The 133,575-nt window shown below is 37.0% G+C and overlaps 1 protein-coding gene and 1 long non-coding RNA gene across 2 annotated transcripts; both read right to left on the bottom strand.

The window, feature by feature from the left end:
• Positions 1-13,579: 13,579 nt before the first annotated feature.
• On the bottom strand, positions 13,580-94,193 carry LOC145672422 (very long chain fatty acid elongase AAEL008004-like). The gene is made up of 3 exons (XM_081741574.1): positions 94,038-94,193; positions 21,573-21,657; positions 13,580-13,794 (listed from the first exon to the last, which is right to left on the bottom strand). The coding sequence occupies exons 2-3, from the start codon at positions 21,631-21,633 to the stop codon at positions 13,580-13,582; spliced, it is 276 nt and encodes a 91-aa protein (XP_081597700.1). The 5' UTR covers positions 21,634-21,657; positions 94,038-94,193.
• A 29,820-nt stretch (positions 94,194-124,013) lies between these two features.
• Positions 124,014-129,589, bottom strand: LOC145672751 (uncharacterized). Its single transcript, XR_014128633.1, has 3 exons — positions 129,356-129,589; positions 125,823-125,980; positions 124,014-124,202 (listed from the first exon to the last, which is right to left on the bottom strand). It is a non-coding gene; the product is annotated as an uncharacterized LOC145672751 (long non-coding RNA).
• Positions 129,590-133,575: the final 3,986 nt, after the last annotated feature.

The following is a 133,575-nucleotide window of genomic DNA, read 5'->3' as shown; positions in this document are numbered from 1 at the left end:
CCCCTCTCTCTCCCTCCCTCCCTCACACACATACACACACACACACACACACTTAAAAATACACTTTTACCGTTTTACCAATCGCCCACTTACAGCAGTCATGTTGAAAAATTCACATTTTCGTTTGGAAGCCGGCGAAGGACAAAGAAAGCAAACATATTGTCGACGAACCCTTCAAATTGTTTGCTTTCAGCAAATTTATGGTACCCCTATAGCCTATAGTAACAATAACCCTGGAGCTGAAGAGTTTTACATGGGGGCCTTCCTTTTGTTACGCGGAAATGTTTTATCTGACCAGAGTGCGAAATTGCCCTCTGCTTCTATGTTGGGAGGAGAAGAATACTTCACTTTCCTAGTGAAAATATTCATTAGGACCTGAATTATCTTCAAAAATGTTTTCTTACAGGCGCATTAAGCCTTTCGAACTTAATAAATGTAAAGAACATTTGGTATGATATTCATGGAACTCCGTTGAAAGCAGAAAATATTATGACAATGATCAAATTCGAACATTGAAGAACATAATTAACAGAAAAGAAATAGGATACTCAAACCATATTTTTAACCCTGCTATAAAATGTATATCCTATATTTTACTAATTCCGTACTCCCATGAAAGTAACCTGGCCAGGATATTCTCTCCAAATTTTTCAGACTGAAATCCGTTTATTCCGTACGATTTCGCCCCTGACACAATACGGAAAAACAAATGCTGTTAAAATCCATACACATGACCCTTCCGGGACTCAACCCGTGGCCTTCAAGCCGATGGTCTATCACCGCAGACTGCTCGGTTTGGTATGAAGATGTACGTTGTATGATTACGAATAGATCACGACAATATAAGAAACTTTAATCCAAAATGGCCACCCAAAAATCCTTTTTTTAGACCACAAGCTAATCTGGGTATACTGTCATGAGTTTGTTACACAAACGGGGCAACCACCATATAGGGGTACACACCCCGCGGGTATGGGAAGAGATTTGTACCATGGAGGTGTAGACTGGCCCCAAGCATTCTTTCTCCGATGTGTCAAATAGAGCTTACTGTGCAGTAACCTATAAAATTTCAATCAAATACTTTCCATTACTCAATAAAATTATTTGGTTCCAAGCCTTTTTAAAATATATATATATATATAATTGCAACAAATCTAAACATGCTAAAATGGAAAGTAGTTTTTGGATTGGTATGGGTTAACACTGTGAAACCTAAAGGCTGGAATATATGAAATCAAAGTGTCACACACATCTATCTATCTATCAATCTAATATATATATACCGACACTATAAAGCAAGTGGGCCTCTATATGGTGGTTGGTAGTATACGGTAGTGTCGGGGATGGTGACACCTTTACATCGGACTTTGCTTTGACATTAGTGTCTTCATCTTCCATGTACCTATGAGCAATTTACTGTATATTCGTGTATTGAAACTGGTGAAACAAATTTCAATGTTTCAGAATGTAAAAAAAAAAAAAAAAAAAAAAAAAAAAAAAAAAAAAAGCCAGGGTCGAAGGGTCGAGAAGCCTCAGACAACTAACAGCAGAGATATATTATCTTGTAAACTATTTGCCCTTACCTTGTCAGCTTATTTGAATTTATTTTAAGACCTTCAGGCAACTTTGGCCCACTCCGAATAGATGATGATGGGGAAATTAGTGGAATGAAGAAAGTGATAGGATACAAGACAACTTCGAGAAAACACACACACACACACACACTCCATGTTTGTCCACCACAAAGCTCACATGGCACTAACCGAGAACGAACCGACTACAACACACACCAGAGGTAAATGCTTCACGGTGTAGCTACCGTGACCAGAGATGGAGTGGATCAATGGGTCAAGTGGGTCAAGTTTTCTAAATGGATCAGTGGGTCGTGGGTCAACAGCATGCGACCCACCACCCACCATGACCCACTGTGACCCACCACCCACCATGACCCACTGCGACCCACCACCCACCGTGACCCACTGCGACCTACCGACTCAGTATGATCTACCGACCCTCTCTGCTCACTGCATTGTAGAGAGTATCTTCTGAAGACTGGTAAATTTGTCTCCGTTTTACTTTCAAGACCTTCATTTCCCTTTCTTTTCCACTTGTTTCTGTCTACTTCCCTAAGGTGAGTATATCTAACCAAGTGAAAAAAGAACTTCGGGCACTTTTGGATATTAATATTTTAATAGTAATAATAGCAATAGGACTTACACTACAACTTGGCTTTCAAGACCTGTGGGTGTTTAGAGCTAACTACTGGAAAAAATCACTTTTGAATCACTGTAATATATAAATTATTTATAAAAAAAATTGAATGTAACTATGTGTGCCTGATCATCACGGTCAAATTGCAAAGTCAAATGAAATTACTTTTGGTATATAGTTAGGCCTTAATCCAAATTAGTATGTTATATTGCTTTTATTATAATGCATAATATCCTAAGGAGGTAGTGACGATCCGAATTTTTGCGAAACAAAATGAGTATCTCGCAAGCCGTTAAACTTACGGAGCTGAAATTAAGTGTATTAACTCTTTATTGAAAATAAACAGAATGTGTCCTAGCATTTTTTTAAATGCTCCTTTATGTGGGGAGGGGGGCGCACTTTCTATACATGGAAAATTGGTAGTGAATTGGTTTGTAAAAAGGATCGAAAACGATCGATGTTATTTCAGAAAAAAAATCAGAAACAAAAAATACAGTGCTTGGCTTCATATATAAATTGCTTTCTGCTATAATAATTGCTGAAGCTTATGTTTATTATATGGAGCGCTCACAGCACAGGGTAATCAACCCATAAAGTTGTGAGAAAAATAGGCATAAAGTTTGTAGTGTAAGCTTAATTACACGGAAATTTGAAATTTGGATTGTACGCATAATTGTATGGAAAATTTACTTTCTTCCCTTTACGTTGGTCTACTTACTTTGATTTGGAACTTCGAAATTTCATCCTTTTTCCACTGAGAAGTATTGATAATTCAACAAGGAAATAATTATACTATGATAATTTAACTGAAACTCATCGTAATTTGGCACATGGCAAACAGCAGTGTGGTAATTGAAGTTGAAGAAGGAGGGAAATTCCCATTCACCTCTGAATACTTTCCAGAAACCTCGTTCCCTTTCGCTTTCTAGACGGGGGAACGAACTTGGTAATGGTATCAAACCTTCATGTGTAATTACAAAAAATAAATTTATAAACAAATAAGAAATCATCAGTTTAGCGGGCTTTAATTGATAATTTATTCACAAGATTCCCCACAAGCTCAAAGTAGACGAGCTAGTTATTTCTTGGCTGAAGGATGAACATCATTCCACTGCGGATGATTTACCGCCAGAAATTTACCAACAGGAAATAAATCCTATTTCAGATTTGTTTTAAGGTGGAAAATTACGAGTTACGGAAAATGTATACTTGTATTACTAATGGCTTATTTGTGTTATTCAACTTTGTACCTACTTTTTAGTAACTCTCTTCTTTGGTTTAGGTAAACTACGTTTCAATAAATATTCATAATAATTGTAATTATGCATATTTGTAACTTAAATTTAACGAATACTCTCTTAGCAAGAATAGCAACAATACTCTCTTAGTACAAGTATATTTTAGGCACATACTAATTTCCCCCCACCTCAAACTGTTTCCTCACTGACAAACACTTTACCTTTTTATATCGTAAAGGTCAGATCCACCGCTATTGTAACAGAGTGGTGCTTGAGCGATTGACTAGAAATTCAAACTCCGATTAGTGACAATGTCAATCTTGTTTTATTACAAGTGTAAACTCTTTAGTCAGTTCAGAAGAGGCCGTGGATCGTGTTCAGACTTCATGACGATAGATTTTGGTGAGTCAGACTAGATCAAAGTGGATGAGAGTGGTTCATGGTGGGTGGTGGGTCACGGTGGGTGGTGGGTCAGAGTGGGTCACCGTGGGTGGTGGGTCAGAGTGGGTCACCGTGGGTGATGGGTCATGGTGGGTCAGAGTGGGTCATGGTGGGTGGTGGGTCAGTGGGTCGTGGGTCACGGTTGGTGGTGGGTCAGTGGGTCGTGGGTCAAGTTTTCATTGACCCACGCCAACTCTGACCGTGACATTTCTTGTCTTGTTTGTTCTGGGTAATAACTTAGTTGTATCTTGATTAGCATGGTGCAGCCTGGTACATTTTACTTTCGTTCCCATGGTATGCTGCTATATTTTTTTACGAGACAAGACGAGACAAAACGAGACAAACGAGACGAGACGAGACGGGACGGGACAGAACCTCTCGAGACGAGACACGAGACGGGACGAGCACGTTTTTTCGAGACGAGACACGAGACGAGACATGCTTTGCACGAGACGAGACGAGACAGCCTGAAGTCTCGTCTCGTCTCGTCTCGTGGCAACACTAGGAAGCAGTTTTTTTCAATCAACTAAACGTTCCAAGAGCATAATCTATCTCCACTTGATCTCTTTACTAAAACAGGAATTGATAGGAATTTAGTACCATTTACAGTTTAAATATTAATTGAAAATGAAATGAAATATTTAAGTTTTACGTCCCAGGGTTATGCCGGTTAGGCTAAAGGAGACGGTGATGATAAGAGATGAGTGAAATGGTGGAATGAAGAAAGTGGGAGGAAACAGGAGAACCCCGAGAAAACCCACAAACACGGTGTTTGTTCACCACAAAGACCACACGGCGCGAGCTCGGATCGAACCAGGAACCCCAAGCACCGGAGGTGAACGCTCTACCACTGAGCCACCGCGCCCCCCTTAAATATTAATTGAAAAAAAAAATATTACGACATTAGTAAATCTTAATGCAGGGAATTGTTGACGGGCAGACATCATCATTGTTGAGCCTTTAAACAAACTTCAATTTCCATGTTCTCTGTACATTGTGACAAACCAAATCTAAACTTGCACATTATGATCAGTGTTTCTTTCAGATATGCTTTTTGGAGGGCACTGTCCCCCCTCGAGCTGTGAGACTGTCCTCCGGAGAAGACCAAAATAATACGTCTATAATATAATAATAAATAGAATATTACCAGCAGTGCTCTCTCAGAATACAAAGTGCCCCCCCCCCCCTCCACGGAACATTGTTTCTGAAAGAAACACTGACTATGAACTTCCTAGATCAAGTGTGCGCTCGGAAAATATGTGAAACACACTTCGGCCCCAGCCTCGCCGCTGTCTTACGATGTAAATCATCCCTTTGCTTTGGGGAAAGAAGTGAATGATCTCGGGTGTGTTGCTGATTTATCATTCAGTCGTTTGGCCTTGGCTAGTGAAGATCGTAGGTTACCTCGTGGAATAGTCAACAAGACACTACACAGCAAAGCCCGTCAATATGGCAACCCTGTCCACATTTAAGGGGCCCATAGACGATCCACGGTTTGTGCAAACATCATGTTTGTGCAAACACTGTGTTTGCGCAAACATTCGGCCATACACGGTTCAACTGTTTGCACAAACTTCAGTTCAATTTTGAGTGTAAACATGTCCACTGCAGCAGCTCGTTTAGCAATAGTAATTGCTTGTGCTTTGGAAGCGGAAAGACCTGCGAAACCAAAACGGAAGAAGAGGGTGTGGATGAAAGAGTGATTCAAGAAACGGTCTAAGTTTAGTCATCAAAATTTACCTAGGTAATATCCGAACTTGAGATAAATTTGACTGTGGACTATAAAAAATATTTACGAATGGATTCAACTACATGTGGTGAAATACTGGAAAATTGATTTTATTCCTCTCTATCCGCCTTCTAATCTATTTTCTTCATTTTATCCACCAATTTCTCATATGCCGCATTTTTCAGGTTCCTGTTTTTATAATCTTCACTCTTTACCTTCCACAGTTCAGGTAAATTTCGATAAAATTCAATAAATTCTCTCCAAAATTCTTGATTCCTATTCATTGACGCCATAGCGCAAGAAATAAGCGTCTGTACACTAGGCCTCTTACTCGGAAATAAAGTTCGTGTTTGCACAAACATGCCCATACACGGTGCACGTGTTTGCGCAAACATCATGTTCGTGTAAACAATTTTTGAACGAGTTCGATGTGGAAAAAGTTTGCACAAACGTTTGCGCAAACAGTTCATACAGCACCATACACGGTCAAATTGTTTGCACAAACAGCCTTGTTTGCACAAACCGTGGATCGTGTATGGGTTCCATTAGATATTGAAGGAACGCGGCCCAAAGCAACGTGTCTATTCTCTTTCGAGTGAGGTACGGGAAAACACACATTGACAGCAGCGATAAGAGGGAGAACACTTGAAATAGAATGGCTCTAATTTCTTTCTACTTGCATTCATTCGCAGATTTTTCTCTTTTCTTGTTTTCATTCTGCCAAAGTCCTTGACATTAAGTAATTTTGAAAGTACAGTATGCGTTTCACTGGCCTTAAAATTACACTTCTACTGAATTCGTGACAAACAACCCGCTTCTTTCCCATCACTGATAACCACTGACTGAAAAAAAAAAAGAATTCCTAGCTAACGAACTTCCATGGGAATATTTATTTCTATGATTTCTTTTCTTAAGTAAGTCATTTATGATTATTGTTGCACAAACAAAAGATTTTTTTTCCTACTTCCTAAATTTCTTTTGTTTTTTTGACTTTCGTGGCAAAATCTGTTTTTCAAGCGATGCTTGCGACCTTGAAGTCTTCCATGGTTTGTTCAATTAAAACAATTACCTAATACACGTTATAAAGTGCTTATTAGCACATAAACTGTCATGTCTCTTTCGTCCCTTCAACGCACTTCAGAGACAATAATTTGGAGAAGTACTCGTAAGTTGTGCATTGTTATAGATCAAACGCCTCCACCAAAAATATTCACTGGTCAATCACCAACCGTGTGTTCATGTTTTGCAGAAAGGGTTCAAACTAGTTTATCACGCACAGCGTTGCCATGTTTCGAAGAACAGAAAATTAATCCAATGTGTGTGTTCCTGTTTCGCAGAATGAGAGATTTTATTTTGTGGAAAGCCTGTACTGTAGTGCACCAGAAGTACACCGAAATTTGTATTACATGTTGAGAAATTGATTCCATCATAATATTGTAATCCAGAGCCGTGCCGTGGAAAATCAGCGCCCGGGGCGAGAGTATACGACGGCACCCCCATACATATATTCCAAACAATTTTTCCTATCTTTTTCCTTTTTTCTTCCGAATTTTTCGCCCCCCTTACTTCGGCGCCCGGGGCCGTTGCCCCGCCCCCCGGCACGGCCCTGTTGTAATCACATATACAAATTGTAAGTAACAAACGAATTATTTCATAAATTATTGAGAAAGTCAAAATGACTGGTATATCAGCACACCTTAAAGTGAAAGGGATTTTTTTGTGAAGTGAAAGGAACGAAAAGATAGTGATGTATGGCAGTATGGAACATTTAAAATTTGTCCAAGTCTGTTTTCATAGTTATAAGCATTGCACAGAAAGTGTTTCGGACATTTTTTCCACTTCTCTTCTGCTTATTGCAAAGCAAAAGTCTGTCATTGTACAGTCCGCAGCAAAAAACCTGCAACATAAGCATGTAAGTTTATTGTGAAACTACGGCTAACAACATAGTAAATCAACATAACGTCTAAGTGGCACGAATCACGCCAGGAGAAACCTTGGCGTCCTCCCCTGCACACTTATTTCGGAGCAAAAGACTTCGTCGTTTCACAATAAACTTGCATGCTCATGTTGCAGGTATTTTTGCTGCGGACTGTACACACCCATCAGTCAATTAAACCTCAGCAAATCAAGGAAAAAGCTGAAGATTGTTACTTCCAGTTTCGCGTGCAAGAATTTATAACTGATTTTGAACAAGCGGCAATAAGCGCTACAAGATAAACATTCCGACAAGCGACATTACGCATTTGTTTGTTTCATTTTATCACGTCTATATGGAGAAAGGTACAAGATATTCAGTTGGTTTCACTTTAAAGGCTGATAATTGCATAAAGGAATAGGTTAGGAGAGCAGATGCACTTCCACTCATTCTTCTTGAACACATTTCTGATGCATTTCCATGTATACAATCCGATGCACCCGACATCACGGAGGCACAGGTTTTCCTAGACTACTTGGCGGACACTTATGTTGACGAACTGAATGCAACCTTCCACCCGTAAATACAGCAATATTTGAAAGTTTACTTATATATTGGATTGTTATTTGACTCCTTACATTGTACTAATTATATTTTTATTAATGTATCAGGGCAATAACTTTGCAGAGAAGATTGTGGAGACGTTTAGACAGTTGTACTCGGGTTCTTAACAGTAGGTTTAGGTGTGGCGAGGTTTGCCTTATTCCCTACTTTAATGCAGTATCTCATTGCATTCATTTGGATAGTTGAAATTACAATACAATGAAAAGAATGTGATATTAAGGTAAGGCACCTGTATACTAAATTTATTAAGGTTTATGCCATTATTGTCCAATGTAAATGTTTTTATTTATACGTTTGTCATAGGTGTCCAAACTCGCGAGCCTGACGCTCATGAGCTCGGCACTCGCGCTCAACTGGGCTCGGGCTCAATAATTGAGCGCGAGCCCGAGCCCCATGAAGTAAGTGAGCAGGAGCCCAAGTGAGTGCGAGCCCAGTTGAGAGAAGTCAGTGCGAGCCCGAGTGTGCGCGAGCCCAGTTAAGAGAAATGATCGCGAGTGTGAATGAGCGCGAGCTAAGTTGAGAGAAGTGATTGCGAGCCCAAGTGAGTGCGAGCCCAGTCAAGAGAGATGAGCGCGAGCCCGAGTGAGTGCGAGCCCGAGTGAGTGCGAGCTTAGTTGAGAGAAGTGATCACGAGTGCTAGTGAGCGCAGGCTTAGTTGAGACAGCTGAGCGCGAGCCCGTGTGAGTGCGAGCCCAGTCAAGAGAGATGAGCGGAACCCAGTGGAAAATGGTCATCTATAACGTTTGTGTGTTTGTAATTTCTTCTTGTTGCTGTAGTTATGATTGCACTTGTGCGACAAAGCTCTATTGCGAGTCGAACCTTTTTAGATGTTGGTGTTTTGCTATTTTCGTCAAATATTTCTAATATTGAGGTAGTACCAAAACTTCATGAAACTCTGCGAAACACGAGTGCGTAAATTTGGCAACGTTGTACACTGATAAGGCATTCTGCGAAACAGGAAGTAACAATCACAAACATTATATTATTCGCCCACTCTCACTTAACTGTGCTTGTATTTCAGAATATTTTGGACAATGATAACAATTCTAAGTAATACCGTTTGCGATACAGTATCTAACTCTTTCATGTCATTTTAAATTTCACTGTATAATAAAGTTACCAAAAGCTGAAATATAAAAATTATTGGAACGCGCTCTTATTCCGTAAAACAAAATGAAAAGTAATTATATTTTGAACTTTGTAATAAATAGTTGAATTTAAAAAATACCAGTCAGCCGATAAAATAATGACTAACTGGCAACCCTTCTACACAATAAATTTCCAGACACTCTGTTTAAGAATGATAGATAATAATCAATAGATTTGTGTAACCTCGATGATCAAGGAATCTAATAATCTAAGTCACTAGATTAGCGAATATAACATATGTATGCTGCAAGTTCTAATCCCACTAAGGGCACGGTGTACTGTCTTTTTACTATTAAGTTCATTATCATCATTCATTTCTTATTGTCTGCTGCAGTATCAAGAGCAAATACGTGGGATGTAAAAGTTAATAAAAATACAATGTTGTTACAGTTGAATATATTTGTGTGCATTGGCTCCTAAAACTTGGTAGTTCGTCTTCAAATAAATGATGGCATGTGCTTGACTACTCTGTCCAGTGCTGTAAGCTGAAATTAGCCTTCCCTTTGGTATAGTGATTAGTGTGTGTATCTTTGGTGCATGTTGTCCTGAGTTCGAGGCCTGGTCGAAAAGCACAAAAAAATTAATTTCACAATCATTCACTTTCATAAGTTATCTGTCTTTTCTAATCTAAAGGGCATAACCGTGGAACGTTAAACTTTAAATAAAAAAGAACGTTTTTTTTTTCATTTCTAACTTGGAACTTTTGCTGGAGGGGCAAGCACTAATATTTAGGCTTGAATCCACTAAAAAATATTTGGGCCACCCTAAATGATATACTTCATCTTAGGGAAATATATTTTCAGATCATGGGGCAGCAGGAGTGCTTTATATTATTATTATTATTATTATTATTATTATTATTATTATTATTATTATTATTATTATTATTATTATTATTATTATTATTATTATTTTGGAAGTGATATACCAGGCCAATTCCTTTTTTCACAAGTTATACTTAGGGGACAATTTGCAAACACAACTTAGGCTTAAGAATTAGATCTCTGGGCTTTCGGCATCTAAGACCATTTAGTCCGTCACGTATATAAGGGATGACGTCATTCGGCGATCACACTATCCGATAGGGATGCGCACGAGACGAGTCGAGACAGGATTTTCCTGACAAAATTCGAGTAGAGACATGGTTCTTCCAATAGAGAAATATACATTTTTCGAGTCGAGACATCACTTTTACAGCATATTTTAGAGACAAGACAGCCACAAATCTGGTCTCGTGCGCATCCCTATTATCCGGGGAAAGGGTAGGAAGAAAGGATTGGGGGAAGGAAGGAAGCGGCCTGGAACCTATATGTTAGGTATCATCTCGACATTTGCCTGGTGTGAATGAGGAAAACCCAGGAAAACCTCACTCAGATTAGCTGGCCTGAAAAAACCTTTACACATTTTCGATCGAGTGCAACACAACGTAAAGTCTTAAGAAATATATATATTATTTCTAGGCTCTCTAAAAACAAACATTTTACGAAACGGGCCCAAATCCCATTTTCGTTTTATTTAAGATTTCTTTTTTGGGAGAGAGGGAGAAGATGCTACGAACTAATTAGATGCTTTATTTATACATTCATGTTTGTATAGTACCATAGGGTTATCGAGCAAGCAAGTTTTATCTTGAAGTGGCCCCCTCCTCTGCTTTTCACAGGGGCGGATCCAGGACTAACTTCTGGTGGGAGGGCGGTGGGTTGTCATACTGCTACTTTTAAGGGCTCCAAACTTTGGGATGGGTTTTATTTATAAATATAGAATAAGAAAGTTTCCTCTTCTGGGGGCCGCAATCGCCCCAATTGGCCCCCCTGGATCCGCCCCTGGCTCTTCTGATGACATTGAGCTTAAATGGGGATATTTGCCTTCCCTACCCTCCACAAGTTACGACACTGATTGTGCCCTTATTATGTTCAACAGTGCGAGGTGCTGCATTACCCTTTTGTCATGCTGCTGGAATCTGGTATGGTCATCAATATTCATTACTGTTTTGTTATGGTGCAAGTTACAAGACAAGCAAATCCAATATGAACCAAAAAAAATATTTTTGGAAATTACGAAGGCAAGGCAAGACGGGAAAATACATGTGATTCATGTTCTTGCGATGAGTGCCAAGGTAGTCCACTTGAAATTAAGGGTAGAGCAAACGCATCACAGACATGGAACTTGATTGATATAAGAATTTTCGCATTCTAATCGTGTCATTAAACTGTAATAGAACCGTCTTTCAAAATTAATATCGGGGTTTTAAAGTTTTGTAGTATTTATTACATTGAACGTACAATTATGTTATATATAAAAGAGAACGCACAAATCCTTTGTTCCCTCATCACGCTAATACGGCTAAACCAATTTCTTTCATTTTTGGGGGGTTATTAGGATTTGGACCCTAGATGGTTTTTATCATATCACTTTAATTTTTAATTACCAGTGTCTTGAGATAATTGACCATTCAAGTGTCCATAACGTACAAATCCTTTGTTAGTTCATCATAGGTAAAAATAAACGTATTTATATGCAACCCGCATGACCGTGTCACTCGGCGGGTTAACATAAATGACAGGCGATATAATGTTAACATTTACTGCAATCTACTATGGTTTTTATCATATCACTTGAAAGCGAAAAAGTAAAAATTATCTAAGTAACAAAGTTTATTGCGTTCCGGGGTGACCGCAGCGAAGCGGGGTGAACGCTGCTAGTAAAATAATAAATCAAATGAAAGAGCAACTCAAACAGTTTTTGCTACAAGTGTTCAATGTGAACACCATTCGTCACACGGCAGCACACATCGAATCGATAGGCAAGTTCTTCCTAAATCTTGTTCAGTATGTTTGGAGCAATTGTTGCAATAAATGCTTCAACTGTCTTTTCTAAATTCCTCAATCTCCTTAAGAGGCCTCATCCCGGCGAAATTAAAATACCGCTAATTTTACGGTAATCATGTTATATTTTCAAATAGATAAAAGATAATCGAAATGTGGAACAAGAGCGCCTTAGACAATATCATTTTACATGAGATACCGTTATCACGACTCATTTATCTGCTTACCATTTCAAGCCATTTTGAAAAGCGGCATTTATTTTCGCGTTTCTAAACGGCTGAAAACGGAAAGTCACTACGTGAGTTGTGATAACGTTACCTAACGCAAAATAATATTGTCTAGGGCGCTCTTGTTCCACATTTCAATTATCTTTTATCTATTTGAAGATATCGCATAATTACTGTAAAATTAGCGGTATTTTAATTTCGTCGGGATGAAGCCTCTTAAAATTCTGCACACAGACGTCACTGGAATTGCTAATTCACGACCAGCCTTGTGAATTGATTTCTTGGGGCCACGCTTGAGAGACTATCTCACTCGTTCAAGACGTTCTTCAGTCACTGTTGGTCGTCCCGTATTCTTTCCTTTGCACAGACAGCCGGTGTTCTCCAACTGATACCATCTACGAATCTTATTATCACTTAGTAGATTGCGATTGAATTTAATGTGCAAAGCACGTTACACTGCAACTACAGATTCGGTCTTTGCAAAATTTAAAACACAAAAACTTTCTGCTCACTAGTCGCCATCTTTGCTACCATAGTACTCGCGCCAAGTCGTGAAGTTTAGGCTCTAAACCAATCATAAAAATATTTTGCTTGAGCTCCAGCAGATCGGAAAACTTCGGTACAATTCGTGGAACCATTTCCCGAGCGCACACTTGGGGAAATGTCGAACAGCTGAAATTCACCAACAATGTCGCCAAACTTTGAAGACATAGTAAACGAGTATGAAAAAGGCATTTAAAAATTACCAATAATAACACTGCACAACAATAACTACTGTAACAACTATTCTAAAATGGTAACACTAGCACAAATAGTAACAACGAAAATATAACGCAACAAAAAAGAATTAAGAAAACGGAATTTGACGCCAATCGGACAACACTGTACTCTCGGGAGATGTTTTCCGTATAGCGCGAGAGAAGACACTGACAAAATTTGATCGGTGGGGATTGACGACTTGAACACACCCTCGCGTTCTATTGGGTGGTGAAATCGGTAGATATAGGTCAAGCTTCACGACTCGCCGCGAGTACTATAGCGCTTTCTAACGGCAGCCAGTGGAAACAGTGCGTTCAAAACTTTGAATTGTTCTTTATTTATAATTGTAAGTTAATTGTAATAAATACCACAAAGCCTTAAAATCCCGATATTCATTTTGAAACACCCTGTACTATACCTACTTACTTTACATATTTCTACTTACAAAAGTACAGAATTTATTACAGAAAAACAAACGCACTTACCTCTTTAAATAGGTAACAGCTAAGCAACACTTGCAAAAAATTGTATATAATTAGGACGTTTTTTAGGTCATAAGGCTTTCTATCCCTCATGTACTGTGGTCCCCAGTCTTTCACAAATTTGAGGTAGATTATGATCACAGCCAAAGCGGGAAAAGGGCTTCCAACCATGAACCAATCGCGCGTCCGAGGATCTGAAAACAAAACAAAAATAAAATATAAAAATAATGACATTTTTTATTATTTTTCAAACAAACATCCAAATATTGCATCCGCATCCAATTTACACTAAAATAATTTAACAATTAAGTCAAAAAGTGACGACACTAGCTTTAGCTTTTTTTTGGCGGGGGGTGGGGTGGAGAGGGAGACGAAATTTATCTGTTTCTATTGAAAGAGCTCTGTCTCGTCTTGGAAAGTTGATCTGTTTCTATTAAAAAGAACTTCCCTTCTGCCCGAAAATAAGGACTTACCAACTAAATCAGAGTTGCAGCCTGAATAAACAGAAAGCCTGAAAATCTGTACATAACATACGTAGCAGCATCTAAAAAAATATGTACGGAATGTATCTACACTCATGTCCAAAATTATTGTCGCATATCTATAAATATGTTGTTGTAGGAATATAATTTTATAACGAATTCGGCCGGTATTTCTTATAATGTTAGTATGTGTATAATCATCAAAGACATGTATGTGGAAAATTTTATGTCAAAAGAGCAATAAATAAGAACAATAAAACGAAAATAAAACTTTCTTGTCCATTTAGCAACATTTCATTTTACTCATTCTAATTTTCGTATTTATAATTCTTTTCCTATGAAATTTACCACACATATACATTTCCCGATTATACGCATAGTATCAGTATTGAAAGTACCCTGCAAAATCATTATCAAATTATATTCTTAGAAGAAGGCAGTTATAGATATGCGACAATAATTTTGGACATGAGTGTACAAAGGAGTATGTATGCACAACTTTGAATGACCTAGTTCTGTTACTTCTAAAACAGTACGTAAAATCTGCACTACAAGACAAGTTCTAGTTCTGCTGTGGAACAGGAAAGCCGCCTGTGGCCTGAATCTACGGTTTTTCGTTCTAAATGGCCAATTTTTTTCTCCGTGTACTGATGTTGTAAGTAATTCTTTCCTCATGAAAATTTGATTAACTTCAAATCTTAACTTAGAAGGTCCATAATTCAGGAACCGTGAATAGTAATTACAGATTTTCTCGACGGAAAGGACCCTGCACAATCCTTATGGAAATTGGATTTCGGTCAAATTGCTTGAAACCGTGATATGCTGTAGATATTGTGATCCTGAGAAAAAGTTTAATGAGCACAACCACCAATCACTGACCGTTTGGCTACTACAGGCCACTTTTTTGTAAACACCAGAACATAACGATATTCTGGATTTTGGTGAAAATGACTAAAACCGTGATATGTTGTAGATGTTGTGATCCTGAGAAAAAGTTTTAATGAGCACAACCACCAATCACTGACCGTTTGGCTACTAGAGGCCACTTTTTTGAAAACACCAGAACATAACGGTATTCTGGATTTCGGTGAAAATGACTGAAACTATGATATGTTATTGGTATTGTAATCCTGAGAAAAAATCTGTGTGGGCACAATCACCAATCACTGATCATTTGGACACTACAGAGCCACTTTTTTAAAAACAGCAGATGACAACGATATTCTGGATTTTGGTGAAAATGACTAAAACCGTGATATGTTGTAGATATTGTGACCCTGAGAAAATGTCTCAATGGGCACAATCACCAATCACTGATCGTTTGGACACTACGGGGATAGTTTTTGAAAAGAGCCGAAGATAACCATATTCTGGATTTCGGTGAAAATGACTGAAACTATGATATGTTATTGGTATTGTAATCCTGAGAAAAAATCTGTGTGGGCACAATCACCAATCACTGATCATTTGGACACTACAGAGCCACTTTTTTGAAAACAGCAGATGGCAACGATATTCTGGATTTCAGTGGAATTGCTTGAAACCGGTGAAATGGTTTAGATCTTTTCATCGTACCCACAACCCGGAAAAGGGATGGAAATGAATGAAATGAAATCTGAGTTTTACGTCCCACGGTTATGCCGGCTAGGCTAAAGGAGACGGTGATTATGAGAAATGAATGAAATGGTGGAATGAAGAAAGTGGGAGGAAACGGGAGAACCCCGAGAAAACCCACGCACACGGTGTTTGTCCACACAAAGTTCACTTGGCGGGAGCTGGGATCGAACCCGGAACCCCAAACACCAGAGGTGAACGCTCTACCACTGAGCCACCGCGGCCCCGGAAAAGGGATGGAAGAGTAGTATAGGTGACCATTTAAGTATAAGTGACATTTCGATAGTCATTTTGCGGGACAAAGAAAAATCCCAGAAAACCCTAGACAGGATGACTGGCTGGGGCCGAACTACCCGAATGCGAACAAATGTTCTACCAACTGACATACAGTTGCTCAGTAGCCACAAATTGACACTTTTTCTCCGAATCACGACATCTACAACATATCACAGTTTCGTTCATTTTCACCCAAATCCAAAACATTGTTGTACTTGGTTGTTTTCAAAAACCCTGTAGTGGCCAAACAGTCAATAATTGGTGGTTGTGCCCATTAAATCTTGTTCTCACGATGACAAGTTTTATAGTATCACAGTTTCATTTATTTTCAGAAATCCAGAACATCGTTATACTCAGCTATGGCGCTGTTGTGACTAAATGGTCAGTGATTGATGGTTGTGCCCATTAAGACTTTTTTTTTTTTTTTGTCAGGATAACAGTATCTACAACATAACACTGTTTCAGTCATCTTCACCGAAATCCAGAATATCACTGTCTTCGGTTGCTTTCAAAAAATCGCCTGTAGTGGCCAAACGGTCAGTGATTGAAGATTGCGCCCATTAAGGCTTTTTCTCACGATCACAATATCTACAACATATCACAGTTTCAAGCAATTCCACCGTAATCCAATTTCCATAAGTATTGTGCGGGATTCTTTGATTAAGTCCAAGCCCTAACTTAGATCGTTCATAATTTAGGTAACGTAAATAGCAAGAGATTTTTCCCATGAAAATTTCATGAAGTCCAAACCGTAACTTAGATGGTCCATAGTTCAGAAACCATGAATGGCAATTTCTCTTTCATTTTCCTCACGGAAATTCGATTAAGTCCAAACCCTGACTTAGATGGTCCTCAATTCACGAACCATGAACAATAATTAGAGATTTTTCCCCAAATAAATTTTGTAAGTCCAAATCCCAACTTAGATGTTCCTTAATTTTAAAATCATGAATAGCAATTAGAGATTTTTCCCACAGAAATTTAAGATCAAACCCTAACTTAGATGATCCGTAATTCACGAACCATCACCAATAATTAGAGATTTTTCCCATGGAAATTTGATAAGTCCAAACCTCAACTTAGATGGTCCATAATTTAAGAACTATGAATAGCAATTAGAGGTTTTTTCCACAGAAATTTGATTAAAGACCAAACCCTTACTTAGATGGTCCAAAATTCAAGAACTATGAATAGCAATTAAAAGATTTTTTTCTCATGGAAATTTGATTAAGTCCAAATTCTAACTTGGATAGTCTATAATTCAGAAACCGAGAAACCGTATGTAGGAAAGATTTTCCCCCACGGATATTTGATTAATTAAGACCAAACCCCAAATTAAATAGTCCATTATTTAGAAACCGAAGCCCTGCAGACCATAAAATTTAATACGTGTGCTAGATTGTCACGGTCAAAGTTCTGTCAACATCGGACGAGTTTCGTGGATTGCATAGATATATACAAATACTTTCACTGTTATTATCAATGGCGTATTAACGATTTTGCTTCGAGGGGCTTTGCTAACTTTATTCCTGGAAATGTGAAAATTCTGCAAGACATTTCATTTACTTAAAAATAGTAAATAAAATTTCGGGGGGCTTTCGGGGGAAATTAGTAAATAAAATTTCTATAATACGCCACGGGCTATTATTATAGAAATATTTAAAGAAAGAACATAAAGCATATACCGGTACCTAATTAAAGGGAATATTGGGACAAATGATCGATTATGTATCTCGCTGTTTGTGTGTGGAGTTCTAACCAGAAATACCAGACATGTGTATGGCCTTCATTTTAATTTTGCGTATATCGCGAATTCGCACAACGGATAAACATAGCGAAAGCAGTTAATTTTAGTATACTAGATATATTATCAAGGTCTACCAGAAACACCAAAATTAGATAACATACTTATGAACATAATATGTATATAAAGCGTTTTCATTTTTTTTTATTTTTAAAAAAGAAACTACAATTTATACGTCTTATATAATATTATAATAATAGAAAATGCTGGATAGCTAATTACCGGTATGTCTAATTTAACATATGACCCACGTAGGTAATTTATTATGTAAGGAAGAAAATCGTGTCCTGACTTCTCATATTTTTGTGGAAATTTTGGTTAAAAACGGAAACCTACCTGTTTTGGCTTTATTACCCTCAAAAATAGTTACTCAGTTTTAATGAACAAGTCAACCTTGAATGCTCCAAACGATAATCTTCTTTTAAATATATTTTCACCGAATTCTATCAGCTTTAGACAGAACAAAAAAACAAATTGTATTTTTCGTACTTTCTTGCGTTGATACGTTTCATATAAAACCGGCTGCCATTATTATTAACGGGTAAGATAGATAGAATTTGGGAATATATATATATATTTTTAAAAGAATCACCTTCTAGTTTCCAAAATGCGTGTTAGCAAGGTCATAACCATAAATTTGGGTTTGAAACAATTACGTTATTATTTGCATTGCATGATAACAGTCTAGGTAGCGTTGTGGCTCTCATACGTGCTATAGATTTGACAACCTGAGGACATTGTGCCAAATTTTGTAGCATATAGTTATGAATTATAAATCTATTTTTGTGAAATGTACAGTATTTATTCGTCATTTAAAGTGGAAGTTGTATTTTTAATAATGTTTTTAATTAATCTTGTAACTTAATTTTTCCTCTTCTTTTCACTTAAGAAAAAGAAGAAAACTGCTGAACTTCGAAAACAGTTTGGTTTAGTGAAACACGCAAGAATTTATTACGACGCACATTTTGAATAAAGACGGATGTGTCTTGAGGGTACACAAGCCTAAAACAACGCTCTATTTTCAGTATTACTTCTAATTCCACAATATCGTTGTATAAAAGAAACTAGCCTTTGGCTTGCTGGGACTGCGCCCCCCGATCTCTACGTTTGCTCGTCCTGCGACCTTGTATTTCTTATGTATTACTCTTTGCATCACGACTGAATTCCGTTCATTTGCTCTTAATAGTTCCCAAATTTGACCAGCTGGAAGTTTTTACCCCCAGACCCTCGCACCTCTTAAACCCACAATTCTAACGAATTTCAAGCTTATTTTCTTATTTCAATTACTTAAAAGATAAGATTTTGTATCCCAAGTAAACGTCCATTTAAATAACATGGAAGTTTTTCATTTCCCCTTTAGATATCCTAAAAACTAAAAATATTCATTTTTGGCAATTTTTCTGTAGGTTACTCCCGGAAGGATACAATTATGCCAAGTTTAATTATTGTAGCCCTACAGGAAGTGCCTAAACTTTTTTGTGGTGTAGAAGATATCCCACATAAATAACGGGAAAGAATTTTCAATTGCCTTAAAACCATTCTAATGTTGGAAATTTTTATTTTTGTTGATTTACGTATGTAACGCTAACAAAGACATACAAGCATACCGAATTTCAAGTTTTTATTCCAATTCTAAGTAGGTAAAATATGAGATTATAAGCCCAAAAAAGGCACATTTAAATAACATGGGGAGTTTTTTCATTCATCTTTCAGACTCCTCTAAACTTAAAAATATTCACTTTTGGCAATTTTCTTGTCGGTTAGTCCTTAAAAAAGCAACAATCATGCCAAATTTATATTCCCATGTCAACCGGAATTACATATTATTTTATGGGTGCTCGTTATGTCAGTGACTGATTTCATGTAGTATTATATATATGTACTAGCCTTTAGCTAGCTGGAGACTCCGCCCCCTGACCCCCGTCTTTCCTCCACTACGGCCTTACACCTCTTAAATCCTCAATTGTACCGAATTTCAAGTTTCTTTTCGTATTTAAACTATCTAAAAGATAAGATTTTGTATCCCAAGAAAACGCCTATTTAAATAACATGGGGATTTCTTTATCCCCTTTAGACCCCTTAAAATTAAAAATAATCACTTCTGGCAATTTTCCTGTACGTTAGTTCCGGCAGGCTATAATCATGCCAAATTTCATCATTCTAATCTTGTCGGTGGTGCCTAAACATTTTGGGTTGCAGAAGACGTCCCATATAAATAACATGGGAAAGATTTTTTCAGTTCCCCACAAAACCATTCTAAAATTGGAAATTTTTACTTTTACTGATTTGTTTAGGTAATGCTAACGAAAACATATAAGCATACTGAATTTTAAGTTTTTATTCTAATTCGAAGTACCTAAAACATGAAATTATAGGTCCAAAAATAGACCCATTTAAATAACATAGAGAAATTCTTCATACCCCCTTTAGACCCCCTAAAAATTAAAAATATTCACTTTTGGCAATTTTGCTGTGGGTTAGTTCGAAAAAAGCTACAATCATGCCTAATTTCAATTTTCCACTTCAACCGGAAGTACCACTTTAATTTATGTTAGTTCATGTAGTTTTACACAGAGAAGAATCCGTTCTCCGAACAGCGGTATATATTGTACAAATGCACGGTATCCTCTTGCTTACTATAGAAATCAGTACGGAGCATACGATATCCGTATGCTACATAGGCACTGCCCTTAGATGTTACATCATGCCGTTGTAGGATGTCTGACATCTAACAGTTTTTCGTATATCACATGCATATACTTTTGTTACATTCCTCAGCTATATGTTATATACGTCAATTTGTATGTGAGATCCTGAGCGCCTGTATTGTTTCATACCGAAAGTACGTAGATGGAACACTTATACAGAAAGTATCATAAAACATGCGTTTTAAGTTATACGTTAAGTCCAAACACTACAGGAATTACACATGTAACCTTTCTTTTTAAGTACGCCACCTACATTTTTTTTCTGAGTGTATGTATATATAGGTAGGATTTAAGATTAGGATTAGGATTTCTAAAGACGAGACATATAGGATACCAATCATTAAATCTCATTCTATCAAACAAAGTGATCTGGCTGATGCGGGAACCTCACAAGATGTCAATGAAGAACCGAAGAACCAATTAACTCCTTAGATAACCCTCATCATATTAACTATCAGATTCGAAACGCTAAACTTTTTATCGGCGTGTTTTCAAGATCGACACTAAACTTTCTGACAAATAAGACCAAAACAAATCATTATGAATATAAAATTATAAGTTAACAATCAGTGCTTGATCAACCAGCAAAGTTGATTTAATTTTCAGCAAACCCACTTCCAACAAAATCACCTTCAAACTTTATAATATGAATATCTACATAAAAAGTATGAGGAACTCAGAAGGAATTATACGAGGGGTGTGCCACAAAGTATGGTGGAAGGGAAAAGATGGGGTGGAACTGGATGGGTAGTACTAAATCTGAAAATTCCTATGTAAAGACAAAAGGGTTAGCTGAAGGCAGTGGTGCATGGTAGCCTCTCAATTGATTCAAGTGACTTGCCAACTAAATACCTATAATAATGACAGGCTTCGCAAAAGGATGGAACTGCCCGTAACAAAGGCGTCATTTCAGACTTCGCTTGAGGGGGGGGGGCAAGAGTACCACCGACATAAGACTTTCACGTTTTGTACTAGTATATTAGTAGACAATATATAAAATGATATGTATTCCTCAAACTCTTGGGGGAGGAATGACGCCCCCTAAATGACGCCCCTGACCCGTAAGAAAAAAATGCAAATTTACTCACCACTCCATTTGTTAAATACTACGTCGTAACCATAGGCTATATCTCTTATCAACGAGGTCATGTTTGGTTCTTGGTCTTCTTGCACCTGAAACAAAAAGAAAACGAATTTTTATTAGTGAATCACGCTAATATTAGCAAAATTAATTTAATATCTGTAAATGTGTGTTCTTTTGAAAAATATACAGCTCCGAGGCTAAGGGAGACGGTGATGGCAATGAACGAAATTGTGGAGTGAAGTTAGTGGGAGGAAAAGGGAGAACACGGTTTTATCCACCCAATTAACGAAAGCTAGGATCGAACCAGGGACCGTACACAAAATTAATATAGTACAGATACAATATCAAAATTTAAAACATTTTCTTTACTTTTAATACCTGAATCATTGATGATTTCAGACTATTTTCCCCCCGGGGGAAGTTTGAATACACAGGGGGTTAAAGTAATGCTAAGAAAATACTAGTAAACTTTGTTAATAATGAAATGAAATGAAAGATTATGCTGGTTAGGCTAAAGGAGACGGTGATGATGAGAATTAATGAAATGATGGAATTAAAAAGTGGGAGAAAGGGGAGAACCACGAGAAAACCCACGCAGGCGGTGTTTGTCCAGCACAAAGCTCACTTGGATGAAGTTGGGATCGAATCAAGGGTCAACCTTGTTAAGCATGATAAGAGATTTGCCGCTGTGAGGAAATTTTTAGCCGGGTCAACCCCTGAAATCATCACTGACTGGAATCAATATGACTGCGTAATTATTTTTTTAATGAATACATTGCAGGATCAATAGTTTAATTGTCAGGGCATGGGAGAGCCGGCTTCCATTCTCGACAGTAGCTCATATTGTTTGGATCCCACTTTAAGTTGAAGGTCCACGTCTCATATAACCTCACTACTGAAAGGGATGCTAAAGTCAAATCAAATCAATATAAAACCGAGTCATGTCACCGAACCCTAAATATTATCATCTTGTTTCTTCCGACTCCAATTTGGAAGTGTTTGGGAAAACCAGATCCAGGGTTCCTTGTTCAGAATAACGTGTGCGGTAATGTTTTGTTTCACGTTTATAAGTGAAAAAACGTGAAATATACCGTCACAAATTACATTGCAGCATCCTTTACTCAGAACACGAGAAAGCTTGGGTATGGGGTTCGCTAACATTTCAGTAGTTCCTCCGAAGTATACCGTGTCCATTGTTGTCAAAACTTCCCCTTTGCCTACTTTTCACCCATATCGATAATATCGATTCTTTGCACCCTTAAAATCGCATATCTAAGAATACTGTTGAGAACATGCCTGGGAGTTATACCCTGTAAACAGTGGCGTATTTACGATTTTGTTTCGGGAGGGGCTTTGCTAACTTTCGGGGGGGCTTTGCCTGGAAATGTGAAAATTCTGCAAGATATTTCATTTACTTTACTATACTAAGTAAGATTTCGGGGGGGCTTAAGCCCGGAAGCCACCCCCCTAAATACGCCACTGCCTGTATAGAATCCCTTACACACCAATTGCTCATTGATTTAATATGAATTTTTGGATTGTGTATGTATGACTTCCTTCACTCTAATATGGATAGCACACTCCACGTTTTCTTGAATTCGAAATTAACGCATATTGAAATTTAAGTTTATGACTATTTTAGACACCCCTAGCTTTGAAACTGCACTTTCCCAGAGGTCAATACGAACTTTTTTTAAAAAAAAAAAAAAATTGATGTGAGGAATGACATCTTACAGTTTGTCGGTTTAGTACATTAACACCCTGTAAATATATATTTTGAGTTCAAGGTGGAAGCGAACCAGGGTCTACTTGCACCAGAGGTGAACGCTTCACCATTGAGCTACCCTGACCTCTAAAAGGATATTCCTAAATTGATTCATGCAGGTATGACCACAATCACTAATATTCATTAATATTCAAAAATGGGAGATACCGGTATCGTAAACGTATACATAAAACATCAGAGAAGAAAGTATACTATTACTTTCCGAGATCATGTTCTGGTAAGTACAGGCACTAGTACGGGAAAAAATATACAGGAAAAAGATATTTACCACACAGTTTCTCTTGACGTGAACACTAAATAACACAAGGTCTTGCAGTGCTGAAATACCATATTTAATAGCAAGGATATAAACAAAAATCGTGCGTATCTCTTATAAAGCCAAGTAAATTCATGATGTCACAATCTATTTCGTTTTTGTAAATAATGAAACACCTGACACAGTGAAAGCATGGTCTCTCTGTGTGTTGAATAACATTAACTAGCGTAAGACAACATTTCAATTGTTGCCAGAAAAAAATCCTATAAAATATCAATATACGAGTTAAGGGGGAAAAAGCCAAGAAAATTTTCTACGCCTGATTTTGAAATGAAGAAAGATGTTTATTTTTCAAATTTAGCTGTACAATGAAACACAATACGTAAATTAACTTGTGGAAATTGTCCGGAACAATACAAGAGAAAAGAAAATGATTTGATTGCATGATCCATGAAAGGAATTGCTTGTTCTCCGCATTTAGCGATTGTACACGGCAATTTGCTACTGCAACGACATCTATTGTGTTATATCGTAAGCTTCTTTTGTCATGCTTCATTCCTTCCACCAGACAAGACGGTTGTTTCACTTTTAATGGGAAGACGTGCCCGCCCTACTGTGTAGTATATGTAGATGTGGGACACAACCATAAAAATAGATTATTACTTTTTTTTTTTTATGAAACTAACTTTCATTTCTATGTTTAAAAAATGATATTATTTCTTTCTTGCGTCGAAAGTAACTGTGCTTACGTACCTGGCCACCTTGATAGAAAAGGGACTCTACGAAACAGTAGCACAGCGAATCGCGCGAAGCACAATTTTATTGTAGGCGACAATGGAGGTTTTGTCTTGTAAAAGTACATGTTTGCTTACTGTTACGTAACAAGACAGTCAGTCAGATCAGACGTAAGAAATTAAATTTACCATGGAAAAGAAAAGAGAGAGAAATTATATATATATATCGTCTTGTTTACTGGATCTCTATTTTTCTTTGACTGAAAACATGAAATTTCCAAGTCGAAAGAAGGGTATATAATAATTATGAAGCAAGTCCCAAGTCGTTTACGCATGGAAGATGCCATTTTCCCATGAAATTAGGCAAAAAGAAAGACTAAGTTTTGTTATTGTTGTTGTAGGCTCCAAATTTAAGTCAATAAGTCCTGAGTGTATTGTATTCTTCTTGATTACAAGTACCGTAGTATGTATGCCACTTTTAGAAATAACAATAAATCCAATCTGCTATAGCAGTGTACACATTTGTCATTTGCTGCGTATGGACAAATAAATAATATCTTTTAAGATTAAAAACTATATACATGAGCTTCCTCGTGGTTGAGAGGTTAGCGTACGCGCCTTTGGCGTAGGAGATCCGGGTTTTTCCAAATCTTTTCACAATATATTTCAATGATAAATATAGTTTAAATTTTGTTATATCACACCTTTCTTGAATATCTCGACCGAGTCGCGGAAGAAAAAAAGTAAGGGCGTAAATTTTGCACAAAACGAGACAAGTTTTTCGAGAATCGAGAATTCGATAACATTTTACGAAACTAAACGAGAAAATCTTACTTCCCGTTTTGAAGGCAACAACGGTTTTTAGTTTAAGGCAATAGTTCTCAAACTTTCCGATGATGCGGACCTTCTTCATTTGGGAAGTAATCTGCGGACCTCGTATTCATTCGGAAAGCAATCTGCAGACCCCCTTGCAATTCTATCTGAAAATTTCACATGGCATTAAAAAAATGTATGTACTAGTTAGAATTACCACTGATAAGAAAAATAATGCAATAAGTAATTTTTCTGAAGATACATGATTATTTCCTAGTGCACGAAATTTCAATTGAAAACAGTAACTTTCAAGACTGACAATCATTTTTCCTTTTTTTTTTTTTTTTTTTTTTAAAGGAAATTCACTTAAAACGCAGTATTCTTTGTGTTTTTCCATAATTGCATTGAATAAGTTTTGTTATCATAAATCTTAGGTCCGATTTCACATTAAGACGATTTCGCTTTTAGGGTTTTAATACTGCCAAGAACAGAAAAGGTCCTCTCACATAAGAAAGTGGTAGGGAAAGGCATCAAATGCTGCAATGCCTTTTTAGACAACTCTTCATACTTACAGCGCACATGCAACCAAAAGCTACAAAGTTCATTTTCTTTGAAAACGTTTTTCCATGAAGTATCTCAGGATAATTCCAATAACTCTTCTTGTTCTGTGTTAGAGAGATTCATGCCTTTTATGTCATGGATTTCTACATTAGTGAAAGGGTTTTCAATCCAACCATTATCAGGTTGTGGGACAGGGAAATATTCTCGAAAACTTGGAGCTAATGCTTTCAAGTGTCTTACAAGTGTTTTGTGCATTTCAGCACAGAATTTTTCACCTGAAGAATCAATTAAATCCTTGAGCACTGGAAATGATGAATAGTTATTGTTTTGTAATCGTACTGCCCACAGCTGGAGTTTCTTAATCTTAAAAATACTTTTTGTACAACAGCTGTGAGTTTCATTTTATTACAACATATTTCAATATTGTCCCCTCACGGACCCCTTGCCTAGATCCCGCGAACCCCCAGGGGTCCACGGACCCTACTTCGAGAACCACTGGGAACTGTGAAATCAAGCACGGTATTATGTAAATCACAAACTCCGATCAAAACTATTATACACCAACCGTTACTTTCCTTTCATAATATCTACGAAACTTGCATTCATCGAGCTGTCACACGTTGAGTGATAAATGGGAACGAATTCCTGAAGGCTTCTCGCTTACAATCAACCTATGCAAGAGGAGCGCTAACAGTTTCAAAAGTAGCGGTGTTATTGCTTCTATAACAACCTGTTTGTGCTGACACAATGGAAAAGAATCATTTTACCACAGTATGACTCCATTAAGTAGGCCGTCTCCAATTTATTTTCCCTCCTTGTAAATATTACTTACCTCTTAGGGTGCGGTTATACTGAAATTTTCTTATATCATCCTGCTCTCTTTTCTCTTTTAATGAGAAAGAAAAAGCAAAACAAATACCTTATTTTAAATAGAGCCTCGTGATACAACGTGCTGAATCAAACTTCATATCTCCATTCCGTTTTTTTAAGTGTTTGTTTTTTTTTCGTTTTCTAATGAAAGGGTAAGGATACATATTTTCTTGATTTCGCCCAGTACAGGGGATAGTAGTAAGTTCTGGAGTTCTTTACTTCTCCTCCGCCAGAAAGCCATTTTACAGAGGTTAGCTGAATGCCTGAATCGGATTGGAACCAGAGTACTAACAAACAAATCCTTTCTCCATCATCTATCGAAAGTGGGTCATCCAGCTGGTAGGTAGATGCTTTACCTACTACACCACTGGAAGCTGGGTCGGCCTAGGCAATTTGCCGCCTCGTGCCATGGCATCATTTTCCGCCCCTCCCCTTCTCCAGAAAGAACAAATCTTAAAAACCAGCATTTTAAGTATGTTACTTCATCATGAACAACGAACGGGAGAGAGAGAGCTCTCGCACTCAGAAAGGCCTAAACACTACGAATACAATCTCGTTGTATCTGTTTTTTGTTTTAAATAATCTATTATGTTAGTGAAAGATAAAGTAAACACCTGCAGGGGAAAGATGGTAATCCTTTTTTACAGCCTTCAGTATCGAGCTTCAATCTCAATATATCAGATTGCAATTCCAGTGCAACTAGCTCTCTTATCTTCATTTCTTAATTTTCCTTCTACATCTGATAAAAAAAATGTAAACAAAATCTTATTTCCACCTTCAATGATAAGGAACTTGTTTGTGAGAAAGACAAGACTAGTTTTCATATCAAAACTATGATAACCAACTAAATGGAACAGATATTTGCTACTGTTCGAGAATTGAGTTGTCATATTTGACAACAATCAAGGAATTCATACTGGGATTTGATGACCATTTGCTTTAGCACTGTCCATATAATGTTAAACGAATGTGACCTAAACACGATTTATGAATGTAGTATTCAAATAGAAGATCAGGTTAGTAAATTTAACCACCATCATCATGAAGTCTGTTTATAACAACAAATATTTTTTTTTTTTTTAAATATAGTCATGACATATTTTTGGCGCCTCTTGCAAATGCACGTGTTGCACTTATGGTAGAGACGGCCCTGACTGGGAGTATTAGAAAAACGTATCTATTAGGCCAATTAAATCAAACAAATATGAACCTTGTTTAACTGTTTAAATATAAAGCTTAACATATCTTCTGCACTACGCACAGACCTTTAAATACAGCCACGAGGAAAAAGATACGTGGTCGTTTATTAATATTACAGTATGTTATTGGTAAACTACTGTATGTACATCATCAAAATGATTATAAGAAAGTATTGTAATTGACTGACAATCACAATTAGTACCAGAACCTTTTCGAAATTATCTAAAAACAGGATTTCTGTAAAACTTCCTGGTCTTCAGAATTTCCGAGTTAGGTTCTGTGGCACAGTTGTTCAAAAGACATACTAAAAGAGGAACTGCAATAAATGCTGAAAAGTGTATCCGGGAAGAACAAATTAAAAAGTGTTCTACATGCCAGAAGAAAAGAAGACATTTTGTGATAAACCACAAAGATAATATGTGAGGAGCAACTGTACTTTGTGGAATTTCACTTTTACGCTCTGACTTTCACATGTACTGATTGAATTCTGAAGAACATACATTAGGAAGTTGGAAATGGGTGTTAAGAGTCAATGGATCATTAGAAAAGCGTCAAACTAATTGAGTCAAGTCGTGATTGAACACACGATCCACTGTTAATTAATCGAAAGTCTAGAGAATTAGTGTTGCTCTCGAGACCAGATTTTTTTTGTCTCGTCTCGATAACAAGATGAGAAGTGCATTTTTAAAATTCGAGACGAAATGAGAAACTTGACAATTTTCGTCTCGTTTTACAGACGAGAATTGAAAAGAGAGGAGAAACTTTACAAGTTGTCTGAGCAACATTAGTTCACCCAAGTATTAGATCACAAGCAATGTTTTTAGTGTGAGCAGTTCCGGGTTCGATTCCCGGTAGGGAACACTGATCGAAAAAAATGTAAAAAGCTCTTTCAGGCCAGACATTCTGAGGTTTTCCCTGGGTTTTTCTCATTCACACCAGCCGAATACCAGGAGGGTACCTAACATAGCTTCCAGGAGGCTTCCTTCCTTTCCAATTTCCTCCCCGGCCATGTAAGTTTGTGGTGGACAACATCGTGTCCGTGGGTTTTCACGGGGTACTCCCGTTTCCTCCCACTTTCTCATTCCACCAATTCTTCCATTATCATTCACTTGCCTTAATCATCCGTCTCCTTTAGTCTAAAAGGGCATAATCGTAGGACGTTAAACTAAAATATTTCATTTTTCATTTCAAAGATTTTTTTCCTATTCCTTTCTTTCCCCCCCCCGGGTAGTATGCTTGCCGAGGGACGTCATTTCTCATATGTGACGGGCTAACATGGCCATAGATGCCGAAAGCCCAGAAATCTAATTCCTAATCCTAATCCTAGTGACGGGCTAACATGGTCATAAATGCCGAAAGCCCAGAAATCTAATTCCTAATCTTAATTCCAGTGACGGGCTAACATGGCCATAGATGCCGAAAGCCCAGAAATCTAACTTCTAATCCTAGTCCTAGTGACGGGCTAACATGACCATAGATGCCGAAAGCCCAGAAATCTAATTGATAATCCTAATCCTAGTGACGGGCTAACATAGCCATAAATGCCGAAAGCCCAGAAATCTAATTCCTCATCCTAATTCTAGTGATGGGCTAACATGACCATAGATGGCGAAAGCCCAGAAATCTAATTCCTAATCCTAATCCTAGTGACGTACTAACATGGTCATAGATGCCGAAAGCCCAGAAATCTAATTCCTAATCCTAATCCTAGTGACGTACTAACATGGCCATAGATGCCGAAAGTCCAGAAATCTAATTCCTAATCCTAATCCTAGTGACGTACTAACATGGCCATAGATGCCGAAAGCCCAGAAATCTAATTCCTAATCCTAATCCTAGTGACGGGCTAACATGACCATAGATGGCGAAAGCCCAGAAATCTAATTCCTAATCCTAATCCTAGTGACGGGCTAACATGACCATAGATGCCGAAAGTCCAGAAATCTAATTCCTAATCCTAATCCTAGTGACGGGCTAACATGGCCATAAATGCCGAAATCCCAGAAATCTAATTGATAATCCTAATCCTAGTGACGGGCTAACATAGCCATAAATGCCGAAAGCCCAGAAATCTAATTCCTCATCCTAATTCTAGTGACGGGCTAACATGGCCATACATGCCGAAAGCCCAGAAATCTAATTCTTAATCCTAATCCTAGTGACGGGCTAACATGGTCACAGATGCCGAAAGCCCAGAAATCTAATTTCTAATCCTAATCCTAATGACAGGCTAACATGGCCATAGATGCCGAAAGCCCAGATATCTAATTCCTAATCCTAATTCTAGTGACGGGTTAACATGACCATAGATGCCAAAAGCCCAGAAATCTAATTCCTAATCCTAATCCTAGTGACGGGCTAACATAGCTATAGATGCCGAAAACCCATAAATTTAGTTTCTAATCCTAATCTTAATCAAACTGTTAAATGTTACATGACTCATAGTAAAAGAACCATAAATTGATAAAGGGATCATAAGAACACAATAAAAAGCATTTATCAACTTTTCAAGACACACAACTCATTACAGAGCACACTAATTAATATGATTAAAGTGTTGTTATATATTAATAATACCCTAAGACGAAATGAACGGTGTTGTAGTTATTGGACCATTAGAAAACTGTAGTCACCACAAAATTCTTTGATTAAGGTAGGCAAGATACTTGAGTGAAGCTGTGGTTGAAGGTATGATTATTATTTTATTAATTGACCTAATGACCACAATCGATCCATTAGACTTTAAAGATATAAGACAGTTAAAAAAATGAATTAAAAACAGATGTTACCTGTGACTGCTGTAATGAACTTATTGTGATTAAACATGGAAAGGTAAATTCTCCACTTTTTTCCACGGACATTCAAGTCACTCAAAGATGTTTGATGTAATCAGTGGCGGATCTAGGCTGGGGCCGGAGGTGATAGGCCCCCCAGTTTTCTGAATGACGAAAATAATTTAAACTATTATTTTTATATGTTTTTTTTAAATTGTTTATAGTAAACATGATATAACTATCATAGTCTGGGTTCTAACTGACTCCCCAGTTTTTCACCTTCTAGATCCGCCTATGAATGTAATCTCTTTTCGTGATGCGGCTGACGTTCAAACGATATGAGCAAGTTCAATACTGACTGATGATGGCCGTTCATTGCTGTACCCTTGGGTACAGGGTGGCTCAGTGGTACAGCGCTTACCTCTGGTGTGTCAGGTCCCTGATTCGATCTCCGGCCAAGTAAGTTTATGGTGGACAACATCGTGTCCGTGGGTTTTCTGGTAGTACTCCCATTTCCTTCCACATTCACATTCCACCAATTGTTAAATCATTATTGACTTGCTTCATCATTGTCTTACCTTAGCCTCAAGGACGTAATCGAGGTACGTTACACTGAAAGATTTCATTTCATTTCATTTTGCTCTTTTCCTTAGACAAGCAGCATGTCCTCTAAACGTTTCACTCACTTTAGGACGTTGAGGGTTGTGCTGATACGGTTCTTGTTATCAAATGTTATCTGAAAATGTCTACCTGAAGAACGGTTTAAAGATAACGTTCTAGCGTGTCCAAGCAAAGCAAACAGTAATCCTTCTCTTTAGCTGATACTGCGATTTCGTATACCAATTTAGTGGGCAATTTCTAGGGATGCGCACGAGATGAGTCGAGACAGTATTTTCCTGATAAAATTCGAGTCGAGACACAACTCTTCCAGTAGAGAAGAATACATTTTTCAACTCGAGACATCACTTTTACAGCACATTTTCGAGACGAGACAACCTCAAATCTTGTCTCGTGCGCATCCCTAACAATTTCTGAAGTTGTGAGTCATTTTGTGCTCTATGGTGGTTCAATGGTAGAGCGCTCACTTGTGGCGTAAGGGTCCTTGGTTAGTTTCCAGTCCATGCGAATTTGTGCTGGACAACGTGGGTATTGTCGAGGTTCTTCCGTTTCCTTTTACATTGTCACTTCACCAATTGTTCTGTATCATTCAGTATTATTAACCAAGCTATTTTTCTAACGTAGACGGCAATTGGGGCCTTACCAACTCGATATGTTCATGACTTTAACTTTGACTAAAGATAGAAGAATTCAGAATTTTATGTCATCGAAATATTTGAGGTTATTGAGAAATTCGCAAATATATATATATATATGAAGCTACTGGTCCTGGGAGGCCCCGCTTGCCCGGGTAAGGGTTAATCATTCACCTCATATAGCCTACAAGGTCCTAATCATGGAACGTAATACTAGATTTCATTTCATTTTGTAAATCAACAAGCATTGAAGGTCATCGTAGCGTTAAGTTGACGTTGAGTGAAGTAGACGATCAAACGCTCTGTGAGGTTAAGAAACCAATAAGCGGCACAAAGATCGTTTGGACTCAAGTTTTAAGAAAATGGCGTCCTTCTGTTCTTACATGTCAGAACATGTAGGTACGTACACTCATGTCCAAAATTATTGTCGCATGTTTATAAATATGTTGTTGTAGGAATATAATTTGATAACAACTTCGCTCGGTATTTCTTATAATGTTAGTATGTGTATAATCGGCAAAGACATGTATGTGGAAAATTTCATGTCAAAAGAGCAGTAAATAAGAACAATAAAACGAAAATAAAACTTTCTTGTCCATTTAGCAGCATTTTTGTTTTACTGTTCTAATTTTCGTATTTATAATTCTTTTCCTATGAAATTTATCACAAATATACATTTCCCGATTATACACATAGTATCAGTATTAAAAGTATCATGCAAAATCATTATCAAATTATATTCTTACAAGAAGGCAGTTATACATATGCGACAATCATTTTGAACATGAGTGTACATAGGAAAGAAAGCGGTGTTTCTTCTTTCCAATTATAAACAGAAAGGAAAAGTGGAACAGTTTTAAGTGAAGGTTTGTATATACAATTACGTAATAATTTTGAGATTCTAGGTGAGAAAATGAAGCTAAGCTAAACGTGGAATTGATGTTTCCCAAGGTCACTATACTTTTAATTACTCATACTGTATATGCCTCACAACACCTTTTTCTAAGTTCATGGTTTCGTTTATTATTACCTTTCAGAAATACAGCATTACCTTCCAGAATATTTCCAAAGGCAGAGCGTACCAAAATAAGTAGGCCTAACTATTTTTTTTTAAAAAGGAAAATATTAAAATAATTGAGCGGTTAGTAAATTATTTGAAAATAAGTAACGTAGCGCATCATTCTAACATGAGCATGAATTTCCTTCTTGCTTCTGCAGTACTTGTTTATATGTCCTTTCACAGACACAAGTTAAGGACGGGAGGACTCATAAAGGAATGATAACCCCCCCTCAAATTTACATAGAAATCGGCGCTCTTGCATACTATAGTAATATTTTCTAGTACTGTATATTTTTATGATTACTCTATATACATTATTTATAAGTAGCTGTCGTGCCACTGCTTATTAAAATTTTACAATCAAGTAATACTAGAAATCATATTCTAAAAATACACAAATCACACTTATTTTCTATAAGTTGGCCACCTGTCTAAGTTGGCCACTTTTCGGTGGAACCGATAGTGGCCAACATAAACAGGTTTCACTGTATATCGATGTTTGGATGACATTATGGGGAACTTGGAGAAGCGTTAGATAATGTCCAATGAAAACATTTATCTTATGGTATAAATCCATATTTGAATACGACTCATTGCAACTCTATGGGCCTTTGAAGTTGAAAGCATGCACTATGTTTTGCCACACACAAAGCGCCTGCAATGTTCGTCCACGCGCTATACGTAGCTTTTACTGGTTGCCTAACACAAGGAGATCAAGTTTAGTAACATTGTTACGGGCTAAAAACGATCCCGAAAACATTGAATAGAAAAATAACGGCACTCTTTATGAAACTTTTAATGAGAACTGTCAAATCTACACAAAATTTGAAATCAACCAGCGAAAATGACACGTTTCTAGAGCTTGTAGTTTTCAAAATCTCATTTTCGACAGAAATTGATCTTAAACATAACGTCTATATATTAAAATGCTATGTCTATATATTTGTGGTCAAGAAAAGTTTATACGTTTGTGGTCAATTCTTTTCGACGATGAGTTTTCAAAAACCACAAGTGCGTCGAAACGTGACGCTTTCGCTGGTCGATTCCAAATTTTGTGTAGATTTGCCAGCTCTCATTCAAATTTTCAAAAACAAAAGTCTATATTTCTCTAGGATCTATTCCCCATTTCAGGTGTCGTTTTGATCCTATTAGTTTAATATTGCCACTAGGACGTTAAGATTGATACCCTTGTGAAAGGCAACCAGTAGAGGAGGTACGTATAGCGGGTTGATGAACATTTCAGGCGCTTTAATCTGAATGACAAAACCTATTACAAGCTGGCAACTTCCAAGACTTGAGGACCCACAATGAAGCGTACTCGGATATGGAATTATAAGAAAAAATATTTGCATTTGGCATCATCTATCACTTATCCAAGTTTGCCACAAACTCACCCCAATATTCTATATATTAAAATACTACATTTATATGTTTGTCTATAACAATTCACTCCCTTTGAGAGTCTTCTTGTCTTTTACTTGTGTCCGTAAATTGACTTGGACAGATATACAGGATGGCCCAAAAGTAGGTATATACCCTACACCTCTGCATTGATCAAGTATAACATTCTAGTTTATGGGTTTAGTTGCTTCGTCTCTTCCGAGCTTAAGAGAAACTAGGTCTACCTGATGGATAACAATAAGAAATGATATAAAATATAATGATCTGATCACTACAGTACTATAGGCTATACCTACTTTTGGGCCACCCTGTAGTAAGAAGTGGGAAGGAAATCCACGCTCATATTAGAACCATACGCTGTGTAAATAGAGCAGATTCAGCTAGTAAAACTTAATAACTCTTGAACCATCCGACCGATCTCGATCAAATTCTCCACATAGATGAGGTCCGGGCTTGGGATTTTTTTTTTTTTTTTCGTTTCGAGCTTGGGATGTGATATTGAGTTTCTGATACAAAGTTATTGTCAAAGACAGATATTTTTAAAAAGAACAGTTTGAACCGCAGGATCCCGCTAATGTCGATATAAAATGCGAATAGTCCCGCTGTGTGTTCCCGTGCTATTCGTGACTTAGTATCTATCATTTAAAAAAAAAAAATACCCGTAAGACTTAGAATAGGGGGGCGCGGTGGCTCAGTGGTAGAGCGTTCACCTCTGGTGCTTGGGGTCCCGGGTTCGATCCCAGCCCCCGCCAAGTGAACTTTGTGGTGGACAAACACCGTGCTCGTGGGTTTTCTCGGGGTTCTCCCGTTTCCTCCCACTTTCTTCATTCCACCATTTCACTCATATCTCATTATCACCGTCTCCTTTAGCCTAACCGGCATAACCGTGGGACGTAAAATTTAAAGATTTTTTTTTCAAGACTTAGAATATGAAAGAACAGTCAGAATTATTTCTTACCATCTTAAAAGCCACAGAAAAGAAACAAACTGTACTGCCCTACTGCCTAGAAGAACAATGACTACAGAAAGTGTGGGCTAACTTGCCACTGTCAAAATAATCCTAAATTGCATGCTTGCTTATTCATTATGCAGCAGACATTACAGCCATTTTAAAGAGGCAATATTGACATACCTTTAAGCAAACAAAAACGAAAGGTAATATTTAATTTGTTATTGGAAAGGTCAATGTTACCTGTTGCAAATGAAGTATTGTGCATTAGGTGAATGAGTACGGAGCATTTTTTCTTTTAACCGGTAAATTAAAACGTTGTTGACATAAGAATATACATTTTTACGATAAATAGCTTATAAGTAAAACGACATTTTTTTGTCTTTCAAGGGTAAGTAAAGATTTCGGATGTTACTGCTAACTGAAATTTTTATGCAAATTAAAAACTAAAATATGCTTTAGTGTTATACAGTGAACTTTCTGCACAGTGTTACCAGGTCATATGGTGAACATACATTTAAAAGTATTGTGATTATTTTCGACAAAGACTAGTGTCTTCACCGTTACTCTAAAATTTCAATGACTTCCGTGTCGATAATGGAACTTCAAGTTATCGGTATTTTAAAAATTTGTTTTATATTTATGTTGCACACTAAAGTTGTTACTGTTTTCAATTTATCTTCGCCAACACGACTTAGTTTACTAATAGAACACTATTCAGATGTGTTATTTGTTTAAGAATGACGTGAATTCCTTTCGTGTGTATATTCTCGTGTTTTGTTTGTTATGGCTGGTGTATGACTTACTATTTCAGTACGAGATTCTGTCAGATAGACATTTATTGGGATTGTTGTTCGGATTGGTTCAATTACTTCAACCATTATGTCCATGTAGTATTGATCGGGTATTATTCTACACCCGAAAAGACGGTAAGCATGGGCGCCCGAGGAGAAGAGCAGGGTAGGGCCCATCGGAAAGATGAGACCGTTAGCCCGTTAACCAAGACTCGGGTTATAAAATTTCTGGTTGAATCAGCATCCACCAGTGCACGGGGTGCTAATCCCCACATAAGCTTGGACGCAGACTTCCAAATTTACCATTCGCTCCCTCCAAACAATTTCAGGGTGGAAGCTGCGTCATAAAACCGCTTATGGGCACCTCTTCACCGGTGGTGAAGGTGGGGGCGCTAACTATGTATCAGCCTATTGTCTTAGCAGCACAGGTAGTATGCCCAACAGTGGTAAAAAGTTGGTTAGCCAGCTACCACTTTGGCCCAACGGTAGGAAAAGGTTGGCTACTGAACTACTAATGATGTTCCAACAATGAGAAACGGTTGGCTTTCCAACAGCTAACGTTGGTCCAACAGTGGAAAAACAATTGACTATTCAACTGCCAACGTTGGACCAACAGTGGGAATCGGTTAGCTACTGAACTTTCAACGTTAGCCAAAACAGAGGGAAACGGTTGGCTAGTCAATTGCCAATGTTGGCCCAACATAGGAAACAGTTGATTATCGAATTACAAACGTTCGTCCAACAATATGAAACGATTGCCTAACCAACTGCCAACGATGGCTCAACAATGGAAAACGAATTACCAATGTTGGCACAATAATGGGAAACGGTTGACTGCCCAACTGCCAACGTTGGACAAACAATGGGAAATGGTTGTCTAACTGTCTCCCAATGTTGGCCCAACAATGGGAAATAGTTGACTAGCAAACTGCTAACGTTGTAATTGTCCTCTTTTCCAAGCACACGTTGGGCCAACGTAGTTTTCAACTTTATATTTTCAATTTTGTTCTAGTTTTGTATTATTGTATATAATAAATAGACATACGTAATTAAATTCTCACACTCATAAAAAAAATGCCTGTATTTATGAGACATGTGATGCCGCCTCTGTTTATTTTTAGCTAAATTATACCCTGCAGCTATAATCCATAGCGTTGCCAGCTCGGAAAGCGTAAATATCTGTAGAACTTATCTTAAAATTCTGTAAAGTTATTTGAATTAAAAGATTCAATATATTTCAAGCAAAAATTTTCTTTTACGCCTTATATCTGGAGAACTACACATAGTGTAGCCAAACTCAAACTGGAGGCAGTTCAAAAATTTTGTGTCCCTTGATCCAAAAATTAATTCTTGGTCAAAATTGCAATCTTTTGATCCATTTTTTTAAAAAGATAATTCCTAAAATTCTTGTTATGGCAGAAATCCTTGCAGATAGTGTTCATCCACAACTTATTGCCAGATATGTAGTCAAAATAACAAAACTGGTACCAGATAATAGGGAAGCTTTCACTCGAAATGGAACCTAATTTATTAATATTATAAAAGCAGTTGGCACCACTTTTCATACTATTGATTATAAAAACTGTGAGAAAATATTCAAGGAGTGTCCACAAAGTACGTAAATGCAGCCGTTGAAAACAAAATATTAAGAAACACAAAAAAGAGCCAATTTACAATGTCTCGCCTCCACACACAGACATGTATTGTTACTTCCTTGAATACGGTATGCAAAAGATCCTTTGTAGCTGTCTTATTAATACATCAATTCTCTCCCTTGTAGGCATCCTCTTATGTAAGATGTCTTGGTCGAAACCTAATTTCCAACAGTGACTCGTACTAGAAACCTAGAATTGCATAAGCAATGACGAAGCTGTGAATGCTAAAATATACAATATAACGAAATTTCGGTGATCAATGCACCTGGGTTTAAGTGTGATGAATTGTTTATTATTATCATAATAATGTTAATGTTATGGCAATAACGAATGTATTTCATAATTTTCTTAACTCCAAGGACAAGGATGAAATTCCCAACTCAGTTTATTTGTCATTTGCTCGTAAAAACAATTGAATTATCATCTATTGAAGGTCAAAGTTATATCAATCTTTGTTTATGTTTGAATCAAATTTGAGGCAATGATTTCAAAGAATGAGTTATTGCGAAATTATCACATTTTCCTCGTCTCCTCAGAAAAAAAGAATATTCATCCTCAATTTTAAAGGTAAAGATAACCTTGGATTCACTTTTGTTTTCTTCTTCTTCTTCTTCTTCTTCTTCTTCTTATTATTATTATTATTATTATTATTATTATTATTATTATTATTATTATTATTATTATTATTGGGACACTGTAGCCTAATGGTGAGAGCGTTGGATTCATGTCCGCGTGGTCCCGGGTTCGATTCCCGGCTAGTGCTTCTACAATTTTCGGCGTCCACCCAGCGTCGTGAGGCAAACTGGGAAATCACATGAATAAAAGACGTGACGGCCACTAGACCTAGAAAGTCCCCGATACGTCGGTTAGCGATAAGGCGACGAGGCGTGCTGACTAGGGTGAACGTCGTCGCTAGGGTGAACGTAGTTCCACCAATAGCTAACAGATGGCGTGGAGCGGCTCAGGCCCACACATCGGGCCATTACGCCAACTGGTTTGTGGTATTATTATTATTATTATTATTATTATTATTATTATTATTATTATTATTATTATTATTATTATTATTATTATTATTTATACAGACTAACTTATGGATAAGTTCTTAGCTTTGTAGCTCGCGTCTGACGTTAAGAATTATTCATAATAATATTGCCTGTACTTTTCTTCGTCTAAAACTAGCACCCTAAAACTTAGAAACTACTATAAGTTGAATTAAAAACTGCAGAATATAATGACATAAAACTTAGAAGATACATTAGAATGGATTGGAAATAATTACAAGTCATAAATAAGGTATGATTATTTCATGACATCGTAACAAGATTTTGACATCTTTCTCCATGTCATTAGAACTTCAAAAACTATTAATACAAAGGGTGTCCGATAAAGAAACCTACTTTTGAAATGTCCACTATTTCTGTTCTAGTAAGTTGGCAACACTGAACGTTACACGATTTTCATCTATTGTATTTGTGGTTTGTAGTCACTGAGCGCCGATAGCGTATGATCGTCATCTGTTTTTGGTAGGGTTAGGAATAAAGCGCTTCAATATGGAACAGCGTGTTGTCATAGTGAAAATATATTACAAATGTAATGAAAGTTGTGCAGAGGTTGTTCGCAAACTCCGCGAAATGTTTGGTCAACTTCATCACAGTCGACTTGTTTGGTGCATTACGTTAACTAAATATTCCAGACAACAGGAATAATAAGACGCCAGTTTCGAAAAAATATTTCACAACACAAAATAGTTTTTTTTAGGGCCGAGATGGCTCAGTGGTAAAGCGTTTCACCTCTGGTGCGTTGGGTCCCAGGTTCGATCCCCGTTCGCGCCAAGTGGACATGTGTGTGGTTTTTAATGGTGTTCTCCCGTTTCTTACCACTTTCTTCACTTCACCGTTTCATTCATTTCTCAAAATCACCATATCCTTTAACCTATACGGCATAACCGTCCGTGGGACGTAAAGCTGAAAGATTTCATTTCATTTCAAAATAATTTTCAAAATTACTTTCAGATATCAACTAGGAGTGTATCCCACATAGCACAAGTACGTCCACGGGATGTCCGAGACTGGGCCCGCAACGGACGACGGCACATCCCGGGATAATCCGAATGTGCTCCCGGGACATCCACAGGATTTCCGCGGGAGATCCAGATGTCCGCTAATATCCCGGGATACGGGATATTCAATGGGACCGCGAAGGGATGTCTATTGGTTTTCCCTCGGACCTCCTGTCCCATCTGGGACGTCCCATGGGATGCCTTCTCATTGTCACGATAATCCCGGGAACCGAATGGGATGATTGGGATCAAAATGGGACATCCCAGGGACGTGGTATGCTATGTGGGAGTTAAACAGCAATAAAGTATCTAACCGATAGTATCGCGATAAGTTCGCGAATTTTATACTCGGATCTTGTATCTGAATGGTACGACTTGGTTTAGGGAGGTCCGGCTTCAAACCTCACCCCATAACTGCACTCATGCATCAAAACTACATTTGTTTTATAACTGTATATGTTTCACTATTAGAGAAAAAAGTCGAAGTAATTAACACTACAGTAATTTACACCAGAAAATGTATTTGATAACAGCGATACTAGTCTATCAAAACCACAGTGTTTAACCCAAACAGGTTTTTAAAACCAGAGTGATAAATGGGTATAACGTTAATATCTACATACATACTCAGACGTTGAGACCAGTTTTTAACACCAGAAGAAAGAAAGAATAACGGTCACATGTCCTAGTTGCCAATTAGGAATTTCCGCTCCTGAGTGTCTGCCATAGTAATAGCTCAAAGCATTTTCGTTACCCAAATTTAATATAATTTTTCAGATCACGTACAGTCTTTTGAAGAAAATCCGGCCACCCATTTCTTTTTAGAAATTGCTGCATCTTTAATCATAGATGGAATTAAATCCAATATAAATCTTCTTTGGCCAAATGAAGTCTTTATTTTAAGTGGATGCAGGAGTGGATACAGCTAGAATGGATTACGAGCTCATAAAGTTAGTGTGGATTATATGAATATAGTTAGTATGGATTAAGAGTGGATACAGCTAGTATGGATTAAGAGTGGATACAGCTAGTATGGATTAAGAGTAGATACACTTAGTATGGATTAAGAGTGGATTTGGTTAGTATGGATGAAGAGTGGATTTGGTTAGTATGGATGAAGAGTGGATTTGGTTAGTATGGATGAAGAGTGGATTTGGTTAGTATGGATGAAGAGTGGATTTGGTTAGTATGGATGAAGAGTGGATTTGGTTAGTATGGATGAAGAGTGGATTTCGTTAGTATCGATTAAGAGTGGATACTGTTAATATGGATTAAGAGTAGATACATTTAGTATGGATTAAGAGGGGATATATCTAGTGTTGGTAGTAGGGATACATTTAGTATGAATTAAGAAAGGATACACCTAGTATGGATTGAGAATAGATACACCTAGTATAAAATAAGAGTGGATACAGTTAGTATGGATTAAGAATGGATACAACTAGTATCAATTAGTATGGATTGAGTGGATACAGTTAGTATGGACTAAGAATGGATATACCTGATATCGATAAAGAACAGATAAAGCTAGTGTGGATTAAAAGTGGATATAGCTAGTATAGATTAAGAGTGGATACAGCTAGTATGAATTAAAGAGTGGAAACAGCTAGTATGGATTAAGAGTGGATACAGTTAGTATGGATTAAGAGTGAATACAGCTAGTACGGATTACGAATGAATACAGCTAGTGAGGATTAAAAGTGGATATAGCTAGTATGGATTAAGAGTGAATGCAGCTGGTATGGATGAAGGGTGGATACAGCTAGCGTGGAATAAGTAACACGGAAGTTATCAACAACTCTGCGAAAAATAGTAAAAGAGAAACAATCATCTTCCGAAACGTTCCACTGGAGAATGAGTGGCCAGCGTAGCGTAATCGCTAACGCTCTCGTCTTTGGTGCGAGAGGTTCTGAATTGAATTCCCTGTGGGGGTACTCGGTCGAAAAAGTGTAAAATCTTTTCAGGCCAGTCATCCTGAATGAGGTTTTCCTGTGTTTACTTCATTTACACCAGGTAAATGCTGGAATTGTACCTAACATACAGGTCCCAGGCCGCTTTCTTCCTCCCCTTTCCCCGGATAGTGTGATCACCGAGGAACGTTATCTCTCATACGTGACGGGCTAACATAACCATAGATTCCGGAAAAACATAAATCTAATTCCTAAATCCTCCTAAACTGGAGAATAAAGTTTGTCTTACCTAATTTCGTTATATTCCATCGAAGATTACCATACAAATACATGATGCAAATACTAATTTTTAATATCAACAAAATGCGCCGATTTTCGTCAACATTTCCCTCAATTCTCTCGCTTAATTATTTATTAATAAACTGTTTGATTACGATAAAAGATCTGAATTCACTCATACATTGAAGAAAGTAAGTGATATGCAGTATTTTTATTTTCCATACTGTATTTTTATAAATTTCGAAAATTTTATCTAGCATGGGAAACTCAAGAGCAAAATGGGATTTTTTTGCCTCTCGAGATGAGATCTTATAAGATTACAGGTTGGCATCATTGGTTGATAATAATAACCACTTACTCTAACTACAACCAGTCGTAAAGTGCAGGTGGCCTTAAATCAATGACTAAGTGTAATTGAAACTTGATTGAAAGCACTTGTTTGGAAAGCTTTGGTGCCTATTTGGACTGTGAAATTCTATGGTTTCGATTCCGTGGATTCGGTTCATTAGAAAATGTGGTGTTTTACTGGCGGTACGAATTATTGAAGTTAATACAGCGTACTGCACGTACTTAAGCAGTTTTCTTGTGGAGATTTAACTGAAGGCTATACGTATAATAAAATTGTAGCTTATTTCCTTTGCGTTGATAATTACAGTGATTATTTTGTAAAATTATAAACAACTACGTGTATCTATTGTCACGTTCTTCCTAAGCTCTATATGAACACGTAATATCACCGTTTCACAGTCTTTAAATATGAAATCCTTCGTATCGCACGCGATAACACTTCTAGACGCTATACGAGGTAGAGACCTGCACGGGTCGGGCTTGGGCGGGCCGACTCTGTTATTTCTTTAGGCCCGGCCGGGCTTGGGCGGGCCGACACTGACTTCTCTTCAGGTCGGGCCGGGCTGGGGCCGATTAATTGCAATAATTATTGACTTTCATTAAACGATAATTAGAATAAAGGCAAACGTTGAAGAAGTGTGCCGTGAAAAGGTTACAAAATGAAACTTTTAAAATTTATCGGGCCTGGGCCGGGCTTGGACCAAGAAGTTTAAAAAACCTATCGGGCCGGGCCGGGCTCGGGCCGAAAATCTCCCGGGCCTAGGCACATTCGGGCTGGATTGGGCTCGGGCCGAAAAATTCGGCCCGTGCAGGTCTCTAGTACGAGGTATACGTTTTAACTGTGTGTAACGTGTGGTCAACGCATCTGAATCCAATTCTGTTACTTCTGATTTTTATTGGGTTGGTACAATTGAAATGACCTTCAAAGACCAAAGACGACGAAAAAGTACAAAACGTGGTTGGCACATTTACTCTCGAGCTGTAGCCCCACACTTCTGTCCTTGTCCTAACCATTGTATTTCATACACAAAGAATCCGGGAGTTTCTGCATGTGACACCAGCTGGTAACCAGGAAAGTTCTTCCCTCTCAAAAAAAATGATCGAGATGCCTTAAAATGTGGTATCCGGTGAGAGAGACATCCAGAGAATACGATAGGTGAGAAAGTGGATCGTACCGCAATTCATGAAGAATCTACCTCTTCCTTTGAGTGGCATGAGGGCATTCATTAACGAGTAATACGAGGACACCCTGTATGTTGAGTTCACGATTACTAGATGCTTACGGACAAATATGCGGGGAATTTCTTTGCAGTTGAGCACTGTAACAATCGGCAGTAATGTTTCGCCTCGACGGAGAGAGACGTGACGGATTACCTCCACAATAGATCACCATAACAGCAACAATACCTTATGTGGGTGGAAAGGTGGTTTCGGCAACTGCTCTGCACGTTGATCGTGATCACAATCGTTTACGTCCATCGACGAGATCCAGTTTACATAAGAAGCGACAATCTAATGATACAGATAACCTCCCCGGTTACTCAATTCACTCAAAGAATTGCATATATCCAGACGGTACCAATTAATCCAACGTTTTTTACGGAACAACAGTGGCAGTGTGGCTGTATTCGTCACTCCTTTGCGATTGCATGGAAGTTTTTCCGACGGCCCGCTTTTATGGTGTTCCTGAGAAGTCTATTATAATATGTCGTTGGTTATTGTTTGCGGGTTTTATTTCTCCAATGTTGTGTCGCCGCCACGAAATTTCATACACCAACGACATATGTTGCGTTCATGTACAATCCGCGGCAAAAAAAAACCTGCAACATGAGGATGTAAGTTTATTGTGAAACTACGCCTAACAGCACAGGGAATGAACATAATGTCTAAGTGGAACGAATCGTGCCAGGACAAACCTCGGCCTCCTCCCGTGCACACTTATTTTGGAGCAAAAGACTTCGTCATTTCACAATAAACTTATATGCTCATGTTGCAGGTTTTCTGTCGCGGATTGTACAACTGCCTGGCCCAAATGCACTGTTGCGGGGTCGCGGCGCGTTAGTGGAAAAGTGTTCATTTCTGGTGCGAAGTGAGTTTTGTAGTGGACAAACACCGTGTGCGTGGGTTTTCTCGGTTTTGTCACATTTCCTCCAATTCTTGTCATTCCACTACATCATTCATCTCATTATCACCGTCCTTCTTAGTCTGGGTGCGTATTCTTGGGACGTTAAACTAAACATTATTGACGTATTCTCGGCGAGAACCACTCGCAATGTATGCTCTTTCCATGATGCATTTTCACACGCCCCTGCTCAATAACATGTTGCCTCCTAATTGATGTGGCACTCTGGTCTTTTATTTTCTTTCTTTTCTTCTTGTTCTTCTTCTTTTTTGAGTATGCATGAGTATGCTTGGTTCATCTATTGGTTGCGTTGTAGATGGTGTTTCCTACCGGACGTAAAATTTGACAATTTCAATTACATCGATCCAATACACTGTATCGCTACTCAATTCAGATACTATGTGGATATCTTCATAATTTGTCTCGTAGTGTTGGGCTTTACTAAGTCTAAAATTGAGAGCACGCGCGTTAATTAATGTTTCAGCTTCAAAAGAGCCCAAATGAAGCTTGCTAAGGTACAAGATCTAGTAAAAGGTAAACAGTATCTTTTCAGATGCAAGTTTTAAGGGGAAAAAAATTCATGAAATTGCATAATTGCAAAACCAAGTCTATATATTTAAAAAAAAAAAAAAAAAAGTAATTGATTATATCTCTGTGCACATTAATACCTTAATAAACTAACAGATGTTATTATAAGCTATATAATTAAGTTCCGCAGCTGAACAAGTTCCATTTTTTATTTTTTTAAATTTATTATAATAACACAACCACCATTTTAAAAATCTTTTCTAATGTATTATACATGTAATAATACAAGCACTATATTTCCTGTTTTGCTTTTAGGAATGATTCAATATTTTACTTACGCAACCTTCAAATATATTAGTACATGCGTAGTACATACTAGAACGTCTTTTTTTGCTTGGTTATATAACATTATGCGCGCTTAATGTACACACAATATTAGAACCATTAAGCATTTAATTAACCATTAGGCATAGTGATATAAAAATAGTATTTTCCCATGGAGAAGAAATTTTTACTTAATTTCCGAATTCAGCGTCATTGATCTCTTTATGAGCAACGTAAGTATGTTTAAGAACAAGTGTTCATCCGTTAAGCATTTGCATACCGGGAAATCTGGGTTAAACGTAATTTTAAACGTAATTCAATGCACATGTGCTACAGTTCCATTGTTAACATAATGTATGCAAATTAGAAAACATGACCAGAGCTTCTTCGTATAACTCGAGTTTTTGTGTTATACGTATGTCCTTGTACAGCGGGGGACACTTCTAAATGGTACACCTTAGCCGTAAATCTCCATATGGCTGTACCATTTAGAAGTGTCCCCCGCTGTACAAAACCGTGGCTACAAAAGACAGGACTAACTATTAACCCTTTCTGACCGTGTGATTCCATTTGGAATCACAAGCTTCCTTGGCTATCACATATATCGTGCCGAATGATTCCAAGTTGTCTCATACGTTGTAGTTATAGTGCCCTGGCAATATATAATTTTGAGAGAAAAAGTTGATTTTCTTACTTCCTTAGACTTAAACATATAATCCATTGAAATAAAAAAAGAATTCTTCATTTCCAAAATATAATTCAGGTCAGAAAGAGTTAAGAGGTCCCATCACGGCGAAATTAAAATACTGCTAATTTTACAGTAATTATGTGATATCTTCAAATAGATAAAAGATAATCGAAAAGTGAAACAAGAGCTCGCTAGACAATATTATTTTACATGAGATACTATTAACACGACTCACTTATCTGCTTTTCGACTTCCAGCCATTTAGAAAAAATCGTCATTTATTTTCGCATTTCTAAATGGCTGCAAACGGAAAGCTACTAGGTGACCCGTAATAACGGTACCTCATGCAAAATAATATTGTTTAGCACGCTCTTGTTCTACATTTCGATTTTTTAAAAATCTATTTGAAGATGTCACTTAATTACTTTAAAATTAGTGGTATTTTAATTTCGTAGTTTTTAGGCCTCTTAATGTGGCCTTCGAACCACAATCAAGGGCACGAAACCGGTCAAAAGTTGGCACATGCATAGACCATTACGCAAAATCTATATATTATCACTGTATAGGTCTTTCTCCAGTAGGGGACTCGGGTTCGATTCCCGGCGGGAGCTCATGTGGTTCGAATTCCGCTTTAAATCAGTAGGTCCACGTCTCATATAGTCTCGCTGCTCAACGGGACGTTAAACTCAAAATCAACTCAACTCAACTCTTTCTCCAGTATATTATCTTTTGTTAAAAATAGATGAATTAAAGGACTAAAGTATCCCTTCGTAGCCAATTAAATAATGTGCGAGGTAACGAGTTCAAGTTCGTGCGAAGATACTTGTTTCAAATAGAAATATGAGTTCAAGTTAGAATTCTACTTTATTATTCCACAATACATGTTAGAATGTTGTACATGTTAGAATTTGACATATTGTCACAAAAGTTTGCAGACGTATTAAAAAAAAAAAAAAAACTCAAAAAGGATCTTTTGTGTTGCAGGTTGACTTCTGATTTCTGTCACAAGAGCGCAGCAGTGAGCATTTATTCAAGATGGATACATGAGCGGAGAAAGCTTATGTTGTGCTCGAATTTCATTCATATCAGTGCAACGACACTTCCGAACGATGTTTGACAAAGATCCACCAATTGTCAAGTTCATTCGGCGATGGTATGCACAGTTTACTGCTTCAGGATGCCTCTGTAAAGAGAAATCAACTGGTTCTCGCAGGGGCGGATCCAGGACCGACTTCTGGGGGAGGCGGTGGGTTGTCATACTGCTACTTTTAAGGATCCAAACTTTGGGATGGATTTTATTTATATATATAAAATAAGAAAACTTCCTCTTCTGGGGGGGCGATTGTCCCCATCGCCCCCCCCCCCGCCTGGATCCGCCCCTGGGTTCTCGTACAGTGAAAATCAGTTGAGCGCGTGCGAACGAGTTTTACACGAAGCCCACAGAAGTCGACGAACAGAGCAAGCAGAGAGCTGAATATTCCACAACCTACCGTTTGGGAGATCTTGAGGAAACGATCAAAGGAGAATCCCTGCTGTTTGTAATTTCTGCAAGCCCTGACGCCTGATGACAGAGTCAAACACTTTGAATTTTCGGCACAGTTGCTACAGATTATGGAAGAAAGTCAGTTTTGTGAGTGATGAAACAACATTTTTTCTTGTGAATTTCACTAAAAAAGACGTTTTGAGTTTTTCAATACGTCTGCGAAGTTTTCTGACAATATGTTCTATAATAAAGCTACAGTGAATTTACGAAATCAGGTCAATCATTTGTAATAACACGTAGTGCTAGGTGCTAAACGGAAGTTAATGTTCAAATTATCAATTACCCCTTGCAGAATCTCCTATTATTTACGTACATAGGTAGGATTCAAGTACACAAAAGTATGTGTGAGTATATATAACATTTTAAAGGTTAGACCTACCGAAAGTGTACAAATAACGCCTTTACATTCTATTTTTGTCGGTACAAATGGGCCTGTTGGATAAATAGAACGAATTCTGTGCACGGTACAGAAAATTTAGGGACCATATTCTTTGACCTTTTCAGTTATTCCATGCAGCATGGCTGTCCTTCAGCATGATGTGAATATGATAACTTCGTACGTTATTCACGGTCTTATATTCTCTTTTCCGATCATTATGTCGGACCTCATCCGATACAAGTTTTCCTCTTCGATGTCGGAAAACATCCAACAATTTCTTTCACTACCTTATTCAGAGACGGGGTCTGTCCGACATATTTACCTTATACAGTATGCACTGTAGCCAACACACAGCATAGGTTGTAATCTTTCTGTTTCTTCGACAGGCCATGCATTTTGTTGTGAACTGGTGTTTGTGCATTGTATTCAAGTGGTTTTGCTGGTTGGAAAATGGAAAGTGAAGCCGTGTAAGTCAGGAAGATATTGCAACATGGATAAAAAGTTAAAAACGATGATAAATAAATAAGTAGTTTAATTATGTAACGTGAAATAGATAATAAGATGATCAGGAGAGTTGTTAGCTATACCTTTTTTTCGTTTTAAAACTAGGATAATTATGATTAATTCAGCAACCATTTTTCCCGCCCAAAATAAATAACATCTGGAAACAATTTTTTTCTGACATACTTCAGGTCTCCTCCTGGAATTGACTAACCGATCCTAACGCTTCCGGAGTTAGGAGAAATTTAATTGCGATTTTACATAGGTAACTTCTGTGTTGTTTTGCAAATAGTTTTCAGTTCAGCCCATTCACATTTTGACACACCAATTTCCCACGGAGAAACTTTTTTCTGGAAGAAAGCGTGGCTGGATCTGGAAAAGCTGTGAGTGACAGAAAATTTGAACTGGAAATGATTATATCAAGTGTAGTGATTGTTTAGTTTCAGTCAATTGTGTCGGTTACTGTATAACTTTCGAGGGCTGGGGGGGTTGTTTAGGTATAAGCTTTACGTTGTCAGATATGGTCTAACAACACTTCAATGCAGGGGTAAAAGTGGATCTGAAAAGGTAGGGGGACGTATGACGTCAAGCCGTCCTCCGTGCCTATCTTTGCCCATTATATATTTTTTTTTTTACAAAGCGGGGGAATCCCCACAGATATTTTCTTGAAGTGGGGAGACGACGTCCCCCCGCATTCCCCCGCACTTTTACCCCTGCCTCAATTAAGATGTTAATATAAATAGAGGAGACGAAAATAAAGTCGGAGACAAACCCTACCCACTCTTAGTAATTGACTCTGATGGATCGTGGTAGCTCAGTGGTACAGCGTTGACCTCTGGTGCATGAGATCCTTGGATCGAACCCAGCTTGCGTCAAGTGAGGTTTGTGGTGAAGAAACACCATGTGCGTGGGTTTTCTTGGGATTTTTCCACTTTCTTCATTCCATCATTTTAATTCATTTCTCATCATCATTGTATCGTTTAGCCATAATCGTGGGACGTAAAACTTAAAAGATTTCATTTCATTTTCATCGGCTCTGATGTTTCCAATGGAATCCGGTGTTATTGAAAATCTTCCCTTAAGCAATTCAAATCATGAGACACATCCGTGGGAGAGGAAACCTTAATTATTATTTGTCGTCTTCATAAAACCTTGTAAGTTATACTTCTTACAGACAAACACCTCATTACATACCTTACTTTTCTCATAATTAGTTTCCCTTATTTACGTTTGACTCAATATGACTTGATACATACACGCAATATTAAAATTCATAACGTTTAAGAGAGCCCCGCGTAGGGTAGTTTTTTCCTTTTGCGGAAAAAAGTCGACCTTCGTGGACTAGTTTCGCAAATCTTAATTGTAAGTAGACATTGCATTTTCAGTGTAGTTAAGTGTTTCATCATTTACTTTCTTATACAGTACATCATAAGGAAATTCCTTAGACATTGGTCTTCCATGCCCTTAAGCTTTAAAACTAGATATATAAAACTATCATAAAGTAGAACTATCGTAAGGTGGAATTATCACAAACAATGTAAGACTCACTACCATGTAATTTTCCTATAAGGTAAGCAGTGTACAACATTTCAACACCTTATATGATTTTTTTTTTTAACCAGTGCATTTTAAGTGACTGTGATAGAAAAAATATCACCTCCTTTGTGCTAGAATCTCCTGTGGAGTAATCGCTTATTCCAGCTCCTGCACTTTCCGGACTGTCACGAAGTAAATTTCATCGTTGAAGCATGACTAGTAAATGTGGAAAGTAGCTAAGACAGTGGTTTTCAATCTTGTTTACCTGGCGCCCCCTTCATAAACCTTACATACTACACGGTCCTCTATCCCTCGTCCTTTTCGCGTAATCTCCATTATACATTAACAAAGGTTTTCAATACTACACTGGAAAATGACAGTGTACAGTAGGTTTATTAATGTGACATAGTTCAGAATTACGATTACTTTTCCTTTTGTTTATCTATGTAATTGTCCAAAAAGTGTGACACATGTGAATCGATAAATTTATCAAGCTAAACACAATGACGTACTTGAAGAGAAGTCTCATGCGTTGTTTTCAAGGACGTGAAAAAATGAATTTTATGGTTTGCTAAAATGTATGTTATTTGTTTCCAATCTGGGGGACCTCCCTCATGGCTAAGCGGTTACTGTATGCGGCTTTGCTATTGGAGATCCCTGTTCAATTCCCGGTGGGAGCTCATGTGGTTGTGAACCCCACGTTAAGCTGTAGTTTCACGTCTTACATAGCCTCGATGCTGAAAGGGATGCTAAAATTCAATCAATTGTTTCCAATCTGATGCAGTTAATCGTCTATATTCTGTTTCAGTAGATTATTAATGTATGTATTTTGTGCATGAAATACATAAAACTTAGTTAAGTCGCAGATTGCACTGTTATTTATTGTTATACTGTTATTTGATATCTCCTAACAATTACATACATACTGCCAACAGTCAGGGACGGTTCTACCGCATGTACAACACGTGCATCATTTGCACAGGGCAATAAAATCAATCGTAACTATATTATTTAATATATATATATATATATATATATATATATATATATATATATATATATATATATATATATATATATATATATATATATATATATATATATATATATATTGTTGCTAGAAACATACTTTCATGATGATGGTATTTAAATCTACTAAGCTGCCCCTCTATTTGAATTCTACATTCATAGATCATGTTTAGGTCGCATTAGTTTGTCACATGGACAATGTTAAAAGAAGTGGTCAAACAAATCCCAGCATGAATTGCTTGATTGTTGTTAAAAATAAGAACTCAATTCTCGAACAGTACGGAAACATAAGAACTCAGTTCTCGAACAGTAAGGAAACATAAGAACTCAGTTCTCGAACAGTAAGGAACACCTGTCCCATTTACAGAAGTTAGTTATCACAGTTCTGATATGAAAACTAGTCTGTCTTTGTTACAAACAAACAAATTCCTTATCAATGAAGGTGAGAATAAGTTTCTTTTTTTTTTAATTAACAGCTGTAGAAGGAAAATCAAGAAATAAAGATAAACTAGCTAGTTGCACTGGAATTGCAGAATTGCAGCCGATATATTGAGATTGAACCTCGATATGGAATTCCGTAAAAAGGATTATCATCTTTCTTTTGCAGATGTGTTTGCTTTATCTTTCACTAACGTAATATATTAGTATTTAAAGAAAGAAAAACAGGCACAACGAGATTGCATTTGTAGTGTTTAGGCTTTTCTGAGTGCGAGTGTACTTTCCTTCCTCTTCGCTGTTGATGATGGTGCAGCCTACTTAAAATCGTGGCTTATAAGATTTTCTTTCTGGGGAAATGGGAAGCCAGCAAACTATGCCATTGCACGGGACGGCAAATTGCCTAGAGCCAGCCCTGCTCGTATCAGTGATGCAATAGACCATCTGTAATGTTCTGTGAAGAAACAATAAATAATTATTGTGTGGTGGCATCTCATTCTTTATCTGTACCATTTTCTCAGGAGTAAGGATGAAAAGTTGCAAATAGATAAGCTTTTTACGGCAATACAAGATTATGTAATATAGAAACAAAATACAACCTTAGTTATGTGTTGCCCTCTAGGTACCTCATTCAGTATGTTTGCGTCAACACAATGCATAATTTGCGATATTCAATATCACAAATATGTTTTTGCGATACGACATCACTTACGCAAATTTTGCATTCTAGAATTCTCTACCTTCCGCGATTGTTTTTCACAGACTCATCACTGAAATTTCTTAACGCATATTTTACGTTGCGTTGCGTTGCTGACTGTAAATCTTGCAAATGTTATTTACTGACTAAAGCCCCAGCTTGTTCAAGTGCACAGGAAAATGCTGATAATTTTTATTTTTCAGTGTCAAGCCCACGCGAAGTAAAAAGAAGCCGTTAGTAGTACACTTGACGAAGTAAATCACCTGTCCTGTGTGACCTACTTCTCACACTTTCTTTTCATTTTATAAGAATTCCGAGAATTTGTCCTAGACTATACTTTTGTTTTCAAAGCTATTTTCTTCCTTTGACAAAAATTTTCTGCAATACTTTTAATGTGAATGGTAAAACTTTCTCCGTTCGCACAGCAGAAAGTGATACTTGTGTATAGAAATGATCATAAAGTCACTTTATTTGAAACGAATTATTTAATGAATACGAAACTATGAAATTTTAAAAGTTGTGTTGTGTCATAAGATTAGGATAGCTTACCTAGATCCATTAGTCCTCCATATCCATTAGTTTCAATACACAAGAAATTATTAGTACAGGACTCATTATAACTAATATTATTGGATGATAATTTCTTATTTTTCTTTGAGTTTTACATCCCACGTTATGCCGGCTAGGCTAAAGAAGACAGTGATGATGAGAAATGAATGAAATGGTGGAATGAAAAAAATAGAAGAAACATCATGCTTGGCCATCTTATTAGGCACTCTGATTGGATAACCGTGCTGATAGGGGGAAACAGAAGGAAAACCAGGAAGAGGAAGACCAAGGATAGAATATTTAAATGAAGTAACGAAGAAGAGACCTTATCAAAGTATAAAACAGCTCACCCCTAAGGAGAGAAAAGTTTTAAAATTTCCATGTTGCCAACCAACCTATAAGTTTTATGTTCCACGGTTATGCCAGCTAAGCTAAAGGAGACGGTGATGATCAGAAATGAATGAAATAGTAGAATTAATAAAGTGGGAGGAAATGGGAGAACACCGAGAAAACCCCCCACACGGAGTTTGTCTAACACAAAGCTCACTTGGCGCGAGCTGGGATCGAACCAGGGACCCCATGCACTAGAGATGTACGCTCTAGCACTGAGTCACCGCGGCCCATACGATTTATTTTTTTTTTTTTTTTAAATCAAATGTATAAGTACAGAATAGGGTCTCGACTACTCGGCTCATAATTATCCGGGTTTTAGTACTAAAATCCTGAGACGAATATTCGGACCCAAGAGGAACGAGAATAACGGAAACTTCATGAAGAGCAACTGTATAATTTATATCGTTTGTCAAACATTGTTAGGATCATCAAGTCTAGAAGGCTCAAGTGAGCAGGTCATAGCCAGAATGGAAGAAAATAGGAAAGTTTTGAAAGTTTTAACTGGAAGTCCAATCGGAAAATGACCATTAGGAAGACCTAGGCGCAGATGAGAGCACAATATTAAAATGGATCTCGCAGAAATAGGAATACAAAGTAGAAACTGTATCCAGTTGGTTAAAGACGGAAGTCAATGACCTTTTGTGAATGCGACATTGAACTTCCGGACTCCATAGGCTATAGAGTTAGCTAGTTAGTTAGTACTATCCATCCTCGTTAAAAAAAAAAAAAAAAAAAAAAAAAAAACTTATAAAATGAGGAATAATGTATAATTGAACGATTTACTTGGCTTTTAAAGACTTCATAAGACCACAACGTTTCCAAACAGAACAACTCTTCAATCAAGGATGTTCTAAAAACTCAGAATTCAAAAAACTGTGACTCATTGGTAGAGAGTCGACCTGCAGTGCGTGGGGCTTCTGATTCGATCCCCGGCTAAGTAAGTTTATAGTTTACAACATCGTGTCCGGGGGGGTTTCTCGGAGTACTTCCGTTTCCTCCCACATTCTTATCCCACCAAATTCTTCCATCATTTACTTGCCCCAATTATCCGTTTCCCTTAGTCTAAAGGGTACAAGCGTCGGACGTTAAACTGAAAAATTATATTATTTCAAATATATAAAACATTTGAACCAGCAACAAGAATAACGGAGCATATTTCCCATAACTGCTGATAAGGGCTTAATGACCCATAAGTTAATTCTAATGCGCCATTCTTAACTGGAAAGATGTGGTCATTTTTACATACAACTTTTTTTTTTTTTTGTTATAGGAAGTATCTGTTGTAATGATCAAATCCTCGGGCATATTAATTGAATATTAACATTGAGCTCTGTCACTTATGATTTGCTTCCATGAACAGGTTGTGAATGTGTTATTAAACAAGTGCCATGGAGATAATTTTACGTTATACGTATAATTTTATTTTTAAAAAATGGCAAAGTAGTGTAGTATAGACAGAGATTGAGCTTCCCAGAAAGTTTCCTCATGGTTAAATGGTTAATGCTTCTGCGTTATAATGTGAAACACTTGAGTTCAGGAACCACTGCAAACCTGATGATCAGAGATGAAATGACTCGTGAGTCAAGTGAGTCAAGATTTGTGAGTGGATTGTGGGTCAACAGGATTTGACCCAATACAACTCACCACCTACCGTGACCCACCATGACTCACTCTGACCCACTGACTCACTCTGCTCAGTGCATTGTATACTGTAGACAACATCTGAACACTGGTGAATTTGTCTACGTTTTACTTTCAAGGTCTCCATTTTTTTTTCTCTTTTCATTTGTTTCTATTTACTTACCTGAGATTAGTATAACTAAGTGAAAAAGAACTTGTGGTACTTTTGGATATTGATATTTGTAATTGTAATAATAGCAATAGGACTTAGTATTTGGCTCTCGAGATACAGTCGAATTTTACATTTTTTTCCTTTACGTTGCACTACTAACCTTGACTTGAGATTTTCAAATTTTATCCTATTTTCCACTGAAAAGTATCTGTAATTCAACAAGAAAATAACTATATATGATAATTAAATTGAAATTTATCGTAATATGGCCCATAACAATTTAAAATTTTATATCGTATTGGTCAGATTCACCGTTATTGTAACAGAACGGTACTTGAGCGATTAACCGTAGAAATTCATACTTCGATTAGTGATAATTTCACAGTCTTGTTTTATTACAATTGCAAAACTCTTTAGTCAGTGGGGAGGAGGGCGTGAATCATGGATCAAAGTTGATGAAAATGGGTTTTGGTGGGTAGAGTGGGTCATGGTGGGTTGTAGGTCAAATATATCGTGGGTCACAATGAGAGGTGGGTTAGTGGGTCATGGGTCAAGTTTTCGTTGATCCACGCCACCTCTTCTGATGAGGCTCGAATCACACTAAACTCTAGGTCAAAATCTTACACAGCGCTGGTACTAGGAACCAATTAATAAAGAAACAGACTATTCGACTTCTGCGTGGTTGATTGGCTTTTCTTGGATGAATGTGATGATGGGTGCAGGTTTGATACCCTCTAAACCAATTTCATTCAACATGGAGTACGGGATGACAGTTTATGCGTTACTTAAAATTTAATAAAACGCAGTTCTATTCTGTAGCATAGTTCTATTAAGATTATAGCACGATTATCCTGTTTACCTGTTTATAGTAAATCTGGATATTTAGTTAATAAATAATATATTCTATAATTTATTTTTCATCTAACTACTTACAATTAAAATTGAAAAATAGATTAAATGTAGGGTACACACTTAAATAAAAAAAATTACAGCCAGTGGCGGATCTAATCCCGGGCCGAGGGGGGCTAGGCCTCCCCAGTTTTTTTGAGTGACAAGAATAATTTAAGTTCTTATTTATATATTTTTTTAACGTTTGTAGTAAACTCATGATATACCTATCATAGTCTGGGGTCTGGTTGCCCCCTCCCCCAGTTTTTACCTTCTAGATCCGCATCTGTTTATAGCTCTTCTTACCCTCCCCGTTTATTGAAATTCCATCCCCTCCCCCTGGAGATATTTTGAAATCATCATAGGCTGGGGTAATTTCACTAAAAGGTCTTGAAAGTCTTCCAGTTTAAGTCCCACGATTAAGTCGTGTAGGTTAAAGGAGATGGTGATGATAAATGAATGAAATGGTGGACTAAAGAAAATGGGAGGAAAAGGGAGAATCTCGGAAAAGCCCACACACATGGTGTTTGTCCACCACAATGTCCACTTAGTGCGAACTGGGTTCGAACCTAAAGGTATCGCAAGAAGTAAATTAAGTGTTACGTATAAAAGACGACTTGGAATTTTATATGATATTGTTTTATTACAATGAATGGTATTACTAACAATTAATAAATGCAGATCCTCTATGTGTGGTCTCCAATGACAGCAAATATGTTTTAAATTCCTTGCTATGTTGTATTTCTTGTGATATTCTAGCCTTGGTCTTGATAAACTTCAAACAGAAACACACATAATCAAAATGCCTGACATTTTTTTAAAATAATTTTTTATTGGCTAGAAGGCCACTTAGGACTAAATACTCAGCATATGGTGCAATAGATTCGACTTTAATTCCCAGAAGCATTGATTGCAATCTCACGGTAAACTGTGTCTTCACCTTGAGGCCGCGGTGGCTCATTGATAGAGCGTTCATTTCTGGAGCATATTGTCCTTGGTTCGATCCCAGCTCCCATAAAGTGAGCTTTGTGGTGGCCAAATACTGTGTGCGTGGGTTTTCTCGGGGTTCTCCCGTTTTCTCTCGCTTTCTTCATTCCACTATTTTATTCAAGGGGGTGCGGTGGCTCAGTGGTAGAGGGTTCACCTACAGCACTTGGGGTCCCTGGTTCGATCCCAGCTCGCGACGTGTGAACTTTGAGATGGAGAAACACCATGCTCGTGGGTTTTCTCGGGGTTCTCCCGTTTCCTCCCACTTTCTTCATTCCACCATTTCATTCATTTCTCATCATCACTGTCTCCTTTAGCCTAACCGGCATAACCATGGGACGTAAAATTTAAAGATTTCATTTCATTTTTTCCACTATTTCATTCATTTCTCATCATTACCGTCTCCTTTAGCCTAGCCGGTATAACAGTGAGACGTAAAACTTAAAGATTTCATTTCAGTTCCTTTGTATCTTCACCTCAAAAGGGACATTAAACTGTAGCCTAGAAGCTCAAAAGGGACAGTAAAATTAACTTAGTATTACGTGTTGACACTAATATTGAGGTTAATCAGGTTTTATTTTATTTATTTATTTATTTATTTTTTTTCATTTCGTAATTTATTTAGGGCATAGATCTATTAGCGAAATGGAAATCTTGTTTGGACAAGGTCATATCCGCTGGATTAAGCATTAAATTGTTCGATTAAAACATTTACGTTAAACTTCCTGAAACATGTTGTTGCAGAATGGGAATATTACGTAACAAAAAACGATAAATATTTCTCTTATAGAACCGCTAACGAGAATATGAAATATTTGCCATATACTGTATATGATGCCCAGACGATTACTTTATGCATGCATGCACATATGATAGCCCTTTTACATGAAAGAAATGGTTTTATTATTATTTTTTTTTTCCCACGAGATAATGATGGTATATGGTGTAGCTTTACCTTTAAACCGTAAATATCCTGAGAGACGGAAAAACAGAAATAGTAACAAGCATTTAATGTTTTTAGCACAGAATAAGTTATGGCCGTGGTTTTGAAAGACGTCAAAGACCCAAGGACAAGTCGACCTACATGCGACCTATCATCACTTTAAAGAAACCTTGAAGGCCTTTTCTGAGAGTAGCACCTACACAACGAATTAAATTTTTATTTACTTTTTATTCTTTTCGTTTCGTTTATCGATGCTACATTTGAATGCACAGAAGGTTCAGTTCTTTTAAATAATAAGTTTACATGTAGTATGTACGGTAGCCTACTGTTAACAGTATGTACGGTAGCCTACTGTTAACAGTATGTACGGTAGCCTACTGTTAATAGTATGTACGGTAGCCTACTGTTAACAGTATGTACGGTAGCCTGCTATTAGGAGTATGTACTTTAGTTTGCTATTAGGAGTATGTGTTACTGTTAGGAGTGTGTACACTAGCTACTGTTAGGAGTGTACACGTTAGCCTACTGTCAGGAGAATGTGTGTTACTGTTAGGAGTGTGTACGTTAGCCTACTGATAGGGGTACAGCTCACAGATGACGAGAAGAACCCTAGCAGAAGTAGTGTGACGTAGGTATGGGCTCGCCCACTTTTCGCACGGGGTTTTCAAATGACACCACGGAATAGTACACAGATAACTACCCAGAGTAGCAGACGACATCTAAGTATAGACCACACCTCAAAAACCAAAAATGGACTTGACCGTGTCGTTGACCTTTCCCCGCTAACCCTGTTTTAGGGTTCTTCTCGTCATCTGTGCGCTGTATGTATGTTAGCCTACAGTTAAGAGTATATGTGTCATTGTTAGGATTGTCTACGTTAGCCTACTGTTAGGACTGTGTACGTTAGCCTACTATTAGAAGTATGTACGTTAGTATGCTATTAGGAGTATATGTTACTGTTAGGAATGAGTACACTAGCTACTGTTAGGAATGTACACGTTCGCCTACTGTTAGGAGAATGTGTGTTACCGTTAAGAGTGTGTACGTTAGCCTACTGTTAGGGGTATGTGCGTTAGCTACCGTTAAGAGTATGTATGTCACTGTTAGGACGGTGTATGTTAGACTACTTTAAGGAGTATGAATGTCACTGTTAGGAGCGTGTACGTTTACCTACTGTTACAAGTATAAGTGTCACTGCTAGGAATGTGTACGTTAGCCTACTGTTACGAGTGTATACGTTAGCCAATTATTTGGAGTATGTGTGTCATATTTAATTAAATGAAGAAAACAACAATAGATTCTTGCATGACTTGAGTTCGAACTAAGGACCTTTCGAGAAGGACCGTTCGAACTAAGGACCTCTACCACTAAGCTACCGTGCCCCAAAGTACTAATAAAATATATGGCGCTATGCACTGGAGGATATTTTCGATGTCTAGTAAGGAGGGAGAGCAAGACGGCTTGTACTTCACAGAACATTTAAGGGTGTTAAGAAGAATAGATAAATCATTTCTCTTGGAACTTTAGTGTAAAGGGTATCAGATTCTACTATTGAGAGAAACACAAAATGCTCTGGTGTTTAGTCATAGTTGTGAGGTGACTCGAAAACTACTTGAATTAACCAGTTAACCAGTTAATTATAGATACCTTAATTAACCCTCCAATAACCTAGTAGCATACATTTGTTGTCTTTGTGATCAAAATAACATGTTTATTTCATTTTATGGCGGCTGGATCATGTTCAGTTGGCGCCCGAAGAAATTTTCTAGTGGGACCCATCTCCATGATTGATATAATACTATGGTACTTAATATACATGGTTTTCTATATTACGTATATTTTCGTGAGCCAGGGGGGGCGACCCCAGTTGTGTGCCCATGATCATGTTTGATTATTATTGGTATTTACGTCCTTACTCAGCAGTGCGGCTATATAGGACGCGACCTCCAACGTCAGGTGGGATGTGAATCTCTGCTCTGTAGTGCACTTGATACTGTCTAACAGGTACTCGAACTCGAGACCTCATTCATGAGAGACACACGCGAGTAAGGAGAGCTGTATAAAGTGCTAAATCAGCATCGAAACAATTTACTTCTACCGGAAATATGACGCGAGGCCACGAGGACCAAATGCAAGAGTGCTAACCACTTGACTATCACTAAACGATAATAATACAGGGTGTTTCAAAACAATACTGACAACGTTTAGGAGGTAATTCCTGACACCAAGATAAGACAAAAAGTATAGACCAACCTGGGTGCACAAATGCTTCCTTTCGGAGTTATAGGCTGCTGAAAACGAAAAAAATGACTTTAAAGGTCCATAGCTCCCAAATTATGCGACTTATCGTATGCCCTATTCAAATCACAAAGTATAAGACTCCTGCAGTACTTCTGCAGTCATTTTTATAGGTACCTCAAATATACGCCCATAGCCAAACTTTCTCGATAAAAAATGTTGCGTGAGTACCTTAGGATTGTGAAACATAGATTTTTGGATAGCGCACATACCAGTTCCGAAGTGAAGTCTTGACCCAACTACGGTAGGTCCCATAGTATAGGAGCTATGGATCTTTAAAGTTCATTTTTTTTTATTTTTTTGGCAACCTAGAACTCCGAAAGAAAGCATTTGTGGGCTCAAGTTGATCTATACTCTTTGTCTTATCCTGGTGTCAGGAATCACCTCCCATTGTCAGTGTTGTTTTGAAACACCCTGTATAATATATTCCAAGTTGATTTTTTCAGGGAAGGGTGATTATATATGCCTACAGGCACGGAAAACCTTGAAAAACTTTTTTTTTGCATAAATTTATGGCTTGACCTTGAGGTCAAACATAATTTTCGAACATATACACGGATTTCAAATATGTTAACATAGGAGTTACGTATATCGTTATTGAGTGATAACCTAGTTAAAGGTAATTGTCAGAGATGACGCTTAAAAATAAGATGCAAATAGAGTAGGAAATAGTCCGATAGTAGTATTAATTAATTTTACTGTCAATAACCTCTTGAAGCCCTTGAAAGAGAGAGACACAACTTCCTGTAAATAATAATAATAATAGTAATAAAAGGAACTTCCATGTAAATAAATGTCCTGTAATTGAGGATTGAATAGAGCTTTAAAAAAAGTGACCATGATGGATGCACACTTCCTATCCGTTCAAGGAGTATTGAACTCAATTTTATTCTTCTCCTTCTGAAAGTAGACGATTCACAAAAGCAAAAACACAAAAGAGTTTATTTACAGTTAATTGACCTTTGGCCACAGACGTAAGGTAGTATATACAACTTTAATCTTAGGATTGTACGTAAAGATTATGACCTATGTCAACCATGCCTGACGTTTGATACATCATAGCGCACGAAACTATACCTTATTAGCACCTTGAGCAGTGATGCCCACCCCCCTTATGTCCATGACGCACCCCCCCCAATTGTCTACCTGTAGGTGTTCTTCCATGAAAAAAAATCTTCTTTTCGATTAATTTTTACACTCCCTCAAACATATTTATACAGATTTTTTACTTCCCCAATATTTCAATGACGCACTTTGCGTCATAGCCCCCTTGTGGGCACCCCTGCCTTGAGTAGTACTGTAATGATAATGAAATGAATTTTTAAGAATTAAGTCCCACGGTTATGCTGGCTAAACTAAAGGAGACGGTGATGAAGAGAAATGAATCAGTTGGTGGACTGAAGAAAGTGGGAGGAAAAGGAGAACCCCGAGACAATCGACGCACACGGTGTTTTATCCACCACAAAGCTCACTTGGCGCGAGCTGGGATCGAACTAAGGAGGTGAACGCTCTACCACTGAGCCACCCGCGGCCCTGAATAGTACTGTAGTAACCGAAATCACTCTTTTTTTTTCACGGATAACAGGTTAACAAGTTTGAGAAAATAGTTTGTTTGGTCTAAAATTTCGGACAAGGAGTTGTCGATTTACTATGAAATATTAAAAATTGAAATTTTTGAGTTTAACATCCCACAATTAATTCAAGGGAGACGATGATTAAAGCAAGTGAATTATGAAGCAAGAATTGGTGGAATGAGAAAGTGGGAGAAAATTCACGGGCACAATGTTATCCACCACAAATTTATTTGGACGGAGATCGAACCAGGGACCTCACACACCAAAATTAAGCGCTCTACCACTGACCCACCGTGCCTTTATGTTGAAGTATTAAAAATTTATTTAAAAAAATAAGTAAAGGTGAATATGAATGCCGGCTTTATAAACTCGCCTTCCATAATTATATTTTGGGCTCTATGATCTCTTAGCTACACACAAACAATGTAGATAATTATACAGATAGCTATAAAAATAATGAAAACGCCTGATAAAAGTTAATCTTATCAGGCTAGCGTGGCGTTGGATCACCTTCCGCCCTCAGAAAAGTTATATTGCGACGTGGAGTGCACTCATTGAGGTCGTGAATGGTAGCAAGTGGACTATTACACCATTCCGCATGGAGTTCATCACTCAGTTCCATGGGAGAGAGAGAGTAGAGGCGGAAATGTGAGCCACATTGGTATCTTCAAAACGAACCCCAGATGTTCAATTACGTTCAAGTTTCTGAATTAAACGGACCACGGAAGATCTTCAACTTCATCTAGATGTTCCTCAAACCACACCGCAGAAGCTCCAGCAGTGAGAATGGGCGCATTACCATCCTGGAATATGAACTTATCACCTGGAAACAAAATCTGTACCATAGAATGCTCCTGGTCCCGTAAAATGGTGACATAATCACAGGAAGTGACTCAATCCATAATAGTAAGGAATATGACCCACTGACAAGTAGGATATTGGGATCCACAATGTTGAGTGGATTTGAGTTGATTTGGAGTTTAACGTCCCATTCAGCAGCGAGGCTATATGAGACGTGGACCTACTGATTAACGTGGAATCCGAACCACATGAGCTCCGCCGGGAATAGAACCCGGATCTCCCATCCACAATGTTACAGAGCCGCTGGCATGCTCCACAGTTAAGTAGGAGCATTGCGGATCGTACGTTTCTTTGGGCGTCTGAAACTCATAAATCCGGTTCATGGACCTGGATGGCCCCTACATATCTCAATTCTTTCCCAGAACATATGCCATTCTTACCAGCGTAGTGTTTCGTTGTCCATATGAACCCAAACTTTTTCGAGTTCTTGCTAGTGTTGCTACGAGACGAGAACTTTTCCTGTCTCGTCTCATTTCAAAACCAAGACGTAGCTTCGAGACGAGAAAATGAGACAAGACTGACCTACTAGTTTCATTTACTTGGTCCATTTATACAATACACGGGCATGTTTGTCTTATTTAGTAGTCTTTCATATGCCATATGTTTCTAGTTCTTGCACCCTATTTTCATCTTTGTTACGACTAAGTCCCATGTCTTCGTATTGCAGTTGTTTATATAATGTACTACTTCTCTTCATTGCAAACGACTCCCCCCATCTTATGTATGGTAACTCAAGAGCACTTTCTTCCCTGTTGTAACTCCTGCCTGATGTTGCAGGTATGCAACCCCACATAGTAAATGTACACTCCTGCAACATATTGACAATGTTGGCGATATGACATTTCCGACAACAAAATCATTGCTTCCTGTTCTTATAACTCTCGAAGCATGCAACTTCAGACCCACATTTCGGCAGACAATTTTCGAGGATTCCCTATTTCCTTTGAGAAATCCCTTGCACACGAATGTCACGATTTCTACATAGGCATTTTTGGATAGAGCAGGTTCGATTTCTTTGACATGACCTTGCCACTTTCGCTCTGTCATTCAGGATAGTGGAGTTATGGAGCTCTAAAATTAATTTTCCCATGCTATTTTTCTCGTACAGATGTCCGGAATCACCTGCTGAAGTTTGTCCACAATGTTACCGTTCACCCTATATATATATATATATATATATATATATATATATATATATATATATATTTCGTATGTCCGTGGTCAAAAGCTTCTGTAACCCAAAGGAAAATTATCAATAACGGGTTGTATATAGTCATAGTTGTTAAGCGGTATTCGATTTTCAATGGGGAGATATATATTTTAGTGTTTGAAAGCTATTTATGTGTCTATTCGGAAAACAATTTGAATAAAGTCCAAAATCATCTACCAGCTCAATTCACCTTGAATTTTGATTTACGTTTAGCGCTCCTTTCAGCAGTGAGGTTACATGAGACGTGGATCTATATCTAAACTTAAAATTTGAACCACATGAGCTACCGCCAGGAATCCAACCCGGATCTCATACGAAAAAAAACGCGTACGCTAACCACTATACCACGAGGAAACTCTAATTAATCTTGTAGCTTACGTTTTAACTTTTTTTTGTCGTATTTGAAGTAGCCTAATATTCGGGCGTCTGAACCATCTGTTCAATGCCAAACCAGCAGCGATATTGTCATGTTTTACCTTCGTTCAAAAGATTGAAGCTAGTGTGCTTAAAAACGGGCATCCCTAGACAGGTGTGCATCCACAAACTTTTGTTGGGAGGGGTCCAAAGTTTGGGAGGTCAATATTACAACCCAATACGTCAATGTAGCGTTGAACCGGTATTGTTGTATATCCGAAAAAGTTATTGTTAAGTACTGCTACTTATATCCTCAGAAGAAATTAATAGAACTAGATTGTTTTTATAAGAAAAGAAATAGAACAGATGAAATGTAAGATCAAATCTTTATGGTACATCATCATTTTTCTGTCAAACAAGTAAAATTTATTTTTTTAAAGAAGTGTACAAATGTATATCAAGTTACGTAGTTTTGAGGGGTTTGGACCCGGTGGACCCTTTGCGTGGGCCCCTTCCTTAGGGATACCTGGAAATTACCGGGGGTCGGAGCGTGAGTGCTGACTGCATCGTGTTCTCTAGTCCCGTGGTCATACAAGTGTGAAACCGTACCTCAACTCCGCCCTTTATATAACCTAATGGACAGCGCATGTTCATTTGATGTACTGAAAAAAAAAAAAAAACTTGGATTCAATTCTCGGCGATGGCATAAATTTGTCGGTCTTACCATGAGGCAGTTGAGAAGACACCTGAATTTAACGAATATCGAACTTTCGGTCTAGATGGATACAGATTGAATGATGCGTAACAACATGCCGACCACACAGTCTCCATCTAAAAGGAGGTCTTAAAGGTCATATTCTTTCAAGGTCAACAGAATTAAATAACTTCCAGTGTATTTGATGTCAAATATTGCCAATGCAAAATGTAAAAACTAAAGAAAAAAAGAAAAAAAAACTGTTGGCTATGTGTTAAGAAAATTCAAAATTGATGAGTTAGAATGAAGAACCATGTAGCTTCAAATTTTGCTGAAAAACTTGTTATAGTCACAAACTAAAATAAGCAAAACATATTTTGGTACAAGAACGAAGAACCATGCAGCTGCAAGCAGTCATACATAACACAAAAGAACTTATCCTCCATATAACACATGTCCGCTGGACGTCCCACAGGTCCGCATTTGTCCAGAGACATTGAGGCTCGCAGTGGAAACTTCAAAGATAATAGACAAATCCAAAATGTTTCCCTTGGATTTTAATGGGATATGCCTGTCACAGTAGAAACTCTAAGGATAATAGAAATATTCTCGGGATTTCCCTTGAACTTCCATGGGATGTGCTTGTCACAATAGAAACTCTAAGGATAATAGAAATATTCTCGGGATTTCCCTTGAACTTCCATGGGATGTGCTTGTCACAATAGAAACTCTAAGGATAATAGAAATATTCTCGGGATTTCCCTTGAACTTCCATGGGATGTGCTTGTCACAGTAGAAACTCTAAGGATAATAGAAATATTCTCGGGATTTCCCTTGAACTTCCATGGGATGTACCTGTCACAGTAGAAACTTTAAGAACAATGGGAATGTCCAGGGAATTTCCCACGGATTTCAATCATATATGCTTATTAAGAGATAACACATAGATGTCCAAAGTTATTGTCCTTTGATTATTTCGCAAAGAGCCCAGAAATATCCTATAGGAATCCTGCAGAAGGCTTGTTTCCAAGACAAGCGGACATTTTGATTTCCACAGGATTCCCACGAGATGTCTACTCGCGAAAATGGGTCCCGGGATATCGGAAACATCCCAATATCCGGAAACAAACATCCAAGCGAGCTCTTTTGGGTTATGTGAGGCAATACCCTGCCTTGCGAAGTTTGGTTAACTAACTTTTTTTTTCGTTTCCTGTAAATTTAGCCACGCGGAGCTACATTGCTTTTCCATCCAATCGTTTGATTTCAATAAAACATACTATTTCTTTACATAACAAAGCAGCTGTTATTCGTTCGTTACAGAGGATAAAGACGTGATCTAACATTATATCTCTCTAGCTGCAGCTTCAAACAGGTTACTGACTTCCGTGTAGTACAAAGTAGAAATGCTTTCCCACAGAAAACAATGTATCGTTTTTTTCGGCATTAGTACCATATACAGTTTATACAAGAGAGAATTCTTCGGGTTCAACACCCAGTTATTAAAACTTTTAACTATTATTATTAATATTATTTGATTTAATTCTAATTTTATTATTTTATTTTATTCCTCCTTACCACCAACGCTACACGAGCGGCAGACTTAAAAGTTTACTCAGTATAAATTAGATATGTCTCTAATGAGAATCAAACCCGGGCATCCCGATCTAAATATAAGAACGCAATGTATTTTATGCACGAGTCGCTTATAACATCTAGAGAGCACGGTGACTCAGTAGTAGAACGTTCACTTCTGGTGCGTGGGGTCTCTGGTTCGAAACTAGCTTGTGCTAAGTGGGCTTTGTAGTGAACAAATACCGTGTTCCTCGGCGTTTGTTCCCACTTTATTCATTCCACCATTTCAGTCATTTCTTATCATCACTGTCCGGGAATCGAAGCTGGATATTGGAAACCAAAGACAAATTGTAACAGCCGAGTCAAAATTTGTCGGTTCTCATGTATATAGTACTAGCTGAACGCCCGTTCTTCGCACGGGAGAAAGAGTTTATGGAAAACATATGAAAGATATATATATGAACCATCTTCCTTCCTGGGATGCGTATTTCAATAGAAATGGAATTGTGAAAGCACAGCTCAATCCAAGTGCTAAACATGTTCACTCACTTTTCTCATTCTTTTGGAGTGGGAAACCCGGGTTCGATTCCTGGCAGGAGCTCATGTGGTTCGGATTCCACGTTAAGCTGGACGTCCACATCTCATATAGCCTCGCTGCTGAACGGGACACTAAACTAAAAATCAAATCAAATCGCTTCATTCGTTGTCTAAGTGGTTCTGTGTGATTTCCCTTCCTCTGGAGTTCTAACTTTGTCGATGGACATAGCATTGTGTGATTTATGTTTAAAATCTACGTTAGAAACAATGGAAAATATTTTATGACGTGTAAAATGAAAAACTGATAATATTTGAATATAATAACAAATGAATCCGTTGTTGTTCTATGAAATTTTGAACTCCTGCTACCCCTTTTACTATACGCATTTTAACAAAAGTGACATCATAAAAGCTCAATCTAAGACATATACTATGTGTTTAAAAATTCATTTCACTTGGTTCAGCTGTACGGCTGTCATCCGACCACAAAAACGACTACATTATTTTCTTTGTTTTAAATTAATACACATATATGTGATGTTTGCTTTAATCTTCCAATCTAAAATATTTTCGAAATGAAATAAATTTTTGGGGGGTACTTTTGGCACAGGAATGTATTTACCTCTGGAGTTTACAAAACACTAAATATATATACATGATCCCGGAAAATTCACTCCAATGTTTTTGTTGTTCATCAAGTATTATAAAGGCAATTACCAGTGGCTGATCTAGAAGGTAAAAACTGCGGGGCCCAGGCAGACCCTAGACTATGATAGATATATCATGAGTTTACTACAGTGAAACCTCTGAATAACGGACACCAATGGGACATGAATTTTTGTCCGTTACTGAGAGGTGTCCGTTACAGAGAGGTTACAGTAATTTAATTTCTCGCAACGGTAATTGTATGGAGTAACATACAGTAGATATATTATGTATGAGCGTAAATACGTAAAATTCAATATGAAAATACTCTATTTAGTACGTATTTGAATTACTGGAAGGGATGAAGGAGAAATTAATTTATGTTAAATGATATTATTGCTGGGGGATGTGTTAATATATTCGTATATTGCAAAAGATAATGCATGTATGATCATTTTCTTCCTAGATGGGAGGGGAAAGCGGGAGGGAAAGAGTTTTTTTTAATTATTTCAAATTTTCAGGACCTTCTCAAAAGATGCGTTAGGAATCAACTAACCGGCTAAACTCATTAGCTAGTGTCCACTGAGAATCCTCAGTACGGTTGCGATATATATATATATATATATATATATATATATATATATATATATATATGTGTGTGTGTGTGTGTGTGTGTGTGTGTGTGTGTGTGTGTGTTTGTGTACTGGCGGAATGGATGAAAAGGCAAGTTATTGGGAGTGCATATGTTTGTTGACTCAGCCCCAATCGCAAAGAATATCATCTTAGAGAAAGTTGCTTTACTAAGAATGTAAGAGAGGAAACACTGTTCGTTGAAAATGTTATTGTAAAACAAACAACGTTTGTTTTGTTATCTATGAAATTGTCGGAAAGATGCAAGGTCCAGAGGAAAATGGACTAAATTTGTTAGGGAAGGGAAGATCTTTCGTATAGAATTCTTGGCCATACGACTGACCCTGCATGAGTGTTATAGATTATTGAAGGTTTTCTAGAATTTCCCCCAGAAAGCAATTTATTGAGGGCACAATAAAAGAATTTGAAGTTCAGTTTGAAGGTGTTCTGTTTGATGGTTCACCGGTCTAGACTCATGATAGATACACTTGTGGGGAAAATACTTTTGTCTCCTGTAATATATCGCAGAATCGAGAAAAATTCCTGTCCGTTATGAAGAGGTTATTGAAACGTTTGGGGGGGGGGGAAAAGGACTGTCCGCGTCCGTACCTGAGAGTGTCCGTAAAAGGAAGGGTTTTGTTCCATAAAAGAACATATATTTTTGCCGGGACAAAAAGATCTGTCCGTATTATAGAGGTGTCCGTTAAGGGGGGTTTCACTGTATAAACTTTCAAAAATATATAAATAATAGCTTCAAATATATTTTTTTTTCATTCAAAGAATTAGGAGGCCTATACCACCCGGTCCCCAGGCTAGATCGCCATTGGCAATTACGAACCCTCTTGAATTAAGATCATATGAACTTCGGCCTAGAAAGCTGGAAATATAACTTTGACAGTACATGTGCTACAATGTCCCAAAGATAGAAGAATCCTTTATAATAGGCAACGAGCAACCTTTTCAACCAAATAGAGAGAACAACATACAGGACAATGCAGTTTCTTCTACGACTACAAAATTCCTAGGAGATGATCCAATCATATTAGGCCGTAGACCTCTATATGAAAATATGGATCACAAGTATAAATTAGCGAAATTGGAGGACAGACAAATTTTAACAATAGCTTTTAGGCAAATTGTGAGGGATTTGCACGAAAAAGGTAGAACGATAACATATCCAACTCTTGAGGAAGTAGACAGAATGGAATTGAGAATCTACGATCTTCCAGCTAATGGCTGGAAACTTATCGATTTGGTGAATGAAGTTTATGAAAGGCGAGGGATCTATTGGACTATAGAAAATGTATATAAACAGCTAGTAAACGCACATGGCAGGGTCTACTTTGATTTCAGCAAATCAGGTAGGAAGGCAATAGTTCATACGAGGTATGCATAGTCGTAAAAAAAAAAATATAAAAGTAATGCAAAACAATGCTCAGCGATCAAAAATCGCCACAATGGAACTCAGGAGACAGGCAGAAATAAATGAAGTGGATATCGTAGTTATCCAAGAACCTTATTTAGCTAAAAGCAAACTTACAACTTTTCCAGCATCTTCAAGGATTTTAATAGGAGGAAATGAATCAAAAGTAGCAATTGCTGTATTGAATAATGAAATTGAAATACTCAAAATTGGCCAGTATTGTGGTAATTGGTTGATTTGTGTCGAAATTAAATACAATGAAAGAAGCTTTTGGCTTTCAAATTCATATTTTCAATTCTGCATGAACACTCAAATTTTTATTGATAAAATACAGAAAATTATTCAACAAAACCCAAATAACGAGTATATATTAACCATGGACGCTAATGCTAAATCTGTTCTTTGGGGGTCCCCTGAAACTGACAATAAAGGTGAATTGATAGAGGATTTTATAAACCAAAATGGATGAATTATATTGAACAGGGGTAATAAGCCAACTTTCGTGGGTCCCATGGTTTCATCCTATATTGATATATCACTATGCTCTCCACAATTAGAGATATGGATAAAAAATTGGATGGTACAGGCTAGAGTAAGCACCAGTGACCATGAAGTAATCACATTTGAGATAGCAAATGAATCAAACGAAGAGCAAATTAAGAAGAAATATAATATAAATAAAATCGATTGGAGCAAATTTGAGAAACACTTAGAATTAATTACCTGAAATAAGCAATTTTGAAGATATGAATGGATTGGTATCCTTAATTGAAGAAAATACAAAAAAAAGCAATAGAGGCTTCTACTCCAGATTTGGTTCCTAAAATAACATATGACGGTTTTTGGTCACCAAAATTAGATCGCTTAAAAAAATTAGTCAAAGCCAAACGGAAAAGTTATCAAGCAACCTGGTCTACAGTCTTGAAAAGAAGAAGATTAAATGAATATAGAGAAATCGAACTAAAATACACAGAGGAAATATTAAAGGCCAAGAAAATAAGTTGGGAATATTTTCTAAAAAAGAATTTAGAAATGGATCCGTGGGGATTCCCATATAAACTTGCTATGCAAAAAATTAATCCTCTGACCCTATCAACGTTAAAAAATGAAGATGGCTCATTTACTACTACTAGAGAGGACACATTGTCGAAATTAAGCAATAAGTTTTTCCCCAAAGATAATCAGGAAGACGATATGGAAGAACAGAAAGAATTAAGAAGCAAATATTTGGAACCCACCGCATTGGCAGCAGAGGAAGATATCGAACTAACGGACAACGAGGAAGTTGAAGCAATAATTAATAAACTAAAAACTAAAAACTAAAAAAAGCTCCAGGATTAGACGGTATAGTAAATGAGATCTACAAAAATAAAAAGGATATTTGGACTTCATATCTAACAAAATTGTTCAACACCCTACTTAAGAAACAGGTATTTCAATCGTTGTGGAAAGAATCGAAATTGCTAATTTTGTTAAAAAGTCAGGATAAAGATTTAACAGAAGTGAGTTCTTACCGTCCAATCTGCCTTTTGAGAAACATCTCAAAATTATTTGAAAGGATAATAGCAAATAGAATTCGAAAGCATAGGAATATCGAAGATGATAGTTTACAATATGGTTTCAGAAAGGGTAAATCTACGGAAGATGCCTTAAATGCATTTGTGTATCAAGTTAAGGAAAGTAGCATGGAAAGAAAATATGCACTAGCCCTGTTTTTTGACATAGAAGGAGCGTTTGATAACTTATGGACGTCATCTTCATTGAAATGTTAAAAGAGCTAAATTTATCTCAATATTTAGTAAATATAGTTAGGGATTACTTCTTGAATAGACAGATCATCATCCATGAGAACCTGGGAAATATCAGAGTTACTGCACAAAAGGATGTCCGCAAGGATCGATCTTAGGACCATTGATGTGGGATTTGAAATCCCAGCCATGTTTAGAAAGACTAAACCAATTAGAGGAAACTGAACGAGTAATTACTTTTGCTGATGACTTGGCTGTAATAATCTCAGCAAACTCTAGAATAGAACTGGAAATAAAATCAGCACGAATTATAAACGAATTACTTGATTGGTATGGAAAGTCTAAGTTAAAAATCTCTGAGAGAAAAACGAAATACATGATTTTTGGAAGTAAATTATTAAGAGGACCAATAATTAAAATAGGCAACAGTAAGATCGAGAGAGTATCAGTATTTAAACATTTAGGGATTATGATAGACGATAAACTGAATTTTGGAGAGCATATTAATTATGTTACTCAAAAGGGTCATAAAGTAACTAATAAACTCATTTCATTGGCTCAAACAAATTATAGACTACCGAGAAAATTAATTAAAACTTATCAGGAGGTAATCCTAAGCGCCTCGATGAACTATGATTCCAGTGTATGGGCACATCGATTATTAGAGAATAACTCCTTAAAAGCAAAAATAAATCGCCCGCAAAGAAACCTTTTAATTCGGTTCGGTGGTGCCTTCAGCACGACACCGCACAGCGCACTGTGTATTTTGATGGGTTTCAAACCAATGTATTTAACAGTAATCCAGAGAGCGGCAACGTATTGGTATAAAAAAGGAAATCTAAATAAAACGAAAGAACTTTTAGGGACCAAAGCACAAAAACTCGATGATATAGAAAGACAAATTCAACACAAATGGATACAGGACTGGCAAGTAGATAAAACATCAAGAAGATTATTCACGTTTATTCCAGACGTTGGGACGCGACTCAAATGGAATTACTTCAATCCCAACAAAGGACTAATTCATTTCCTAACAAGACATGGTTCCTTTCCAACTCATCTTTATAGAATCAACAAAAAAGAACATGATAGCTGTGAATGTGGAGAACAAGGGACACCTTAACACAGTGTTCTGTGGTGCCCGTTCTTGGAGGAGTACTTGCGAATTCGTGACCAAATTAGACAGAAAGATATTAAAGCTATCTTGGAAGATGAAGAGGATTATAAAATCCTGGCACATGTAGTAGAGGAATACTCAGAACTATGCAGAAAAGCATTTTACAGAGAAAACACAAACTAAATGGACTAAAATATGGAAAATAGAATTAATGAGGATTCCTCCCTCCTGGACCGAAGGAAACTTCTGGAAGCGCTGGATCTCCGCGCCCCCAGGAAGGAGGTTGAGTGATGGTGTGTGAGTGCCTAGAGCATTCTCGGTCTTTGACTGGTAAGGAACTCCGGATGCTCTGGGAGAGTGTGTGATGTGATAGTGATGGAATGAGTGTTAAATCTAGAGCTGTGGGAACAAATATACACTAATATGTAATAGAAACAATCATATAAAATAATATCGCAAATTGTGATATGAAGACTCGGAAATAGAGCATCATCTCGAAGCCGCTTCGCGATTCGGTTACGATAGCGTGAGACTTTCGGTCCGTGTGTACGCGGCGGCGGGACACAACTGACCAGGGCTCGCACTAAGTGCTCCGAGTGGGTCCTGGGCCTCATGTCGATACTCACGGTCCGTTTCTGATGTGTAGGACGAACCGAGATCAATGAATAATACAGCTACATTAACAAATACAGCCATAATCATAATTAAATACAAATCAGTGAACGAACTTCATCGATATGATACTTAAGTGCATTATAGAAAAGTGGTGTGTTAGTGAAGTGATGTGCAGTGTAGTGTTAGTAAAGTGATGTGTATATAGTGATTATTAACCGCACAGGGGAAACCGTGACACAGGAGAGGAACACACATACAGGTGAAAATCATTATGTGAGAAACCAAGATTAGGAAGAGAATAAGCAGTAAGCAGACACCGAAATTAACAGAATAGGATAACAGGAAATTTTTCGTGTTATTTAATAAACTCTTAAAATCAATAAGACGAAAATAGAAAATGTAGGTTTTGGAAATATTAAACAATTGTCAACTTACTATGACAATTAGGTAGCATCTAGACAGCAATCAAATTTTGTTAAATAATATGATAATGAAATTAGGTAGGAATTAGGTAGTAATTTAATTCTTGTTTAGTTAGTTAATATTGATTAGATAGCTCAAGTTCTTTTGTTTTTCTTTTCGTTTTGAAATTTTATTTAGTTTGTTTCTTTGTTCATTGTTGTTGGATGTTGAGTGTTGTGGTCTCGTCCTTCCCACCCTTTTTCCTTGTTCCCTTTCTTCTTTCCAATTATTGCAAATAAAGGATGATGAAAAAAAGGCTAAAGAAAAATAAAATGCGATGATGATAGCCCGTTTCGGTTAAAATCTTCAGATGCCGAAACTGAAGAGGCGGATCTAAGCATTAAAAAAAAAAAAAAAAAAAAAAAAAAAAAAAAAAAAAAAAAAACGTGCTGGGACACACATCACTTAGCAGAAAATCCGTTTGTTCTATCACAACCCTCAATGGACTACAACTCCAGGGAGCTTGTTTCTTCAGTTACAATTCATAACCTATCACATACAGAAGTAACTGCGACTCATAAACTTCACAAAAGTATTTACAATTGCTTTCCTATCTACTGCACATCAGCCATATTGAATTATCAAAAGTACAGTTATTCTGTACACTGAAGTCCAAAATTTAAGCTCAAACAACATACTGACGTTTCAGTTCTGTAATGGAGGTTTAGATACCATTATTTTCTTATAAAATCACAATACACGATGAAATATAATATTCACAGCGTCTTTGATGATCTAGTACTTCAAAAGAATGCCACACACTAGGATTAAGGAAAGGAGGCTTATTCGCCGGAGAAGCCATATTTATAAAAATGAATTTACATGTGTGTATGTATGTTCCAGCATAACCTTGGAACTTATGGAACAATTTCAGCCAAATTTGCTACACACATTATTTGTAACTCGCAAAAGAGTACTGTTGGGTTAAGACCTCCGTAGCACACTTGGGGAAATGGGAGGAAGTGACTTTAAAATGATCAAAAATGACCGATGTTAGAATCGAATCCATAGTTTTCGGGGTCGCTAAAGTGAATTGTCCCACTCCTGATGTGTTTAAATCCAAGTTCATCCTCAGTGGAGGTAAGATACCTGTAGCGCCCCTAGGGGTTGAGAGAAGGAGAAAATGTGTAAATATAAATAACGATTGATAATAGTGCCGAATCAATAGTTTTCAGGGTCGTTAAGTTAATTGATGACAGTCCCGAAGTCATTTAAATCCAAATACAGCCCCAGTGAGGGTAAAACCCATAAGATACTATTTTTGGGATACATTTTGTACCGCTCTACTTCCTTAGGATGTACCCTTTAATCAAAGAAACTGATAAAAACCCATAAGATACTATTTTGGGGATATATTTGGCACTCCTCTACTCCCTTAGGATGCGTAGGGAGCGCGGTGGCTCAGTGGTAGAACGTTCATCTCCGGTGCTTGGGATCCCTGTTCGCATCATGTGGACTTTATGGTGGTCAAACACCGTGCTCGTGGGTTTTCCCGGGGTTCTCCAGTTTCCTCTCACCTTCTTCATTCCATCACTTTCATTCATTTCTTATCATCACCATCTCCTTTAGCCTTGCCGACATAACCGTGGGACGCAAAACTTCATTTCATTTTATAATCCGTGTTTTGACAACCATCGTTCGTCACAAATGTGTTTCGTAGTTTCTTTCTTTCTTCGAATAACTATCACTTCCTGACCAGACCTTAATACACTTATTTATTAGAACTAAAATAAAGCGTTACAGTTTCGACACCTGATCATTGTATTGTTTGCTTTTTTCAGAGGAGAACAAGGAAGCACATTTCGGTGTGATAGTTATTCGATGTGAGTTATTCGGTGTGATAGTTGTTTTATTCAATACCTATCATAGGATCACTTAGAGGAGAAAACCCCGCCAGAAAATCCTGATCCTCCAGGTTAGGGGTTGACATCAGGCGAACTGCCGGCTAATAATAATAATAAAAAAAAAAACAATTGCGAAGGCAAATATGGATTGAGAAAAGAGTTTTGAGAGAGAGAAAAAGGCTAAGGAGTATGTAGTCTTTCAGAAGAGTTCACAGTTAAAGTAAGACTTCATCAGGGATGGATCGAGTCTTAGCCCTACCTTTTTGCAGTTGTGATAGATGAGCTTACAAAGAATATCCAAGAGTTAGTACCTTGGAGTTAACCTATTTGCGGTTAACATCGAGCTAGTGAGTAAGACCAAGGCAGCACTTCAAGAGAAATTAGAGGCCTGGAGAGGAGCATTGGAGAGCAAAGAGCTTAGACTTAGTAAAACAATGACAGAATATTTTGATTGCCCTTTCAGGTATAAAAAATATAATCGAAAACACAAGTATGTAACTGGACAAAGAAGAGGTGGTAATGACGAGGAAATTCAAGTACTTAGGATCAATACTGAAGGAAAATTAAGGAATAGAAGATGTAAACAGCAGAATTAGCAGGATAGGTGGACAAAATAGAGAAAAGTAGCAGGAGAATTATGTGACCATAGAATACCAATACGCCTTACTAAAAATAATACAAAATTTACAATTTTTCTTTTGCTTGTTTATTCATAAGTGAAAGGAGATAATAAAATGCAACTTACCACAATCATAGTTAATGTTATTCTACAACAAAAAATATGAACCTCAAAAATTTTCAGTGTTACCATCCATAGACATTACAGTGTTGCCAGAATAACAATTTCCCTAAAATCTAAGTTAAGGCAGAGACTAGAGAAACGAACTCAACTGCATTTGATTACGTATAATGTTGCTTTGGTTTGCTGTGAACTACTTTTGAAATAGCATTATTATTTAATTTTAATAACTCTATGTAATTTTTTTTACAAACCAAATGCAACTATTATTTAAAAAGTGATTCACAGCAAACGAAACTAATATGATACGTAATCTTATGCAGTTGGATTCGTTCCTCTAGTTGTTGCCTTAACTTAGATTATAGGGGAATTGTTATTCTGGCAACACTGTAATTTCTATGGATGGCAACACTGAAAATTCTTGAGGTTCATATTTTCTGTTGTAGAATAACATTATCTATGATTGTGGTAAGTTGCATTTCATTATCTCCTTTCACTTATGAATAAACAAGCAAAAGAAAAATGGTAAATTTTGTATTGTTTTTAGTAAGGCAGGCTCTTAAAGGAAAAATTTACAAAACAATTGTGACATCTACCATATTATTCGGAGCGGAATGTTAGACGACGAAGAAGAGAGAGGAACACAAGTTGTATGTTGCACAGATGAAGATGCTGCGGTGGATGTGTGGAGTGACGTGGAAGTAGGGCTGTTCCGATAATCGAGTAATCGATAACAATTCGATAAAATTTCAAAACCGTTTCATCGATAAAGAATTTTAATTTTATCGAATTATCGAACTTTCGAGACTCCCGAAATGTTTGGGACTCCCGAAATGTTCGAGACTCTCGAAATGATCGAGACTCTCGAAATGATCGAGACTCTCGAAATGATCGAGACTCCTGAAATATTCGAGACTCCTGAAATATTCGAGACTCTCGAAATGTTCGGGGCTCTTGAAGTGTTCGAGGCACTCGAAATGTAAGAAACATTAGACAACTTCGAGACACTCGAACTGTTCGAGAGTCTCGAAATGTTTGAAAGCAGCAAATACAGAAATATATCAATATGATTGCATTTGTCGAGTCACTTGAATATTTTAAAAAATTCGGAATTATCGGTGTTCGGAAGAAACAATGTATTCGAGGTTATCATAGTTGTATATAATATGTATTACATATATGCAGGGTGTTCATTTTAAAACTTCTCTCCTTAGCAATGAAAGGAAGGAAAAGTCCCCCCCCCCCCACACACACAGATCTGTACAAGGTTTAAGCAGTCTGTCAGAAGAGAGAAAGAGAAAACATGCATCACCCGAATAGAATTGGAATCCAAGACACCATTAGTCTATTAATAGTCACTTTGCCGATTGCGCCAATAACAGGACAGGTAGAAAAATAATTTTACGTATGATTTCGACAAATACAACTTTGCAATAACTTATCAGATGAGAAAAGTTGTTTGACTAGTTTGGCTGCAAGAAGGAATCATTGGAGAGGTGAAGAAACCGAACTGTCCATCACTACTTTTGATAATACCCGAAACTTCGATAATACTCGAAATATCGATAATACCCGAAACTTCGATAATACTCGAAATGTCGACAGTACCCGAAACTTCGATAATACTCGAAATGTCGATAATACCCGAAACTTCGATAATACTCGAAATGTCGATAATACCCGAAACTTCGATAATACTCGAAATTTCGATAATACCCGAAACTTCGATAATTTCAAATACTCGAATGGTTTCGAGTAACCGATGACAACTCGATAAATTTTCACTCCCGAAGTTCGATAGGTCCTCAGCCTTATCGAACACCCCTACGTGGAAGGACAGAATTAAGAACGAAGTGATTTGGGAAACAGCAAAGGGTAAGACCAGTAGTAGAAAAAAACTGCAAGAAAGTAGACTGAAATGGTTTGGGCATATACATAAGAAGACCTTTGAAATATGTAGATCACCAAGTGGATGCTGTACAACTAAATGATAAACGAGACTGGGGAGATTGTGTGAAGAAGATACTACAGTGTGGTGTCACAATGGATATGCCACAAGGTAAAATCAAAGGATGTTATAAAAAAGAGGATCTGCCCCTATATATCCTAATCCTATTAATTCACTGAAGTAAAAAAAAATAAAAATAAAATAAAAAACGAGTATCAGCACAACAGCCGAATCTGATTGGCTACTCTCGTTTTCGCCATGAATTTGGCTCAAAACTTTGCGATCTTATTGGGTGGAGAGAGCAGAGTAGGAGGTGACGAAACTGTGACGTATGGCTTCACGATTTTGAAGTATAGGCAGATTCTCTATTTTATAATATCCTTGGTAGAAACGGATGGAGGAGTGAGATTCGAGAAGCTGACCCCAGCTAACTAGTAAAAATACTTCGAAAAAAAAAAAGAAGAAAAGCAAAAGAAAGTAACCTCAAAATATCTCCATTATCGTATTTCGGAAACGTAGCCTGATGTATACGAGTTTGTGCTAAGAAACAATTGTTTTCTTTTGACTCCGAAATTAGAAATTAAAAAAAAAAAAACTTAACTATTACCTGTGAAAAAGCCAGACGAAGTTGAAGATTTTGTTTCTAGAAAACTCACATGGGAACTGATCATCGACAAAGAACGTGCTAATAAGATTCCATCAGTCTTATACCAATCTCTCCATAAAATGAAAAGATATTGCAAAATGTTTGCGAGCTGACCGAAGGACATACAAACTGTAAAGCGATAAAATGAAAAGTGAAAGGACAAGTTCGTTGTTCCTATCTTTTTAAAATATTTTTTTAAATAGCATCGGTTTTAATTCTTGACCTCTATTACCAACATGTTCCACAGTTATTAATTATCATGCGGCTATAAGAAAAATAATAATTACAAATCTTAGCAACATGCGTAAGTCATAAACTACATTCGAGACGGAATTTTAAGTATAGATATATTACGAAGACATGAAGATATGGCATTTCAAATTTATTCTACGTCCGTGATCGTTAAAAAAGTAAATAATAATAATAATAATAATAATAATAATAATAATAATAATAATAATAATAATAATAATAATAATAATAATAATAATAATAATAATAATAATAAAAGTGATGAGACTAGCTACCGTGACAAGGTTGGCATATTACAAGAGCCTCTGACCAGCTATGTCGTTTATTACTTGTTGATGTGCCTTAATCATGTACAAGGGCTAGATGAAAAGTAATTTGGCACAGGCCCCTTATCCACGGGGGGCTGGGCCCCTCTAAATTTTCATTGGCCCTCTAAAATTTTCACGGTAGGCTTGCAAATGAACTATAAGAAGGTGATGAACTATAATGGTTGGATCTGGCCGCTCTAACTTCTACCGCCCCCTTCCTAAATGTTTGGGCTGGCTACGGGCCTGATTTGGCAATATTGTTGTAATTAGTATCTGGCTTAGTGCACAGAAGATCACATGTTACCTTCCTTCATTTTAATCACTTCCGATCTCTATCACCTACTGCAACACGTGTGAAGGTGTCGTACACCGTCAGCGCGTAAACTTTTGTCGATGTTCTGCAGGGGCCGCCATAAGGTACGGATGATGGTTTCTATTGTGTTATAGTCATCATAAGGTCCCTGAAAACATTGTTATGCACTGTGCCCACGTCCCATCCCGATCTTGATCCATGAACGTTATTCTGTTTAAGAAACATATTGTTAAAACGCTTCCACTTTCCTCTTCTACTTTACACAGCACTGCTGCTTTCTGACTGAATTACACACAGTCGTTGCCGCTCGCTACTTTACACGGCACTGCTGCTTTCTGACTGAGTAACACACAGTCGTTGCCGCTCACTACTTTGCACGGCACTGCTGCTTTCTGACTGAATAACACACAGTCGTTGCCGCTCGTTACTTTGCACGGCACTGCTGCTTTCTGACTGAATAACACACAGTTGCCGCTTGTTACACTCCCTTATCAGCTATGGTAGTGGTTCTCAAACTTTACTGTACAGACACGACATCGCGACACACTTGCTTGATATTAAAATTATATAAATTTCACGTCAGTGGAATACACAGAGTTTCACCAACAGGTTGTCAAGCATTCCATCTCATTTCCTTTCAGGGCATGCATGATTTATGTATATCTTACTGCGGAAAGCGAGTCTAAACTCAAAATCAAATCAAATCCTTTACTACCCAAAGTTGCCCTAAGCACTCGTTTTAAAGAAATGTATTTAAACGAGGGTATAACGAGAACAATTTCCTTCCCTCAACTGGCAATCGAACCAAGGACGCTCAGTTGGCAGGTAGATATGTTACCAACTTATCGTTTTATGTAATTCGCTTCAACCGGAATACTTGGGCAAAGGACTTCTATTTAACCTTTTTCTCAATATTCTACTGAATCCAACACGACCGGAACACGAACACAGAAACTTCGAGGCAAGGACTCATTTAGGAAGCGTTGGGGTCAATTGCCTACATCCTGAGCTTGAAAAACACATGCTTTTTTAATAAATTGTATACTAATAGAAAAAAAAAAAACAACATGAAACTCTTGTGGGTGGCCATTCTCCTTCCTCCCCGGGTAAAACATGAAATGACGCCACGGCTTCGGGAACAGTTATAAAACATCCATACTTTTCAGCGGGACTCGAAATCTTTAAGTTTTACGTCCCACGGTTATGCCGGCTAGGCTGAAGGAGAGGGTGATGTTGAGAAATAAATGCAATGGTGGAATGAATAAAGTGGGAGACAACGGCAGAACCTCGACAAAACTAGGGATGCTCACGAGACGAGTCGAGACAGAATTTTCCTGACAAAATTCGAGTCGAGACACAGCTCTTCCAATAGAAAAATATATACTTTTGGAGTCGAGACATCACTTTTACAGCACATTTTCGAGACGAGACAGTCTCAAATCTTGTCTTGTGCGCATCCCTAGCACAAAATCCACGAACACGGTGTTTGACCAGCACAAAACCCACTTGGCGCGAGCTGGGATTGAAGGAGGGACCCCCGCATCAGAGATGAATGCTTTACCACTGAGTCACCGTGTCCCCTACAGCGGGACTCGAATCCATAATTTATTGCACCTCATGATACGAAGTCGAACACCCGAGACCGTTTGACTATAATCATAATTTTATTTCATATAACTTGTGATGTAGTACAGCGATACATCTTCCACATCTTAACAAAATACAATGGCAGGTTTGAAAGGTGTAAAATACGGAGACTGGATTACTCGTAAGCATATGCCATCGAGAGGTATTCTTTCGCCTACAAATTTACCTTAATTTCTGTTAACAGTAAAAGTTTACAGGGTACTAATGCGAGTTGTCTTTCATAATCATTATTTTAGTGTTTGTTATTACAACTTTGCCCAATTGATTACAAAATATATAGCTATACTTTGTTATATATATATATATATATATATATATATATATATATATATATATATATATATATATATATATATATATATATATAATTTGAGAAATACTGCCATAACCTAGACTTCAACACCGTATTAAGTAACGGTACGAAGACATTTGTAAAAAAAAAAATCCTGTTTTTCTGCAGTTTCTTTGTGGTGTTCACCATTAAAAAAAAGGCCAAAACAGGTTTCATATTTCTTTTATTTTGGGTATCAAGAAAGAAATCCAAATGTGGCCTCCACTTATATATAACCGTTATCAAGCGGTTCACCTTTTTCGAAGTTTTGGGTAAATATATAATAGTATTTATATAATATAGATTTTTTATCAAAAGGAACAGGAAAATATTTTTCAATTTATATAAATCTTTTGAAATCTTTTGAATCTTTTGAATCAATAATCTTTTGAAAAAAAAAACAATAGCAGTGACTCGTGAACATCATATATGAAGGGATTTAGTTTGTGTCGAGTAATGTTTTCTCAAAATTTAAACTGGAAGTGGTAGTACGTAGATTTTATTACGAGTTCCTTAATAGAGTCAATGCTTTCAACGTCTTTACAAGTAATGTTAACTTACGTCTGTCTGTCATTCCACAGATCATAACTCTTGAACGAAAGCGAATTTTTGAATTTTTATTTGCAGTAGATAGCCAGAGTGATTATCTCGGCCGACTTCGTTAATGAAATCAATCCGTTTACACCTTCACGGGTAACGGTGGCTATTCATATCCTGTTTAAAATCCGTATCTCCTAGCTACTATGCAATCTGCACAGTTATATTAAACATTGGTTGCCTATAATGCAAGGATAAGTGGCTTTTCTTATTGCAATTATCTCGGCCAAGTTCGTTCGTTAATGAAGTTAATCCGTTAACATCTTCACGAGTAACAGTTTCTATCCATATCCGCTTAAACTTCCTAACATTTCCTAGATATTATGCAACCAGCACAGTAGCAAAGAAATGTTGGTTGCCTATAATACAAGGATAAGTAGGTTTTCTTATTGAAATTATTTACGTAGAGTTCGTTAATGGAGTCAATCCGTTAGCATCTTTACGGGTAACGGTAGCTATCCATTTTCCGTTTAAAGTCCATATTCCCTAACTTCTATACAACCTGTATGGTAGCAAAGAAATGTTGGTTGCCTATAATACAAGGATAAATAGGTTTTCTTATTGAAATTATCTCGGCCAAGTTACTTAATGGAGCCAATCCGTTAACATCTTCACGAGTAACGCTGACATTAATGATAATTATCCATGTCCCATTTTTTATTATTAAAACAAAGGTAGTAAAAGTTACGGATCTCGACGTTAGATGGCAACAAACATAAGTGGTTGACATCTACTGAACAAAATTGTAACTTCTAGCGAATCTTTTCACTGTTCACCAGAGTTTATTTTCATTTAGTTTGGTACAGTATACTTGTTTCGGTAGGAGTAATGTAGTAGTTTCTTATATGCTAGAAATAATGGTGGGAATTAACGTTTTAAAAAACTTCAGTTTCACGTTTATATCCAAATATAGAAATGGCACTGGTCCCCGATCTTGACTTCGGTTCAATCTGGGAATCGTACATAATAGAAACTTATCGATTTTTTTTATGTGTTTCTTGTAACATGTGTTGCCGCCACTGAATTTGGCCGTTGAAAATGTACAGATAAATAACGAAACAGAACGGGAAGTGTAAGTACAAACCATTGGCGTTTATTATCGACACTAGCGGCATCATGTGAATCGAACAGGCCTTGTTGAATACTTAGGGCCTCATTCCATAACGGTTTACGTTAGCGTTTTAGTTTGGGATAGTAGGCATAGGAGTTACAATTGATTTTAGAATGTTTTCCCTTACGCTGCGTACCGCAATTTTTGCGAAGGCTGGTACGCTTTCCTCATGCAAGGCTACATTCCATAACGGTTTTCCGTCAACTAGACTTGCCAGATTTCTGAAGCTCCAAATCTTGACATTGTTAATGCTAATATTTTATCAAAAAATCTCGTGATAAAATTCTCAACTAAAGAAGGCACACGCACAATGAAAATTTATAGTGCACGTTTCCCAAAACTGTAATATAAGATTTATTCTTACACGCCACTTAGAATTCAAACCTACACTACTTAAATATTGCACTATTACAGTAAAAAATATTAGTATGCACTAATACAGTACATTAATTTATCGCACCAATAATAATAATAATAATAATAATAATAATAATAATAATAATAATAATAATAATAATAATAATAATAATAATAATAAAGCAGAAATCAGTCTGAGATATCTTAATCTCAAAACTTGTTCTTCAGTAGGTCAAGGTATTTTAATTTCTCGATGTATTACGAAAGATGCCAACTCGTAGATCTTAAAAGAGGTTGTCAGATCGTAGATCTATAATGTCACTATATCACAATGAAAAAAAGAGCTATACTTTGGGTCTCCGTCTGACCGGGACTTACACGAAATCAACCAGGACACCGGAAAGACCCCCCGTTAACCGAGAGTGTCCGAGTCAAACCTGGACGTCTACGCAACGAAATTTATGTTGTGACAATCGGCGTAGCAGATGTACGGTACGTTACGCTCCACAGATTTTGCGAAGGCTGATACGGAATGACGCCTTGTGGTAACAATATAAAGCTTATCAGTCTATACTTTACTAAAGAAAATGAAAGGCACGTATCAACTGGCGTATTGAACAACACAGAACTGTCACAAAGACTTCCTGATTGATTTAGATTTCCATAAGGGACGAGTTTCTGAATAACCGGTTCCCGTTTTCATATCTATTATGTGTATAACAGGATAGTGCAAAGGTTATTTTTTAAAAAAACTAATCTTTAGGCGGGAAAATAATCACGCATTTACGCACTTCGGTTAACAATCCTAAGAACGAAAAAAAAAAGTGTTTACGTATGAATTGTTTTAATTTTGTAATACGTACGTTCTTCATAACATAATCAAGTTCTATATCTGAGAATTCTTGGTAGTTGTTGTGAGAAAAAAGCAATAGGACCTAATTGGGGAAATAAAAAAAAAAACACCATATTTCATGCGTTTTGTTACAAAAGGAACACAATGATGTAACATATTACAAACATTATATAGTGCTGTGAATAGCTTTATATTCCAGTTTGAAAATATGTTCATTAAAATGCGACCGGTACAAGCTATGCGTAAATTCTTTAAAATAGAACATGCTATTTGCTTTTTAGTTGAGTCATTATGAGTATCATTTTAAGAGGAAGTGCGTACATGTAATATATGCATTACGAGTCAATTAATTTTACTTTGCTTATATTCTATTTGCTTTTTTCTCATCCCATTTGCTTTTTTTCTCATGATAGAGGGCCCACAGGCTCCAGGGGCCTATACAAAGTAAGATAAAGATGGAAAGAGGAGGCCCAAGAATTTGAAAAACAACTTTTTTGAGGGACCCAAATACGCGTATTAATGCTTGCCCCCCTCCCGCCCCCAAAAATCTAAGTTACTTCGCTGTAAGCAAGCTAATGATTTTATTTATTTATTCCTTTCTTTGTAACTATAACGTGTTCTTCGTTGGAGTCTATGTTTAGTAAAAAATTTAAGGATTTTTGAATTGAGCTCATACCTTCTGTCAAGCTTGCAAATGCCATGTGCTCTTCTGGTCAGGTTTAGACTGGCCATGGAAGGAGGGCAGGGATCCCTGCCGCGTCCCTCTCTAACTATACATAAAGAATATTGAATAACATGAAAAGTATGATAAATTAAAAACATGTATTCTGTGTTGGAGCATAGTTACTCGTTGTAGTTTGTTCCGTTTCCAGAGTTCGGTGGCCCCCAGCATTGAATGTGGTCTTGGGGTCCCATTATTGGAATGAAACTAATAATTTTATAAAGTCCTGTTTGAGGACCTTTGTTTGTGGTCTAGTAAGAATATATTTCAAGAATATGAAGAATGAGGCTCCAGCCTCATATTGTCTAAAGAATGAGGCTCCAGCATTTTATTGGGGCCTCATGAATATCGAAATGAAACTGACTTTTATAAAGTCTTACTGGGATCCTCTGTTAGTCATTTGACAAGTTATTGCAACACCATAAAGAAACAGAACAGGCCCCCACCTTGGAACCCCACAAAAATTAAGAAGGTGAAACTTAGTATACTTTGTGACTCTCCTATATGCTACATGGGAAGGAAATATAGGGCCTTCCAAGTGAGGCCTTGAAGTGAGGAAGTGGGGCTCGGAGACTGCTTCTGGTGGAACTGGATAACACATGATCAAATCTATGAGTTCATTAATTGTCAGCTCCTGACTATATGAATCTAATAGCTCGTTAACATTATCACCACTGACTTCCAAATCTAATTGCCTCTAACAATGTTTCCCACCACATAAGCGACATGATCAATTTCTGGCGTTGTCTCAAAAATCAAGAACAATGTTAACTCCGGGCTCAAGTAAGTCGAGGTAGCGAGGTACTTCTGTACTTTACCCATCGTAATGTTAGTAATGTCAGTGGAAATATATATAATCTATTGAATAATAATGACAATAATATTTTTTTCGTACACACATACAAAGGTTTAGTAAACATATTGTACCGCAAGAATACAAGAGTTTCTAGTCTCTCAGGGGTACGTTTACGTCTTGTTTTTGCTTTCTTTGCATCAGTTAACGAGGTTAAAATATTTGATCCTATTAATTGTTACTTTATCACAAAATAAAATCCATCAATTAGCGATTGCTGTACCAGTATAATATGCATGGAGATATACAACAGCAAAATGCTTGGTGACTTCACTACACACTATAAGGCGTTCAGCAAAATCAATTTGATCAGCAGAGAACTCGGTGGCTCAGTGGTAGATTCTTACCTTGGGCACGTGGGATCGCTGAGCAAGTACACTGAGAAAAAAAATGTAGGTGGCGTACTTAAAAAGATAGGTTACATGCGTATTTCCTGTAGTTTTTGGACTTAACGTACAGCAGACCTATAACTGAAAATGCGTGTTTTATAATACTTTCTGTATAAGTGTTCCATCTATACGTACTTTCCGTATGAAACAATGTAGGCGGTCAGGATCTCACATACAAATGGACGTATATAACATATAGCCGACGAAGATAACATAAGTACAGGGTGGCGCGTATTGTATCTACCAGTTGCAGTTGGCAACCCTGATCAAATGCGCGTACGAATGCTGCGCATGCTTACGGCACTGAATAGCAGGGCCTCTGGCAATTAGTTTACCATGGAGCGGTGGTCTGTGCAGACGCGAATTGCGGCGGTGGAAGCCTTTATCCGAACCGGTTCTGTCAGTGAGGCTCAGCGGGCACTGCGACGAAACAGTGATGATCGCCATGTTGCTATACCCGAGAGACACAGTATTCTGAGATGGGTGAGACAGTGGCGGGCCACAGGTAGTGTTGTGAACCGGAAATCACCAGGTCGTGGACGAAGTGTTCGAACAAATGTAAACGTGGAACGAGTGCGCGTAGCGATGGAACGCAGTCCCAAACGTTCAGCACGGCAACATGCACGAACATTACATTTGACACGACGTTCATTGGGTCGTTTGCTGGGTGATTTGAAGTTCCATCCGTATAAACTGCAGGTGGTACAAGAGTTGAGAGCCATTGATAAGGAAAACAGACTCAATAACTGCCAGAACATTCTTGAGTTGATTAACCGAGATCCACTGTTCCTCCAACAACTTTTGATGTCCGATGAAGCAATCTTCCACCTGACTGGGTATGTTAATAAGCAAAACTTCCGGTATTGGTCTCAGGAGAATCCTCGTTCATTACATGAAAAGCCTCAAGGTAGCCCAAAAGTTGTGGTATGGTGTGCAGTTGGAATGTGTGGCATTATTGGTCCCTATTTTTTTGAGGATGACGCCGGACATGCAACAACTGTAAATTCCGACCGCTACTGCCATATGTTACAGACGTTTCTCATTCCGGAATTGCAGGAAAGGGGTGTGATCAATAACGTTTATTTCCAGCAAGACGGTGCTACGGCACACACGGCACGCCAAAGTATGTCTATACTCAGAGAAACATTTCCAAACCGCGTGATATCCCGATTTGGCGATGTCTCATGGCCATCCCGTTCCCCAGATTTAACAGCTCCTGATTACTTCCTCTGGGGATATGTTAAGGAAAGGGTCTTTGCCAATCGCGTGAAGACAATTGACGAACTGAAGACTGCCATTCGTCATGTGATAAGTTCCATTCCACAGGATACGTTAATGCGTGTGATGAATGCCTTCCCACGTCGCCTGCAGCAGTGCATCCAGGAAAAAGGCGGACATTTACAGGACGTTATTTTTAAAGTTTAGTGAGCTCCTTCGACAAGTGTTGTACAGTGTACAAATTGCCAGTCCATATACTTATATTCCATAACAGTTTTGCATTAAAACTTGCATAACACACCTTTGTATTTTCATTTGAAGTTGGTAGATACAATACGCGCCACCCTGTATATGCATGTGATATACGGAAAACTGTTAGATATCAGAGATCCTGCAACGACATGATGTAACATCTAAGGGCAGTGCCTATGTAGCATACGGATAACGTATGCTCCGTACTGATTTCTATAGTAAGCAAGAGGATTCCGTATATTTGTACAATATACCGCTGTCCAGAGAACGGATTTTTCTCAGTGTAAGTTTGTGGTGGACAACATTGTGTTTATAGGTATTCTAAGGGGAATTCCCGTTTCCTCCCGCCTTCTCATTCTACCAATTCTTCCATGATTTTTCACATGCCATAATCATCCTCTCCCTTAGCCTAAAGGACATAATTGTCGGACGTTAAACTGAGAAATTTCGTTTTTATTTCATTTAAATTTGATCGGATTCGCTCTAACAAACAACTATTTTTTTTTTTTTTTTTTTATGACTGAAGCAAACGGCAGTTGCTAAAGACAAAATCAATATTATGTCACATTGAAATTAAAACAAATTCAATTATTATGAAATTAAATTCACAATATTATAATTTTGGGATTATGTTACCTTAATAAGTAAATTTGATAAATATCAGGAATAATAGGCATTTAAAAATTTAGCAAAAATCACATGAATAATGGAATTTGGAATTACTGTTACTCCAGTCTACAACTGACATGCTGTATCGGGTTGTATGTTAATGCTATAAACTAATGCAACGTATAATAATGTTAGATGGGTCAGATTAGTAAATTCAACATAATCAGCAAGTCGAATTCCAAGAAGAAATATTTATTTTAAATAATATATTTTTCATGTTTCAATTTTGTATAGTTAATTCCTGCTTTATCCCCCCTTTTTTGCCTCCCTCCAGAACTTGCTGCTCCGAACATATACGATAAAGTCAATTCTGCCTATTACTTATAAAAACCGAACCACATGACAACTCTCCCCAGGAACGTACATAATTGCGTTTAAACCAAAAAAAAAGTGATAATTGTCCAAAATCATCTCTCACATTCTTTGAGAAATAGTGACTACAAAACTTCTTGAAAGTAGTTTGTTTGACATTATAGTGTCATTTTTCACTTGTATTTACATGTTCCATGTCAGTAGAGAGCCTATATAAGACAAACACCCACGCGCCCTTACCACAATATCAGTGAACAAGGCAATAATTCTATTACGATTGGCAGTAAAACTCGTTGGTGAATTATATATATATATATATATATATATATATATATATATATATATATATATATATATATATATAATGATACCTTGATACCTTAAATATTGTTTGACCGTAAACAATGTTGGTGAAACCGGGAGTTAGTGTAAAGAAAAAAAAAAATGTTCTTCAACTTAAAAATTTTCGGCAAATCGTCATTACAGTATCTAATTTTGTCAGAGCAGATTAGCTGATAAATATCCTTAGATAGACACTAGATATACAGGGTATTTCAAAACAAAACCGACAATGTTTGGGAGTTGATTCTTGACACCAAGATAAGACAAAAGTACAGACCAACTTCGGTGTACAAATGCTTCCTTTCGGAGTTATATTCAGCCGAAAACATTATATATAACTTTAGGCGTCCATAACTTCAAAACTATGGGACCTACCGTAACTGGGTTGACTTCACTTAGAAACTGTATGTGCGATATCGAAATATCAAAGTTTCAGAATCCTGCGGTACTTTTGCAACAATTTTTATAGGGGTAGTTGGTAAGTACTTCAAATAATATGTACGTAGCAAAACTCCCTCTATAAAAACTGTTGCGTGAGTGCCTTAGGATTCTGAAACATGTATTTTTGGATAGTGCACATATTAGTTCTTAAGTAAAGTCTTGATCCGACTACGGTAGGTCCCATAGTTTTGGATCTATGGACCGTTAACGTTCATTTTTTCATGTTTTCGGCAGCCTATAACCCCGAAAGGAAGCATTTGTGCACCCAGGTTAGTCTATATTTTTTTTTTGTCTTAACTTGGTGTCAGGAATCACCTCCCAAACGTTGTCGGTGTTGTTTTGAAACACCCTGTATATAATCCAGCATTGTTTAAGCGCAGATGCCATATAAAGAAAAACAAAAGCTTCTGACGGGAAATATAAACACACAACTCAAGGAGAGACTGATAAAAGTATGTGTACGGAATGTTGCGCTGTATAGATGTAAAACATGGATTCTAGAAAAAGAAACAAGTTTGAGAGATTTCAAAATGTAGTGCTAAAGTACAATGAAAATTAGAGGGTAAAAAAATAAATGTTGATTAATTGGAAAATAGAGTTCAGCGCTTTCTTTCAGCAGCGAGGCTATATGAAATGTGGACCCACAGTTTAACGTGGAATGAGAAGCACTGTAATACGTTCAAATTTAAAGGTTATCCCACTGGAAATCGAACCCGGGACCCTGTGTACTAAAGATGTTCACGCTAGTCACCTGACCTTCAGTAAGGGCTGTGATAGATAAAGTAAAGAATAAAGAAGTATTGGAAATAATTAGGATCAAGTTTTACGTCACACGTTATACCCTGCAGCAGGCGCGCACCCAGAAATTTTTGTTTGGGGGTGTCCAATACCAGGGTGTCTATTAAATTTCAAAATGAAATTTCGTGACCTTTTCTTTACTAAACCATAAAATTTCGTAACATTTAAAAACTAATAACAGTACCTATATTCTTCATCACTTATTTTTATCTTGTCTCTACTTTCAAAGGCTGTTCCTTGAAGTGATAAAAGGTTGGTATCTTCTCACACTTGAATAAACAGATTAGATGCGTAAGTGGTTTCGTGATGCGATGCGATTTGCATCGCCACTGCTCAATGATGCCAGCTGAAGAACAGTCTCAAGAGCGAATTTCAATGTGAATTAGGACGAATTTTCATGCATGCGATAGAAGCGTGCTTTGCTTGCGATTTGGTGGCGTCAAAAGCCGACAATAGACATTTTTGGTGGTGAATTTTGATGTTTTATACAATAAGAGTTTCCAGTCCGTACTTATATTCGTACAGATAAAAAAAAATCGTGACCCTAACGATAAATTTCGTGATGTTTTCTTGACTTTCATGACCGTTGTCTGATTTCGTGGCTTTTTCATGACTTTTCGTGACCGATATACACCCTGAATACTACAAACCACTATCTATGAAGGTATTGAACGGTATTATTCTATACCCAATAAGTAATTGCAAAATACAGAGCGTTCAAAAAGTCTCTATACACCTGAATCGTGTGCAAGCATGTTTGCAGGCTCATGGGGGACATTTCCAGCATTTGCTGTGAAAATGTGTGTTAAAATGTGTGTGTATATGCTACGCCCTGTACATAGTGCTTTTATGCCATAAAATATAATAAATTTTGAGTAAAATAATTTTCTCGTTGCTTTGAATATGTGACAATTAAGGTGTATAGAGACTTTTTGAACACTCTCCACCTATATTTTCAGGGGAAAATGGTCGAAACTATATGCTTTTTAAAAGAGAAAGACTACAGATGAAATGTAAGATCAAATTTTCACGCTGCATCAATCATTTCCGTATTAAACAAGTATAGGATTTAGATTTCTGGGCTTTCGGCATCTAAGACCATTTAGCCCTTCACGTTTTGAGGGATGACGTCACTCGGCGAGCACACAATCCGGGGAAAGGGAAGGAAGAAAGGAGTGGGGAAAGAAGGAAGCGGCCTGGGACCTATAAGTTAGGTACCACCCCGTCATTTGCCTGGTGTGAATGAGGAAAACCCAGGAAAACCTCATTCAGGGTGGCTGGCCTGAAAAAGCGTGTTACACTTTTTCGACCGAGTGACCCCACCGGGAATCGAACCCGGGACCCCTCTAAACAAGTATAGTTTTATTGAAAGTGTACAAATGTATGTTGAGTTGGGAAGTTTAGGGGGAATCCGCACCCGGTAGACCCTTGCCCTGCAGGCTAAAGGAGACTGATAATTAATGGAAACAGAATGATTAGGAACGAACTAGTGAGAGGAAGCGGCAGAATCTTGAGAAGACCCCATGAGTACGATTTTGCCCACTAAAAACTCACGTGACCTAGGGTCGACCCAGGTATCCCTCTTACCAGACGTAACCACTGTACCACTGAACCATCGTGCCTTCGGGAAGAAGCACAGATGTTATGATTAGGCTCATAATAAGACACGAAGGAAAGACGTGATTTGAGTAAGGTTCTGGAACACAGGCGAAACTAATGAATGAAATATATAAACTAATGAAAGTAATAATGAAACTAATGAAATATATTTTATTTATCTTGTTCTGGTTTCTTTTCGTTCCTGATTCTTTTCTGTTCTTTTCTTCCATATTTTGGACTTTTATAAATCGTTGACATATATTATTACCGAAACTAAAAATACTGAAGTTCAATATTTCAACAGTCCATTACCTTTGTTTACCTTAACACACTAGTAATATGTAGGTCTATTATTTTATACATAAAGTAATAATAACCTTTCAATTAATTATAATTTTAGATAAATGAAGTGTTTTAAAAAATATTTCTTTGATTTTACATGCATAAATTTTACTTTTACTTTGCTTTTTATTTTATTCGAAAATCCATTCATGTTTCGTTTTCGTATTATTCGTAGTCGATGTTGAATTGTTCATTGGCGGTAGATATAGTATGCGATTGTATTGTGTGAATCTGTCAAAGTGTTTATATATTACAATATACTGCTTTACATCTCGTGTGTTCTGTGTACATTTTATAGTTTCTTTTAGTGTTCTGTTTTTTGATTCATGTGTGTTTTGGTTTTATGGGTTTACATTTTTTTTTCTTTTTTGTGGCATAGAGTGTGGTGTTCTCTGAAATTAATTTGTTTACAATGGGTATATTGTCTTGCATTGTTTGATATTATTGGTTCCTAGTTAGTATTTTATAAGAGCAAGTTGGGCGAATTACACAATAAATTACTTGAGATTATTACTTGACCAAAATTCCAGTTGCGTTGAAGGATTTATTCTAATAACGTATATTCTAAAATAATATACGTGTGGGGTGTGTGCGGGGCTTGCCCCCTACTGTTATTTTATTTAATATACTGGTACATTATTGGAAGAAATCCTTTTATACACGTGATAATTTGGTTAGTTAATAGTTTGAAATAGTTTACTTTGTCGTAACTTGGCTTCTGGGCCGTGGATTTGGAGGGAGCTGTGTTCTACAACCTCGCCCGCAATTCGCTAAGAAGGTGTCGGCAGAAGAAAAAAGTACACAGAGAAAGGGCAAGATCGAAATGTATGGAGCAAATTATGAAATATGTAGCAATGAAACACTACATGAGAAGTAAGTCTGGTTCAGGTTTGGCCAACTGTAAGAACTAATCGCTGGATTGCATACCCAAAAGATTAATAAACAATAGAATCTTAGTATCAACAAGAATTTTAGAAAAACTAAAATGAATAGATTGTGATCTTGACCAATTATTATTTTTTGGATCAGGAGCCACAAAATTTTTGAATGGCCCACTAAATCGAATTTTCGTATTTTCTGCGGAATAAGTACATGATACTGAGTTAAGTGATAGTTTGAGTTTGGCTACACTGTATGTGGTTCTCCAGATATAAGGCCTACAAGATTTGTTGTTGTTGTTGAAATATATTGGATCTTTAGGGCCAATTGGATCAGGAGCCACAAATGTTTGAACTAAATCGAGCTTTGGTATTTTCTATGGAGTAAGCACATCATACTGAGTTAAGTGATAGTTTGGGTTTGGTTACACTATATTTAGTTCTCCAGATATAAGGCTTACAAAAAATTTTTTGATTGAATGAAATATATTGGATCTTGGATCAGGGGCCACAAAATTTTTGAACGGCCCCTAAATCGAGTTTTGTATTTTCTACGGAAAAGTACACCATTCTGCGTTAACTTATAGTTTATGTTTGGAAACATTATATGTAGTTCTCCAGATATAAGTACTACAAGAAATTTTTTGATCGAAATATATTTTGTATCTTGAATCAAGGGCAACAAAATTTTTAAACGGCCCCTAAATCCGAGTTTTCGTATTTTCTACAGAATAAGCACATCATACTGAGTTAAGTGATAGTTTGGGTTTGGGTACACTATATGTAGTTCTCCAGATCTAAGACCTACAAGAAAATTTTTAATTGAAATATATGGGATCTTTTCATCCAAAAAAGTTTGTCACTGATAACACAGAAAAAAAAAGTCAATAAATGATGTAAGAGAAAACAAAACAAAAATGTTGGACCAACCTTTCAATATCCGTTGAGAGCCCGGCTTCCGCTGGGTCCTTGTCAGATGGTACAGATCTCGGAGCGAAACGTTTTGCCAACCACGGCGCACTGGAAACGAATGAGTGTTTGTAGTCCGCGAGACGGCAATATCCGTTCGTCTCATCTAATGACATACTCTCTCTCCCTACAAACGCTCTTATTGGCTGAAGCGGAACTACTCACGTTTCCTCCCCACCACGTTTTCTCTCAATTCATTCACAATCTTAAACTAAACGTACACACCCGCAACAATGCCGAAAAAAAAAATTAATATGCGCTATTACCTATTCTTACACATTACGTATGTATACGTATTACGTACGAATTCTTTTACGGTAGTAATAGGTATTGCATCAAAGAAGTATGGAGAATATTTATTGGCTCTTGAAAAGATTTAATTGTATGGTGTAATTAAAATGGTTCTATAGGCAGTGTGGGAACTCAATGTCATCCCCTCTATCTCAAGGATTCACATCATCCTACGCAATCATTTCTCCTTCTCATCCCTGTCTGTACAAAATAATTCACTTTCGTATTTCTCTTTTAAAAAAAGAAAAAAAAACGATGGCTGTAAAAAAAGAAAGAAAAACAAAAGAAAGTGAATTAGGTGACTGATTTTGATGTCATTGTGACATCTACAATTGTCCTGTCAAATGACATGGTTGACCAGTCTAAAGTATTAGCTCTATCGCAGGTTCGAACCCCGCTCAGAAAATATGTATTATGTAGTGCTCTTTCGGATTACAATTCATTATCTTTAATACATTTCTCTAATCTTCTTTAGGGGACACGATGTCTGAGCGTTAGTGTGCTTACCTCTGGTACGTGGGATTTCTGGTTCAATTCCTGGTTCAAGTTTGTGTCCGTAGATTTTCTCGGGGTACTCTCACTTCCTCCCACATTCTAATTCCACTGCTTTTTCTATCGTAGTTCACTTGCCTTAATCATCCATCTCCCTTATCCTAAAGGGTGTAATCCTAATCCTATCATAACAATATACTATAAAACTACATAAACTGAAATAAAATAAGGGGGTACTTCAGGTTGACGTGGAAATTTGAAATTTGGCATGATTGTAGCTTCCCGGGACTAACCTACAGGAAAATTGCCAAAAGTGAATATTTTTAATTGCTAAGGGATCTAAATGGGCGATGAAGAAATTCCCCATGTTATTTAAATGGACCTTTCTTTGGACGTATAATCTCATGTTTTAGGTACTTGGAATTGGAATAAAAATTTGAAATTCGGTATGCTTGTACGTTTTTGTCAGTGTTAACTAAGTAAATCACCAAAAATAAAAATTTCTAACTTTAGAATTCCCCCATGTTATTTAAAATGAAATGCCCCCATGTTTTGGATCTATAATCTCATATTTTAGGTACTTCGAATTGGAATAAAAGCTTCAAAATTCGGTATGCGAGTACATTTCCTATAGGATTATTTAATAAAGTCACTATTATTATTATTATTATTATTATTATTATTATTATTATTAATAATAATAATAATAATAATAATAATAATAATAATAATAATAATAATAATAATAATAATAATAATAATAATAAACATTTAGAGTTGTTTTATGGGGAGCTGAAAAATCTTTCCAATGTTATTTATATGGGATTCTTCTACACCCTAAAATGCTCAGGCACTTTCGGCGATTATAATTAAACTTGTCATGATTGTAGTCTTCTACGACTAACCTACAGGAAAATTGCCAAAAGTGAATATTTTTATTTTTTAAGGGGTCTATTGACGGATCCCATCTTATTTAAATGGGCGTTTTATTGGGATACAAAATCTTACCTTTTAGATAGGTAAAATAGGAAAATAAAGTTCAAAATCGGTAGAATTGTGGGTTTAAGAGGTGCTAGGGCGTACGCCGAGCAAAGACAATGTGTGAGGGCAAAATTCAGGAAATACAGTGAAACCTCTTAATAACGGACACCATTGGGACATGCATTTTTGTCCGTTACTAAGAGGTATCCGTTACAGAGAGGTTACATCAATTTAATATCTCGCAACGATAATTGTACATTATATATGAGCGTAAGTACCTAAAATTCAATATGAAAATACTCTATTTAGTACGTATTTGAATTACTGGGAAGAATGAAGGAGAAATTCATTTCTCTTAAACAGGGGTGCCCACAGAGGGGGGCTATGACGCAAACTGCGTCATTGAAATATTTGGGGGGGTTAAAAATCTATATAAATATGTTTAAGGGGGTGTAAAAATTAATCGAAAAGAAGATTTTTTCATGGAAGAACACCTACGGATAGACAATTGAGGGGGGTGCGTCATGGACATAAGGGGGGGTGGGCACCACTGTCTTAAATAATATTATTGCTAGGGAATGTGTTAATATATTCGTATACTGCAACCGGCTAATCTCTTTTGTTTAGCGAAAAATGCATGCTTTCTCTTCTACAAGGTCATAAAACTTATTAGCAAGTATCCTCTGAGAATCCTCAATACGGTTGCGGAAGAAACATGTGGGTATGTGTGTGTGTGTCGTTCTGTACTGGCATGGTATCTTCGTTGGCGAAATGGATGAAAATGCAAATTATTGGGAGTGCATATGTTTATTGACTAGTCCCAATCACAAAGAATATCCTCTTAGACAAAGTGAAAAAGGAAGCCGGGAAAACTACAACCAAGACTTGTCCCAGTGTTATAAGTAAAAGGAAAATTTTGCTTTTCCAAAAAATGTAAGAGAAGAAATATTGCTTGTTGAAAATGTTATTGTAAAATAAGGAATATTTGTTTTGTTATCTATGAAATTGTCGAGAAAGATGCAAGGCTTAGACGAAAAAGGATTACATTTGTTAGGAAAGGGAATATCTTTAGCATAGAATTCTTGGCAAAACGACTGACCCTGCATGAGTGTAATTGCTTATTGAAGGTTCTCTAGGATTTCTACCAGAAAGCAGTTTATTGCGGGCAGGAAAAATGAATTGTAAGGTCAGCTTAAAGTTGTTCTGTTTGATGGTTCACCAGGTCTAGACTCATGATAGATACACTGTCGAGAAAAATACTTTCCTGTCTACTGTAATATGTCGCAGAACCGAGAATAGTTCCTGTCCGGTATGAAGAGGTTATTTGGGAGAAAAAGGACTGTCCGCGTCTGTATCTGAGAGTGTCCGTAAAAGGGAGTGTTTTGTTCCGCAGCCGGAACAAAAAAAAAATCTGTCCGTATTATAAAGGTGCCCGTTAAGGGAGAATTCACTGTATTAAGAGCAAATGTAAGAAATTCACTTTTGATGCAAAGGCCGTACATACATGAGATGCATGTACAGCGGGGAACATTTCTAAATGGTACACCTTAGCCGTAAATCTCCATATGGCTGTACCATTTAGAAGTGTCCCCCGCTGTACATGAGATGATACATGAGATGCAAGGCCGTAGGCCTAGTAATCTCGAGGACCTGAGGGAGGAGCCCCCAGCTAGCCAAAACATGGGACATAAAACTCAAAGATTTTATTTCATTTCATTTTCTAATCTCCTTAAGCCTAAACGATTAAAAAAAAAAAAAAAACGAACGCTTACCGGAAAAGTATTCAAGGTAGAAACATTTAAGAATCAATGGACATCGTTAACTTGAAACAAACTGGTATGAGTGAGTATAAATTCTCATGTGTAGTTTTTGAAGAAATTGAGATTTTTTATTTTATTTTTGTAAACCTAAAAGAAATCTGCTGTACGACAACCGCGCCCCTTATTAAGATGAAATTGATGCTAAAGTATAACCTGATCAAGGTTTTCATTATGTCACTAGCAAGATGACTAATTTATCAGTCGATAAATCGCATAGAACAGAACAAGATAGGATACTTGTGGATAAATAAATTTTCGTGTGCAGGTTTCGAGAAAAGATTTGAGGAAGAAAATAACAGAAAAATTAATCTAATGCAATTGATAGTTATTTTCTGGAATCGTAGATTGTTTGCTTATCTGTATATTGTATATAAGCAATGTACACTAACACTATCAAAGAGCAGGCTGTATCTATCTTTAGATTTCTACCATCATGTCTGCATAACATTTTCTTTCTTTTTCTTTTTCGCAATGTCTCAACGAAACGATCAAAATATGTAATATTCTGCCTATTATGGTCAGACCAATCAACAAGAACCAGCGATTTATATATATATATATATATATATATATATATATATATATATATATATATATATATATATATATATATATATATATATATATATATATATATATAGTGTATGTGCACACAATGTTATGCAGTAATTACATGAATAAAAAACTCTGCTAGAACTAGCAACACTGGTCTCAAACATTGTCCATCCGGACGTTGTCCAGATAGGTGTGTAGGTAACATTTTTTTCCGATTTTTAGTTGGACGGGCAAGTGTCGTATAAGTGTGCAGCTAGTGCCAACCTAAAGTAGACGGATAATTAATGAAAGTGAATTATTGTCGATGAATTAGAGGAAATAGAATGTACGAGAGAAAACGTATAATCACGGTATAATTCAACGTAATATCACGTTACCTGAAATAGAAACCGGGAACCTCTAACACTAAAGGTGAGTGCCCTGGCACGGAGTCATCGTGACCCATCAATTCTAAATGATTAAGAAACAATTTCCTCCATCAATCTTTTCATATTATATTACAAACGAAAACGTTCTCCGTGTTAATTTTGTGGCTATCTATTGCACCATTGGTGCACAGGATCGGAGATTGATTCCCAGTGGGAGAATCTTTAAGAAAATTGAACGCATACGTTGGTACGGACTGAATCTTAAACTGTACATTTGATGATATGAGACCGAGACGATACATACTCAACGTACTCACACTCGCTTGACACGAGACTGAGGTCGAAATGAAATGAAATCTCTTAAATTCAGTTTAGCTTCCCACAATTATACCTCTTAGGCTAAAGGACACGGATGGTTAGGGCAAGTGAATGATGATGGAGTAACTGGCGGAACAAGGATGTGGAAGGAAACGAGAGCACCCCGAGAAAACTTACGGATACGCCCTTCTCCACCAAAAAAACTACATGGCTGGGGATCGAACCAGGAAACCTACACAGTAGAGCTAAACGCTCAATAACTGAGCTATCGTTCCCCCGAAAGAGAAGTCGAAGTTATTCTAGACGAGTCCGAGAAGAGACCAAGACGAGTTTCGAAAGTCTCGGCCTTGTCTCGACTATCGTTAAAAAAATTAAAAATTAAAAAAAATCTTCTACTCAAAATTTGCTGCGTTCTTAGTTTCTTCGAAAGATTATTCTTGGATTTTTAGAATCATAGACAAATATAGGGAGAAATGAGGCTAGGAGCAGACGACGCCAATTTTAATAAGTTGATATATCGCAAGTATTTATAGGGCACACAAATTGGGATCCAATATAGGCCTATTTTATGCTCTTTCGAACATTTAAGCTGTACTCAACGAGCAAGTTCGCAATATATTCCGAAGCTTTATTTTGTGAAGCAAATACATAGGATCTCAATTTCCCACATGATATTCCACCAGACAGTCCAGAAATTATCCAGGAAAATACATGTATTGTTCCGCAAAACATGTTAAACTTCCTTTTCTCTTCCTGCAACCGTTCGTATAAGAAAATGCACCGATTTCCATATAAAATTTCAGATTAGAATAGAGTAGGAACACGTATTTCGGAATAAGAAATTTCGTAGGCAAATATAGCAGAAAGTGAAAAGGGAAATTTTTCGATAACAGAAATTCACGAGATGACTGATTACTATAGTCCAGAAGGTATAACGTTGTTGGTTTCCCGCGCTTGGACCTGTTCGTCACTGGGGGTGTGATAAGAGAGTAGCCAATCACCACCAACCGTCTACTGCGCTCAGCGAACCACGAGTAACCAAGCTGGCCACTCCCCATAAACGTCACTATAACTTTTCGCGGTAAGCCAACGACGTTATACCTTCTGTACTACAGTATAAATGCTTAAATTCTTCTTTGTCATTCAGAAACAAAGAATACAATAGAAATAGTGTGTGTGTATATGTGTTTAAAATAGCACAATTTGCACTTATTGTTTCCTGGGTGTATTTTTTTTTTTTTTTTTTTTTAGTAAAGTATAAGTAAAAAAAAGTTAAGAAAATAGAAGTGAAAAAAGCAAATGAACAAAACAAATATACCTGACACTTCCTTTAATATAACTAAATTGATCTTATCACAAAACTTCTGTCATAGGAATTAGACACTCAACATACTAGGGAAAATTTGATAAAAGGGAAAATTCTGTCAGTCGAGGGACATTTGATAAGAAAAGGGAAAATTTGATAAGGAAAGGGAAAATTCTGTCAGTCGAGGGAATTTTTTTTAACCCTTTTAAATTATATTACATATTTTTAGGTGATAGGCTAGAATCTTCATATATGATTTAAAAAGGAATAAAGCTTTTAACTTCGGAACATTTTTTTTTTAAGCCTGGAGGAATTGTAGAAAACATTACATTTGCTTTTACGCCATTCTGGGTCGAGATGTAAGGTGTGATGACGTCATAACTTTAAAAAAATATTTTTATGCACTTTTCGTTATTTTGGGGCCGCGGTGGCTCAGTGGTAGAGCGTTCACCTTTGGTGCTAGGGGTCTCGGGTTCAAACCCTGCTCCCGCCAAGTGAACTTTGTGGTGGACAAACACCGTGTGCGTGGGTTTTCTCGGGGTTCTCCCGTTTCATCCCACTTTCTTCATTCCACCATTTCATTCATTACTCATTATTACCGTCTCCTTTAGCCTAACCGGCATAACAGTGGGACGTAAAACTCAAAATTTCATTTCATTTCATTTTCTTTTCGTTATTTTTTTAGCGAGTTTATTTTTGCACCAAGAAGGTTGAAATTTTTACAAACATTTAGTGTATCCCTTAATGTTTTTAAGATTTTTTTTTAGATCTCTGCGTTAAAACGGGAGTTCTGAGGAGCAAAAAGTAAAAAAAAAAAAAGGATTTTTAAAGAAAAATCCCTTTTTTCGCGATTTTCCCGCCTCAGTTGCATGATGAAGACATGTGAATAGTACCGTTTTTCAAAGTTTGTTCTATTCTGAAGAGAATGATGTACGAACCATGATCCTAGGATAAATAAGGATGTCTCAGGAAATTTTTATATTACATCCGGGTCATCTGGGGCATTGTGGGTTGTGTTCTGAGCTCATTGGTAAATATTTATTACCGCCCGTACTATTCAAGATAGAAGCTTGAAATTTTGTACACACATCTAGTAGTATTTTTCAGTTGATTTTGAGATCTGTGCGTTAACACATAGGGGTCCAGGGGTTCAAAATTTGAAAAAAAAATCAGAAAAAATCCCGACTTCCCTCCTCAGAAACATGATAGGGAAATGTGAATGGTACCGTTTGAAAGGGTGTTCTATTCTGAAGGGAACTATATACGAACCATGATCCTAGGATAAATAGGGAATTTTTATATTACATTCGGGTCATCTGGGCATATTCTTAGCTCTTTCGTAAATATTTTTTCCTGCCCTTACTATTCAAGATAGAAGCTTGAAATTTTATACATATATTTAGTACACCCCTTAGTATTTTTCACTTGATTTTGAGATCTGTGCGATAACACAAGGTAATCCAGAGGAGCTCAAATTTTCAAAAAAAAAAAAAAAAAAAAACTCAGAAAAAATACCGACTCCCCTCCTCAGGGATATGATAGGATAATGCGAACAGCGCCGTTTGAAAGGCTGTTCTATTCTGAAGAGAATGAGGTACGAATCATGATCCTAGGATAGTTAGGGATGATGCTGTAGCTGCTTCACTAGAAGTCTATTATTTACCTTTAAAAAAATCCATAATTTAAAAGGGTTAAAGGAAATCTGGAACCCTGGAACTAATGAAAGACGGCGGAAAAAGACTGATTAGGAAGCCAATTGCCTCTGACAGTACTTACTAAACGAGAAGATTACAATAACAACGAATTTCAAGTGCAGTCATATCCTAAAATCGAATTTCTTCATCATCCGTTATCTTAATATTCAGCAACAAGGTCATATCCAAAGGTAGGTTTACGGCATGGAAAAACATTTACCAATCCCATTGTCACTACGTTACACGACTTCGAAAACAAAAGAACGTCCATAATATTTGAAAATATTTCATACAGATATCGATCCAGTTTCCTTAACGAGAAAAAAAAAAAAATACAATAATATTTTATAAAGGAAAGAAATATCTGATTGTAGTAAAATGGACAACCTCAAACAGGCTTGTTTCTGAGATACGATAGAAGGCTAAAACTGCTATTGGTCAAAAAAGAATATTTCGCTCACCAAACCAAGGTCACTTCTTTTCCTGTTTTTTTTTAACGAAACAAAAGGAGACAAACCACTATATAACTTACGGAAATGTGAAGAAGAAGAATGTGGTATTGAACTCTTGTGACCTAAACCACAAAGAAAGATCAGCATGCCAACATGAATATCATCTGCATAATATTGTTTGAACGAAATAACATTTTTTGCACAAAATATGCAAAAATTGAAAACTAAAAGTTAAGAATTGTCTTACACGTAATGCTCAGAAAGTTTTTTCTTTTCTTTTTCTTTCTTTCTTTCTTTCTTTCTTTTTTTTTTTTTTTGTTTGTTCACGGCTCAGGAATGTAACTGATTCCCTCCTTCAATGTTAAACGTTACATAGCATTGGCGTAGCCAAGAGAGGGGACTAACCCGGCAAAGTCCCTCTTGCCTAGGACAGTACAATAAATTATATTTACATGCAATATGTTCCATTTGTGATCCCTGATATTACGACGTTATTTTTACAATTCGTAAAAAAAAAGTAAATAAAAACTACTTTCAATCATGTTAAAAAAAACTTATTTCCCAAAAAATCTCAGCAAATTAGTATTTTGTATTCTAAGATAACAAGAATTTTAGGAAAACTAAAAATGGATCAAGATATTGTGATCTTGGCCAATAGTTAGATTTTGGATCCGGGGCTACAAAATTTTTGAACGTCCCCTGAATCGAGTTTCGTATTTTCTACGGAATAAATATGTCATACTGAGTTAAGTGATACTTTGGGTTTAGATACAGTGTATGTAGTTCTCCACATAGAAGACGTACAAAAATTGTTTTGATTGAAATATATTGGATCTTGGATCAGGGCCCACAAATTTTTTGAACGGTCCCTAAATCGATTTTTCGTATTTTCTATGGAATAAACAAATCATACTAAATTAAGTGATAGTTTGGGTTTCGCTACACTATATATAGTTTTCCAGATATAAGGCGTAAAAGAAAATTTTTGATTGAAACATATTGGAGCGTTTGATCCAAAAATGGGAACGCCTACCCTATATAAACATGGGAAAAGGGGGATAGATAGAACAAATTATATTTTGTATTCTTTATTTTTTGAGCTTTTCCTCAGTAGCATATACAATGCATTAAAATTTACTGTTTATGAGTGCGAATAAAAATTAAGAGAAAAAAGAAAGTACGTAAATACATGTTTTATTTTTATTTTTAATTCTAAGTTCCTAAACTGAAAGTGGGCGAATACGGGTGTATCGTTCTTGGTTCTACCTTAGGGGAGCACTAAAAATTTGAAATAATGTAATGAGTAGGCTCGGAAGTTGAAGACCTAAAAATTGCCTAAAAAGGACCTATAAAATGACCTAAAATATCTTTAAAAAAAACTGGAAAAAAGGACGTAAAAATAAGACCCAATTTAATTAGAATTATGTAATTAATGAATATAAAGCTCAAGAAATAGAAGCTTCTGGTAGGCTAACAGTCGGTCCTTCTTTCACAAACTGAAGTAGGCCTACTAACTAAAAATAAGAAAAATTCCCCACCCTCCCTCCTTGCTGGAGGACATTGTTACATCTAATTATATGACTTGTGATTGTTACAGACCTGGTCTTATCAGTCCAGTCGTTGAAGAATGTGTTATCTTTTGAATTTTCTTTACTAAATAAAAGATCTTTAAGAGGTGGTAGTGATTCGAGTTAATGATCAGTAAATTTATTGTCGAAAGATGAAGGGCAAAAGAAGACGTTAAGACCTATTAAAAACTTTAAAAAAGACCAATAAACGAAACAACGCCGAAAAAGGTAAAAAAAAGGACAAATAAAATCCACCATTTTCTGGCCTACAATGACCCAAAATGAACACATATTATGTTAAGCCTCGTCTTTGGCCACTCGTAAAAAAGATTTTTCCTCAACATTCGGGCCCTAGTCATGAGACAATTGGACAGCTTACATGAATGAAGAGGTATTAAACTCAGCTCTAGAGAGCCATAAATAATAACATCTAGGAGCTGATGCGTTGTTCACACCGCATAATCCAGTTGAACGAGCGTTATCTGGCCGGTCATAGCCCTCATCTCCTATAGCGAAAGGAATTTACTTTAATATTCCCTTCTGTTTGTTAGTTAATTTTATCAATATTTCAAAACCTTGTAACTAAACGAAACTATGACCCTAGCCAGCCATGTAGTGCACATTTTAGTCCATTACGCGTGGTCAGTGTATCGGCTTCCAAATTGGCCCAAACCCTACAGAACAGTTTTCAAACAGGGCCCAACAGTTCTTAAACCGAACCGAACCATTCTACAAACCGAACCGAACCTAACCGGTTTTAAGTCCAAATCGATGGATTCGGTTTAAACTATAAACTGAACCGAAAGCGGTTAACCGGTTTTTGGAAAAACTCTACTTCCGATACTATATTTCTGATCTTCGTAGGGCAGTATATCTCATGTTATATGATATAATGCAGAAATATTTGAAAAGCAGGTTGAAATCTTAGCAATTGTTGTTCAAGAATGTAGATGTTGAACAAGAAGCAGCAACTCGTATCAGTGGCGGCTTTCGTTCGAGGCCGGGGGCCTAGGACCCCTCAGTTTTTTAGTACGTAAAGTTATTTAAGACATTATCTATATATATTTGAAAGTTTATGGTAAAAGTTCGGTCTAGCTTCCCCAGTTTTTACCTTCTAGAACCGCTACTGACTCGTACTAGTTTCCTCATGAGTCATTCAATAGCAAAACATGACAAACCATTATTGAGGGTGCATTAATCAAGAATTGCATGATTGCAGCAGCAGAAAAAAAGTGCATTAAAAAAGTTAATTTATTTAAAAACATTAGTTTGTCACAAAACACTGTTGCTCAAAAAGTAGATTAGATTGCAGAAAGTATATTAACTCAATTGTCTGACAAAAATCGACCTTACTGTGGTTCTCTTTAGCCCTAAATCAGTATTGGTAAGTTTCAGGGGTGACTTTAGGATTTTGACTTTGGGTAGGCCCGCTCCCTCGTTTATGGATACATATACCCATTTGATTGATTAATGGTAGTAGGAAATTACTTTTACAGTAACGATTGATGCTATTTGTTAAATAATTAGCTACCATTAATATAAATCGTGGAAAATATATTTACTCTTTATTGTATCTTTTAGCGTTTATTTATTTTGCAAAATTTTTGGGTAGGCCTGTGCCTAAGCGGCCTACCCGCTAAAGCTGCCACTGGAAGGTTTCCTCGACTGACATAAAAAAATTTCCTTTCCTACTTTGAACACACACACACCATTCTTATTGTATTGCCTCATTTCTGAAGATCAAAGAAAAGTTTAAACATTTAAATTGGTCTATCAGTCTGCACGAAAATTTCCCTGGATTTTCATATTTTATCGAAAAAAAAAAAACATTTTTCCCTTTTTGCTAAATTTACCTTCGAAATTTCCCTAAAACTACGAACACTGCCTTGAATGAGTCAACAGATATTTAAGATACTGCTGAGATGTTACTTTTTTATTCCAGGGATAGATCAAAATTATGAAGTGTATGAAGAGGTTCTTGGCATTCACGATCACTGGAGAAAATATTTTTAAAGCATTTGAAAATGCTGTTCAGAAAAAAAATCAATGGAAGAAATTAAAATATGTCACTGCTGATGGTGTCAAAAACATGTGTGGCATAAAATGATGGTCGCTCAAAATCATTAATAGTACATTGCATCGTTCATCTACAGTCTTTGTGCAGAAAGTGCTTGGAAACGTCAGAAATTTTAAAGCCAGTCATGTTAGCTGACACATTGATCGTCATGTGTATCACAGATGATACACACGGCGTGTTCTGCCTACGCTTCGTGTATGATTTCTGATACACAACGAATGTTCATTTTGTCGCCACGTGTATACGATCTGGTACACAGGCTGGTATATTTAACACATCTTACCTGTAGTCAGTGCGCCGGAAAATCATACTGCAGCAGTAATTTTGACTTCAGTAGATATTCCGCCTACGCTTCGTGTATTATTTCTGATACACAACTTGGCACTGATAGTAAAATTTATAAAAAAATACTCTGCCGATTAATATGTTAATTATATAAGATCACATGCACTCAATTCCGCGAGTTTACTGAAGAGATTGGAGAAAATGGCTTACCGTATTACAGGCCGGTAGCCAGCCCAAAAATGTAGGGGGGGCGGCTGAAGTTAGGGGGCGATCCAACCATACTATAGTTTACCATCGTATTATAGTTGATTTGCAAGCCTACCGTGAAAATTTAGGGGAGAAGCGAAAATTTAGGGGACAGCGAAAATTTAGGGGGCACCCCCTAGATCTCCCTGGATGCGGGCCTGCCGTATTATGCTGCAGTACGCTGGCTTAACTGTTTAAAAGCTTTAACGCGATTTTTGAGCTCCGAAAAGTAATCGAAATTTTCTTGAATGAAAAAAAGTCGTCCTCTGGATGAGTTATACAACGATAAGTGGTTATGGAAGTTAACATTTTATACAGATTTAAATAAACATGTGAATGACCTTAATTAAAAATTACAAAGAGAAAACCAGTTTCTGCCTTATAAATACACTCACATCAAGTTCTTTCGACATAAGACATGCCAAACATTTAGTCAGCAAACTGGGACATTTCCAATAGGTTTTGCAAATGAAGCTTTGGGTGTTTAAAAAAAAAAAAAATACTTTTGAGTCTTGTTTTTCAGATTTTGATGCAATTGCAAACTACAACAAAATTTTTCAAAAATCATTTTAACGCCGACATAGAAGCTCTCGCCTTAGTACTTCAAATGGAAAAAATTGATTTGCAGTGTAGCGATATTTTAAAAGAAAAAAAAATATTTAAATTCATTATTGCTGGAATTTTATAAGAGTCTTTCATTCACACAGTTTGATCAATTGCATAAATTTGGTCGTGACACTCGTTCCATTTTCGGATCTACAAGGTAACTAAAAAAGTTCTTGCTGTCTTTGACATCCCATTACTCGTGCGCTTACAGAGAGGAAACGAAGTGACATACGTACCTGTCAAGCAATCGGGAGTGAGTCTAACCAACGACCTTTAGTAATACAGGCAGGTTTTATACATATAGTAGTCATAGCTCGTCCTGTGTCGAGGAGAAAATGGAGGTATCGAAGCAGCTTCTTCGTTTGTTGTGTGATTTTAAAGTGGGCCCGACATCTGCCTCAAATGCCAGGCATTTGGAGAGAATGCCGTTAACGAACGCTCCGACAGGTATTGATTCCAAAAATTCCGTTTGGGATATGTGTGCCTTTCGGATGGACCTCGCAGTGGAACGACTACATGTGTTGGATGTTGAGGCTCTGAAAGCAGCCATCGATGAGAACAGTGGTCTGGCGTGTGATGAACTTGCAGAATGGTTCCATGTTTCCGCCTAAACAGTCAGACTACACCTGGATGGGATAAAGGAAGTCCTACAAGTTAAGCAAGTGGGTGCCCCATACATTGTTGGCATCCAAGAATGAAGAACGAGTGACAACCTGTTTGTCCTTGGTCACTCCGCACCTGAGCGCACTCATCTTTGATTGATTGCTCACTGATGACGAAAAGTGGGTCCTCTATGACGCTGCTAAGTGTACCAGACACTTGTCGCCACCTGATCCTGTTCGTCACTGTTCAAAACCACCTCTCCATCCAAGAAAGATTATGCTCTCTGTATGGTGGAATTATAGGCAAGTGGTGCATTACGAGCTCCTTCCAACTAGTCAGACCATCACTGCCCGCCTCTAATCTTAGCAGTTGCCAAGAGTGCACAGTGTATTGCGACGGAAGGAGCCAGCATCGATAAATTACAAAGATGCACCCCAGTACCAAGCTACATGTGGTAAAGAGGATCCGGGAGACCTTCAGCAACTTGACTGGGAGACACTGTGCCACGCATCATATTCACCGGACCTTGCGCCAATAGATTACCAGTAGTTTCATTCTCTCAACAACCACCTCCGTGGAAGATCCTTCACAAATGAGAGAGATCTGAGGAATGCACTGACGGACTTCTTTCCATTCATAACCGCCAAGTTTTATTACTAGGGTACTGTACAGCTGCAGGAACTTCGGCAAAAGATGTTAGATACTGAAGAAGATTACTTCGAAACCTAAGTGTACTTACCATCCACAGTATTGCTCTTTATTTATCACTGCTCTAGAACGGTCAGAAATTTTTGGTTACCTTATACTTGTCTGTGTGTCTGTCATAAAACTTGGTTAGTCAAATAGAAATTCCGAAAGCTTATAACTTGAAAACACTTCAAATCTATAAATTAAAGCTGGAAGAGTTTTTGAGAGTTAGTGTAATAACGTTAGCCAAGATAAAGGTATAAACCACTTTAAAAATTAACACGATTTCTAATAAATTCCTAATTAAAGACGAACTCCTTGTTGATGATAGATTTATAGGTGTTTGTAAAATTAAGATCTAATACTTATGGAGTTCAGATTGCTCTCGCCAGAGCAGATGTTACAGTTAATAAGCATTGTAGGATCTGCAAAGAGCCACTTGAAACCAGGAGTAAAAGCGGATCGGAAAAGATAGGGAGAGGCATGACGTCACGACGTCCCCGGTACCTATGTTTACCCATTGTAACTTTTTAGGAATTGCAAGGACGTCATAGATATTTTTAGAAGTGGGGCAACGTCATTTCGCCACGTTCCGCCTCTCTTTTCCCCCTGCTTGAAACTAAAGTTTATGTGGTTGACAAATGTTTTGTTCATGCGTAGCATAGAGTATACTCGCCATAATGCTATTGTCAAATCAATAACAAAACACTTTTGACTATATCAGGTATATATATATATATATATATATATATATATATATATATATATATATATATATATATATATATATATATATATATATATATAATAAACTGACATAAAATAAAGGGGAACTTCTGGTTGACTTGGAAAGTTGAAATTTGGCATGATTGTAGCTTTCCGGGACTAACCAACAGAAAAATTACCAAAAGCGAATATTTTTTAAGTTGTAGGAGGTCTAAAGGCGGAATGAAGGAATGCCTCATGTTATTTAAATGGATCTTTTTTTTTTTTTTTTTTTTTTTTTACCTATCTCATATTGAGGTACTTGGAATTTGAATAAAAACTTGAAATTCGGTATGCTTGTACGTTTTCCATAGGATTATTTAACAAAATAACTAAAAATGAAAATTTCCAACTTTAGAGTGATTTTATGGAGAACTGAAAAATCTTTCCCATGTTATTTACATGGGACATCGTCTACGCCCCAAAATATTTAGGCACTTCCGGCAGGATTAGAACGATGAAATTTGGCATGATTGTAGTCTTCCGAGACTATAAAAAAATAAAAAAAAATGCCAAAAGTGAATATTTTTAGTTTTAAGGTGTCTGAAGGGGGATGGAGAAATTCCCAGGATATTTAAATGGGCGTTTTCTTACAATATCTTATCTTTTAGGTAATTGAAATATGAAAAGAAATTTGAAATTCGATAGAGTTGTAGGTTTAAGAGGTTAGAGTCCGTAGGCCGAGCAAACGCGGGAGTGTAGGGGCGAATACCCCAGCTGGCTAAATTCAGGATATATTAAGAGCAAATGCACGAAATTCACTGCTGACACGTAAGAGATGCGAGGAAGTAGGAAGGCTTAGCAAATGTCGGGGTTTGGGGACGGAGTCCCGCAGCCACCAAAGGCTACTTTGAGATATAAAACACTAGTCGAGTTAGAATTTCAGATTGGTCAAACCGAATTGAAACCAGATATTGTTGCCGAAAACTTGAACATTATGTTTGTAATCGATGTCATTCAGGGCCATAACTTGTGGGGGAGCAGGAAGGCAACTGCCCCCGGGAAGTTCCTTGGGGGCCCACTTTAAGACAAAATTTTCTTACTCCATATACGATACGAACATGACATTATAAGTGAAGCATCAAACAGGTTCACTACATTACATAAACAAAACAGCACACAGAAGGTAAATAAAACAAAAATGAGTCACAGGCTCACTTCAGTAAAAAATGTCTACTATTAGGGGCTCTAGAAATATTTATTAGTATGACTTTGAGATTTGTCAATATTGTCCCCTTAATTAATTTTTCATGTATGGAACGGCCCAAGGACCCGTAACTAATGGCCCCGAGGACCTTGCCGTGCGGGAAGGCCCATAGGTTCCAGGGGACCCATAAATAATAAGAGAAAGATGGAGAGAAGGGGCCCAGGAATTAAAAAAAAACAACTTTTTCTAGGGGGACCAAATATGCGTATTAATACTTGCCCCCTCCCCAGAAAAAATGTAAGTTACGGTGCATGTAGGCATGTTAAGTAACATTGTTTATAACTGAAAAAAAAAAATTAAGAGAGTGGGAAAAGTGAAATACTGTAAATACAGCATCAAAAGTTGATGTAACTGTAAAATATACAATACGTTTTTGTGTGTGAATCATCATTTTCAATTGTGTATATCTAAATTATGCACATTTAAAAAGCAATTACTCGCTTGTATTATTTGAATTTAAAATGTAAGTTTATTTTAGTATATGTAATGCATGTTGTTAGAAGACAATATTGAGAGTTAAAAGAGGAAGCTGAAGATCAAGACGTGGGAGAAACATTTCCAGGTTCGTCTTTTTTGTCTTAAAAAAAAAAAAGTCCCAGGACCTCCCAAAAGGCCCCACGATTATGCCCTTTAATCTAAAGGAGACGATGATTAAGGCAAATAAATGATGATGGAAACATTGGTGAAATGCGAATGTGGGAGGAAACAGAAGTACCCCGAAGAAAATCTACGGACACGATGTTGTCCAGCACAAACTTACTTGGCCTGGGATCGAACCAGGGATTGCACGCACAAGAGTTAAGCTCTCTACCACTAAACCATCGTACTTGTATTATTTGAGTTTAAAATGTAAAGTTAATTTTAGTATGTGTATGTTGTTATTGTTATATGCTTGTAATTTGTGAATTCTGTCAATAAAATAAGAATATATGGTTCAGAAAGAACACAGATACCACGATTCTACCGGAATATGCCAGTGCGCATTGAAAATTTAAAGACTTGAAAATTTACGATTTAGACTTTTCACTTAAGGTTGGTGTAAAGGGACAAGTTTCGCCGATAGATGTCATTACAGTCTTCGTATCACTATTATGTATTTTTTACTTTTTACGAAAATTTACAATTTTTCTTACAAACCTCAGTCTAGAGGCTTCAAATTTTTAGAGAAGGAACTTCATAATCTTTCGAAGGCAACAATCCGTGCCGAATTTTTATTTAGAATTTTCTTCATTGTTAAAGGTTTGGATATCCATTTCAACAATCAAGTCATTTCAACAATGAAGAAAATTTTAAATAAAAAATCGGCACGGATTGTTCCTTTTAATAGGTTATGAAGTTCCTTCTCTAAAAATTTGAAGTCTCTAAGTTGAAATTTGTAAGAGAAATCGTGAATTTTCGTGAAAGGGAAAAAATGCATGAGAGAGATACGAAGACTGTATTGACATCTATCGGCAAAACTTGTCCCTTTAAACCAACCTTAAGACGATCAAATATATGTTTCAGTGTATTTTAATATTTGGCTAGAAGGGAAGGGAATATATCGGAAGAAAAAGGAATTGAGATGGTTATGCCCTAATGATATGCAGGGGCGGATCCAGGACGGACTTCTAGGGGGACGGTGTGTTGTAATACTGCTACTTAGAGCTACTTTTAATAGCTCCAAACTTTGGGATGGGTTTTATTTATATCTAAAATATGAAAGTTTCCTCTTCTGGTGGGGGAGAGGGGGGCGATTGGAGATCGCCCCCCATGGATCCGTCACTGATGATATGTTCAAATTTCGTGCAAGATTTCGAGTTTTGGTAAGTTGTACGTGAAAGACACAGGAGAACCCACAATATTGTCGGCAGTAACGCGTGAGAGCATTTGCTAGAGATTTGTATGCATGTGAATTTTGGGTTGTGGAACAACCAGGCCCGTATTTATATATTGTGTGCCCCTGTGCTCTAAATAATTTGCCGCCCCAACACTCCCCCCCCCCGAAAACTACCAATATTAGAGTTGAATTCATAGTTTTTAGGGGGCGCTAAGATGAATAGTGACAGTTTTAATCTAATTCAACTTCAATGTCATACTCCACTACACAAGGAAGGAGGAGGAGCGAGATTTTAAAAGCAATCGAAAACGGCAGATACTAGTGTTGAATTCAGTTTTCGAGGTCGCTGAGTTTAACGGTATCAGTTTTTATGATGTTTAACTTCATTCTCACCCCTTGAAAGGGGGGTGGGAGAGGATGACTTTTTAAAAATAATCAGGTAGGGCTAGCTAATTAGTAACTACTGTAATTACAGCGAACTAAACACATTAACATATTTTCTTGTGCTTCCGCGAGGCTCTACTGGTTGCTAGTTTTAAACGTTACTTACTTTATTGTGAATCTTTTAAAAAATCCAAAATTTTGCCGCCCCCTAAATTCTGCCGCCCTGTGCTCGAGCGCAGAATAGCACTTACCTAAATACGGGCCTGGGGACAACACACAAGCACATGTACCTTTGGCATGGTTGGGATTGAAATACAAGGTCAAGATTATATTTTTCTGTTTTATATATGGCAACAACATAAATGAAAATCAGGTTTTACCAATGATAACAAAACCCGATAATAGACGACAGGTGGATCACAAAATTGAATTAAATACGCATATTAAAACAGGTTCCTCACTGATTGTTTGTTTAAAGCCTCTTTCACTGACGTTTATAGATGAACAAAAAAAGTACGTAACAGAACAGCCAACTAAAGACTACGCATCTTATATAACATTTTTGTTTTGTTTTCATAAACAAAAAGCGAGTTATTCCATAAAGTAGGTGCTTTCGTGAATACAAAAAAATAACGATTGGAAACTCTTTTATAGAAACACAATAAAGAATAAAAAATAAACAAAAAATTTGAAGGCATTCAAGGAACGAAAAGGGGTGCTAAACCGCGTCGATCAGAAGAGCGAGGAGACAGATATTTTGTTGAAGTGAAATCTGACCTCAAAGCTTTTACAGCAACAACATCATTAATTAAGGACGTGTATTATATACGCTAGTTTTGGTGTTAATTTATTAGGATGTGTATTTCGAAACCGAAAAAAAAAAAAATTAAAAGGCATGGAAATGAGAACATAACACTACGATGGGTTGGTTCTGCCTGCCCTGTTACATAACAAACCAAATTTTCTTTTAAAACAAAAGCTAAATTGACCCAATTTATGGTCAAAAAATATTGTTGTTGTAACAGAATTACCACAATATTGTTGTTGGTGGCGTTTGGAGATCTTAGATCAGCGTTGCCACAGTCCTAGCTCTGAAGTGGGCTGAAAAATAGTACCAAATTGAAGCAAAAAGGGCCGAATTCATTATTTTATACCAGTGTGATATATGGCTATATAATACGAAACTAAAAGAGGTAAAATTCTAGAATACTCCCCCCCCCTCTTCCAAGAGTCTAAATCAAGAAATTGCTCTTTTTTAAAAATTACTTTTTAAAAACATCCAAATAGAAGGACCCGAACAAACTTGGTGTAGAATCTTTGCAACGACACATAAATTATACTTACTAGAGCAGCTCTGGTCTTCTTCAGAATATTCAACACTTGATTCAACGTGTATGTGCTTCTTTCTTTTTCTTTTCTTTTTTCTTTTTTTTTTTAATATTTCAAGCAGAAATTTCTCGTCTCTTTCATGCGCGGCACGGATGCACCCAGCGTTGTTTCCCAGTGTAGTTTGAATTACGAATATTCGAAACAAAGTTCGTAGCGTTATGCTGTACAACGTCACTGAATGATTGTTCAACAGCAGTTTTTAAAGAGTCCAACACACAGTACGAGTAAAGTGAAATGTAGGAAAAGTCTTACTGACATTTTTGAAAATGTGACAAGTATTTCTTAAATGGTGCTGAATTGGGTAGAATTGTACCAACTTTTTCACAAAAGGGGCTGAAAATGCCAGCGTGGTACCAACAATGGGGATGATTGACAAAAAGGGCTGAACTGGTACAATTGTACCAAGTGTGGCAACACTGTCTTAGATAGTAGTTGGAAAGTATTTAAATATTTTTGAATATTATACATTAGTTGATTAAGTTTTAGGTTTGTTACATTTTTGTTTCGTCAAGATAAAAATAAGTTAATCCATGGAGTGAGGGTAAATTGGGACCTAGTCCCCCAAACTACTTCCTGGGCCCTTAAATGACTCGACAGTTAGAACTTATGTTTACTAAAGCTAGACTTGCCAGATTTCTGAAGCTCCAAACCGGGACGTTGTTAATACCAATATTTTATCAAAAATTCTCGTGATAAATTCTCAACTTAACAAGACACATGCACGATGAAAATTTATAGTAGACATTTTCCAAAATTGTAACAAGATTTTATTTTTACACGCCACTCAGAACTCAAACTTACACCACATGTAAATATTAGTATGCACAAATAGAGTATATTAATTTATAATACCAATAATAATAATAATAATAATAATAATAATAATAATAATAATAATAATAATAATAATAATAATAATAATAATAATAATAATAATGTTGAAATATGTTTATTAGCAACAAACAGCATTACAACCATTACTGCCCCCCCCAAAAAAAAGGGGTTTTACAAGCATAGGGCGCATCCAAATAGAATTAACAGCCATACAAAAATAGGAGAAATGGATAAAACATTGGTTCAAAAAAAGATAATATAAAAATGTGCAGTATGTATTACAAACTGAGAAATACAAAAATTACAATAGTGAAATATATAAGCATAACTAACATGCATATAGAATAGGTATACCGTATAAAAACTAATATAAATAAAATAAAGTGTTTGTGTGTTTGTCTGTGTGCGGCCTGAGGACCAGACGAGTGGACCGAAAGTTACCAAACTTTGGTCGCGGGTACCTTGGTCCAGGCCCCATATCAAGACGAAACGTTTTTTTTTTCAAACTTCGAGCCAGGGGTCTCAGGGGGGCTTTTACCGGGCATGTAAAAGTAGTAGAAAATGACCGATATTAGTTTCGAATTCATAGTTTTCGCGGTCATTGAGATCAATGGTAAAACTACGATCGCATTAATTTCCAAATTCACCCTATTCGGCTGCGGGCCGGGAGTCACCGGGGGGATACAAAGACATGTAAAAGTAATCCAAAAGGACCGATATTAAACGGCGTGACAAACATCTTGGCATTTGAAGGCGGCGCTTCAAATTCCATTTAAATGCTGGTAGCAAATGAGAGGCCAGCGCTATTGCCACGTTTAATTTGTACACGTCCACGTCTATCCCCTGCTACCTGATCGCGCTGTAGTTTGTCTGCTTAGCCATACTCACATCACTTTACCGCTTGGCAACATCGCGTCAGAGTTTGCGTTTTATTCGTTTAGCTGAAATGCCAAGATGTTTGTCACAGGGTTTAGTGTCAAATCCATAGTTTTCGCGATCGCTGAGATCAATGGTGGACGATTTGCAAATTCAGCTATCATTGTATGCAGGTCGGGGGTTAGAGAGGGGGGAGGTTATCGAGACATGTAAAAGTAGCTAAAAATGACCGATAGGAATATTTGTCAAATTCATAGTTTTCGCGGTAGCTGAAATGAATGGTGATACATCCTCATACGAAGAGTGGGTATATTCAGCTAGTATGAAATAAATCATTATTCACAGTACAGTTGAAGCAATTTATAAAATATAAAAAGAAAAAATAGTTTTCTGAAAGACAATATGTAGTTACTATTACAGATTGAAAATAAATATTTCTAATAATAATAATAATAATAATAATAATAATAATAATAATAATAATAATAATAATAATAATAATAATACACTAGAAATCAGTCTGAGGTCTTTTGGTCTCAAAATTTGCTCTTCAGTAGGTCAAGGTGTTCTAATTTCTCGCCAGAGATGCCAACTCGTGGAACTTTAAAGGGTTGCCAAATCGTGGATCTAATATGTCACTAGACCACAATGGAAAAAAGAGTTATACTTTGAGTCTCCGCCTGACCGGGACTCCATACGAAACCGACCGGAAGGACGGGACGACCTTTCAAAACCGGGACTGTCTCGGTCATACTGGGATAATTAAAGCAAACGACGAATGAATATAATAGAACAAATAAAAGTGCCCATTCTTCACATAGAATAAATGTAACACCGAGAATTTACATTGTGAAAGTTGTCCTTCTTTAAAAAGAAGCAGAAGTGTATGTTTACTCATTTTTTTTATTTGTTTAAAATTACACATCGAATTTCACGCCTCCAACTTAAGCGAATACTCGCTTTAAGCATTTTCTAAATTAAAAAATCGAAAATTTGAATACCGGAAATTGTCCCTTTTTGGAGTCGAAGTTTTGAAGAGGCTGAAACATTTTTTCGATGAATTTCAATTAGGAGTTTATATACGAGACTCCTTACCTCAAACTTTAACGAAAATTTACATAAAGTTTTTCTGTATACAGAATTGGAAATTTGAATATTAAAGCAAGTGTTCAATTTCCCCATTAGAAGCTGAATTTCCCAGACATGTATTCTCTTATTTTTAATCAGAAGTTTAGGTACCGAATTCCACTACTCTAACTTGAGTGAATCTTCACCTTTGGTAGTTCCACAATCATCATCATCATCATAGGTATTCTGCCATTATTGGCAGGTCATTTACCGGAAATAAGAAGCTTTCATGCTCCACGGTCTTCCGCTAACCCCTGTCTTCACGTACGGTTTTTCTGTTTTTATATCATCCATTAATTGTAGTTTCCTTCGTCCCTTGATCTCTTTCCTGCCACCGTACCCTCTAGCACGTCCCTCATGATACACTGCCTTCTTAGTTAATGTTCCAACCAGTTTCTCTTCCTCTTCTTAATAATATCTAAAATTGCTCTTTTCTTCCCCACCAGTTCTAACACCCTCTCATTCGTTTCTCGCTTGACCGAGCTAATTTTCTTCATTTTTCTCCATACCCACATTTCGATATCTTCCAATCGTTTCTCACCATTTTTGCGTAATGTCCGTATTTCTGACCCATACAATACAATACTCAACACGAAGCATTTTATGAGTTCTTTCCTCAACTCTTTATTCAAGGTCTCACAAAATAGTATTTTCTTTCTCCTGAAGGCTTCTTTATCCATTCCTATTCTTGCTTTCATTTCGCCTTCACACTTCATATCGTCACTAAGAATACCCACGTATCAAAAACTTGTCATCTGTTATATTTTCTCGCAGGTTATCACAAGTGAGACAGATAAGAAAGAAGTTAAATTCTTTTTAGTTTTGTTTACTTACACAGCATTAAAATTCTGTTGAAATTTGCTGAGAAGCAATAAATTAAGCTTCCTGACGCTACAACAATGGAAGACTATGACTAGCCACACGCCTTATGTTTAACTGGGTGATGAGTAGCCAGCACATCGGTTTCCAGGCGCCATTATTTCTGGATTTCTGAATCGGGAATCGTTACCTCTTAATTCAGGTCACTTTCCAATTACATCATGATGCTGGGTCAATAGCAGAATATTTTAGTGCTCTTACCTGGTCAAGATCACAAACTTGAAATCAAACTATCCTTAATTGATTTTATGGAATTAAATAAGGAGTTTTACGCTCAACTTCAGGCAATGTATCAGATGCATTCAACAACAAAACTTTAAATAAAATGAACAAACAAAAAACTTACAATACAATTAGTATATTGTAATATTAAACACGTGCTCCGTATTTATAAACAGTACTACATGCTTTTTATTTGTAATCAAAACCACGTGTTTGCTTACTACAACTACTACGAGCTAGAAGAGGACAGGCACCGTCATCATCACCACCAGGGCACGTGATAGAAGAGGAACTTAAGCGTCGCCGCTGTCTATGAAGGAGTATAGAATACGCTGCAAGATCTTCCTTGGCATCAGTCTCGGCTTTTTAATCCCTCTGTTAGCTTGTTTGGAGCTCTGAGAAATCTAACCTAACCCAAGACTCTTAGCTTGAATGGAGCTATGAGGTCTCCTGTCCACTTAACATATCTGGTGCTCTGTGGGAATTCAACCTCCTCTTTGCTGCCTGGAACTCTGTAGGAACTCAACCCCTTTCTTTGCTTGCATGGAGCACTTGGAAATCCTAACCCCAACCATCTAGCTTTCCTGGAGCTTTGTGGTTTGCCTGACTGCTTAGCTTGTTTGGAGTTCTGTGGGTCTTGACTTCTCTTTGCTTGCCTGGAGCTCTGTGGGAATTCAACCCCTCTCTTCGTTTGCATGGAGCACTTGAAAATCCTAACCGGAAACATCTGGCTTGCCTGGAGCTCTGTGGGAATTCAATCCCCTCTTTGCTTGCCTGGAACTCTGTAGGAACTCAATCCCTCTCTTCGCTTGCATGGAGCACTTGGAAATCCTAACCACAACCATCTAGCTTGCCTGGAGCTCTGTGGTTCCCCGCCTGCTTAGCTGTTTGGAGTTCTGCGGGTCTTGACTTCTCTTTGCTTGCCTGGAGCTCTGCGGGACCTTAGTCTCTCTTTGCGTACCTGAAGCACTGAGATTTCCTAACCACAACCACATAACTTGCCTGGGGCTCTGTGGTATCCTTCCATTGGTTGCTTGGGCCTCGGGACACCTATTTTACTCAGTCAAACTACACAGAAAACATTGTACTGGTCCTCGGGCCACAATTAGAGTCTTTTTGTACGTTGTATATAATATTTTTTTAAATAAGAAAAGTTGTGGGAGAAAATCCAAAATACCACGTTCTAAAATGCTCCACACGGTAATGTTACAATTTATAGGATAATAAAACAACTTTTGCAGATATTCAAATTATCAGGCCTTACTAAAGTTAGTAACAAATAATAACATAATCAACTGGTGTAAGTGACGATTAGTTGAAACTCCAGCCATGAACTAAACTATTAGATAATCTTATAAAATGAGTAGTGTCTTCGATGAGATTTATCGTGGCGAAATCCTGAAAAAAATGAAAATAAGAAATTTAACAATTAAAATTTATTAAAACATAGTATTACCATTAGGGAGGCCCGAAGAGAATTTTCTAGGGGCCCATATCCATGGTTACTATATTACCTCTGATATTTCTGGTAACTAATATACGTGGTTTGCTATATTTCGAAAGCCGGGGGAAGGGGGCGAGCCCAGCTGCCCCCCTTCGGGTACCCATGATCAACACGTGTCCAAAATTACTTTCATATATACTGCTAATGCTAAAGGAAGCTGTGAATGCCAGGCAAATAAACATTTTATACTAGTAGATAAGTCTTGTAATACACAAAATCTAGTCCTATGTTAGAAATCGGTTCTCAATGAAATATTCTACAATACACATGTAATAGAAGCCATCTAAATTGCCCTTCTGTACTAACTGATACGATTCTAAGTTAAATAAGAGAGCTAAATTATTAAAATTTCTAGAAAAAATCAATAAATAAAGAGCAGTAACAAAATATTTTTATTAGAAGTGCGCATCGTATCTCAAATTTCTGAAGTAACTATTTATTGCGCTGTTGTTTCTACTAATCATGAAGTGCATATTTTAACACCAAGACGTTCATATGTGAGTACCAAGCAAGAGAAAAAAGATAACAGATGGTCACGAGCGAGTTCAAGCGAGTTTTCTTTGAAATTCGACTCGACTAGAAACAGACATCTTTCAGCTCGACTCGAAACTTGGAGGGTGCGGTAGCTCAGTGGTAGAGCGTTCACCTCCGGTGCTTGGGGTCCCTGGTTTGATCCCAGCTCGCGCTGTGTGGACTTAAGTGGTGGACAAACACCGTGCTCGTGGGTTTTCTCGGGATTCTCCCGTTTCCTCCCACTTTCTTTATTCCAACATTTCATTCATCATTCATCATTACAGTCTCCTTTAGCCTAACTGGCATAAACGTGAGACACAAAACTTAGAGGTTTTTTCAACTCAAAACTTGACTTTAATTCAGTTCAGAGTCGAGTCGAGTCAAATCAAGTTAAATCCTGTGTGTAGTTTCAAGTATTATTTTCAAGTATCCTAAATAGACAATATAATTATTATCAATGATACTACTACTACTACCACTACTTATAACTATATTATTATTATTATTATTATTATTATTATTATTATTATTATTATTATTATTATTATTATTATTATTATTATTTTTATTATTATTATTATTATTATTATTATTATTATTATTATTATTATTATAAGAACAACACCGTGTATAACAACGAAAGGTAGGCAGTTACAATCTGAATACTAAAACTAGTCGACTGCAGATCTCGGGTGTCGAGAAGTCTTTAGAAGGGAAGGACAATGTTCACGAGGTTCTAGATTTGAGTTCCATTGGAGCAAGTATTCGGGCTCGAGTTAAAAGTTGTTAAGAGTTATTGAGTGCCGGCCAAACTTGTTCAAAACTGCTCGGCCCGGGTTTAGGGATGTCAACAGTCGAGTGGCTCGGCTCACAGCTCATTCACTCGAACCCAGAAGTGAGCCGAACCAACAACTCAGACAGCCGAGCTGGCTCCAACCGATGGCTAACCCGGCTCCGAACTGAACTGAGCTGATGGATCACCCCAACCTAGGCGGTTCGAGCCATCAGCTCAGTTGAGGCGAGTTGAACCGAGTCAGCGGACTCGTTTCAACGTAGCTGGTTCGAGCCGATGACACACCTGAGCTGAGTCGGTGGCTCATCCTAAACGAGCTGACTCGAGCCATCGGCTCAATTGAACCGAGTCGATGGCTTGTCCCAACCGAGCTGCTTCAAGCTATCGGCTCAATAGAGCCGAGCTGATAGCTCACCCCTTCCCCAAGCTGGATCGAGGTGTTCGCTCAGTTGAACCGAGCCGAGTCGGTTGATATCACTACCTGGGTTGTGCTTCTCCTTCGGCTCAAAAATTCGACCGTGCAGGTCTCAGCCTTGATGGTAAACATGGTAAAAACTATGTTTATATTGCTGCTCACGACATTTGAGGCTGTCTTGTTATAAAAGTCTATTGTCGTCTCGTTATCGAGACGAGACGAGAAGCAAATAGTGTCTCCTAACGTGAGTAACACTAAAAGTATTTCACATTACTGCTTACGTTTCTCATGATTTTCGCTTTCCAGTCCAATCAAGCCATGATTTCAAAACGAGCTAAAACGAGCTGAACGAGTGAGCCATTTATCAAACTCGACTCGACTCGAAACTCGACCTCAAAATCAGTGACTCGGTTCGGATCTCTACTCGACAAAATTACCTTTGGCTCGACTCGAATTAGCTTCGAGTTTAGAGTCGAGTCGAGTTTTAGCTCGACTCGTGCCCATCCCTAAAAAAGATATAAAATCAGGTGAGAGTGCTCCAAGAGCTTGCCAAAAATAATTAATTTTCTTATTAACTTCTACAGACTTTATACCAATTGTTCTATGTACTTTATTATTATACCAATTAAACAATTCTTGTAGTATATCTATCCATTTATAATTTCCTTGAGTACTAAATTTTTTACGCATGTTTAAGAGTTTTGTTAAACGTTCGTTCTATGGTATGTTGTTTTACGAAGACATGCTCAAAATGGAGGGCTCAAAACTGAAAAATTCGCAAAATATCACCTCTTTATTACTTACGGTTCCTGAGATATGGCTCCTTAAATCTCCCGAAATCGGAACTTCTTTGGCCAATATCTGTGCAACAGTCTCCAGTTGGCCAGTGGCCACCGGTTACTATTTGGTACCGAAATGTTCACCATCTTCTTAGATATTGATCAACATCAATATAATCTCTCTTTGACTTACGGTTCCTGGGATGTGGCTCCTTAAATCTCCCGAAATCCTAACTTTTTGGGCAAATATGTCGAAAACGGAGTGACACAAACGATTCCATCACTTCTTTCAGGTAGTTTTTGACCCTCTATCGAATGGAGGGATCAAAATTTAAAAATACTTAAATAACACACAGACACACACACACACACACACAGAGAGAGAGAGAGACAGAGAGATAGATAGAGAGAGAGAGAATTCAGTAACGAACTTTTTAAAGGTCGTTGATAAATCATGAAAATGACGTTTTATACTAATACAAAATTTGGAATTAAGAGCATATATTTCAAACGGCTTACTATATTTAACAACTGAAATCATAAAAGAACGAAATGTAAGGGATTGAAAGGACAAAAGAAATACTGATTGATGCAACTAAAAACCAACAACGAAACGTGGTAGTAATGTTGAAATAATGAACACAACTTAAAAGTAATAGAAAAGAAATACGACAAGAGAATTAAAACCTGAAGGTAATTGAACTTGAGGAAACCTAAAACGAAGAGCACAAAGAACAGTTCTCATACAAGAAATAAAAATAACAAATTAGCTAAAGAGGAAAGTAGTTGAAACAAATAACAAGAAATGAAGAAAGAGGAAGGTAAGAAAGAAGAAAAAAGGTAAAAGACGAAGGAAAAATGAAGGAAGATAAAGAACGAAGAAAGGATGAAAGAAGGTAAAGAGAGAAAGAAGATAAAGAATGAAGTACAGAACAAAAGAAGAGAAAGAATGAATAAGAAGGAAAGAATAAAAAGAACGAAAGAAGAATGAAGTACAGAATGGAGGAAGAGAAGAAACAAAGGAAGATAAATAAGCCACGGTGAACAATGGAGCAAAGTCGTTCGATAGCAGTAAGTGAACGGCTATCGATGCGTTAGCAACGCTTTTTTATGGCTTTTGCGTACGCTTGAAATACGCTGACCATGTATTTAAGTATGGATGGCTAATCACAATGTGCTGCAAACCCGAAAGCAATAAAAACGCACAGAAAACGTTCGCTCGAGCGTATTTGGTGCGTTTCGGAACAGTAGAACGCCTGCTATTTTGGAATCAATAAAAGATGTCTAAAGGAAGGAAAAAAGACGTGTCGCCAGTGAAATTCGCCGTGCAATAGTCCTTGTCTATTAATGGTATGCACTTTAAATTGGCATTTGCTTCGCTATCTTTTTTTCTTTACATAAGAAAAAACTGCAGCTAAAAACAATACTTCTTTGATAACCTTCATGTCTTCACACAAGAAACCAACTGAAGCAGGTCATTCTGATTTTACTTTTCCGGCGCGGGAAATGAAAATAAAACACCTGGAAACCCTGACTGGCTCACAGTATGATTTATAACTCTGGTGACAGTAAAATTATGGAATAGCTACCTAGGTCCCGTTCGCTGTGTGTGTGGGGGGGGGGGGGCAGGAGGTTACGTATCGGAAACGCATTTTGGGTTAGCCATAGACTACGGTATGACCTATACTGCTTGCTCCGCCGGATATACGTCAGACGTTGGGAATGACTGGTGGGTTAAGTCGAAGGCATCGAAGTCTAGAGCTTTTCACACAGAAATAGTGCCAAAAAAGGTAAAGTGGACAAAGCCCAGGCCCATTGCTAATGCCTAGCGGCGAACTTACTCGACCCAAGGCTCCATGAATCAAGGAAGGACATCTTGGAGACGTATTAAGATAATTCCTATCATCTGTAAGGATCCACATAAGCCTTTGGATATCTCTGGTAGATACACCTACAATTGACTTAATATTAACCGTCGCTAGTTGGAGTTGTTAAACCTACAGAGTCAGTATCAATGATTCATCCGTTTTGAAAAGGCTATATTTTAAAAAGTATTACATGTACATACATGAAAGATATATAAAAAGAACCACAAACTCACAAAGTTTATACATCCTCTATAAATGTTCAGTGACACGACACACGTCCAGACGATACTCTAGCTCATTCCATACATTTTGTAGCATAGTCCTGTCAATTGTCTACACTGCAGCACTGATGCGTTTTTTGAGCTTGACTAGTGGGAGTATATATATATAATTCCTTAATGTACCCTGGAAGAAAAAAAAATGTATCTATATCTTCTTATATCTTAAAATCTTATCTTCGCTCTTTGCCTTATTTTTCTCCCAAGTATGAATATTAATTTCGTATAATTCGTGATAACAACTATCAGCTCTATAAATATTTATATCTTCCTAAATACGTCCTTTCATAAGTACCTGCTCATTACGTCTAGGATTTTTGGCTCATATCAAAGAATATTTAAATGAAAGTTCGAGAAATTAAATAGGAGATTAATAGTTTATTTACAAAAGAAATACTCTAATTAATAGGTAGGGTAATAACTTTAACTCAAGACGCCACTACGCCCTATATACACTCAAGCTTCTTTTTACCCTTCCCCAATAACTAATGGAGAAAGGAAGTATTTCGAATTAACCTCTAGATGTCCTAATTTCCTTAATTATTATTTTTTTTTAGTATAGTAGGGGACCTGTGGAAAATACGGTTTACAGTATTCAGTTACTCCTGGACCGTACTCCTTGCTTTTTAAAGACTGGACCTTGACTCACAGGTCACTGTCTGGCCTAACTCTGTCTCTGGGACTCCAAGTTAAGTCCACAAAAGGAATCTATCTAGATTAAGTATATATATTTATATAGGATAGGTTGGTATTAGGGATAGGTTGTCAGCCTTTACTCATGGCTCTGACTAAGTTTTCTTACACTCAAGGAAAAAGGAATTTGGTAAAATTGCTCGCTCTTACACTTTCTTAAATGAAAGTTGCAGTGAGAAAATCTCTAATCATTTACAGCACCTAAATATGCTATAATTACATATACAAGGGGTCGAACCCAAACGCATTTGGATTTATATTAAATGTTCCTCCACCACTAGGACGGAACCAATACCTCGAGTCTATACGAGCATCACTCACCTCCGCCATAGACCCTTAGGAAGCTTAAATACTTCCATTCTAATCAATCAATAGTAATCCAAGTAGCCTCTGTTATAGGCGTAGGATCAAACATCTAAAATAACAACTTATTCCCAACTCCCTATCATTTGTTTAACCTATCTCACGACCAAAGCCCAATTGCTTTAGCCGACAGCTGGATTGTAGTAGAATCTCTAATCTGACTACATACAGTAACTATCTAGAGAGGTCTCTCTCCAAACTGCACTATTCACTTCCAGTGCAGCGGACTGGCTGGTCAAGATCCTACACTCAGGAATGCATAAAACGCACAGCCGCGAAGATAGGGGAGGTAGCCTTTTTATATGTTTTGGCCTGCTAAAAGAGTAGCAACAAAAAATTATTTTGAAGATTTTTTTAGCGCCAACTACTCTAATGGAAAATTCCCAGTAAGGGATACTGAAATACATTGGATTTTACTACTAGCCTCCTTGACAGGCTTTTAAAAGAAAAAGTTAGCATGGAAAAGCAACATTAGTACTAGCTAAACAGTAAATAATAATATGATTAATTTTTAAGTAATGGGGAAATACTGCTCTAATATATATACATAAATGCACAACATAAAAAGAATAAATATTACCTTACACTATTGATAATAAAATATATGAATAGATATATACTTTTAAATAGAGCAATATTTAATTTTATTATTAATATTTAAATATTATACCAGCAAGGTCGCAAGACGTACCTTGCAACCCCCACAGGTAGAAGTCGCTGGGCGTTAAATTAGGATCTGGGAAGCCAGTTGAACAAACTTAATTCCTTCTCACCAATACGCCCAATCCACTGATGCGGATGTGCCACTGAGGGAGTGCCCCCATCTTGTGCCCTCCATCGTGCTGCCACCTGGAATACACAATACAAACTTGAGTGAGTTTGTGGTTCTTTTCATGTGTGTACGTGTAAACTTTTGAAAATATAGCCTTTTCAAAACGAATACATTATTTATGCTAACCATGTATAACGAATTTATGGCCTGATTATCTTTCTTGCTTGCCGTTCAAACTTCAAATGAACATAATTCTAAAAATTATACTCAACCCACTTATTTCCTTAACGAACACTTTACGTCACGTAAAAAATGTTATTGAGGTAGTCTAAAAGAATAAGTAAATATATATTTGAAATATTAGCCCCTGAAATAATTCATTGATGTGCTGATTAAAACGACAAAATTGTCAAGTTACAATGGGTTTTTTTCTACAAGCAATGCCTTTAAAAATTACTGAGTTATTAATAAATTACCATGGACGTGATGGATGTGTCCAATAATGTGATCTTGTAATTTGTCTTCTGGAGGCAACAGTTGTAATGGGGAACGGCCTTTACTGAGAGGACTGGTTTTGCATGATCTGCGCACTCACCAACTGAACTAGATTAAAACCCCAGACGTGGTTTGGAGTCCATATTAATAGTAGGCCCTGTCCTTCATAATCCTTGTATTGTATAAGGACGTTAAATACAGTCAAAAAATTGGATGTAACATAACTCGGAGCGGAAATACGCAAGGGTTGCTTAAAGTAAAGGCTACAGGTGTAGGAAAAATGTCTTTAGGTTGGCCAAGAAGTGAGAGAGTAGTTTAAGTGAAATATGAGCTCCAAACGGGAATTGAACCCGGGTATTCCACATCAAAGGAGCGTACCCTAACCGCTTCGCCACGAGAGAGCTCAATATACCAAAGTCATTAAATAATATATTTCAATAACAAATATTGTTTAAATGTTGTTATATCATGCCCTTCGTGTAACTCTTGTGACGCGGAAGGATTCTGATCACTTCCAGGTGAAATTAAGAAAATCAAGGCATAAATTATGTCCATAAAGAGAAAGAAGAAAAATTACGAGATGAGACGGGGAAAATAAGTTCGAGAGTCGAGACGAGGCGGAAAAATAAGTTCGAGAATCGACAGGAAATATGTTCAAGAATAGAGACGAGACGGGAAAATAAGTTCGAGAATCGAGCCGAGATGGGAAAATAAGTTCCAAAATCCAGACCAGGCAGGAAAATAAGTTCGAGAACGGAGACGAGACGGGAATAACAAAATTTACGAGATGAAAAAACCTTTAGTTCTGGTCTCGTCTCTTGTACAACATTACTCGCCTAGGTTCCCTAAACTCAATATATTTGAGGCTAGCTCAGATTTTAGAGTTTGCACTATCTCGTTCTTGTGATCATTTAATTCATTGGGCTCGTGTTGCGATCCTCTATGTAGCTCACATTCGTTCGTGCTCCCTAATCTTATTGAGGCTACACTCATTCGAACTCATTCGCGTTCATGTGTGTTTGCGCTTAATTATTTAAGTTCAGAGCCAGGTTCTCGAGTTTGAACATCTATGAAACACACATCTTTGGCCTGAGAGCAAACCAGGAACCGTAGTACCGAAAGCGAGCGCTTTATCATCGAACCACCATGTGTCCTTACTTCTAAAAACAAACGAAATAAAATAAAATATTTAGTTAACTGTTCCACGGTTATACGAGGGTGAATGAGGAAGTAATGCTTCCAAAGTGATACCTTTATTTGTGTTCGATAGATAGCACCGATACAGGCAGGAACGTATGGGGAGAGGGTGGGTCCTGGGCAGTGATGAAAATTTTCCGGGAAATTTTGAAACGGAAAATTTTCCGATTCGTAAAAACATACTCCACTTATTCCTACATCCTTGTTTAGCCGTGATGTGAGGTGGAAAATTTTCTTCTATATTTTTCCGAAAAAAATTTCCGTTCTAAATAATATCAGTAATCAAGTAACAATTCCTCAGCAATCATAAAATTGATTGAAATCAAGTATAGAAATGTTGAAAAGTGAAAGATCGTTTAAAGAATCTGAAAATGTTCATGGCTTAGACAATTTTCAGTACTATGTAGGAACAAGTGGAACAATTTTTCATGAATCGAATGAATAAGTGGAGTATGTTTTTATGAATCGGAAAATATTCATGACTTTTAATAAATTGAAATTTTAAATAATAGAATGGGATATTTGTATTCTACGAACTGGATGTGTGTTCTCTGCACTTTGCATACACACACACACACACACAGAGAGAGAGAGAGAGAGAGAGAGAGAGAGGAATTAAATTGAGTTGATTTTGAGTTTAACGTCCCTTTCAGCAGCGAGACTATATAAGACGGGACAACTAATTAACGTGGAATCCGAACTACATGAGCTTCTGCTGGGAATCGAAGCCAGGTTTTCCATGCCAAAGGCGCGTATGCTAACCGCTTAGCAACGAAGGAACACGCAGAACAAGAGAGAGAGAGAAACACTGTGTAAAATTTAATTCCCAACTTCAAATATTAGAAAATTTTCCGGTTCCCGAAAGCTAATTGGAAAATTATAATTTGTTGCTGATTAACTTTACTCTACTGAAATTCAATTTTGTAGCTCTATGTGCAGTTAAATATAGTGGAAAATTTTCCACGTAACATCACTATACATATCCAAAATTGTCCGGCCTATGAAAAGTGTTTTCCACTTGTTTCTACATCGTGATGAAAATTTTCCGATCTATGAAAATTCCTTTCACTTGTTTCTACAGAGAAATAAAACTTTCCGATTCACAAAATAGTTGTTTTACTTTTTGCTTCAAAATGATGAAAACTTTCCGACTCATAAAAAGTTCTTTAATTTTTCCATATAAGGCAGAAAATATTTCGATTCATGAAAAATGTTTAACTTGTTCCTACATAGTACTGAAAATTGTCCGAGCCATGAAAATTTTCAGATTCTTTAAACGATCTTTCACTTTTCAAAATTTCTATACATGAATTCAATCCATTTCATGATTACTGAGGAATTCTTACTTGATTACTGATATTTTTTTAGAACGGAAAATTTTTCGGAAAAATATAGCGGAAAATTTTCCCCTCACATCACTAGCCCTGGGGGTCCGGACCCCCCCTCGAAATTTCGACTTTTGTGTAAATTTAGCCTAATTTTAGGGACAATTTTAGAAATTTTAACATAAACTACCCTCATATTGAGTTTGGATCCCTCCCGGAATAAATTCCTGCGTACGCTACTGGATACAGGTATCAGTGGAAAGTTTGTAATCTCAATTAGAAATGGTGGATTGATTTTTGAACATAGTCCCCTTTTACGGGCAACTCAATGCCGTCGGCGAAGAATTGTGGTGGTTGCTGGCGACACCAATAGCCGAACTGCTGCTTCCACCTCCGCATCGCAACTGTAGCGCTGACCCTTAAGATGATACTTACGTTTGAGGAAGAGCTAAAAGTCGCACGGCGCAAGATCCGGACTATAGGCAGGATGAGGCAGAATTTCAACAACACTTTGCCAGCAGACGGGAAAAATTTGAATAATTTTGGCGGAGGAGAGGACGTGTGGCGGTACTAAATCCACTAACGCTTAGTTTCCGGGTCGTAATGATCTATCCATGACGCATCGCCGGCGAAATGTTTCGGACGTCACCGCTGGAAGCCATGGATTGCTTGCTGCATCACTCTAGAATGAGAAGAGATAGGAAGGTGAAACAAGTGACGTATAGCTCAAAAATCAGTCCATTAATGATAAACAATTGAGAATATTTGCAGTACTGTTGGCCAAGTAGTGGGCTTGAATGCATTACTTTCTAAATCACCCTCGTACATTTTATACTAAAGGAGACGACAGGAATTTGACAAAAAATAACTAAAAAAATTAAGAGCAAGATACTAACTCAAAATAGACTAGACTCGAAGAGGTACTAAAAATATTACAAACTTAGCATTATACAACAGCCTGTAGCTCAAATATAAATATACACTACTAACTTAAAAATAATAATTATATTTATTTTAAAAAAACTTTTCGAAAGAAATGTTTAAAAAATTAAAGGTTTATAGCTTTACAACAACTGACAGTTACGAGTCATAAGAACAGAGTCAACCAAATTTAATTATGTATTAACCTGAAGGGAAATTGTAGTAGTTGCTTTTTATTAGAGTTAAATATTTAGTTGAGAAACTATATTAGTTCGATGACCTAAAAATGAAAATGAAAAAAGCAAATAGAATTTTATGACCAAAAGACAAGCAATTATTCGAAAATAAAAACGTCGAGAATTCAAGCACTAGTATTATTTGGTTAAGCCAAAATATCGGCCTTAACCAAAGTATTATTACAAAGTACTATTACTAAGTACTATTACAAAGTATAATCATTGTACGTACAAGTAAGTAGAAGCAACCTAAATGGTAAGGAAACAAATTACCAGTTCCAAGAACAATAGTTCTAAGATATAAACATTAACGACACATGATGTGTGCAATACATACCTTACTCTGATTTCCAACGTATTTGCCAAGCACTTATAGCATGATACCAATTTTTCTATACCATTGTCATTCTATTGTGCTATTACCAATGTATTCAACAACGTAGTCGATCACTAGAGCCGTGAGAAAGGGTGTTGTCCTACTTGTGACAGTCTTATGTGCGACAGGAACTGTTAACTGACCTATGAGAGTAGGGATGGTATCGAGACGAGACGAGACTTTGTACAGTCTCGGTCTCGTCTCGGTTTATAAATAACGGTCTCGGTCTCGGTCTCGTCTCGATTAAAAAATCACCGTCTCGGTCTCGGTCTCGTCTCGGTCAACAGATGCTTGTCTCGATCTCGGTCTCGGTCTCGAGTACCAAGTCTCGAGTACCAAGTCTCGGCCTCGTCTCGAAAGTCTCGAAAGTCTCGAAATAAATAGTGTGAAATTAAAATAGTGAAAGTATTATTCTCGTATAGTCCGTCGTTTTCGTTTATTTTTTCCTTTCACTTTGACTTAGAATTATGGTATGGTGTACCTCTTCATAGCTAATTTGCTAGTGCTAATGCTTTCCATGTGTGTATTCCAGGTTCAATGATCAGTGGGTATATCACCCTAAAACCCTAATCATAACCCATATTTCACTTTCAGCAATAGACTTTGTCTCATATAGCCTCAAAACTGCCTATACAATTAAACTCTATTAAATTAACTCCAGTACTATAAAGTAGTTTATTTCCTTCCTTTGAATCAGAATTGTTCAATACCTCCTAACGGATAACACAACATATAGCAGCACGAATGTATTAAATCGTACCGAAATTGAAATTTTACAATTTTTCATTTATTATTTAATAGATTCTGCTTTGACTGTCATTTTAAAAACAGAATATAACGTTCATTATCTTAACAAATAGGGTAAATTATTACTACAATATACGTATTTTGTTTCAAATTGATGAAATGCTTTATTACGGTTTTACATCTCCCTGTTTAATTGACACTTTATAACACGAACGTCCTGAACTTTGTGGTTGAAGCTACTACACTCATCTTTGCTATGTGAGGTCTCGAGTTGGATCACAAAACAAGTTAGATTCAATGTCCGATGTTTCGCATAGTTCGCGTCTCATTTTAAGTGCATTCTGTTTCTTATACAAGTTCATAAGGGCGTAACGCATTACGTAAGCACATATCCAGTGCTGTAACATAGATTAATCTTATTCCTGAGCTCTCAACGGTGCATGTAATCTTTATTCGAGAAAACTAATCGTGCGTTCATTACGTTGAAATTTTATATTGATTGAAAATTACTTGAGAAACTTGAACATACATATTAGATAAGTATATAGGTAATTAGAGTTATCTGTATCTATTTTTTCTCACTCGTCAAAACAAGTGATTCTTAACTTTCTAGTTTTCTTTTGTATTAATTTTCGTAGTTTTGCTGCAATATGATGGATTGAATAGTCATATTTTTTTCGCTCTGCGACTTTCATTAAATTTTGGATCCATTTTTACCCTACCTTACCTAGTAAAAGTAACTTTTTGGTTGAAATTGAGTTAACAATACTTTTTTTTTTTTAATAGACTATGTTATTTCTAGTGATGTAATAATGTAAGTCTGAAGGCATCTTACTACTTTGTAACTACTTAGTAAGTTTCAAAAACAGTACTATAGGTCTTAGTTGAGAAACCGTTTTTTCGCTTCTCTAAAATTACGAAATTATGACTTGGCTTAGTTTACCTCCGAGGTCCAGATATAATAAAATCATCACCATCATCATAATAAACCATTATCAATCCATTGCTGGATGAAGGTCTTTCCAAGTCTTTTCCAACAACTATCTAACTTGAGCATTTCTTTTCCAGGTTACTCCTCAGTGGTTCTTGATTTCGTCACACCTTCTTGTATGCGGAGGTTTCCTAAACTGTTTTTGTCTTGTGGTATACAGTCTAGAATTGTTTTCGTCCGTCGATCATAATTTCTTCTTGCAATACGTCCAGCACATCTTCCAGCTCATATTAAATTATTTCATTAGCACCATCAGTATTCATTTCTATATATTTGGGCTACAAATAGTTCGAATTCGCTACTTTCGGAGTACAGACACACTACTTTTTAATCTTCGGATCTGGCAACACTGACTGATGATTTAAATCAACACAATGTGAGAAACCCCAATTGGTCTAGCGGCTAGCACGCTTGGTTTCGGTTCACGTGGTCCCAAGTTCGATTTCCGGTAGGGGTAAAGTTGAACGATCGAAGTGGTTCGGATTCCACTATAATCATTCGCTCCACGTCTCCTTTAGTCGCCCTAGGATAACTGTGGGACGTTAAACTAAAACAAAACAAAACAAGAATGAACACTGTGTATTACTAACTGTAAGTCCTTGAATAATTGCATATAGCTATATGGTATGGATCGAGTTTGAGGTGGTCGGTGGTCAAACTAAAACAAGTGAAATATAATTAGGGTGTAATTAGAACCTTTAATTAAGTACGGTCTTAATATAAAGTGTATACCAGGCCTAAGGCTTAGGGGGAACAGATAGTGTTACTGAAAATGTATCAGTTACATTTAATTTCAGTTACAATTTGCATTTACATGTATTGCTGGAACGAAGACTTAAACATTAACATTATAAGTAGCCCAAAGACTATGAAAAACATCGTCTCTTGAAAGCATTCTTGCACCATAAAACAAATTACGAGTAATTCTAAAATATTTTGCAGCTTATCTATTTCTGCAGTTATTTGCGCATATTTAGAATAATATTTAGCAATATATTTAAGTGGGCAACACTGCTTAAAATAATGTAACTGCGACTTGTTGTAATTAAAACCACCAAAAACTATTGTTGTAATGTTATAGAAGCAAAGGAAAGCAATAATCATTATACAAATTTAATACAAATACGTCATTTTAATCAGTATAACAATCACTACCAATGTATTTGGTATCTCTGAAACGATTTGAAATAATTGTTGTAAATGGCGTTATAAGCATTTAAATCTTTTGGAAGCATCTACATGATGAGACGTGATATGTCAGCGCGTTTTCGAAGTAAAGTCTTTAGAAACATTTAAATTTTCCGTTTCTTGTAACTTTGTTCCTTCATTCATTCGAAATATATTATTCCATGATCATAGTATTTGACGCTAAGGTACAGTTGAT

The sequence above is a fragment of the Thermobia domestica genome, chromosome 16 (genome assembly GCF_964235325.1).
Source record: "Thermobia domestica chromosome 16, izTheDome1.hap1.1, whole genome shotgun sequence".
NCBI classification, from domain to species: domain Eukaryota; kingdom Metazoa; phylum Arthropoda; class Insecta; order Zygentoma; family Lepismatidae; genus Thermobia; species Thermobia domestica.
The sequence above is the reverse complement of the archived record's forward strand: the minus strand, read 5'-3'. Positions and strand labels throughout refer to the sequence as shown.

Bases quoted from the DNA above. Each gene is read 5' to 3' on its own strand.
- LOC145672422 (XM_081741574.1), bottom strand. From the start codon at position 21,633: ATGACCTCGTTGATAAGAGATATAGCCTATGGTTACGACGTAGTATTT. The intron at 13,795-21,572 runs GTGAGTAAATTT...TTTTGTTTTCAG, and splicing joins AGTATTTAACAAATGGAGTG to ATCCTCGGACGCGCGATTGG.